This window comes from Schistocerca piceifrons, chromosome 8, assembly GCF_021461385.2.
Source record: "Schistocerca piceifrons isolate TAMUIC-IGC-003096 chromosome 8, iqSchPice1.1, whole genome shotgun sequence".
NCBI classification, from domain to species: domain Eukaryota; kingdom Metazoa; phylum Arthropoda; class Insecta; order Orthoptera; family Acrididae; genus Schistocerca; species Schistocerca piceifrons.
In genome coordinates this window covers 16,135,811-16,248,797 of record NC_060145.1, presented here as the reverse complement: position 1 = coordinate 16,248,797, position 112,987 = coordinate 16,135,811, and the positions used below count along the sequence as shown (strand labels likewise).

At 42.7% G+C, this 112,987-nt stretch overlaps 1 protein-coding gene across 1 annotated transcript; it reads left to right on the top strand.

Annotated features, from left to right (window-relative positions):
• Positions 1-4,307: 4,307 nt before the first annotated feature.
• LOC124711987 (UDP-glycosyltransferase UGT5-like) lies at positions 4,308-102,626 on the top strand. The gene is made up of 6 exons (XM_047242272.1): positions 4,308-4,372; positions 58,249-58,483; positions 70,445-71,025; positions 78,372-78,594; positions 85,811-86,030; positions 97,905-102,626. The coding sequence occupies exons 2-6, from the start codon at positions 58,249-58,251 to the stop codon at positions 98,203-98,205; spliced, it is 1,560 nt and encodes a 519-aa protein (XP_047098228.1). The 5' UTR covers positions 4,308-4,372; the 3' UTR covers positions 98,206-102,626.
• Positions 102,627-112,987: the final 10,361 nt, after the last annotated feature.

Below are 112,987 nucleotides of genomic sequence, written 5' to 3'. Positions count from 1 at the left end.
TTTTGTAAGGCCCGTATTACTACAATAGTTATCTGTCTTATTATGCTCTTTAATGATGTATTTTGTACCTTTGTAATTTTATTCTTATGTTGTGAATTTATAATTGTATAGACACCAGTTCTTCAAATTAAGTTTTATTTCACTGCACACGTTTCTGTTTGGCCATAGTATATGCACAATATGTGATTAGTTAGAAAAAGTTTCTAAGGACATTCCAAAAAGTTTGTGAGTGCACAAGTAGTGGTTTATGCACTTGCTATGTTATCCGCAAGACTCTTCGATGGTGATTGTGCAGCTGCTGGCCATCTCTACAAGGACAACAGTGGGTCTGCACCTTTGGTGGCCCACCGATACCATAACCTCTACCAGGACTACAGTGGGTCTGCTCTGACGACCTGCCTACCATTATTCTTCAAAACTTCGACTGACTATGCTGTGGGTTTGCTCTGTTGTGGCCGATTACCTGCCTGCATGTCAAGAGTCAGCACTGTCTTCCCATTGGAAGGACAACACTACTTCTTCAAGACTGCATGGAAATCCACTACTTCCCTATGTATTTTCTTTTACTGCTCAGACTTTGAAAAAAAAACTGCAATTACTACTGTGATGAATGATCAGGACTATTTTTATGGACTGTGAGGACAATTTTTGCTTTTGACCAACATTGTATCAGTAAGTGTGTGCATTTGATATCTTTGTTACTGTAATTACAAAAAAAATTTTCAAAACAGAATTGGGCACTGCCCAAAACAATTTGAAAATTTTTTTGTGGAGAGCATGGGCTATGTAAGCAGGCTGTTTAGGTTTTTATGTTGGTAACGCCACGTAGCGCTCTGAATTAAAATCACTGACTGTGCTGTGTGCAGTCTGTGGCTGGTTTGCATTGTTGGAATATTCACTATTGTAGTGTTGGGTAGTTGGATGTGAACAGCGTGTAGCGTTGGGCAGTTGTAGGTGAGCTGCCAGCGGTGGTGGATGTGGAGAGAGAGATGCCAGAGTTTTCAGAGGTTGCTGTAAGCGGACGATCTGGACATGTGTCTGCCAGAAAAAGGAAATTTGTAAAGATGAATTCATGAATTTATATAAGAATATACAGCCTACAGTAGACTTTTGAACACTATTAAGGTAAATAAATTGTGTGTTCTCTATCAAAATCTTTCATCTACTAACTATGCCTACCCGTAGTTAGTGCCTTCAGTAGTTAGAATCATTTACTTGGCTGGCAGTATTGGCGCTCGCTGTATTGCAGTAGTTCGAGTAACAAAGATTTTTGTGAGGTAAGTGATCAGAAGATTCCAGGTTCGTATCCTGGTAGGGTCGACGTATGAAACTTCCCCTTAGAAAAATTATGAATAACTGTGCTAGTAAACAGGACATGGCAGCAGCGGTATAACATGTAAGGTAAAAAGACCAAACGAATGTATTATAGTTTTTCTGATCATAGTTACAGACCATCATATTAAGACCATCACTTCCGTATGTATTTACAGAACACTTGATAATACAATTATGCAGACATGGGCTCGTCGTCAGTGATTCATAAAATACAAACTATTTAAAGAGGAGTGTGACTGGATTATATTCCAATAAATGTTCGTAATAAATGTTGTTTCCGAGGTAAAACAAGAGACTGTTTCGGCTACAACATAAAACTGCTAAAAATTATCCGCGTATTTTCTATCAACTTATACTTACTTTATTACATATAATCGTGTGATTCAAGTTTTTGCGTTTGGTTTCCTGTTTATGAAATATCCCCAACGCTAGAAACGTTTATTGGAAGTCAGAACCACCACTCATTCGCAGTGTCATATTACTTAGGTTTTGTGTCGTGTACCTTTAACGCTCATACGGGCGCACTGCCCAGTCAGCTTTTTGACACTTCCTTTAAAAAGTATTCTGAAGCAATTGAGGTACCCACTCGAAGTACGGGCTCGAATTATCCCTACTCCCGTAATTTGCGTAATCGGGAAGACAATATATTAATTAATCAACATACCGATGAAAATGTAACAGCAGCTTCCGAAATAAATTACCTCGTCAAAATTCGACTGCAGTTTATAATCGACAAAGAGAACCCAATAATTTCCTGTGCAACCTCCTTGTGCTGGCCATTTTTTCAGGCGCTGTAAATAAATTACAGTAGTTCAAACGAAAAACGGCTTTTGCATGCTGCACATTAAGTTTTGAGTGCACAAGATAAATAAAAAAACTTAATTTGCAGCATGCAAAAGGCGTTCGTGTTTTGAACTACTGTAATTTCATATGGGTATCAACCACATTGTGTTCCATTTCTGTTGTGACATTTCTGTGGTGGTTTTTATATTTGCGTTATTTTAGCCTTTATGCTCCCATGTCAGCGGGTTCACTTGATGTGTTATAAATAGAATCTGTATGCGGATAGAAGCACAAATCTGTGGTAGCATCCGAATTCTATTTTGATGCACTGAATATAGCTTAAAAATGTCTAAACGAAAATTCTATTGAAAGGACACTGTAATTCGGAAGTAGGGCTTAGCTGTAGCCCCAAAGAGTAACGTAAAAATCAGCGATTATACACTAAAGAACCAAAGAAACTGTTACACCTGCCTAAAATCGTGTAGGGCCCCCGCGAGCACGCAGAAGAGCCACAACACGACGTGGAATGCACTCGATGAATGTCTGAAGTAGTCCTGGAGGGAACTGACACCATGAATCCTGCAGGGCTGTACATAAGTCCGTAAGAGTACGAAGGGGTGGAGATCCCTTCCCAGATATGCTCAATAACGGTCATGACCGGGGAGTTTGGTGGCCAGCGGAAGTGTTTAAACACAGAAGAGTGTTCCTGGAGCCACTTCGAAGCAATTCTGGACGTGTGGAGTGTCGCATTGTCCTGCTGGAATTGCCCAAATCCGTCGCAATGCACAATCGACATGAATGGATGCAGTTGATCAGACAGGATATTTACTTACGCGTCATCTGTCAGAGTCATATCTAGACGTATCAGGGATCCCATATCACTCTAACCGTACACGTCCCGCACAATTGCAGGGCCTCCATCAACTTGAATAGTCCCCTACTGACATGCAGGGTCCATGGATTCATGAGGTTGTCTCCATACCCGTCCACGTCCATCCGCTCTATACCATTTGAAACGAGACTCGTCCAACCAGGCAACATCTTTCCAGTCATCAACAGTCCAATGTCTGTGTTGATGGCCCCCAGCGAGGCGTAAATCTTTGTGTCGTGAAGTCATCATGTTTCGCTGAATCATTGGCACGCTAACACTTGATGGCCCACCATTGAAATCTACAGCAGTTTGCGGAAGGGTTGCAGTTCTGTCACAAGGAACGATTCTCTTCACTCGTCGTTAGTCCCGTTTTTGCAGGACCTATTTCGGGCCGCAGCCATGTCAGGCATTTGATGTTTTGCCGGATTCCTGACATTCACGGTACACTCGTGAAATGGTCGTACGGGAAAATCCCCACTTCATCGCTACTTCGGGTATGCTGCCCCATCGCTGGTGCGCCGACTATAACGTCACGCACATATTCACTTAAATCTTGATACTCTGCCATTGTAGCAGCAGTAAGCGATCTAAGAACTCCGCCAGACACACTCTGTCTTATACAGGCGTTTCCGATCGCAGCGCCGTATTCTGCCTGTTTACGTATCTCTGTATTTTAATACGTATGCCTATACCAGTTTCTTTGGCGCTTTAGTGTAAAACTAGCTGCTAGTGGCGGGTGGCCGATCTCCAGTGGGTTTTGGCAGTTCCAGCAGAGAGCAACAGGAGCGGGAGGTGATGGCTTGGTCTGACCGCTTCAGTTGACACGAGGTATATCTGTTTTTGACTGATTGGTCTACTACGTACGGTTGCAGCACCGATGGAGGCCATATTTAAGTGTACCATATGCAAGTTTTTATTTGGTGCTGGAGAATAACAACAATAAGCATTACGTCAAGTTGTTGTTATTCATCCATTGGAATCACCTCAAACGCCATATGAAGCTTTGGGCCTGCAACCCTGGACAAAGCTGCTACAAAAGAGTTTATCATGCCCACGGCAATATTGTATTTCCGAACTACTGAAGAGGAGGCTCAAATTGTGTAGCAGAAACGGAAGGTATGTGGGGCTCTGCGCTTACAACCCCTCTGATCGCGTAACTAGGTCGCCTGTTGGCTTGGGAGGTCAGCGACTGAGTCGTGTGTGTGTGTGTGTGTGTGTGTGTGTCATCACCTCCCCTTCCCTCCCCTCCCCCCCTCCCCCCGCGCTCCTGCTACGACTCTGCTTACTTGAGTGCGTCTGATCCCGTCTGCAAGGTCAGTAGCAGGTCCACAGCGAACGGCGCCAGTCGGCTGTAGTTCGAGGCAGGAAGCGGGCGGAACCGAGGTTGGTCTGTTCTCGCGAGAACGTTTCTTTTCTTTCCTGTTTGGCATTTCACTGAAATGTCGATCAAACGTCCTACGATAGCGTGCCGAGTAACATCTTCGCCTCTGAAGCAGCGTTACAGCACGTTTGCTATACCCGAAACTTTGACTAGCATATAACGATTAGGAAACCTGCCGAAACGCCGCTACTCGACCGTTAACTCGATGAGACATCGCCGAATCACCGCGTATTCTAATTTTCGTAATTTTAATCGCAGATCGCAAGGGAACTCTTAAGGGACTATCACAAGGATTCATTTGCTCTGCAAAATTTTTTAGCGTGACAGGATAATTTCTTTCTTGCTTTATTTATAAGAGGAAACAAAGAGCTACATTGTCTCGTTTCACGAGTCTTTGTAATGCGTCATATCTCGACTCTAGCAATTCGTGATTTTGGTGAGCAGTTCTGTACTTTTTAGACTCAAAGTGTGACCCTGTTTCTTGCAGAAAGACGTGGTAAACAAATTACATGTCGTATTCTGCTTCAAACCAACTGCAAGTTACCGTAGAAGCAGCTGGTACGGTAACAATTGGATCAGCGTGCATTTCCTCCCTCGGTTTTTGTTCACAGTGTCACAAAATGTAAATAACACTAACACTCGCACATATAACGCTGACTTCAACAGTTTTCGATTTATAGTGATTATCAGATGGTGAATCACCGACCATACCGTCGTAAAAACTGAAAACAAATAAAAACAGTTCTGGTCTGCAACAACTACCGTCGATGTAGTAAGAAGAAAGACTGTAATATTTGTGCGACTGTGTGAGTTTTAATCAGTTACAGTGATATAGATTCAGTATAATGTGAATAAAGATGAACACGACTCATGTAAGTTGTAAGTACATTTACCGATGAAGCGTTTTAATTTCATAAAGCGCATATTCCGCAACGTAGTGAGGTATTGCGAACAATTCATGGAACAGGAGGATAGCGAACTAACTGAACAACTAGTCACCCTTGGATGCATTGCTTTATTCCTTACGAGCTACGCGATGTACGAAGTGCGCATGATGACGCATGTAGTAAACTCTGAGGTCATGTTGTAGTTATTGTTGTAATTAATGTCGGCTGCAGTCCGAACACGGTGTTGGTGCACCTCTTTGCTATCCTGCCTACTGTACGTCTGCATCTACATACATACTGCGCGCGGTAGCGTGCAAGAAGGGGTGCACCTTGTAGTATGTATAGTCATTCCATTTCCTGTTCCACTCGTAAACCGAGCGAGCGAAAGTCGACTCCACACGAGCCCCAATTTCTCTATCGTCTTCGTGATCCTTAAGCGAAATGTACGTTGGCGACAATAGAATCGTTCTGCAGTCGGCCCCAAATGCTGGTTCTGTAAATTTCGTCCGTCGTGCCTAGCGAAAAGAACGTCGTCTTCCCTCCAGGTATTCCCATCTGAATTCACGAAGCATCTCTGCAATACTTGAGCGATAATCAAACCTTCCGCCAACAAGTGTAGCAGCACGTCTCTGCAATGTAGTCGGGCCCTGGTACAATAGGACCCACCCCCTGCCATGCACTTCACAGTAATTTGCAGAGTATGCATGTGGATGTAAATGTGTGTGCCACAAAGATTTTCTCGTCGACTCGATTCACTACCCCTTCATTAGTTATTCTATCTACCATCTTATCTTTAGCATTCATCTATGACATCATATTTTAAGTTTCTCTGCTCTTCTTGGCTGTACTGTTTACTGTCAGTGTTTCACTTCCATATAATACTACACAACAAACAGTTTTAGAAACTACTTACTAACAAGCAAATTTATATGCGGTATTAAAATACATGTCTCTTTCAGAGAAGTTTTCCTTTCTATTACTATTCAGAATTCAATAGGCCTATCCTCTTAAATTTTGCTGTCTCAGTTATTTTATGATTATGACTGGAAAAAAAAATCATTTGCTACAGTTTGTGTCGTTAACTAATTGAATTTCCTCAGCTACAGCTGATTTAATTCAGATACATTCCATCTCCCCTGTTTTAGTTTTCTTGATATTTATCGTACAACGCCTTTCCAAAACGCTGAGCATAATACTGAACTGGTCCTTCAGTCGTTTGTTATCGGTGTCAAAATTACAATGAATCGGGAAACCTTACAGATATTATTTCTTCTCTCTGAACTTTAATTTCATTTCTAAATCTCTCCTTAATTTGCTTTACTGTTTCCTCAAGGTCCAGGTTGCATTACGGCTGGTTTCTGTACAAGTTACAGATATACACAATACAAATTCAAAAAGCAGTTGTGTAATAATAGGCCACAAACAGTTACTTAGTGAGAAGTTTCCTTTGTTCTCTGTGTAAATACGACATGTGTTATGTGTCATGTTAGCCCTACTTTTTTTGTTACAGCGACTAATCCATTACTCGGTGTCGTCTGGTTACTTATTTATCACAAACTTACATTAGATTTTAAATGGTTGAACGGTATTGATAGCGTAAAAATGGACATAGTCTATTTATTTACTTAAAAAAATGTAAATAAATTACACAGGTCACAAAATTAGATACTTTACAAATTTAATGAAATATTAATTTAAAAACTTAATTGCGCACAATTTATTAATTCGTCTATAGATGCAAGAAAAACAAGTTGTTGGACGAACTTTCTTTTCGGGAAGCAACATAAGTTGGGAGAAACATGCCGATCTCAGATCCATCCCACAGTACTTAATAAAAGTATCCCTGTGGTTTAGACACCGTGATCGACAATGCAACTTTCACTGCAAACTGCCATCTCCTGAACTTAAGCGGGTGGTATCCGTGCAAACTGTGTTTCAGCGCCACTGTTCCCTGTCAAAATTGCCTCTACAGTTAAATATGCTATCGTCTTCTTTCCACACACTCGAGTGGCACTGGAAAGTTTTGGCATGTCTATTTGCCGTGTTTATACCACTTTAAGTAAAAGATTATATGATTGCAATGGAGCTGAGTCTAACGAGTTTTTAGGAACTTTTCTGAAAAGTATAAGACACCACCTAAGTCTACTGGGATATCGACAAACTTACATTCAATGACTACATATGTTACCATGTGATGGCTTACTTCGCTGTCGTCTTCATTTTAACTGGAAGAATGGCTCTCTTTCGAAACCATTTTAATTTTTCTTAGTTTTGGAAAATAACAGAATAGACTACATCTGTGGACTCTGTGATGGATGTCCCCAGCTTAAAGTTGCAGTTTTCCATAGTACGAATTTTTCTTCACTTACATGTTTTCCAAGTGTGACTGGAATTACTAAAGACGCTCCAAGGTCATGTTTACATGTCAGCCCCTCCACCCTCGACTTACAAAGAGGTGCGTTAAGGGTAATTTACTCCCAGCGTCATTTGTTTTGGTATAGGCTACTGTCGTCATCAGATCAAAATCAAAATCTAGGATTTTTGAACTAAAATTTAGTCTTAGTATGCAATTAAAAGTACACTGAAGAACTCAAGTTACGCAGCGGTTCGAAAAAGGGTTTAGTCGTACAACACTTTGACACTAAACCTTGTGCGTCCGTGTCTAATAATGACAGTGGACGGAACATGTCATGTAATTAAGCAATATTGACCGTTTTATTCGGAAAAAGGAGCGGTACTTAACCGAACTTCGACAGAAAAAAATGGCTCTGAGCACTATGGGACTTAACATATGAGGTCATCAGGCGCCTAGAACTTAGAACTACTTAAACCTAACTTACCTAAGGACATCACACACATCCACGCCCGAGGCAAGATTCAAACCTGCGACCGTGGCAGTCGCTCGGTTCCGGACTGAAGCGCCTAGAACCGCTCGGTCACAGCGGCCGGCCGAAGTTTGACAAAAAAGTTAAACACCCTCTCTCTTCCTTGCCTTCCATCAGCGAGTACCAAAAGCTAACGGAAACAGTTATTTGCGAGCACCACACACATTTCGTGTTACAAACATTTGCACGATCGCGCAGCACAGTACCTTCACAAAGATAACTTGAGTAACAAATCGAACAAGTCACTATGTATAGTAGCACTAGAGACAGACTATTCTCACTTCAAAACATTCACCACACTACTGTGTACAACTTCCTTATGTTTACCGGTAGACTTGTGATCTACGTTATATACCGAATGAACTACGTAAGACGTAATACAGTATTTCGCTCATTGTTGTGAAGGTGAAAAATACGAAGAAGCGAATCGTACACATTTATGTTTCACGTCTGGGCTTCGAAATATGGTGTGTCACGTCCACTCTACATTTTGTTTCAAAACTGTCGGGTCAACTTCAGTTTCAGGAAAGTACCCTAATAGGTAGTAGGGATCGACTTACGAAGGCTGCTTCAGGTATATGCACAACTTCCCTTTGAAGTGAGCAGTTAATGTGAAGAGCTGCGTCGCCCGCGTGTCTCGTAGCTTTCCACGGGATCTGTTACGTGGCAGGCACCAGTCTCCATCTCTGCTCAAAACATATTATGCTTCGTCCTTCAGGCAAATGCGCCCGCGCACTACAGAAAAAACAACGCCCATTCCACGTTTATGTAAAGACTGCCTGCTGCCAGCTTCTTGCAGGATCCACGGAGGTTCTTGTGATAGCTCACCCCCCCCCCCCCCCCCGCCCTCTCCCCCTCTCACGCTTAACTCGTTCCTTAGGGGAGCTCTTGCACTCCCCAGCCACTCTAAAAAGTTTCGAGACTCCATAGATAAAAAAACGGAGAAAATTTGAAATGGTGGTTTTAATGCTTCAGTCTTCCCCCCCCCCCCCCCCCCCCCCCAATTACATACAGCGCACAGAGTTCGTAAAACCACGTGAAACTGCCAGAAAGATACTTCTTTGTGATGTCGCTCAACTCGCGCGTCACGTTGGCTCGCAAGCCGGTTATATTGTTGACTTTTCATGTGAATTTGTGCACTGTATCGTTTTGCCACACGTTTTCCTCAGTCGCCACTGTACTAGCTACCGTAAAGCCAGCCCGTGTTCGGCCACGTAACGGCCACGGGAGACCAAACGCAATAATGAAGTTACCTTCCATTAGGAATGTGGAATGTACTCAACGACTGTGATATGACCTTCAAACTGATGGAGCACAGCAATCAGTCATCCTTTCTTTTCAGGCTTTATTAAAGCAAATCTAGATTTCGGCTAGTAACTAACCATTATCAATGAAGTATTTCAGAATGATAATGGCTAGTTACTAGCCGAAATCTAGATTTGCTTTAATGAAGCTTGAAAGGAAAAGACTGATTGCTGTGCTTTATCATTTCGGGAGTGCAATAATATCGTGATGGGGTAATGACGTTTTTAAGGGCTCTGGCAAATTCTTCTTGCAGTATCGCGTCCCACGTCTCATCTTCATCCATTTCTTCCTCCCTTTCCTTAATACTTTCCCTTTATTTAACCCTTCTGTATGTTCTTCATCTTCCCTTATTTGTATAATACTAGCTTACTCTCTGACCTCTTGAATCTTACACATTTTTCTTCAAAATGTTTCTTTGGATTTTCCTATTGGTCCCATAGTCACGCATACTTGTTGCACTTCGCCTCTAGCCATTCCTTATTTGCTATTTTGCACTTTATAAATCTCATTTCTTGGCGTCTGTATTCATTCCATATCGCCGACTTCATTTACAGCGTTTTCATATTTTCTCCTTTTAATGAATTAAATTTAACATCTCGTATGTTATCAAAAGAATTGAGCTAGATCTAGTCTTTTGGACTAGTAGTTCCTCTGATAGCCTCCCTGTTGGACTTCTCAAGGCAAGCAGTTTATTGTGTGTCGTCGTACTTTTGCGTATTTCAATCAGTTGTTGCCTAATGCTACCATCGAAACTTTCAACAACCTCTGGTTGTTTTAACGTATCGAGATCCGAAATACGTAATTCCTACCTTTCTGCAATTTTTTAGCTTTAATCTTCATTTGGCAACTAATAAATTATGATCAAAGTCCGCATCTGTCCCTGGAAAAAATTTACAGTTTACGACCTGGTTTAAAAATCTCTTTCTTATCAGTACCTAACCTATCTGAAACATTCCGGTGTCCCGAGCTCCCTTCCACGCGTACAGTCTTCCTTCATGATCCCTAAAACTAAGTGTTGGCAATCATTAAACAGTGCTCAATGGAAAAACTCTACGAGGCGCCTTCTCCTTTCATTCCTTTACCTCGACGCGTATTCTCTTACCATTTTTCTTTCTCTTTCTTTTCCTGCTGTCGAATTTCAGTCCTCCAGCACAATGAAATTTATGTCTCCCTAAGCGGACCGAATAATTTCTTTTATCTTACCATACAATCTCTTCATCTTCTGTGGTCGTAGTTGGTGTACATACCTGTATACAGTACTGTGGTAGGTTCTGGCTTTGTCTCTATAGCGGCTGCGGTAATGAGATCGTAGTCGTTTAACTGTTTCCCTATATTGTTACTCATTATTAACGCAAGTCATTCCTTATGCCTGTTCGGTTTTGTCCTGTTAACCTTGTACCCCTTGGTCAGAAATCCCATTCTTCCTATCTTTGCACTTTATTAACTCCCGCTATACCTTACGTTCAACCTGACTGTTTCTCTTTCCAAGTTGTCTAACCAACCCCCACGACGAGCTGTACTGTTGGTTGGTTGGTTTAAAAGAGGGGGGGGGGGGGGGGGGGACCGTACTGCTAGGTCATCGGTCCCTAACTGTACTGTGGTGGCGTGTTAACCCGAGTACACACTACTTTTGGATAACAAAGACAGAGTGAGTCACTGTGCTAACGTCACAATGCCTTGTACTGGACTTTCTGCTGCGCTATGTTCAGAATGCACTTGCCGTCCAGCACACCAGAAGTGATTAAACGTACAGTGATTACATTGGAGTAAACGTTATTTACTTGTTACGTAAAACTAGCCTCACAAAGCCCCAGGTATGTTTGGAGCGTAATTATTATTCAAAGTCGAATGAGTGGAACAAGGTACGATAAAAATCTACTCAACAGGAAATAGTTTCTATTTAACTACAGTGACAGTAAGGCTAAGTGCCGCTTCTGTGCAGTACATAACAAGAAATACACTTCCGGAAACTCAAAATATTACATCACCAAGCGAGACATATTACAGCTTAATGCCTCATCTAGGAAACTCACATAAAAATCCTCTTCGCAATGAATATGAATCCTGACAAATCGAATTAACTAGAAATCTTAACCTGGCATTAGCTTAGACGAAAATTAACTGTAAAACGAAGCCTTTAAGAATTCTACTGATATACTGTAATTTGTAAAAATTGATAAATTTTTTCTTGTCAGTTAGCAGTATCTTTGAATGCTGCAGCTAAGATATTACTCATCTGTGCTTAAGTATAACAATAGATATGAATTATCAATAAACGTCTCTGTCTTTCTTTTTTTCTTTCTGAAAAGTAATTAAAAGTTACAGATATGAATGAATATCTTTTGCTCTCTAATTCCTTTCCAGTTTAAACACTACGCCGTAATCACAGCTTTACGTAGGTACTCAGTTGGTTGTAATCACGGTCGCAATATATAGCAAAAATAACACGATCCTTGAATGTCAACGATAATGCGTAACTGCTACTAAACTTCATTACTATTATTTACGTAAAAGAAATACGCAAACTACCAATGTGGTTTACTTTGTTACCTTTTTCTGTATCTTTTACGTTAATTATCAAACAGATTCCCAATCACGTATCTAGTTTCATTAAAACCCGAATTTACGACCAACGAACTTGCTATTTTGCGTTCAATGTGAAGCGTTTAACCTTGCTTTCCTTAGCAAATTCAGTTACTGATTCTTCTTACTTTACCCGATGTAGGTAAATCCTACGAGTATTAACTGTCGGCAGCTCGTGGTCTCGCGGTAGCGTTCTCACTTTCCGAGCACAGGGTCCCGGGTTCGATTCCCGGCGGGGTCAGGGATTTTCTCTGCCTCGTGATGACTGGGTGTTGTGTGATGTCCTTAGGTTAGTTAGGTTTAAGTAGTTCTAAGTTCTAGGGGACTGATGACCATAGATGTTAAGTCCCATAGTGCTCAGAGCCATTTGAACCAGTATTAACTCTTGTTGAAGCTGACTTTATCTGCGTCATCTTTGCACATGTTACTATGATACTGAATTCGGAAGTGCCACTATAAGAACACAATCTTTGTTTTATATTTCAATCATGTAGTATCATTCTATTTGCACCTTACCCCACAAATCGGCGACAACACAATTAACAAAAATTAAACAGAAGTCCTAAATGCCACAGCGCTTTGAGTCTGACAGTGAACACTCAAAGCAAAGCTCCGCGTCTTCCGGCATTAGCATGACGCGAACCGCTACAATTCCCTATTTGAAAACAAGCCACTCGCCACTTTTCACTCTGCACGTCTCATTTCAGCTACGAGCGGTTCGTTAATGATTCCACTTTACTGGGTTGTGCACTAAACACTGGCTAAGAGTACGATTTTTTCAACTGTTTGTGGGCCAATTGAAACTAACGAGCCAAATGGCGTCCGCCGTATATGTTAGGGAACAAAATTCCACCGAAACGCACTCGAGTCGTTACCTCGTCCGACGCACTTCAGAACTCAAAAATACCTCTGGCGAGCTGTAAGCCACTAAGAGTACGTCACCGATCAAAAATTCGGATATCTGCGATATCACCACGAAATCAACACTTTGCTTCAGCTGTGGCTTCCGCAACCTAAATTTACCACAATTCGCTATACTCGCCCACCGCACTAAAAATCTGGGAACGATCACTCGCAGCCAGTTTTTCGCCAACTCAGTGGCTTAACTGCTACTATGGGAACGCGTGGGGGGGGGGGGGGGGGGGGTGGGCGATGCTACACCAACTCTTGCACCTACACACGACAATTAACAGTGGTCACTTCTCAACAATCTGACTTACCAAACCCGCACACCCAAGCCTTGTTAAAGCCGATCGCCTTGCGACGATCCAACACGCACGATGTCCGTATGTAGACAGACTAAAACCTACATCTGGACTGTCTTGAGACCAATACGTCACATTATGTGGGAACCATTTAAAACGGACAACCACGTAACGCCAGCTCGGCTTTTGACAGTTAGTGTATTATCGGCAGCGGCCTTCGGTAACTCGAGCGGCTGCCATCTGTTTCGTAGCGCTGCTGTAGCATCGCAGATATATGCGATGGCCGGTGTCGCTTCGCAGCTAGTACGTGCGTCAATCTTGTCATTCTGGCGCGTACCGTGCGTCTAGAACATTGTTTTCACGCAACGTCTACCATACACACCAAATTATACATTTCCACTTGGCTTTAATACAACTATGTGTTCGGATGCCGACCAATAGTAAAGACCAATATATACTATGCGTTAACACAGAAAAGCGCCTACCCGTAGAAAGTCACATCTGTTCCTTCAGATGACAACCTCCTTTTGAGTAGTTAACGGCCTGAGCTCTGAATATGGGACTACTTTGCCTCTGGAATGTTTTCTCCAAGATAATGCCATAACCATTAGACAATACAATGCAGCTGAATGTCACCGTGGATATACAGCTGCAGTTTCCCCTTGCCTTCAGCAGTTCGTATAGCCAACATCGAAAAGTCATGTTGACTAATGGTACAACGCCAGATTAGTCAGTCACCCAGACTGTTGCTCCTGCAACTACTGTTGATCGTTGCTCGGAAGTGGTGCCAGTATCGTTTCATCGTACTCTGAGTTATTCGAGTGTGCCAGAATCTGTGAATGAGATGGTGTGTATATCGGAAACGCGCGTTAATATTGGTTCGTTTAAAAACACTCGCGAAGTCATTCATGCCGTTCGTTGTGAGCGAGCGGTTCTAGGCACTTCGGTCCAGAACCGCGCTGCTGCTACAGTCGCAGGTTCGAATCCTGCCTCGGGCATGGTTATGTGTGATGTCCTTAGGTTAGTTAAGTTTGAGTAGTTCTCAGTATAGGGCACTGACGGCCTCAGATGTTAGGTTAGGTTAGTTTTGTTTTAACGTCCCGTCGACAACGAGGTCATTAGAGACGGAGCGCAAGCTCGGGTTAGGGAAGGATGGGGAAGGAAATCGGCCGTGCCCTTTCAAAGGAACCATCCCGGCATTTGCCGGAAACGATTTAGGGAAATCACGGAAAACCTAAATCAGGATGGCTGGAGACGGGATTGAACCGTCGTCCTCCCGAATGCGAGTCCAGTGTGCTAACCACTGCGCCACCTCGCTCGGTAGATGTTAAGTCCCATAGTGCTTGGAGCCATTTGAATCTCAAGTATTTCCTGAACAATTCCTAAACTCCAGTATTGGAGCAAAAGTAGTATTCGGAACTCACAACAAAATAGCAGTTCATTGCGAATGTTCCTCATTCTAATCGCAACAGCATTTGTAGATTTAGAGAAAGCGTTTAACAATGTTGACTGGACTACATTTTTTGAAGTTTTGAAGGTATCAGGGATAAAATATAGGGAGCTAAAGGCTATTTTCAAGTTGTACACAAACTCGACCGCAGTTATAAGAGTCGAAGGTCACGGAAGGGAAGCAATAATTGAGAAGGGAGTGAGACAGGGTTGTAGCGTATCCCCGATGATATACAATTTGTATATTGAGCAAGCAGTAAAGGAAACCACAGAATAATTTGAAAACGGGATTAAAGTTCAGGGAGAACAGAGTAAAACACTGACGTTAGCCGATGACATTGTAATTCTAGCGGAGACGGCAAAGGAAATAGAAGAACAGTTGAACAGAATAGATAGCGTTTTGAAAAGAGGTTATAAGATGAACGTCAACAAAAGTAAAAGAATGGTAATGGATAGTAATATCACAAATTGAGTCCGCCTTGATGCAAACACTGTGTTATTTGTTTATTTCTTTATTATCCCAAACTAGTTTCGGCGACAAATATCACCATCATCAGTGGGTTTTTTTAAATCTAAAACATTCAGAAAACGGTATGGTTGTACAAACACAGTAAAACATAATTACATTTTTACAAATCGTCTTTTGAAATATAGTTTTACATTGATACTTTTATACTACCTTGCCCGCAGCTCGTGGTCGTGCGGTAGCGTTCTCGCTTCCCACGCCCGGGTTCCCGGGTTCGATTCCCGGCGGGGTCAGGGATTTTCTCTGCCTCGTGATGGCTGGGTGTTGTGTGATGTCCTTATGTTAGTTAGGTTTAAGTAGTTCTAAGTTCTAGGGGACTGCTGACCATAGATGTTAAGTCCCATAGTGCTCAGAGCCATTTGAACCATATACTATGAAAGGTGGCTACACTGAGCCACTGCGTCAGAGATTGCGCCAAAGAGTATTATTAAGCCGCCTCCACAGTGCTTGGAGAGAACTCGTAGAAGTCAGTGCTTGTCGAGAGCTCGTAGTAGTCGGTGCCTGTCGAGGACTCGGGGTAGTCTATGCTGAGACGTTGTAGCAGAGAGTGTTTGTTGAGATGTGCTATTAGGCAGTGCTTGCTGAGATGTGATATTGGAGAGTTCTGGTTGAGATGTGATAGTAGAGAGTCGGTGTGAGATATAATGTAAGGATTTGATTTTCATCAATATAAATGAGGTAATAAACTCCGTTTCTTTTTATTTCAGTTTCCTAAATAATGCGTCATTACAGGTTCAGTCAACAAAGCATCTGGCGTGTGTTCTTGTATTAGAGTTTAATTCTGCTTTCCTTACGCAGTTATAGTATTTGTAATTTTCTTTTATCACGTCTGTAAAATTGGTATTTAAAAATTCTTGTCTTGTTGAAGAAGAACCGTGCCAGATGTGCGTTGAGTCATACTTCCACACACAGAATAATTACAGTATATACTTGGGGTTGTGGTAATGTTTGTGGAAACCAGTTTTTTTGTTTGTATTTAGCTGTTGCTTAGCTATTCGTGTATTAACGTTCGTTCGATGGTGTGTGGCTGCTTCTTACACCGAAAAACAAAACTTTTGCACTTTGTTTCTGATTCATAATCTTACGCCATCTTGCTGTTCGCGTGTGTCGCGAGAGGCTTATCGCAAGTGGCGAGAAAGGTTATGAAAAACTGTAGCGCGAATTACAACTTCTGTTCATTATTTGTGTCTGTGGGTGATGGGGAGGTGGTTCTTTTGGGTGTGTGTGCTTTCTGTTCTGTGTCCTTGGTCAGTTCTCTCAGAGCGGTAAAGAGTGTGTTGTTGCAGAGTGTTGTGTTTTCATTTATTACAATTTTCCCTTCGACTATAGCCTGTTTTATGTGGTAATTTTCTTCTATCGTTAGTTGTCGGTATAGACTGTTGCTGTTTCTCAGAATGCGTAGATCGTTTTCGATATTAGTGGGGTTATGGTTTTTGTTCATTAGATGTTCTGCGAAAGTTGAATGTGTGCTGTCATTCTTAGAGCTCTCTTGTGCTCTGTGTACCTCGTTCGGAAATTTCTGCTTGTTTGTCCTATGTAGTGGGCCTGACAAGAGTTGCAAGTGAGTTGATATATTCCAGCGTTGCTGAATTTGTCTGAGGTTTTTCTGACTAGTCTTAGTCTTTTCTGAACTGTATTGTTTGTTCTCAATGTTATTGGGATCCCTTACTTTTTTAAGATGTTTCCTATTCTATGTGATATTTTGTTATTTGATGTTAGTGTGTATCATCTCTCTCTTTCTTCTGAAGTGGTGTGGTCTGCTGTGTTGTCTGTGTGTGCTGCATGTTTCCGTTTTACCTTGTTGTTGAGTTTGTTTATGATATCTGTTTTGCAGTCGTTTTCAACAGCAATTTGTTTGATTGTGTTTAGTACCTGGTTGTATTTTCCTGGTTTAAGAGGTGTTCTGAAAGAAATAAACAAATAACACGGTGTTTGCATCAAGGCGGACTCAATTTGTGATATTACTATTTTTCTACGCAAACACGGACCAAATGGAAGAGTTCCAAGATAATATTAATGGTAATGGAATTTAGTCGAATGAAGTCAGGCGATAATGAGAGAATTAGATTGGGAAATGAGACATTAAATGTAGAACATGAGAATTGCTATTCTGGCAGCAAAATAACTGATTTTGATTATATGGAGAGGACATAAAATGTAGACTGGCAACTGGAGTGTTTTGAAAATCAGCCTTATGCAAACCTTTAAAACACAATTTTCAAAACAACCCACTTTTCAAATCGCAAACACGGAAGAACGTAAAGAGGAGCTTCAAACCTTAGTAAAACGAATGTAGACTGGCAATGGCAAGAAAAGTGTTTCTGAAAAAGGGAAACTTGTTAACAACTAATATCATTTTAAATGTAAGGAAGTCATCTGTGGAGGCATTTATCTGGAGTGTAGCATTTAATGGAAGTGAAATGTGGACAGTAAGCAATTCAGACCAGAAGAGAATAGAAACTTTCTAAATTTGGAGCTGTAGAAGAATGCTCAAGATTAGAAGGACAGATTGAATAACGAATAAGGAAGTAGTGAAGTGAGCTGCGGGTAAACGTGAGAAAAGAAGGGATCAGTTGATAGGGCACATTGTGAGGCATAAAGGAATTGTGAAATTGGTGATGGAAGGAAGCGTGGGTTAAAAACTGCAGAGGGAGATCAAGGCTTGAATACAGTAATCAGGTTTAAATAGATGTAGGTGCGATAATTATGCAGACGAAGAGGCTTGCAAAGGACAGGGTAGCGTGGGCAGCTGCATCAGAGCAGTTGCCGGACTGCAGACCACATTAACGACGACCGTAAACATTCGAGTCAAGCTCTGTAGGTGATTGGAAACATGTTGTGGAAAACCGGTGCTTCCCGGAAAAAATGTATAAAAGATTATGGGTGGCGAGTTCGACCCGATGCTGTGTTTTAGGAGTGATGAAGCTTGGTTCCCCTTTCTGGTCACATGAATAGTCTGAATAAACATTACTGCTCCTCTGAAAACCTTCACACAATGCATCACATGCCTCTTCACGATGAAAGAGTTGGAGACGGTGCACGGTTCCCAATAGTCGAATTATCGGACCGTCGTCTTTTGAAACTACTGTCAATATAGACGTTTATTTCCAAATTTTCCTGAACCTATGCTCTCAGTTAAAAGGACACGAAAGGCAGCAATAATAAGCTCCATTCCCTTTATCTGTGGGGGTATTTGACAGGAAAAAGAGTACGAACCTAGGTGTAAAACGGTAGACCGACCGAAGGAAAACGTATGTCGGCGATGTCACAGCCCAGCGTAAAGTGAATTTGAACCAGAGGAGAAATGTTCCAACCGGAGCCCAAAAAAAGGCGAGTCTGCTCATGTTTAAAAGACTGACTGAAAAGTGGAGTAGCAGTTGCTTCATTCTACCTTCCTCAGCACCTTTAAAAACTTTCCCAAAAATTTTGCCATGCGAAGATATTCGCGCTTTTTTTAACATGCAACTCACCTCTCACACCTACAACCTGCGCTAACTGTAACTCGTTCACAGCCACCTGTCCATCGCTGTAAGCCGCTCATACCCATCCACTCCCACTTGTCCATTCTCATTTACTCTTTCAGTCCAACTCGTCATTCTCTCAGTGTGTCCATCTAACTGTCACTGCCTCCTGTCGCACGGCCACGTTCCGTCCTCCTACTCTTGTCTTCTCTCACTGTCCTGTCTCCTTCTCTCTCTCTCTCTCTCTCTCTCTCTCTCTTACTGCTACTGCCCCATTCATTCCTTCCCATTGCTTCTGTCTCATCTCACTGTCGCTATCTCTGTCTTCCTCGTTGTCATTGTCATAGAGTCTCTCACTATCACTGGCTCTCACCCAGTCCAACTTTCTCCTTCTCTTTATTCCTCTCCCACTGTCACTGTGTCCTTCACTATTTTCTAACACTGTTCTGTCACTGTCAACTATGTTCCACTGCCCCTTTCTCCTTCCTTTTCTCTCACACTCACATTGTCTCCTCGCTGTTTCTCCATCTGTTTACCACTCCCACTATCTCCTTCTGTCAGAATAAACAAGTGCGAATATGTTTGCATGGCCAAAATTTTTGGAAATTTTTTAAAGGTGCAGAGAAAGATAAAATGGTGCAGCTGGAACCCCCTTTTTTCAGCCAGAGTCTTTTAAACAGGAACATATTCGCTTTTTTTGTGCTCCGATGGGAGTATTTTTCTGCTGGTTGCCTTCTTTTCCCCGCCACCGCGGGGCACGTCACTCACCTGAAACTGAGATAGCGCACAACTAGTTTTACACTTCAGACCGAATTTCAAGTGCACAAAAATTTTGCATGTGCTTCAGTACTACAATATGGGGTTCCAAGGACCATTCTAATGATAACAGAGACACTTTACAGCAAATTTCTTCGTGTTACGCCACTTTATAAACTACGCTTTCGCCTCACACTGGATTTTATGTGCGTATTTTACGTGAACAAGTAGCGTAACTTTGGACCTCGGTACGGTACTTCGGAAACGAATAAAGCTATCAAGAAAATATTCAAGGTTGTTCTATACCCGGATCTTAGAAACATATCTCAAAAATTGTAGCCATTTGCTGTGCACATCCGTCTTGGAATTCACCGCTCATGTTTGACACGAAAAAAATGGGAAGAAACGCTTTTTTGTAGTTCTGTTAGAAACCGACCATGAGCAAGTAACTTTGAACCTCTGTATCTCAGGACGGATGAAGATACCAATAAAATTTTCAAGATTATTCGAGATCGGGGTTTTAGGAATATATTGTAAATAATTTCACCAATTTGCTGTGCGTGCCCGTCTTGGAGTCCGCGGGTCGGTTTTGGTACAAAAAATTGTCAAAAACCCTTTTTGCGGGGTTTCTAAGAGACCGCCAGACGCCTCACAAGCCCCTTAATGTCCACCGTGGACCACATCAGTTGCAAAAAGAACCAGTCGATTTGCTCTATTTGCCTATGCAGGAGGAAGTGTGTAATATAGTTTGACCCTGTACCCTAGGATAGTGACACTAAGACGGTCCTTCCGTTGAGTACGCGGATGGTCCCTAGCGTAAGGGCTACGCAAAACATTTGATACTGCGTTTCTGTCGCTAACAGATCCCAAGGTATGGGCCACGGAAGAATGCCGTTTTTATGGCGTCGCATGCATTTCGATGTGACTTCACGGGCAAAGTAAATGGCTCTGAGCACTATGGGACTTAACAGCTGAGGTCATCAGTCGCCTAGAACTTAGAACTACTTAAACCTAACTAACCTACGGACATCACACACATCCACGCCCGAGGCAGGATTCGAACCTGCGACCGTAGCGGTCGAGCGGTTCCAGACTGAAGCGCCTAGAACCGCTCGGTCACAACGGCCGGCACTTCACTTGCACTTGCGCAGAGATATTGGTCTTCCATTTTCAACGTCGGTCGTAATTTGTTAATTGTTAAAGTTTTCAAAAGTATATTACGAATTCAAATAAAATGAAGCTGTATATTCCTAAATGTGCGTATTATTGATGTGAGTTCATTTGGGCATACTTTGGTTCCGAAGTTGCCTTTCTCGGTGCCTGCAGAAAGACTTGAGTTTTATATAACTAGCCTGGCCGCCAAATGTTTTCTAACGACGGAAGTATACATAATCTAGTACCAGCCGCTCAAGGATATCAAGTCGTGGTGGCGTCCGTGGCAAACAGGTACAACCTGATTTTGTTTAGGCTCCTGTCGCAGTAGATGCGTTCCCCGAGCGAGATTAAGTACTTTGGCCGGTGTGACGCTGTCTGGATTGATGCCTTATTCCTCAATCCAGAATAACCGAATCTTGCCATTTCCTCGCCTTGGTTGCCTGCAACTGCCCTTGCACGGTGTGCCTCACTAACAGTTATAAGACATTTAATAGGTCAAAAAAAAAAATGGCTCTGAGCACTATGGGACTTAACATCTGAGGTCATCAGTCCCCTAGAACTTAGAACTACTTAAACCTAACTAACCTAAGGACATCACACACATCCATGACCGAGGCAGGATTCGAACCTGCGACCGTAGTCGCCGTGCGGTTCCAGACTGAAGAGCCTAGAACCGCTCGGCCACACCGGCCGGCTTAATAGGTCACTTGCACGCTATATGCTCTCTAGGGCAAAACGTTTATTCTAGACACGTGTAGGAGACGAGTATTCGTAACTGACTTACTATTGTCCGATTAAAATTATTTGATAGTTGACACTCCACGCACTGAGCTGGTTTCCTCCAATCACAGCGCTCAACGCCACGCCGGAACTGGTCGCCATTGCCAAACTGCCACAACAATTGGTCAGTGCACCTTGCCCGGCTTTCTTTCTTGATATGTTTGGATCCCATAACCTGGATCTGACCCTGTTATTTCGTATTTCGTCACAGATGATAACCACAGAAAACAAAACACACACACACACACACACACACACACACACACACACACACACACACACAACCAACGGTGGCAATGATATACACGCGTTTTATAAACAACACTAACCAAACATTGTTGACAGTGGGATACTTCCGCACAGGGCGCAGATCACCGTTACAGATACAGTTATTACAATCACAGAGATCGGTTTGCATTAGGTAAGCTTCTCTCCACATTACTTGAAGCTGAATTTTTTAAGACTGCACTTGGTCGTTTTTTACTGGGGCTCCATAGTCACAAGTGTATACAGTTTGCACAGCGCAGTGGCTCAGCTATAAACGTGCCGTCCAGCAGGTCGTAGATCAGAATCTTGTCAAATAAAGCGAAAGTTCTTTTATTTATAAATTTAATCAGAAGACTTTCATTAATAATTTTATGTAATTAAATGGATTACATGTATTTTTTTATTTCTAATACTTTGCCATAAAATTTTCATACTCGTCGCTCTTATTTTTCTTCCTATCGTATTTTCTTCCTTTGGAATCTGCCTGTATCGCCTATAATATGTAGCCAAGTAGTGACGGGTCTGATGATCGGTTGGTAACGTGAATGATAGCGAGAAATTACAATTTGCTGTTTAGCGCTGATACTCAAATTTTTCTGTCTTGAGTTTGCTCTCAGATATTACGAGGGCCGTTCAGAAAGTAACCTCTGGTTGATTTAAAAAAATACACCAAGTTAAATAAAAATATTTTAATATATACATCTTACAACTACATCTTTGCACTATTTTTCTACATAGTCTCCATAGCGATTGAGGCACTTATCGTATCTCTTCACAAGCTTTGAAATTCCTTCTGCATAAAAATCACCCGCTTGTGCCTGGAGCCAGCCTGTGACCGCATCTTTGAGCTCTTCGTCGTCATCAAACCGCTGTGACCCGAGCCATTTCTTCAAATACATGAAGAGGTGATAATCACTTGGCGCCAGGTCTGGGCTGTAAGGTGGATGGTTGATAACGTCCCACTTGAAGGACTCAAGAAGGGCCGTTGTTCTGCGAGCAGAGTGAGGACGGGCGTTATCGTGCAAAAAAACGATACCGGAAGTCAGCATACCACGGCGTTTGTTCTGTATAGCCCGTCGTAACTTTTTTATTGTTTCACAGTATACGTCTTGATTAATGGTCGTACCATGTTCCATGAATTCAACCAACAACACCCCTTTGGCATCCCAAAACACCGTTGCCATCAGTTTTCTGGCAGAAAAATCTTGCGAGGCTTTTCTTGGTTTGGTAGGCGAATTTGAATGTGACCACATCTTTGATTGTTCTTTTGTCTCAGGGTTCACGTACTTAATCCAGGTTTCGTCACCGGTCACGATTCTGTTTAACAATGGTTCTCCTTCGTCCTCATAACGTGACAGAAAGTCTAATGCATAGGCCATTCTTTGAGTTTTGTGGTGGTCGGTAAGAATTTTGGGCACCCATCGTGCACAGAACTTACGGTAACCCAATCTTGCTGTCACTATCTCGTACAAGAGAGTCTTAGAAATCTGTGGAAAACCAGTAGACAACTCCGACATTGAGAAACGTCGATTTTCACGAACTTTTGCATCAACTGTCTGAACGAGTTCGTCAGTCACCAATGATGGTCTACCACTCCTCTCTTCATCATGAACGTTTTCTCGTCCACTTTTAAATAAACGTACCCATTCACGGACAACTCCTTCACTCATAACTCTTGGTCCGTACACGGCACAAAGCTCACGATGAATAGCTGCTGCAGAATATCCTTTGGCTGTAAAAAACCTTATGGCAGCACGCACTTCACATTTGGCGGGGTTTTCTATTGCAGCACACATTTCAAACTGCCACAAAAACTAAACTAGCGCAGGTACGACGTTCACTCGACCACGGCTTGATGCCGACTGACCTGTTGAGTGCGTGAACGCACAGATGGCGTCGCTACTCCCCCCACAACCCGCACTGTGACCAATCGGAGGTTACTTTCTGAACCGCCCTCGTAGCTTTAATCGCTATGAACAAAGCGATCGTGATTTTACACTGAAGAGCCAAAGAAACGGACACACCTGCATAATATCGTGTAGGGCCCCCGCGAGCATGCAGAAGTGCCCCAACACGACGTGGCATGGACTCGACTAACGTCTGAAGTAGTGCTGGAGAGAACTGATACCATGAATCCTGCAGGGTTGCCCATAAATCCGTAAGAGTATCAGGGGGTGGAGATCTCTTCTGAACAGCACATTGAAAGCATATGCTTAACAATGTTCATGTTTGGGGAGTTTGGTGGGCAGAGGAAGTGTTTAAACTCAGAAGAGTGTTCCTGGAGCCACTGTGTAGCAATTCTCGACGTGTAGGGTCTTCCATTGTCCTGCTGGAATTTTTGAAGTCCGTCGGAATGCACAATGGACACGAATGGATGCAGGTGATCAGACAGGATGCTTACGTACGTGTCACCTGTCAGAGCGTATCTAGTCGTATCTGGGGTCCCATATCGCCCCAACTGTACACACCCCACACCATTACAGAGTCTCCACCGACTTTAACAGTTTCCTACTGACATGCAGGGTCCATGGATTCATGAGGCTGTCTCCACAACCGTCCACGTCCATCAGCTCTATACCATTTGAAACGAGATTCGTCCGACCAGGCAACATGTTTCCAGTCATCAACAGTCCAATGTCTTTTTTTTTTTTTTTTGTGGTTTTAGGGCGCACAACTTCAATGGTCATTAGCGCCCTGACTACTCTAAGAATGCACCGCGAGGCACAAGTTGACCACAACAACTAAAAGGGAAAACACGATAAAAGACAGACTGACAGGCATAGGATTAAAAAACAGCATCATCAAATGTCCTTAGCGAGGTTTGTCAAATTGATAAAACGAAGAACACGAGCAGCTGCTCGTGGGTCATCCGCTAAAATGGCATCGAAAGTATTTGGCAGGTTAAGATCGAGGCGCAGTGTGTTAAGATCCGGACAGGACATTAAAATGTGTCTAACCGTCAGCAAGTGCCCACATGGGCAGAACGGCGCCGGCGCAGCCGTCAGCAGATGGCGATGGCTGAACCGGCAGTGTCCAATTCTTAACCGGGCTAAAACGACCTCCTCCCGCCGAGAAGGGCGGGAGGAGGACGTCCAAGCCACGGGAAGAGGTTTTAAGGCCCGAAGCTTGTTGTCGGTAAGTGCAGCCCAATCGGCATGCCACAGAGATAAGATGCGCCGACAAATCACCCTGCTAAAATCGGACGAAGGGACGCAACAAGAAGCTGTCCGAGGCTGGAGGACCGCAGCCTTGGCCGCGGCATCTGCAGCTTCGTTCCCAGGGATACCGACATGGCCAGGAACCCACATAAAGCTAACTGGAGAACCGACGTCCACCAGCTGCTGAAGAGAGCGTTGGATCCGGTGTACGAAAGGGTGAACCGGGTACGGATCACTGAGGCTCTGGATGGCGCTCAGGGAATCTGAGCAGATGACATAAGCAGAATGTCGGTGGCGGCAGATGTAAAGAACAGCCTGGTAGAGGGCAAAGAGCTCAGCTGTGAAGACCGAACAATGGTCATGGAGCCGGTATTTGAAACTTTGTGCCTCGACAATAAAGGAACACCCGACCCCGTCATTGGTCTTAGAGCCATCTGTATAAATGAAAGTCATGTCGATGAACTTCGAACGAAGTTCCAAAAAACGGGAGTGGTAGACCGAACCGGGGGTGACCTCTTTTGGGAGCGAGCTGAGGTCAAGGTGAACGCGGACCTGAGCCTGGAGCCAAGGTGGCGTGCGGCTCTCGCCCACTCGAAAGGTTGCAGGGAGTGAAAAAGTAAGGTGTTGAAGGAGGCGACGAAAGCGAACTCCAGGGGGTAGCAGGGCAGAGACATACAACCCGTATTGACGGTCAAGAGAGTCGTCAAAAAAGGAACGATAAGACGGATGGTCGGGCATTGACAGTAGCCGACAGGCATACCGACAAAGCAGTATATCGCGCCGGTAGGTGAGTGGCAATTCGCCAGCGTCAGCATGAAGACTCTCTACGGGACTGGTATAAAATGCTCCGATCGCAAGTCGTAAACCCCGATGTTGTATGGAGTTGAGGCGGCGTAAGATGGATGGCCGTGCAGAGGAGTATACGAAGCTCCCATAATCCAGCTTGGAGCGGACGATCGACCGATATAGACGAAGTAGGACGGTTCGATCCGCTCCCCACGACAGACCACTGAGAACACGGATGACATTTAAAGAACGGGTACAACGGGCGGCCAAATATGACACATGTGGAGACCAGCTAAGTTTCCTGTCAAATGTAAGGCCTAAAAATTTGGTTGTCTCCACGATTGGGAGAGCAACGGGACCGAGTCGTAAGGACGGTGGGAGAAACTCTTTGTAGCGCCAGAAGTTAATACAGACCGTCTTCTCGGCAGAAAAACGGAAGCCATTGGCGACACTCCAGGAGTAAAGACGGTCAAGAGAACGCTGAAGACAGCGCTCCAGGACACGTGTACACTGCGCGCTGCAATAGATGGTAAAATCGTCCACGAAAAGGGAGCCTGATACATCAGCTGGGAGGCAATCCATTATTGGATTGATCGCGATGGCGAAGAGAGCGACGCTCAAAACTGAGCCCTGTGGCACCCCATTCTCCTGGCGAAAGGTGTCGGACAGGACAGAACCCACACGTACCCTGAACTGTCGATCCATTAAAAAGGAACGAATAAAAAGGGGGAGGCGTCCGCGAAGGCCCCATGTATGCATGGTGCGGAGAATGCCCGCCTTCCAACAGGTGTCGTAAGCCTTCTCCAAATCAAAGAACACAGCCGCGGTCGGGCGCTTCCGCAAGAAGTTATTCATAATGAAGGTCGACAAGGTAACCAGATGGTCAACAGCAGAGCGGCGCCTACGAAATCCACATTGTACATTGGTAAGTAGGCGTCGAGACTCGAGCAGCCAAACCAATCGAGAGTTAACCATTCGCTCCATCACTTTACAGACACAGCTGGTAAGCGAGATAGGTCGATAACTGGAAGGCAAGTGCTTGTCCTTCCCCGGCTTAGGAATCGGGACAACAATAGACTCGCGCCAGCATGCGGGAACATGTCCCTCAATCCAGATGCGATTGTATGTACGAAGAAGAAAACGTTTACCCGCAGGAGAAAGGTTCTTCAGCATCTGAATATGAATAGAATCTGGCCCTGGAGCAGAGGACCGTGATCGGCCAAGTGCGTTTTCGAGTTCCCGCATGGTGAATGGGGCATTATAACTTTCACAATTCGAGGAGCGGAAGTTAGGTGGCCTAGCCTCCTCTGCCTGTTTGCGGGGGAGGAAGGCAGGGTGGTAATGAGCGGAGCTCGAAACCTCTGCGAAAAAGCGGCCGAAGGCATTGGAGACAGCCTCAGGGGCCACAAGGACGTCATTCGCGACCTTCAAGCCAGAAACTGGTGAGTGGACCTTAGTGCCAGATAGCCGGCGCAGGCTACCCCAGACAACAGAAGAAGGAGTAAAACTGTTGAAGGTGCTTGTGAAAGCAGCCCAGCTGGCTTTCTTGCTTTCTTTGATAATACGACGACACTGAGCACGTAATCGTTTATAATTGATACAATTCGCCACTGTAGGGTGGCGTTTAAATGTGCGTAAAGCACGTCGACGAGCACGTAAAGCGTCTCTACATGCTGCGGTCCACCAGGGGACCGGTACGCGACGTGGAGAAGAAGGAGGGTGAGGGATGGAATATTCAGCAGCAGCGAGAATGACTTCCGTGAGGTGTGCGACCTGACGATCGCAGCTTGTAAAGGTTTGATCCTGAAAGGTCGCCCTGGAAGAGAAGAGCCCCCAGTCTGCCTTGGAGATGGTCCAATGAGAGAAGCACGGAGAGGGGGTATGCTGCAGGAGATGGATAACACACGGGAAGTGGTCGCTCGAATATGTATCAGAAAGTGCATACCACTCAAACCGGCGTGCAAGTTGGGGAGTACATATAGAGAGGTCTAAATGGGAATAGGTGTGAGATGTGTCCGAAAGAAAAGTAGGGGCGCCAGTATTGAGGCAGACAAGATCGAGCTGGTTGAAAAGGTCTGCTAACAAGGAGCCCCTCGGGCAGGATGCTGGAGAGCCCCAAAGGGGATGGTGGGCATTGAAGTCGCCAGTTAACAAAAATGGTGCAGGTTGCTGAGCAATAAGTTGCATCACGTCTGCCCTGGTAACGGCAGATGACGATGGAGTGTAAACGGTACAAAAGGAAAACGTAAAAGTGGGGAGAGTAATGCGGATGGCAACTGCCTGCAGGCCGGTGTGCAACGTGATGGGATCGTAGTAAATATCATCCCGGACCAGCAACATAACCCCTCCATGAGCTGGGATACCTACCACAGGGGGTAGGTCAAAACGCACAGAGGTGTAGTGTGCCAAGGCAATTTGATCGCATGGGCGTAGCTTCGTTTCCTGGAGGGCTACGACAAGCGGACGGTGCAAGCGGAGCAGCAACTTCAAGTCCTCTCGGTTGGAGCGAATGCTGCGAATATTCCAGTGAATAAGTGCCATCGTAAGAAAAGGAAGATGAGAGAAGTGGTCACCTCGAAGGCCGCTTAGAGCCTGGCTTCGAGCGAGCACTGCCGCCGCTATCAGTAGGCGGACAGTCATCGTCCATTGGGTCTATAGGGTCATCGGCCATCTCGGGAGGATGGCCGGGAGGGGGAGCTTCCTCCGCCAGTGAACGGCCAGATGTACGGCGACCAGCGGTGCGGCCAGGCGAAACGGATGACGGCCTGGGGCGGCAACCGCTGGGTGGCGCAGGAGAAGAAATGCGCCGTGGCGGGGAAGGAGAACTGTGCTTCCTATGCGCCTTTTTGGAAGGACGTGTAGTGGAAGTACCGGTCGAAGGCTGGGAGGTCGAGGTACGGAGGAAGTCTGCACGGGATGGTTCCTTCTTGAAGGCCCGTGCATCTGACTTCAATGTCTTCGTCTTAGCAGAAGCTGAGGAAGGTGCTCGTGTCTGTGGGGTGATGGGAGGAAGAGGAGACGTCGACCGCGCGATCTTAGCACTGGCCGAACGGACGACCGTGGTGCTGAAGGTCAGATCGCATGTCTGGGTTGCTACCTCCCGGGTAGTCCGAGGAGAGGCGAGGACAGTACTGTATTTCCCCGCTGGGAGCAGCGTGGGCTTCCTACTAGCCAATAGCTTGCGAGCAGCCGAGGTGGACACTTTCTCTTTGACCCGAATTTCCTGGATACAGCGTTCTTCCTTATAGACAGGACAGTCGCGGGAGGATGCGGTATGGTCACCCTGACAGTTCACACAACGAGGAGACGGAGGTGGACAGTCACCCTCATGGGCATCCCTGCCACAAGTGACACATTTAGCCGCATTGGAACAAGACTGTCGAGTGTGATTGAAACGCTGACACTGGTAGCAGCGCGTAGGTGTCGGGACATAGGGGCGAACAGAAATAACCTCGTAGCCCGCCTTGATGCGCGATGGCAGCTTAACACTATCGAAGGTCAAGAAAATTGTCCGGGTCGGTACAAGGTCATTGTCGACCTTTTTCATGACCCTATGGACAGCCGTCACGCCCTGCTCAGCGAGGAATGATTGAAGCTCCTCGTCAGTCAATCCGTCGAGGGAGCTAGTATAGACTACACCACGAGACGAATTCAAAGTTCGGTGGGCCTCCACCCGGACAGGGAACGTGTACAGGAGGGTGGCCCGAAGCAGTTTTTGTGCCTGAAAGGCACTCTCAGTTTCTAGTAATAAGGTGCCGTTACGCAACCTGGTACAAGATTTGACAGATCCGGCTATGGCATCTACGCCCTTCTGAATAACAAAAGGGTTGACAGAGGAAAAATCCTTTCCGTCCTCAGATCGACAAACTACGAGGAACTGTGGGGCAGGCGGTAGTACTTTTGTCACTGTTGGCTGATCACGTTTCCGTTTTTGGGTCGAAGTCGAAAGAGATGGAGTAGAATCCATTGCGGAGGAATCCTCCATGATTGCCAGCGTCTCCGATGGCGCGCTCCTTCCTTGTGGGGACCCTCTCAGAGGGCACTCCCGCCTTAGGTGAATGTTTACACCTCAGGTCACACCTCCCGAGAAACAGACGGAGGGACCAATTGGCATGGTCAGAAGGTATCAGCTCAGGCAATCACCCCTCCCCGGGCCTGGCCTTTACCAGGGGGTACGCGCGTGCCTTACATGTCTACCCAGGGCGGGGACTTACGCGTTACCCCGTCACCGGCTACGCGTGCGAACGCGTGGGTCGGCCTTCAGGCACGCACAGGGAGGAAGGAAGAAGAGGAAAAGGAGAGAGAGAGGGAGAAAGAGGACAGACTGTCTCAAACGCCGAGGCGGAGACCAGAGAAGGCAAGGAGAAGAAGGCAATGAGAAAGCAAGGAGAAAAAGGCAATGAGAAGGCAAGGAGAAAAAGGCAATGAGAAGGCAAGGAGAAAAAGGCAATGAGAAGGCAAGGAGAAAAAGGCAATGAGAAGGCAAGGAGAAAAAGGCAATGAGAAGGCAAGGAGAAAAAGGCAATGAGAAGGCAAGGAGAAGGCAAGGGAAAGGCAAGGGAAAGAGTAAGGAAGACAGTGAGGCGGAGAAGAGCAAAGAAAGGAACCAACAAAAGGAAGGAAGAAACGAGAAGTGAAAAACCAAAAGGACCACGATGATAGGTCGTGGAACCGTCCGTCTCCGGACGCAGGCGCTAACTACCCCCGTGAGGGGGATGGATTCCTTTTAGTCGCCTCTTACGACAGGCAGGAATACCGCGGGCCTATTCTAATCCCCGGACCCGCAGGGGGGAATGTCTGTGTTGACGGGCCTAGGCGAGGCGTAAAGCTTTGTGTCGTGCAGTCATCAAGGTACACGAGTGGGCCTTCGTCTCAGAAAGCTCATATCGATTATGTTTCGTTGAATCATTCGCACGCTGACACTTGTTGATGGCCCACCACTGAAATCTGCAGCAGTTTGCGGAAGGGTTGCAGTTCTGCCACATTGAACGATTCTCTTCACTCGTCGTTAGTCCCGTTTTTGCAGGGCCTATTTCCGGCCGCAGCCATGTCAGACATTTGATGTTTTGCCGGATTCCTGATATTCACGGCACACTCGTGAAATGGTCGTACGGGAAAATCCCCACTTCATCGCTACCTACCGCTCGTGCGCCGATTATAACTCCACGTTCAAACTCATTTAAATCTTGATAACCTGCCATTGTAGCAGCAGTAACCGATCTAACAACTGCGCCAGACACTTGTTGTCTTATACAGCCGTTGCCTACCGCAGATCCGTATTCTGCCTCTTTGCATATCTCTGTATTTGAATCCGGATGCCTGTACCAGTTTCTTCCGCGCTTGAGTGTAGTTCTGCTGCTGATTGTTGGCCGCCGTTTGCTCTATCACGAGGTTGTCGTAAGGTTAGGACATGAGTTTCAATTCAGGCCTAAAAACGCGTCGTCTACTGCAGTTCAGTCATTCGTCGATTAAAATCAGCTGTCGACAGAGCATCTCGCGTCACACATTGACAGCATTTGTGGAGTGGCCCGCCGCGTTTGTGCGTTGCCTATAATAGAGCTTTAGCAAGCAGCCGATGTGGGAACACTGTAGCGGCAACTCACAGTCATCAACTATCAAGCAATTTTAATCGGACTGAAGCTGTATGCAGGAAATCTTGAGAGCAATGTAATGAAGATTACACGATTTTTTGTTATTCTCTGAATGTAGTAACTGATGTCCAATCTGCTAGTAGAACGAACCACTGTTTCAGACGCTGCATATAATCAATACGCTGCAGCAACAATTACTAAGTCACACACAGACCCGAATGTGGAGAGTCACATAATCGTATAAGTAGTGAATACATTAAGTGACATTTCATATTTCATCAACGAGAGTACGGAAGAAGTTACGGAGAAGAGCCTGTTGGGTACGTAGCTTGTTTCGTGTCTCGTGCCTCCTTTCGTTTGTAGTGGAACGCAGTTCGTTTCCTTAGGACATCTCATAATCAGTTCAAATTATCCATACGATGTTTTGTGCAAATGATACTTCTGTATGAGTAATGTCTGTAAATGCTTTGGCTATCGAGATACGTGGGAAATTACCTTCTTATTAGCTGAACAAGAAATTAACACGTGAAAGTGAATTGCACTGATACAGGATACGTCAACGTTTATATTGAAACTCGCTTACAAAAGGTCGGAAAATGTTCTAGTGGCGTCACTGGAACACTACAGTTCCGGCGCAGACGAGCAGAGAAGTAAAAATGACTCCGCGCTGAACTACTACGCCTGTGCTAGTTATCAGGCGATGCTCCACAGACAATTTGACAAGATCAAGAAACTGGTCGAGTGGGCGTCTCGTGAGATCACTCAAAAACACATGACACGTCACGTGAAGGCGTGAGTCTGTCTCTGCTCGCTAGATAAGCAAGGCGATACCTGATGTCGCTCGATAACATCGCACTTTCCACGAAATTTCAACGCTAGTAGTGCCTCAAGGACGTGACGAAACGCAACTGACTGACTGGCTGGACAGCGAGTGAAGTGCTGCAGCCACTGGAGGCGATTACTGGAGGACCGACGGTGAAATCCTGGACCGGCAGCCTAGATTTATGGCATCTGTAGTTTCGTCAGATGCCGGGGTTTTTATTGTGAAGGCCACACTGCCTATAAGCTCGGATCCTGGCGTAGATTTTGTGAGGGTGATAGTTTGTTAATAAAGTCTGTGAGCGTGGAGTTGATCTGCTATTCTGTTATTCTGTGCAACGGATTAATCTGGGATGTACCCTTTACCCTGCGGCTCCTGCAAGATGCAGTTTCCACCCTCACACTACTACAAAAGTCAGACAGACGCTCCTAACGCTCTAAAGAGAAATGCCTGAAAAACTTTCAGCAATAAATATCTTCTGGAGTCGTCCGCTGTAAGGAAATAACACAAAAATTCACAAAAATTTTTACGTAAGTAGTGGGATACTTGGGTTCTGGAGTAGTGCCAGTTAGTGTAAGAAAAACATGAGACTAACGAAAATTACTATTTATTTTGCAAAATTTCTGAGAAAAAATATAATGGCACTTTCAGTTATGAACTGAACAAGTTATTTCGAGGTTCTTTTCGGAATGTGAAGTTACCTCTCAAGGATAGGATTCGCTAATGAAATTTCTATACAAAGTTTAAGATTGTTATTGACTTGGCAGAATGGCTGAGAGCCACGTGTACTCAACTTGAATATTTATCCTTCAGAATGTTGCTAGGTACGGTCGAGGCTGTCGCATGTGAAATGCAGTGAAGTGTACTGTTGTGGAGGAAGTATGGGGCTCGCAATAGCTGTAGCGCACAATACCGTAAGCTGTGATGACTGCTGTCTGCGCCGCTCGCTGCTGACAAATAAGATAACTCTCGTTCTATCTGGATTGACGTTCGCCAATCAAACTCTCCCTACGCCTTGATGAAGTCGAGGACTCCTATTCGCCCCTAGTCTAACTATTGGTGTGGAACACCGGTCAGATAACCAGTCCACAGCGATGCCACTCAAAAATTCGCTCGTAGGCGTTTAACTATAACTCTGTCCGTTCACACCGCACCACGCCAGACGTGAAGGGGTATATCTTTCGGTCTCTACCATTACTCCTTCAGCTCAAGGCGTCAGAAATATCGTCTGCCAATCAGCATTGCTCTTCTAAAACGGGAGAATGACGTTTCGTTTAAGGCGACTAATCCGGAAATCTGTAGTATCGGCGTTTGCGTTTGCTGTCTCTCTGTGAAAATCTCTGAAACTGCGTGCTATGTGTAAAGAATGCGTAGGTTGGATGCTCCCACACAATGTAACGGAATTTGCTTTTAAGCCAAACACGGGGTCGTTCTCTCTTTCACTTGGGCACACGCTGTCATCTCCACGGGCGAACGAGGTTGACTCGTCCTCTGAAGGGACCGGCCTCCCGGTGTGTGGTCTGCCTCTCTCGAACTAAAAGCTCCTCTGACCGTCATGTCTGGAATGTATGTGTGTACGCCAGCCTCGAGTATTTCAACCCCGGTGCGCACTTGTTATTTGCATATCGTTTACTTGAATTCATACAACATTGACTTTATCTTATCTAGTTCAGGTTCGACCGAAGCGTCTTGATGTGCGGAATATGATTGTGAGGGCGGAATATGTAAGCAATGAAGGTCAGGAGACCATGACATCTTACAAGTCTCCTCAGAGCTCCAATATAAACTATTTGATCAAGGGTTCTCGGACGCCCCTGTTTAGTGCGGAATCATCCACTAGAGCTCACGAGGGGGGACACCCACCATTATAAATGGAGGTGGGGATTCACTGTGTTGTCAGCAGAGAAAGGTACCAGCAGAGTGGGCTGGTCAGCAGAACCCAATGATTCCGAATGTGGCCTAGTCCCTGGATCCCACATGAGTCGTTGCAACCCATCTAAAGCTGCCTGGGAAGTGGAAATGTGAAGCGAGCACCACGCTCGTATACTGACGCAGAGGGACTGCCGAGAACTGCGGGGGTCATCCTCACAAATCACATGAAATCAGCGTAAAGAATCATTCGTGAGTTCCGAAATGCCACCAGCAGCGCAGGTAGCACAATGACTGTGAGTAAGAAGTTAAAAAGAACCCAGCAGTTCCTCATAAGCGACAAACGTCAGTAGTCTGTGCTAAGATACGCTGGAGGTGCCACTGGACAGTGGATCAGCGGGAACGAAGAAACGAACTATTTGGTGCGATAACTCACCATATCGTCTGTGGAACTACTATGGAACGGTTTGGGGTTGGCGAATGTCTGGGGAACAATCTCTGCCATCATGTGTAGTGCCAACAGTGAAATACGTTATGTGGATATTTTTCATGGTTAGGGTGTGGTACCCTTACTGTGAATAAGAAAATGGTAAATCCGGAAGGAAAAGGAACACGCTATAGCATTATGTACGGTTTTAGGTACAGGAACAGTCCGCAGACGATGACTGTTTTGTGAGGTGGTTTTTGAGGCGTTTAGCGTACTCCTAAGATCCTACAGATCCTGTCTCCAGTGATCTATACAGATGGAAAAAATTCCCTTAACATCACGCGAATTTAAAAGAAACAAGGTTGTGGAACGGATAACGGCTTATCAGTAACAATTACTTGGGGTGGTTTGATTAAGCGTGAAAGTACCGCACCTCACAAAGACCTGTTGGTAATAGGATCCACCTAACTATCAAAGGAAAAAATGGCCACTATGAAAATTTTGTTTATTACCAAGAGACATCAAAAATGATTTACCCACTGAATCAAGAACACAATAAAAATACCAAATGGACCAGGGTTTGACAATCCGTATTTCTGGATTTCCGGAAAGCTTTTGACACCGTTCCTCACAAGCGACTTCTAATCAAGCTGCGGGCCTATGGGGTATCGTCTCAGTTGTGCGACTGGATTCGCTATTTCCTGTCAGGAAGGTCACAGTTCGTAGTAATAGACGGCAAATCATCGAGTAAAACTGAAGCGATATCGGGTGTTCCCCAGGGAAACGTCCTGGGACCTCTGCTGTTCCTGATCTACATAAATGAACTGGGTGACAATCTGAGCAGTTCTCTTAGGTTGTTCGCAGATGATGCTGTAATTTACCGTCTAGTAAGGTCATCCGAAGACCAGTATCAGTTGCAAAGCGATTTAGAAAAGATTGCTGTATTGTGTGGCAGATGGCAGTTGACGCTAAATAACGAAAAGTGTGAGGTGATTCACACGAGTTCCAAAAGAAATCCGTTGGAATTCGATTACTCGATAAATAGTACAATTCTCAAGGCTGTCAATTCCACTAAGTACCTGGGTGTTAAAATTACGAACAAGTTCAGTTGGAAAGACCAAATAGATAATATTGTGGGGAAGGCGAGCGAAAGGTTGCGTTTCATTGGCAGGACACTTAGAAGATGCAACAGGTCCACTAAAGAGACAGCTTACACTACACTCGTTCGTCCTCTGTTAGGATATTGCTGCGTGGTGTGGGATCCTTACCAGGTGGGATTGACGGAGGACATCGAAAGGGTGCAAAAAACGGCAGGTCGTTTAGTATTATCACGTAATAGGGGAGAGAGTGTGGCAGATATGATACGCGAGTTGGGATGGAAGTCATTAAAGCAAAGACGTTTTTCGTCGCGGCGAGATCTATTTACGAAATTTCAGTCACCAACTTTCTCTTCCGAATGCGAAAATATTTTGTTGAGCCCAACCTACATAGGTAGGAATGATCATTAAAATAAAATAAGAGAAATCAGAGCTCGAACAGAAAGGTTTAGGTGTTCGTTTTTCCCGCGCACTGTTCGGGAGGGCCTGGTAGAGAGATAGTATGATTGTGGTTCGATGAACCCTCTGCCAAGCACTTAAATGTGAATTGCTGAGTAGTCATGTAGATGTAGATGTAGATGTAGAAATCCGACCTACAGCCTTGGCACGTGTGAGTAGATACTTGAAACAACAATATAAAATGGTGTCACGAATGTGGTCAATGTTGCGGAAACGGTTAATGATATAAAGAGAAGTCCCAGAAAAGCATGAGCGGACACCAGTACTCTCGCCCTTAGCACAGCTACATCCTTGTGAAAGCTAGATCTGCGAAATGGAACCGTGACGCAAAGTAACGGACTTCGTGCTAGCCCCGTCCTGGTGGCTGCAGCGACGTCCCATACTTACCACTCTTAAGAGGTGTGAGGAGAGAAGATGGCTGAAACTTCTGAGTTCAGCTTGGCCTTTGTATTCTGCTCTGTGTTAGAGACATCTCGCTCTGCTGGTCTAGCACCCCGCGTACTGCCTCGAATTCTGGAACAAGTGTCTTCCACAACACCCCCAAAGCAAGTTCGTTCTCTTCAGTCTCCCTAAAATGTTTGTTCTAACTTTTCTCTACGAAAATTAATTGGTTCTTCCAGCATCAGAATTTTCCTGGCGCCGGCCGCTGTGGCCGAGCGGTTCTTGGCGCTTCAGTGGGGAACCGCGCTGCTGCTACGATCGCAGGTTCGAATCCTGCCTCGGGCATGGATGTGTGTGATGTCCTTAGGTTAGTTAGGTTTAAGTAGTTCTGAGTTCTAGGGGACTGATGACCGCAGCTGTTAAGTCCCATAGTGCTCAGAGCCATTTGAACCATTTTTTTGCTTTTCATATCATGTATTTATTTAGACTGCAGTCCTTGTAAGTTACGCTGAATCATGTACCAAGCATAGGTGTAAACAAATTACATGAAATGTTTTAATACAACAACGATAATAATATAATAGTGTGATTATCTCTGGGTGTTTGTCGCTTGCTAAAAGCGGTGGTGACGGCAAGCTGTCTTAGGAGCGTGGGGAAAGGGGAAGGTAGAACGGCTGTATCAAATTGGTACCCCCATCCCAGAACCGAGCACTGGACCTGCGACCGAGAACTAACCAGGAATATCAGGACGTCTTGCCTATGCCGGTGACTTAGCAATAATCAACAGGAGTCGTAGACAATCACCAGGTGCGTCCTAGATAAACTTCTCGAGGCCGCTGTCGAAACTGGCCCCCTACTATGCCTCCAAATACTCAGAGCTGGGATCGCTCACAACGAAATACGGCAGCATCACTCAGTCACAACTCTTCAAGTACTTAAGTGGAAATCATTGTCTGAACACTTGGAATAAAAAAGTGAGCAATAAATATTTGTTTGGAGAAACCGCGCGAAGCCAGAGCCAAAGCCAAAATACGCTTCTGTCAAACAGCAGTTCTCTACGCAGTCGAGAGCTTCATCGTTAATCATGAATATCAATGTCTTGAGAAAATGGACCGGTAGGTATTGCCGAAAATATTCGTTCCTAAGACGCAAGACATCCGAATGTGGTAGCACTCAGTTCACAAAAATTCGTGTACACGCGAGGTCATTTTGAAGTCACACGTAGTATCGAAGACACGTTCCATGTGGGATGCATTGGAGCCACCACATTGGACTTCGTGTCATAACTTGCGTGTTATGGAACTATGCCGATTCAAGGTAACAGCACATAGAAGATTTATTTAAAAAAAACCGTCGTTCTTGGTACGATTGGTACAATTGGTTGGTTGGTTGTTTTGGGGAAGGAGACCAGACATCGAGGTCATCGGTCTCATCGGATTAGGGAAGGATGGGGAAGGAAGTCGGCCGTGCCCTTTGAAAGGAACCATCCCGGCATTTGCCTGAAGCGATTTAGGGAAATCACGGAAAACCTAAATCAGGATGGCCGGACGCGGGATTGAACCGTCGTCCTCCCGAATGCGAGTCCAGTGTCGAACCACTGCGCCACCTCGCTCGGTCTGATTGGTACAATTAAACGTCACATAATGGCGTATCGGTAATAGCTTTGATGATACCAAAGTTTGAGCATAAAATGTGCCATTCCGTCAGGTGAGTGTGGTGTAATGGTTATAAGCATGGAGCTAAGCAAGTGAAGCAGTGATTCGCGTTCAGCCGTTTCAATTTTCTTCGCTTTTCTTCGGTATTCTGGGACTTCCTTATTAATTTAATAGATATACGTTTTTAACATTCGGTGTTACGTACATACAAGAATGCTCTTTGAGGAATGAGTTGTTCTGTCAATAATTTACAAATTAAGCATGAAAAAAGGCAAATGCAAGTAAATATCAAAACACGTCATATGATAAAAGAAACTACCACTCAGAATAAAAGATAGAAGAGACTGACACATTTGCAGAACAAAAGTTAGTCTAGTCTATAAAGTATAAAAGGAAATTCAAGAATTAGTTCTTTTGGGACACTTCTTCGTCAAACAAGAATGTCTTCAATTGAAGTATATCTTTAACCACCGATATGACGTCACAACAAATTGTACCAATACCGAAGCTTTTTCGAGAGATTCTCAGTGTGCTGGTGATTTAAAGTACCATTTACTCATAGAACAAAAGTTGAACGATCTGCCGCTGTAATTCGCCCGCTAGAGTGTCCGTCCACCGCTTTTAATTACACACTAAATCCTCAAACTGGTTCTCAGACAAGCTAAAAATAAATTTACGTTGTTGAGATATCTTAACGAAAAATGCTGGATATAGGGAGTGAGTCTTATTAACGTTTAAACCCCCCTCCCGAAGCGACGTAAATGACGCTGAGACAAGTAATTTAATGTAAGACACATGGAGTCCGCAAATGTCGGGAAATACCCCCAAAATGGACGAGAGATGTTGAACATGTGACGTCACCAGATGACGTACCTCGCCGCACGTGATGCGGTTGGGCTTGGGCGTCAAGGAATGATTGAGCGATACAATACCTGTATTCGAGCAAACGGTGCAAATTTCGAACATCTTTCGTAAATGTAGTCTGTTGTTAACCTAGAAGTTACGAAATTGTTGTTCTCACTATATCCAAGTAAAAGCAGTCCTTATTTTGTGTTTCTTTCCTTTCGTCCTTTTTTTTGTTTACGGACATTACTTAATAAAGAAAACGCAGATCATTTAGTGGTAGTGATGCAGTTCTGAAGGTTATACTCATTAACTTGTCACACAGTGCGCTACGTTTTTATTGTACTGTACTTCGCAGTAAAGCTGTGGAGACAGCAAGACCAGTAGGTAAAACGCGAAATCTTACCTCAATGTAAACACATAACTGTCTATCGCAGTGCCTACACGACTCAAGCCTTGAATCCTGAGACCCACGTGCTGAAGTCGCGCACGTAGGCCCAGAGTCACAGCGACGGGAATACAAGACTCGGATTCGAATGATCAGGTGCGACAGACCGGTGGACTCAACGGCTGCACGTGCGACGAGACAGGTCACCTGGTGACGTCACACGTTCAACATTTGCCATCCACTTTTGGGGCGTTTGGTTGGCTGGTTGATTTGGGGGTGCCGACTAAACAGCGAAGTCACCGGTCCCATCGGATTAGGGAAGGACGGGGAAGGAAGTCGGCCGTGCCCTTTCAAGGGAACCATCCCGGCATCAGCATGGAACGATTTAGGGAAATCACGGAGAACCTAAATCAGGATATCTGGACGCCGGATTGAACCGTCGTCCTCCCGAATGCGAGTCCAGTGTGTTGACCACTGCACCACCTCGCTCGGTTTTTGGAGTATTTCTCGACGTTTCCTGCGCCGTGTGTCTTATATTAAATCACTTGTCACAGCGTCATCAACGTCGCTGCGGGGTTCTTTAACGTAAGGATCTTGTTCAAAGACTTAATACTGCCATTTTCACTATTTGAACGGTATCGAAAGTGAGTGATACTTCGACACGTAAATTAGTCTACTTTGCTTATTTTCATTCACTTATGTCGTATGGTATTATTTTTTGGGGTAACTCTTCCCATTCTAGACGGATATTTTTGGCTCAGAAACTGGCGGTTCGGGCAGTAAGTGGTGTGAGTTCACAAACCTCTTGTCGACCTCTGTTCACGAGTCTGGGTATTTTGACATTGGCCTCTCAATATGTATATTGCTTATAGTCATTTCTTGTTACCAATATTAGTTCATTTCCAACAATAAGCAGCTTTCACTCGGTTAATACTCGGCAGAAATCAAGCCTCCATTTGGATCGGACTTCCTTAACTCTTGTGCAAAAAGGTGTGCAGTATACTGCTGCATCCATTTCAATAATCTGCCACTCGAATTCAAAAATCTTAGCAGTAATCCACGCGCTTTCAAATCGAAATTGAAGAGTTTCCTCATGGGTCACCCCTTCTATTCTGTCGAGGAATTCATTGAAAAATTAAGCTGATTCTCATTATATTGCTGATAGCGTTTGCTTAAACTTATGGACTGATTTTCTTTCAGGTTCATGAACATTTATTTTTATCTGTTAGTACTTTTATGTTGTAAATTCATATACTGACACGGTCCATGACCTTGGAGATTTGCTCCTCAATTTGGTCCTACGGAACTTGACATGTAAATAAATAAATAAATAAATAAAAAAGAACCACGCTCTATTGCTTACTTTCGGTGTATTCAGTGCTGGCAGACTTTGGCTTGGTTTTTGCTTGTAAATCGTCAAGTCGTCTCACTTTCGGAGTTGCTGAAGGAGTATGAGGAAAAATAATGCAACTTTTCCAGTAAGTTTCGGAAGTAGTTCTTGGAAACACTTTAATCTCTCACTTATCCACAGCCGTGTCCATGTGAATGTAGGACTGTAGACGTTCATAGACGACGTAACTCCGAGGTTAACGTGCCCTGCAATGAAGTTCTCTCTGACTGAGGAGAATGTTATTCATTTGAACGTCTTATTCGCCTCACGTGTTGCGAACCGTACGAGCACAAAAGTCGATAGATAGCTCTTTCCGTCTTCGATACAGTGTGACATGAAAATGGCGATGCCGGCCGGAGTGGCCGTGCGGTTCTAGGCGCTACAGTCTAGAGCCGAGCGACCGCTACGGTCGCAGGTTCGAATCCTGCCTCGGGCATGGATGTGTGTGATGTGCTTAGGTTAGTTAGGTTTAATTAGTTCTAAGTTCTAGGCGATTGATGACCTCAGAAGTTAAGTCGCATAGTGCTCAGAGCCATTTGAATTTTCAAAATGGCGCGTCGTATGCGTGATGTCTTGTGAAATGAGTGTTACCCATTAGGAAATACCGAAGTTCGTAAGAGTTGTATTCTCTGCCGGAACGATTTAGTTTCATTGCACGTAAAAGACGTCTGACAATTTATCGATGTATAATATGAATGGACGAATCACGTAATCAAGGAAGTCTCCCACATCATAGAAGCACCCCGAAAAATCAAAGTACGATGACATACCCGTCACCCAAAAGAATCTCAAAGATGGCACTTGTAACGGGACACCATCCTCTAGCATTACTTTTCCTCAACAGTAGCTGTCGATACCAGTATTATTTTTAGAATTTTGGAGAGGTCAGTATTAATTTCAGTTGCTTTCCTGAAAACTTTCGTGTAATTTTATAAACAGTATGTTGCATTTCAAGCTAAAATTTATGAAAACGAATTACTTTATAAAATATTTTAGTTTCGGCGTTGTAATCGATAAGTACCGGGTGAACAAAAAGTCAGTATAAATTTGAAAACTTAATAAACCACGGAATAATGTAGATAGAGAGGTAAAAATTGACACACATGCTTGGAATGACATGGGGTTTTATTAGAACAGAAAAAAAAACAAAGTATTGCTAGATGCGCGAAAGATCTCTTGCGTGCGTCGTTTGGTGGTGATCGTGTGCTCAGCCGCCACTTTCGTCATGCTTGGCCTCCCAGGTCCCCAGACCTCAGTCCGTGCGATTATTGGCTTTGGGGTTACCTGAAGTCGCAAGTGTGTCGTGATCGACCGACATCTCTACGGATGCTGAAAGACAACATCCGACGCCAATGCCTCACCATAACTCCGGACATGCTTTACAGTGCTGTTCAAAACATTATTCCTCGACTACAGCTATTGTTGAGGAATGATGGTGAACATATTGAGCATTTCCTGTAAAGAACATCATCTTTGCTTTGTCTAACTTTGTTATGCTAATTGTTGCTATTCTGCTCAGATGAAGCGCCATCTGTCGGACATTTTTTGAACGTTTGTATATTTTTGGTTCTAATAAAACCCCATGTCATTCCAAGCATGTGTGTCAATTTGTACCTCTCTATCTACATTATACCGCGATTTATTCAGTTTTCAAATTTATACTGACATTTTGATCACCCGGTACTAGTTCTGAATGTACAGGTTTTTTAGAAACATTTGAAATTACGAATTATTTGTACATGTAAAATTGCTGTTACTAATACGCAATTCTGGACTGTTTACTATGTTTATTTCTGGATTCTTTCATGAAATAATAATCGAAATTGGTAATGTAACGAAAACTAGTAGGAATTCATTTGTTGAGAAAAATTGTAAACCCTTTGTAATATTGTTATTTCCGCAGAGTGTGAGTCGTAACCTTGCCTCTGACGTGATTGGACGTATTTTTGTGTAATTGGTGCGAACAATGTAATTGAGGCTTGGTTAATGTGAAAAATCAAAATGCAGTATGATATACCAAAACGTGAGAAAATCAGTGGGAAATACATCTACGTAAAAAATTCTGCAACAACAATCTTCTAGTTTATATAGTTCAAACCAACCGTGGCGACCTGATGTTAGATTTTTGGCTTCAAGAATCTGACCCTAGACAAGAAGAACTGGAGCCATCTCGGCATGACAAGCTAAGTAAACTTCAAAGTTTATTGTAATATTCGCTTCTGTCAAATCTTCGTAAAAGACTTTGCTTGTTAATTACTTGGACTGGACATCGTTTAATGTGGACAATACGTGGAAGAAGGAGGGAGGGGGGAGATTAGACACTGTCGACCCACGGAAGACGCACAGAAACAGAAGATCGAGTCTCGTAAGTTCACTTATATACGGACGCATGGAAAGACGCATGTACCTGAAAAAGGAATGGATACTCATATTGCACGGATGAAGAAGTTTTGAAAAGTTAAGAGTAGTAGGAGGACTGAAGCTAACTAGCGGTAATACGCCCTCTCTAAAAACCAAACGAAATAACAGTAATTTTTTTTGCATCAATGTATCATCGTATTAGCAAAAGTTCCAAGAAATTGCAATTCACGGTACTAAAGCACTAAAAAATGATTCGTCCTAAATGGGAGAACTACATTTGTCATGGAACTGATGTAAGATCTGTAGCAGCAATGAACTTTTACTACTTTGACAACGTCAAAATCTGCAGGATGAAAGTGCGCACTTGCTACTGTTATCAGTATTTCACTTGGCTCTTTGATCTGCTGACTGTGGCTGTGTGAACGCGTGAACCAGTGGAAAGCTGCCAGTTGAGTCTAGGACAGAACCAACACAACCTTGCCTCACTGCCTACACCGATTCCGTCAGATCACCGAAGTGAAGCAACAGCAGTTGGATGGATAACCGCCTGCGTACACTACGCGCTGTTGGCCGCTTTCTCTTTGGCTTTCCGACAAAGTGGAGGAGTGGTGGTGACGTAAGTTTCCTGACCACCAGGCTGTGCGCCAGCACCTTGGTGTAAACACTAAACCTCTCCGCAGTGTTTCGTGAAGTGATGTCACGTGACACTTGACGGTGGTCCGTCCGTCGCTGCCCTCTCTGCTTTTCGAGAGGAACAGGCTGTTTATCGGCACCGGGTTTCACCCTCTCCCTTCTCTCATCATCGTCATCATACAACAAAAACACGACACCACACTACGCACTCACCTATCGTAGTCACCTACACTTATCAGACAAGCTTAACATACGACTCTCACACTCTGCTAAGGACAGCTGCAGTTTGCCCAACAGGAACGACCTTTTTTATTTATTTATTTATTGTTCCGTGGGACAAAATTAATGAGAAGTCTCCATGGTAGTGGAACGAGTCAATACATGACATTATAACATGATAGTAGAAACAGATAAAATGAAATATAAGTTGTAACCTCCCCACAAAATTCTTTCCCATTTTATAACCTCCCTACAAAAATTCATTCACATTTAGTGTAACCTCAAAACAGAAAAATTCCTAAGCCTCTCAACAGTAACAATTATAATTATGTCGTTCACATTCAGTGTAACGTCCCAACGAAAAATAAATTCAGTAACCTCGTGATAATACAATGTAACTAACCTCTCAATTAAATTGTCGCTCACTTATGATTTTTCAATAATTGACTGTGAATTTAACCTGGTAAATTTTGGACGTCAGCAGTGCTGCGTCATGGCCCTGAAAGATCATTCCGAATAAAAAAGAGAAAAATTCGTACCTCAATGAAGTCGCCGGATAACGCATATATATCCGCTCTTACAATAAATTTTTCTGGCACAGCCCTGTGCAATGCTGGTCGATAGATCTGTCATTTATGAAAGGAAGCAACTGATTCTTTTTTCTTTTGCAACAATCGGGATGATCATGGATGGGAGAAATTAGTAAATTGTTTACATTGAAATGAATGGTTGTTAAAAGTTACTTTTTATGAGGAAGATCATTATTACGAGATTTTTAAAACCTTTACATGGGACTTGAGATAACATTACTACATATGCGCGAGGCTGCTTTTTACCTTATACAATAATACTCAGGCTCCGACATCGCTGCACCGCGACCGGGCCAGCCAACATGATACACCAGACCAGACCAGAGCAGACTCCAGACTAGCAACAACTTACTTCTACAGCTACACAGTTCCTACTGCAGTCAACACTACTCTCTGGTCAGAGACCTTGCATATCGCAGGCAGTGCATGAGCAATACATCGAAATTACATCTGCTCGGACCTCTTACAAAGTAACATATTCAGGCGACAATTCGTAAGTTTAAACAAAGAAAATCAACAATATAACACTGGAATTTGCTTAATTTTTCAGCTCTTCCAGGAGCTCCTCGACAGAATAGAAGGAGTGAGCAATGAGGAAACTCTTCAGTTTAGACTTAAAAGTGTTTGGGCTACTGCTAAGATTTTTTTAGTTCTTGTGGTAGCTTATTGAAAATTGATGCAGCAGGATACTGCACTCCTTTCTGCACGAGAGTCAAGGAACTGCATTCCACATGCAGATTTGATTTCTGCCTAGTATTAACTGAGTGAAAGCTGCTAACTCTTGGGAATAAGCTAATATTGTTAACAACAAACGACATTAAAGAAAATATGTACTGTGAGGGCAATGTCAAAATTCCCAGACTATTGAATAGGGGTCGACAAGAGGTTCTCGAACTTACACCACACATAGGTCGAACAGCCCGTTTTTGAGCCAAAAATACCCTTTTTGAATAAGAAGAATTACCCCAAAAAATTATACCATATGACATAAGCGTATGAAAATATTCGATGTAGACTACTTTTCGTGTTGAACTGTCACTTACTTCGGATACTGTTCTAATGGTAAATAAAGCAGCATTTAGTTTCTGAACAAGATCCTGAACATGGGCTTTCCATAACAGCTTACTATCTATCCGAACTCCTAGGAACTTGAACTGTTCCGTCTCGCTTATAATATGCCCATTCTGTCTGATCAAAATAACGGTTCTTGTTGAATTGTGAGTTAGAAACTGTAAAAGAGTCTTACTGTGATTTACCATGAAATTATTTTCCACAAGCCACGAACTTATTTCATGAACTACATTATTTGATACTGTTTCAATATTACACACAAGATCCTTCACTGCCAAGCTGGTGTCATCAGCAAACAGAAATATTTTTGAATCACCTGTAATACTAGAAGGCATATCATTTATATAAATAAGAAACAGCAGTGGCCCCAGCACCGACCCTTGAGGAACGCCCCACTTAACAGTGCCCCATTGGGACTGAACATTACTACCACTCTCAATATTGCGGAGAATTACCTTCTGCTTTCTGTTCTTAAAGTAAGAGGCGAACCAGTTATAAGCTACTCCCCTTACTCCATAATGGTCCAACTTCTGCAGCAATATTTTGTGGTCAACACAGTCAAAAGACTTCGTTAAATCAAAGAAAACACCTAGCGCTCGAAACCTTTTATTTCATCCGTCCAAAACCTCACAGAGAAAAGAGAATATAGAATTTTCAGTTGTTAAACCGTTTCAGTTAGCTGTCTGAACCTGCTCTTCGATGTCTCCCAGCCAGTCATGATATACGACTTTACCCGTACCTTACCATGGGGACGTTAGTCTTTTCCTAGTGGGGGGTCTCTCTGTTTCTGCCCTGCCTTTCCCTCAACTTCCTGTGGTTTGCGGGTCCTGCCACTGGACTCAAAGCCGCGTCGCTGTTTTTGTGAGCGCTCAGGATGTGGTCAGTCTCTGAATGGGCGCCTTCTCTCATGTGACTGCAGTGTTCTCTACAGGCAGTCAGGGCAAGCAACAGAAAAGTGTCAAACACAGCTCGTAAATTTTTTTTTAGATTTGTGGACAGGGAATCAAAACAGTATGCGCAATTCCACGATATACAGAAAAAAGACGGCTCCCAGAAACATAATCCCTGCCATATCATGTCACCCAGGAGTACACAAGAAAGCTGCGCGTAATAGATGGTAGACAGAGCAAACAAAATCTCAATGAATGAAGGAGAGAAGGGGGAAAGAATTAGACACCATGAAGCAAATTTCAGTGGCTAATGACTTCCCCAGCTAAGTGACAGACAAAATGCAAAAATAAATAACAAGAAGGAAAGAAATCCCTGGCTCTTTAGAAAAACCCAATAACACAGTCAAGTGTATGGCCGGAATACCTTAGGTAGATAATAGTTTTGAAAAAATAGCAATCCTACTTAGGTCACATAAAGTGAAGATAGCATTGTACACAAACAACCACCTACAACAGAAATTAGTCCACACCTTAAACAATAAAAAATATCCCCAGCTAAGTGACAGACGAAATGCAAAAACAGATAACAAAAACGAAAGAAATACGTGGCTCTTTAGAAAGACCCAATAATACAGTCAAGACTACCTTACATAGGTAACATTTTTGAAAAAAATATCAAACCTACTTATGTCATATAAAGTGACGATAGCATTGTCCACAAACAACCAACTACACCAGAAATTAGTCCACGCCTTAAACAATAAAAAATATAAATCCTCATATTCAGGGATGTACAAAAGAACATGTAAAACTTGCCCAAGCTACTACATAGAGCAGACTGGTGGGAACTTTTAAATTAGATACACTGATTATATGAACTGTTACGCATGTAACCAATTCACAAAATCAGCAGTAGCAATACACATAAAAGAAACACTGGACACCCATTCGAAAACAAAGAAGAAGATCTTAAGATACTCCACTACCTCCCCAATTCACATATAATGGATTTAACGGAAGAGTCTGAAATTTTTGCACACCACAAAAAGCAAGCGGAAAAGTGTCAGCGAGTCGTCTGTTTTTTTTTTTTTTCAAATGTTTCTCCAGCATATAACTGTGTAACTATCGTACTTATATAAGTTTCCTCATAGGAAGAGAGAGAGAGAGAGAGAGAGAGAATGTAATCTATAATTCAGTTGTCAACTATGGTAAAATGAATTTTATAATTCAGAACTTTGTATATGTCAAAAAATGGTTCAAATGGCTGTGAGCACTATGGGACTCAACTGCTGAGGTCATTAGTCCCCTAGAACTTAGAACTAGTTAAACCTAACTAACCTAAGGACATCACAAACATCCATGCCCGAGGCAGGATTCGAACCTGCGACCGTAGCGGTCTCGCGGTTCCAGACTGCAGCGCCTTTAACCGCACGGCCACTTCGGCCGGCCTTTGTATATGTCATATAATCTACACGAAATGTAGCACCTCGGACAGTGTGCAAACTCTCTGCGAAACCAGACTGTGGGAACATCTCTGTAGTGTGTTTTGATTACAAAAACAAACAGTGTAAGCGATAATTTGCCTGTGTGTGATATTCCGTGTAATGGAGGATGCAGAACACTACTTCTTACGTCTGTAAACAAAAATACCATCTCCAACTTTAGCATATAGAAAGACGCAAAGATTAATTATGTCCAATTTTCCGATTGCAATATAATCTCAAAAGGACAACTACAAAGCAAGATAGACAGGAAACCACACATACAAATGTCACAAAGCATATTTATGATAACAAATGCACTTGAAAATGAGAACAAATTCTCCAAACGCGTTGTGCTGAGTACGAAAAAATAATTAACTGGTGCAGTTTTTAGTTATTTAAGTCTCTAGAATATCCTTTTATTACTCTTAGTTTTCATGCTACTTTACTCTCCGAAAGTTAGCTGAGAAAATTGGAAATCGGTATGTGTAAAACTATAAACGCATTTACTAAAATGATTCGATATATGGGGTGTCATGACCCCCAAACTCCCCCTCCCCCCACCCTCTGGATACGTCTAACGGCATTTAGGGTTCCATATTGCTATCCAATCCTAGCAAGAGCTGCTTCCCTAACGGCCTCATCGTAGGTGGGATGTCAAACTCTTTATCATCCATCCTCGATTCTGCGGGTGTAGGCACGAAGCACTTAATAACTCTAAAACCCCAGTGAATTGTTAAATCCTGAATATAGATGTGAACCCATACACTCTTCACGGGTCACCAAATCATCCTATTTCTCAATGAATGTGTTGTTGGCAGTACAAGATGATCGTCTCATTGTGCCACAACATGATCTTCCAAGAAGTCTTGAGGGACGTGGGTATCACAGGTTTCTGTGGTGGAATCTCTCAAGATTGGTTGAGGATGTTCTCCTTACATAACGTTGTGGTTTGTGGAGTAAAAGAGCACAACTAGATTTTGCTGGCCATCTGTGACGACGTCTAATGCGCCGCTACGGTCGACCAAGGGCTGTTCCTTGGTCTCCAACATCACCTTACCTCAGTCCTCACCAGTGTCCAGTCTAGGGTTTTCTCAGGAGTGAAGGATACAACACTGTGCTTGATACCGTTGAAGAACTGGACCAGTCAGATGGACGAGATGATGCGATGTGTTTGTGCGGGAATGGTAATGCTGCACGTTCTGCACTGCTAGTACCAGCTTGCGCCACCAGAGACCTCTCCTGAGCATGCGTCAGGCTGCCAATGAGTGTCACCCGGCAACGACGAGAGGCTTTCTGCGGCAGCCCTTCTTGTGTGTCTGTGGTGCACTCGTGACAGCACGAAATGACTGTCTCTCACGAACAACGTGCGTCTGTGAAGTTTTGTTTCTTACTCGTCAAGAACGCAGCAATAACTGAGGATACGATGCAAACAGCGGGTCCGGTGGAGCCCGTGCAAGGCACCGTGACAACCAAGGAGCATCGTGCTGTGGTTGCAAACCACGTACACCCCTTGATGATGATATCGTTTCCCGACGGCACTGGCATTTTTCAACGAGATAATGCTTCATGTCACAAGCCAGGAGTGTGACGGAGTGGTTCGAAGAAGAGCGTGATGTGCTGGCCCCCAACTCGCGAGATCTCAACCCGATCGAACACATCTGGGATGCAGTTGAATGTCGCGTCAGAGCTCATTGCCTCCATCCTCGGAATTTACAGAAATTAGGTCACTTGTGTGAGCAGATGTGGTGCCAGCTCTCTCCAGCGACCTACCAAGGTCTCACTGCTTTCGCTGTTACGTGTGCCAAAGGCGGACGTACCGGCTCTTAGGTAGCTGGTCATAATGTTCTGGCTGATCAGTGTGTGTTGCGAATAGAGTCAGTAGCAAAGAAGTAATAAATTTAAACGTCATACTTTTCTAAAGCTCAAGCGTGCGAATGGTTTCCTCGGTTTAAAGAGAAGAAAAGAGCCACTGGAGATCAGCGCCGTTCCGGTGGTCCTTCAACTACGCCAACCGAACATCACTTCAGCAGAACACCCTAATCTCGTCACTGAAGATCGAAGGACAACTATTGACGAACAGCAAAACTTACTCGCGTGTTCTTGGAGTACAGTTCGGCGCATTTTGTACGCTGATTTAGAATGCAAAAAGTGGCAGCAAAAAATGGCTCTGAGCACTATGCGACTTAACTTCTGAGGTCATCAGTCGCCTAGAACTTAGAACTAATTAAACCTAACTAACCTAAGGACATCACACACATCCATGCCTGAAGCAGGATTCGAACCTGCGACCGTAGCGGTCTCTCGATTCCAGACTGCAGCGCCTAGAACCGCACGGCCACCCCGGCCGGCAGTGGCAGCAAAGTTTTTACCCATGTTTCAACAGCGAATCGAAGGGATCATGATGTTCTACTCTGTAGTGAAATGAAGGGCGCCTCCACAGACGACCCTAATTCTTGCAACAAAATCATCACAGGTGATGAGTGAGGGTGCTCTGGGTACGATCCAGACAGTAAATAACAGCCGAGTCAATGGAAGTCACTTGGCTCGCCTCTTCCAAAGAAGCTCGGCAGCTTGAACTAAATACAAAGACGATGCTGATTTGATTTTTTTTGCAATTGTTCATAATTCGTCAATCAGAAGCAGACAGTAAACCAACAATTCTATTTGTATATTACGGAAAGGCTGCACAGAAGTTTGCCGCGAAAACGTCCAGCCTTATCTACTCCCAATGAGTGGTTTCTTCATCGTCGTAACGCTACGCCTCTCCGACTTCGCACGTTTTTGGCCTTGTCGCAAAACAGTATATTGCTCCTGTGTCCTATTCTCCAGAAATAGCTCACTCAGATTTCTTCCTTTGCCATATAATGAAAAGGGATCTCAAACGAAAGCTTTTTGCTGACGTCGATAGCGTCAAACACAATGTGTCAAAGAGAATGAATTTAAAGACCCCTTGCAACACTGTAACGGACAAAGAGGAGATTGGTGTTTAACGTCCCGTCGACAACGAGGTCATTAGAGACGGAGCGCAAGCTCGGGCGAGGAAAGGATGGGGAAGGAAATCGGCCGTGCCCTTTCAAAGGAACCATCCCGGCATTTGCCTGAAGCGATTTAGGGAAATCACGGAAAACCTAAATCAGGATAGCCGGAGACGGGATTGAACCGTCTTCCTCCCGAATGCGAGTCCAGTGTGCTAACCACGGCACCACCTCGCTCGGTGTGTAACGGACAAAGAGGTGTATTAGTGCTAATCAACAGTATTTGAAAAAAAGAAAAGGTTCATGCTTAAAGAAACTACCTGGCAAATCCGGGATTTCCCGGGTATTCATTTTGCCACTTTCTACTTGGAGGAAAAATAAACAATTAACTGTGTTCGTAGAGTCATATTGAAAAAATTTCATTTGCAAGTATTCGTGAAAACACCTTTGAAATTATGAAACTCTGGTTCAATGAAATATGCATAATGTTCAAATGTACAGGCAGAGCTGCTTCGTTAGCCTGCAACGAGATTTTGTAAACGTCCCACAGCAACGCCTTTTCATAGCTGTACGGACGGCTATTGTTCCCGCCTACAGTTATTTACACTTCGCAGTTGAAAGCTGTCAAAAGTGCCGCCGGATGTCAGGGATTTCCTTAAGATGTCTCGACTGTACGAGTCTCTTAGCAGTAAAGAATAAATCTATTAAAACTTCACGCATAATGCGACATTTTTTCACGCATATCTGTGGTTGACATCATATCTCTTTAACCGTCGTGCAGTGATGTGTATGTGTAGGTACATTCAGCGCCATGTGTGGATGGTGTCTGCGAAATACACCGCTCACCCAGAACATTATGATCACCCGACCTACTATCGATATAAACCGGTCGAGGCGAGAGCAGCGTCACCTGGCGAGGAATGGTTGCAACTCAGACACACTTACGGGGCACGTAGTATCAGTGAATGTGCTGTTCGGACGTGGAGTAGGGAAGAAGCGCGATCTATTTGAGTTTGACCGAAGGCGGAGTGTGTTGGCCCGGGGGCTCGGCACGAGCGTTTCGGAAGCCGCACGACTTGTCGGGATCTCGAGGAGTGCTGTGGAGAGTGTCTTCAACAGGCGGCGAAACCAGGGTGGAACCACGTCCAGATGTCGTGGGGTTAGGCGGCCCCCACTCACTGCAGATGTCGGGCGTCATAGGCTTCGCAGACTGGTAAGACAGGACAGGCGGTGAACTGAGGCGGAACGAATATCAGACTTTAATGCTGGGCAGAGTATAAGTGTCTCTGAACACACAGCGCACCGAACACTCCTAACGATGGGGTCCCACAGCTGACGACCCATGCCTGTGCCAATGTTAACACCACGACCTCGCCAACGAAGACTGAAATGGGCCCGTGACCATCGGCACTGGACGTTGGGGCAGTGGCAGAGCGTTGCGTGGTCTGATGAATCCCGATACCTTCTTCATTATGCTGATGAGAGGGTGCGAATCCGTCGTCTCCCATGGAAACAGCTTCTTGACACCTGTACTGCAGGATGGAGACAAGCTGGCAGTGGCTCCATTTCACCCTGGGGGACATTCAGGTGGGCATCATTGGGTCCAGTGCAGCAAGACACCATGACGGCCAAGGAATATCGTACACGGCCTGCAGACCACATACACCGCTTCATGAATAACATGTTTCGTGACGGCAGTGTCATTTTTCAGCAAGAGAATGCTCCAGGAGTGTGATGGAGTGGTTCGAGGAAGACTGTGATGAGAGGCAATTGATGTGCCAACTCGCCAGACCTGAACACAATCAAACAAATCTGGGATGTGACTGAACATGGCGTCAAATCTCATAGCCCCCATCCCTGGAATCTACGGGAATCAAGGGACTTCTGTGTGCAGATGTTGTGCCAGCTCCCTCCACCAACCTACCAAGGATTCGTTGCTTCCACACCACGACGCGTCACCGCTGTTATCCGTGCCAAAGGTGGACATACCAGCTGTTGGGTAGGTGGTAATATTACTTCTGGCTGATCACTGTATGTTGCGAATAGAGTTAATAGCAAAGAAGTAATAAATTTAAATGTCATGCATGGTGCAGCAGTTTCTCACACATCTCAGTGTCTATGACGTCAATATCTCCTGAACGATGACGCATTGGTGGTTTTTACCCTGACAGGGAATATTGTCTTACAGTACGCGATATGCGCATCAAGTTTGGTTGAAGTCGGTCCAGTGGTTTACAAGGAGATGTGGAAAATACAAACACACATAAATGCATACTTTGATTTTTGTAATATATGTGGGTTGTAGTATTCTGGGGCTCCCTCATGTGAAACTAAATGGATGGGAACTTAATCGAAATTGATTTCGATGTCACTTGTGCTAAGTAGGAAAATATTTAATGTTATAGTCAATGGCGACTGGAAACCATACATCTCCAGTTATCTCGCACATGACAGATTTTGAAAGGTGTCTTATAGTGAGTACGGCCGACTTCCTTCCCCGTCCTTCTCTAATCCGACGAGACCGATGACCTCGCTGTCTGGCCTCCTTCCCCAAACAACCCCCCCATCCCAACTCTTATAGTGAGTCTCCATTTGGCTGACTGGTCGAATCGTGCAGTACTCAGATTTGCGGGACATTTGGGTGGGACAACTGTCCGGTACTGGACAGCACGGGAACATGATGGCAAGCATAATTGACGTCAACGTTCTGGCCGGCCACGTCCTGCCGGACAAGGATGGGTCGGCGTACTCTGCAGCAAGCACGTCGAAGAGCCTTCACATGCGTGCCTGCCATCCGAGAACAAATCATTGCCTCCCTGCAACATTCTCTGTCATCCTGCACCACTGGTCCGACGCATTAGCAGCCGGACTAAGGAAATACCATCCAATGTGTAGGTCACCATTAACACCACAACACAAACAGCTGTGTGTAGGGTGGTGTCTTGACTGGGAAGCATGGGCTGATGATGAATGGTGTCGCATAACGTTCAGTGATGAACTGCAGCTCTACTCTATCCGGGATGACCATAAAATGGTTCAAATGGCTCTCAGCACTATGAGACTTAATTTCTGAGCTCATCAGTCCCCTAGAAGTTAGAACTACTTAAACCTAACTAACCTAAGAACATCACACACGTCCATGCCCGAGGCAGGATTCGAACCTGCGACCGTAGCGGTCGCACGGTTCCAGACTGTAGCGCCTAGAACCGCTCGGCCACCCCGGCCTGCGGATGACCATCATTGGTGGGTATGGTGGCGGCCTGCGAAGAAGTCCTGTTCTGTCAATGTTTTGGAGATGCACAGCGCTACTACTTCCTGGCGTCCTGCGGAGAGCCATCGACCTTGATCTGAGATCACAGATGGCAGTGATTAACGGAACTCTTGAAGCCACAACAGCACGTTAGCTAGTTAGGTACACGTTCCAACGATCACCTGAACGATTCTTTCATCTAAATGTGCAATCAGCCAGTTTACAGGATATGTATATGAGATTAGTGTCCTGCTCTTCCAACGACACTTAATCGTTATTTTTTACTGGCTACCAGTATTTAACTACAAATTCGTCAATGGGATAGGAGGCGTTCTCAATGAGAAATGATTTTAAATTACATTGAAAACTTCCTTCCCAGCCAGTCAGACATGTTACTTCTACATCCACATTTATACTCCGCAAGCCACCCAAAGATCTGTGGCGGAGGGCACTTTACGTGCCACTGTCATTACCTCCCTCTCCTGTTCCAGTCGCGTATGGTTCGCGGGAAGAACGACTGCCGGAAAGCCTCCGTGCGCGCTCGAATCTCTCTAATTTTACATTCGTGATCTCCACGGGAGGTATAAGTAGGGGGAAGCAATATATTCGATACTTCATCCAGAAACGCACCCTCTCGAAACCTGGACAGCAAGCTACACCGCCATGCAGAGCGCCTCTCCTGCAGAGTCTGCCACTTGAGTTTGCTAAACATCTCCGTAACGCTATCAAACTTACCAAATAACCCTGTGACGAAACGCGCCGCTCTTCTTTGGATCTTCCCTATCTCCTCTGTCAACCCGACCTGGTACGGATCCCACACTGATGAGCAATACTCAAGTATAGGTCGAACGAATATTTTGTAAGCCACCTCCCAATGAATGTCAACCAGGCACCCGCCTTACCAACAATTACTTTTATATGATCATTCCACTCCAAATCGTTCAGCAGGCATACTCCCAGATATTTTACAGAAGTAACTGCTACCAGTGTTTGTTCCGCTATCATACAATCATACAATAAAGGATCCTTCTTTGTATGTATTCGCAATACATTACATATGTCTATGTTAAGGGTCAGTTGCCACTCCCTGCACCAAGTGCCTATCCGCTGCAGATCTTCCTACATTTCGCTGCAATTTTCTAATGCAGCAACTTCTCTGTATACTACAGCATCATCCGCGAAAAGCCGCATGGAACTTCCGACACTATCTACTAGGTCATTTATACATATATTGTGAAAAGCTATGGACCCATAACACTCCCCTGTGGGACGCCAGAGGTTACTTTAACGTCTGTAGACATCTCTCCATTGAGAACAATATGCTGTGTTCTGTTTGCTAAAAACTCTTCAATCCAGCCACACAGGTGGTCTGATATTCCGTAGGCTCTTACTTTGTTTATCACGCGACGGTGCGGAACTGTATCGAACGCCTTCTGGAAGTCGAGGAAAATGGCATCTACCTGGGAGCCTGTCTCTAATATTTTCTGGGTCTCATGAACAAATAAAGCGAGTTGGATCTCACACGATCGCTGTTTCCGGAATTCATGTTGATTCCTACAGAGTAGATTCTGGGTTTCCATTTTATGTTATTGAGCTACGGACAGCATTAACAATGGGTAACAAAGGTTATTTTTCCGTCTAGTGTTGTGGGTACGGACATAATTGTTCTTCTCAAATTGTGACAGATTATTTATGACAAATTTCAGTCTCGGACATCCTGTGTTGTCAGGTGTTAACTCTCATCCAAGAGCATTTTTCAATAGTGTAGTGCACATCAACACATGGCCCACGTCTTTACGAACAATCTGCGTTATGTTCTGCTACTCCTTGGCCAGCAAGAGCCCCAGATCCGTCCGCGATGGAGAACGTGGTGTATGATCACGTATGTTAATGCCGTCCCTGCCTCAGTATTAGGATATCTAGAACCAGTTACTTCAGTTGCTGGCCAGCTTTCCGAAGGAGTGCAAGCATCTAAGCCAGAGGGAGTGCAACCTTATAATGATAAGTGGACTTAAGCTGCCAGATACTTTGAAAATTTGACTCGATTTTCTGATCATTGAAGTAACGTTACGTACCCTCTCAAAGCGTCAAGTCACATTTAATTTCCTCCTCACCTTATGGTGCTTAATTTTTTCAGTGAGGTGTGTCTGGTGTTAGGGGTACAGGTGCAGATATTGTGATTATCGGTACCTTAGTATGAACCCACTTCAATGTATTAGTTGTTGTTCTGTATGTCTAACAGTCTTCCCGCAAACATCTCAGATAATGCACTACTTGATATTTTCTGCATGGTCGCAACTGCACTCTGAAGTGGACATCGTCTGTCAGAATAGACTGTCTGTTTCGCATGCATGTCTCTACACTGCAGTATCTCACCTGCTGCCCAGGGGGAAGTAAGCATTAATCCTTTGCTTGTGACTCGTGTACTTGGAGGTACTAACCAACCTAAAAACATACTGTGTTGCTTGAGGCTTTCCCGGCGGACATGTTGTATATATGGTTCTCGGGCGAGACGTCGGATGTCACAGTGAAAACTCCACAATATTTCATCAGTGCAACTGGCCGACATCAAGAAATGGCTCTGAGTACTATGGGACTCAACTGCTGTGGTCATAAGTCCCCTAGAACTTAGAACTACTTAAACCTAACTAACCTAAGGACAGCACACAACACCCAGCCATCACGAGGCAGAGAAAATCCCTGACCCCGCCGGGAATCGAACCCGGGAACCCGGGCGTGGGAAGCGAGAACACTACCGCACGACCACGAGATGCGGGCTGGCCGACATCTTCAGGTGCGACGAACACACTGCTAAGGCAGGTCCAGAGCCTCCTATTTATGCCAGTCTTAGGCGGGATGTGCGCATGCGTGGAGGCGCCAAATTTCTGGATGTGTTGGTACGGAGAAAAGAAGATGGCAAATTAGGTCACTCAGTGTACCGTAAACCAACACACACGGACTTATGCTTACACGCCACCAGCTGTCACCATCCTTCGCAACGAAGTGGTGTACTTAGGACGTTGGTTCACAGAGCACGAGCCATATCAGACTCAGACAGCTTATCCAGTGAGCTTCTCCATCTGCGTACCACTTCCCAACAAAATGGATATTCCGAACGGGAGATTCGCCGTGCCTTACACTCGAAGCGGGTTACCCAACGTGAGGAACTGGAAGAAGGCGAAGAACAAAGGGGAATGGTCATCTTGCCATACATCGGCGGTGTCTCTTCAAAAATAGGAAGATTATTGAAGAGGCATAAAGTTAAATGTGTCTGTCGTCCGCCGGCAAAACTCAGAGCTCTCTTGGGCTCACCTAAGGACAGCCTTGGCCTAAGAAGACCCGGTGTTTACGAGATTCCTTGTAGCTGCGGCATGTCGTACATCGGACACACACTGTAGAAGAGAGATGCACTGAACACCGACGCTACACTCGTCTGGAACAACCAGAGAAGTCTGCAGTGGCCGAGCATTGTTTCAGTACGGGCCATTCTATGAATTATCAACATACCAAAATTCTCGGATCGACGAGTTCGTACTGGGACAGTGTTATTAAGGAAGCAGTGGAAATACGTAGCTCGACGAATCTTGTAAACATAGACACGGGATTTCAGCTCAGTACAGCTTGGGATCCAGCAGTGGCCATATTGAAGTCGTATCGAGCAGAGAGGAGTACTATTGGTCATACGACGCATGACGATTCGCCAGCAACATAAATATTCTGTTGACTACGGGAGTATCGTCACGCGCCTACGCGGACGCGCATTTTTGCTTGCGGCTTCCAACAGAGGTCGCTGGGGCGGCCGATGGCAGCGCAGAGCAGTGGCGGCAGCCTCCGCGCGTGCGCCGAAGTCTTTGGTTCTTCATCCTGTAGGTGGCGTTGCTGTCCTTCCAGCTATCGGTTGATATCGTCGCTATTGGCCATCGAATTTGGCGCCTCCACGCATGCGCACTTCCTGCCTAAGGCTGGCATAAATAGGGGGCTCAGGTCCTGCCTTAGCAGTGTGTTCGTCGCACCTGAAGATGTCGACCAGTTGCGCTGATGAAATATTGTGGAGTTTTCACTACGACATCCTACGTCTCGCCCGAGAACCATGTATATAAGAAGATACTACTTGTAATAGGCATAATTTTGAACAGCAAATGAACTAAATACTGATTTTATGTTGTTCTGTACACTGTCATAAAGCACCAACAGAAATATCTGTATTTATACCCCGCACATCGTGTACAGACCAGCTCTTGTAGAACTGTGTTCCAGCGTGCAGCGACGTTTTCTTTTCCAGATGCGCATCCTTGAGCCCCTGGTGCTGGCGTGCGCCCTCGCCAGCGCCCACGCAGCTAGCCTGCTGGCCATCTTTCCTGTGCCCGGGCGCAGCCACTGGATGCTGGAGCGGCGCTACCTGGAACAGCTGGCAGCCAGGGGCCACCGGGTCACCGTCATCACGCCTTACAAGAGCGACAGCGCGCCGAGCAACTGGCGGGAGGTCATTGTCCCAGAAGTGAAGCACCTCCTGGGAGGTAAGCTTCCACTCGGTTCAGATTGTCCTAGGAACGAACTTTACCATGCGGTCCAGTTATAAATACCTCCGCAAGTAGCGAGAGCTTCACAAATAAACTGATTGGCTGATAGTTATCGGAAGATTGCTCCCATTTGAAGATGTAGGGCACAGGTCATCCCCATTTTCAAGAAGGGACGTCGAACAGACGTGCAGAACTATAGACCTATATCTCTAACGTCGATCAGTTGTAGAATTTTGGAACACTTTTCTGGAGACTAGAAATCTACTCTGTAGGAATCAGCATGGGTTTCGAAAAAGACGATCGTGTGAAAGCCAGCTCGCGCTATTCGTCCACGAGACTCAGAGGGCCATAGACACGGGTTCACAGGTAGATGCCGTGTTTCTTGACTTCCGCAAGGCGTTCCATACAGTTCCCCACAGTCGTTTAATGAACAAAGTAAGAGCATATGGACTATCAGACCAATTGTGTGATTGGATTGAGGAGTTCCTAGATAACAGAACGCAGCATGTCATTCTCAATGGAGAGAAGTCTTCCGAAGTAAGAGTGATTTCAGGTGTGCCGCAGGGGAGTGTCGTAGGACCGTTGCTATTCACAATATGCATAAATGACCTTGTGGATGACATCGGAAGTTCACTGAGGCTTTTTGCGGATGATGCTGTGGTATATCGAGAGGTTGTAACAATAGAAAATTGTAATGAAATGCAGGAGGATCTGCAGCGAATTGACGCATGGTGCAGGGAATGGCAATTGAATCTCAATGTAGACAAGTGTAATGTGCTGCGAATACATAGAAAGAAAGATCCCTTATCATTTAGCTACAATGTAGCAGGTCAGCAACTGGAAGCAGTTAATTCCATAAATTATCTGGCAGTACGCATTGTCCGCAGTTCGTGGTCGTGCGGTAGCGTTCTCGCTTCCCACGCCCGGGTTCCCGGGTTCGATTCCCAGCGGGGTCAGGGATTTACTCTGCCTCGTGATGACTGGGTGTTGTGTGATGTCCTTATGTTAGTTAGGTTTAAGTAGTTCTAAGTTCTAGGGGATTGATGATCTTAGATGTTAAGTCCCATAGTGCTCAGAGCCCTTTGAAGCAGTACGCATTAGGAGTGATTTAAAATGGAATGATCATATAAAGTTGATCGTTGGTAAATCAGATGCCAGACTGAGATTCATTGGAAGAATCCTAAGGAAATGCAATCCGAAAACAAAGGAAGTAGGTTACAGTACGCTTGTTCGCCCACTGCTTGAATACTGCTCAGCAGTGTGGGATCCGTACCAGATAGGGTTGATGGAAGAGATAGAGAAGATCCAATGGAGAGCAGCGCGCTTCGTTACAGGATCATTTAGTAATCGCGAAAGCGTTACGGAGATGATAGATAAACTCCAGTGGAAGACTCTGCAGGAGAGACGCTCAGTAGCTCGGTACAGGCTTTTGTTGAAGTTTCGAGAACATACTTTCACCGAGGAGTCAAGCTTTATATTGGTCCCTCCTACGTATATCTCGCGAAGAGACCATGAGGATAAAATCAGAGAGATTAGAGCCCACACAGAGGCATACCGACAATCCTTCTTTCCACGAACAATGCGAGACTGGAATAGAAGGGAGAACCGATAGACATACTCAAGGTACCCTCCGCCACACACCGTCAGGTGGGTTGCGGAGTATGGATGTAGATGTAGATAGATGTAGAATGATGCCTCAAATTGGCAGCTAGATATGGTCTATGGTACGGATGTACCCACACTATGTGAGTGGTCTGATGCAGACATACGTGGGGGCGCCGGCCAGAGTGGCCGAGCGGTTCTAGGCGCTTCAGTCTGGAACCGCGTGACCGCTACGGTCGCAGGTTGGAATCCTGCCTCGGGCATGGATGTGTGTGATGTCCTTAGGTTAGTTAGGTTTAAGTAGTTCTAAGTTCTAGGGGACTTATGACCACAGCAGTTGAGTCCCATAGTGCTCAGAGCCAAGCCATACGTGGGGGCACGTCGCCAGTTAACCGACTTTGGTTGTGGGATGATGACTGGTGCAAGACGCATTGATCGTAGCACATGGGAGATTCCACAGCAATTCGGGTTTCTGAGGTCGACTATGTCTGGGGTGGTGGATCTGCAGTATCTTAGAAACAACGTTTCCACAAGCATAGAACGTTGCACATCACAACCACAAGTGTTGGATGAACGGACGTCAGTCTCCTCCACAGACCCACGGTGGGTGATCGCTGATCTACTGAGAGTGAGTGCGAGGAGCCCATGTCTACCAGCAATGTACGCAGACAGATGCACTGTATGCGGCTCAGCAGCCAACGACCGACCCTTGGCCCTTTGCTGATGACTCGACATACGGATCAGCGACTGGCCTGAGTCCCCAAACACTGTCAGTATACAGTGTGTAACACAGTGCGGTGAATCCCAGTTTCAGTTGCACCAGGCTGATGGGAGTGTGAGTGTGTGACATTCTCTTTTCTTCCTCCTGAGTGTGCTGTCGATGAAGGTGACTGGTAATAAATGTTTAGTACTGCGGCTTTGATAGCACGTAGGTGTTAATCAAAATCCATTTTAGACTGAGGAAATAATAGCAGACGATGTACTATAAAATGGAATACAGCATATTTTTACGACAAATTGGCAGCTCTGAGACTACTGGAATGGAGGAGTGGCAGCTTCCCATTTCGATACGTTTGCCAATGTGCTGGAACTTAATAGTGATTTCATGTATGTCCGTACTACATTATATGTATTCAAGCTGCTTGTTCAATTTTTCTAGGAACGTATAGATTTTACTCGACAGTTCTTATCCACAAAAAAAGCCATCGTGCGTATTTTTTCGAAGATTCAGATGTAAGAAATTCATGATCAGATTTGTCCTCATAGATAGCTGACAACTGTAGGAATCCGTCGCCAGTCAATCTGCTTGACGGTATGACTGATATTCTGTTTTCGTAGACATAGGACCACCACATAAATACAACCACTCCGTGGGATAACAGAGTAAAGACTGCAGATATCACTTAGTATTAGTAGGAATGTTACGCTGCTCCATTTTTTTTAGTTACCTAGCATACTACATGGATGGATATAGAAAGTGTTACACCATGAAGCGACTCGCTAGTATTTATCAAATTTTGTGCAGATGTTCATGACATAAAAGAAATTAACTGATTAAACTCTGATTCCATTTGGAACTGATCTCCATCATCAGCATCACTCTACACTCCAGTATCCGTTATGACGAGTGAGTAAGCTGCCTCCAAAAGTCACTCTGAAGAATTGTTCAGACCGACTGAAACAAATGTTGTGTCAGTTCATTTATTGCACCCTAGAGGCTGGTGTGGAAGTATACATGTTTCTTTCGCATCCCACGCATGCCCTATGAGTGAGAAGCCAGGGGACCAGATGTAGTAGTCAAGAATTCATACACTCGTCAGGGCGTTTATGGCGTGAATTGCAGTATGGGGTCTTGCATTATCCTGATTCCAAGAGTTGGTGACGTGTTAGGGGCCTCGAGAGTCACTGCCTCCTGTGACCTTCTACCAGGTCGTTATCGATCTGACTGCCAGAAACAGAAACGAGAGCATCAGAGGATGACCCTCAATGTCTCAGTTCACTTTGCGTTCACACTATGTAAGTCTCTGTTTTCTGTGGTATGATGTCAATGGTAAACGATACGAGGCAACTCGAGGTCTAAACTCAGCTTTCAGCAAAATGTTTGGGATGGTTTGTGGTGACACTCTCCCTGCAACATCTGCCTAGATTTCAGCCTTGTTTGTCCAGCTGTTCGTCAGACGCAGTCCAACAACCTACTATCTCTTTGTGGTACAGTCCTTCTGGCCTTCTGGAAGGACTTGTGCCTACCCTTGTGCCAACATTGGTATCCTGAGTTCATCTCTTCACCCACTTGCTATGCAGTCATTGCATTACATCAGCTATCTGTGCAATCTGATGGCGTGATACTTCCATGTCTCTCATGCCAATGACTCGACCTTTCTCAAAGTCCGAAAGACGCCAATATGCTGCATGTGCAAGATCTCTTGGCATGCCATTTGTTGCGATTTTGTGACATGACGTCTTGCACCTGAACATTGGTGATTAGTTTTGGTCAAACGCTGCAACTGGATTGCGCGTTTCGCTTTGTGAGAACCGGCTGAGTCCACCTCTGACGGATGTCTGGTGGACGCAACAGCATGCAGAGGTGGTGTGGTTGAGCAGAGCGACGAGACTAGGGGCCCACACATTCACTCGTCAGATTTGAACACTCCAGGCATTAGTTTCTCCCGAAGTGATATGAATAGGTTAGATTTATGTTGTTCACCTTTACGGACATGCATTGCAAACTATTATAGATGCAGACAAGCGTAATACGTCATGTTAAAGAGGAACTGAAGTCGAGCCTGTTGATACACAGATATACTATGGAGATAATGTACGTAGGAAGATATAGAGCCAAGCATATTTGTTCAACTGAAATTCACTAAATAATTAATAAGTTTTATGCTTTTTATTACACAAAAGAGATCGAGCTGTCAGTTTGTAACACTCACCGAACTGCATTGATTGAGCTATTCAGATGTTCATAATACACTCCTGGAAATGGAAAAAAGAACACATTGACACCGGTGTGTCAGACCCACCATACTTGCTCCGGACACTGCGAGAGGGCTGTACAAGAAATGATCACACGCACGGCACAGCGGACACACCAGGAACCGCGGTGTTGGCTGTCGAATGGCGCTAGCTGCGCAGCATTTGTGCACCGCCGCCGTCAGTGTCAGCCAGTTTGCCGTGGCATACGGAGCTCCATCGCAGTCTTTAACACTGGTAGCATGCCGCGACAGCGTGGACGTGAACCGTATGTGCAGTTGACGGACTTTGAGCGAGGGCGTATAGTGGGCATGCGGGAGGCCGGGTGGACGTACCGCCGAATTGCTCAACACGTGGGGCGTGAGGTCTCCACAGTACATCGATGTTGTCGCCAGTGGTCGGCGGAAGGTGCACGTGCCCGTCGACCTGGGACCGGACCGCAGCGACGCACGGATGCACGCCAAGACCGTCGGATCCTACGCAGAGCCGTAGGGGACCGCACCGCCACTTCCCAGCAAATTAGGGACACTGTTGCTCCTGGGGTATCGGCGAGGACCATTCGCAACCGTCTCCATGAAGCTGGGCTACGGTCCCGCACACCGTTAGGCCGTTTTCCGCTCACGCCCCAACATCGTGCAGCCCGCCTCCAGTGGTGTCGCGACAGGCGTGAATGGAGGGACGAATGGAGACGTGTCGTCTTCAGCGATGAGAGTCGCTTCTGCCTTGGTGCCAATGATGGTCGTATGCGTGTTTGGCGCCGTGCAGGTGAGCGCCACAATCAGGACTGCATACGACTGAGGCACACAGGGCCAACATCCGGCATCATGGTGTGGGGAGCGATCTCCTACACTGGCCGTACACCACTGGTGATCGTCGAGGGGACACTGAATAGTGCACGGTACATCTAAACCGTCATCGAACCCATCGTTCTACCATTCCTAGACCGGCAAGGGAACTTGCTGTACCAACAGGACAATGCACGTCCGCATGTATCCCGTGCCACCCAACGTGCTCTAGAAGGTGTAAGTCAACTACCCTGGCCAGCAAGATCTCCGGATCTGTCCCCCATTGAGCATGTTTGGGACTGGATGAAGCGTCGTCTCACGCGGTCTGCACGTCCAGCACGAACGCTGGTCCAACTGAGGCGCCAGGTGGAAATGGCATGGCAATCCGTTCCACAGGACTACATCCAGCATCTCAACGATCGTCTCCATGGGAGAATAGCAGCCTGCATTGCTGCGAAAGGTGGATATACACTGTACTAGTGCCGACATTGTGCATGCTCTGTTGCCTGTGTCTATGTGCCTGTGGTTCTGTCAGTGTGATCATGTGATGTATCTGACCCCAGGAATGTGTCAATAAAGTTTCCAATTCCTGGGACAATGAATCCACGGTGTTCTTATTTCAATTTCCAGGAGTGTATTACGCAAAATTTCGTAGGCTAGCGATAAGCTACGTGATTTAATGAACTGAAGTTTAACTAAAGCCCTCGATACACTGGTTAGCAAACTAGGTGCATAAATAAAATAGCTTGGTAGTACTGATACCGAAAATTAATCAAAGTCAGACTCCACACTAACACAAATAAATGGTAGTCTAATCAACACACAATTTAATAACCTTAAGTGCCAATCAGTTACGAAAACAATCGAAGTCCACACCGGCAAACTGAGGTAAAAATCAGACTCATCTTACAGCTGTTTATGACTTGTTTTAGAGAACGTTTGTCCTTTCAGTTGAAAGCGCCACTGTACATGTTGTAAGACGTCGTGGTCTCCTGACCTTCATTGCTTACATATTCCGCCCTCACAATCGTATTCCGCACATCAAGACGCTTCATTCGAACCCAAACTCGATAAGATAAAGTCAATGTTGTATGAATTCATGTAAACGATATGCAAATAACTAATATATCGCAAGTGCGCACCGTGGTTGAAATACTCGAGGCTGGCGTGCACACATACATTACAGACACGACGGTCACAGGAGCTTTCAGTTCGAGAGAGCCAACCGCACGCCACGAGGCCGGTCCCAACCTATCTACGTTGGCCGGTGGACGCCCGTGGAGCAGACAGCGTTTGCCCGAGGGAAAGGAGGAACCACCCCGTGTTCGGTTCCGCTACATTGTGTGGGAGCGGCCAGCCTACGCATTCTTTACACATAACACGCAGTTTCAGAGATTTTCACAGGGAGACAGCAAACGCCAAACGCCGATACTACAGATTTCCGGATTGGTCGCCGTAAACGAAACGTCATTCTCTCGTTTTAGAAGAGCAATGCTGATTGGCAGACGATATTTCTGATGCCTTGAGCTGAAGGAGTAATGGTAGAGACCAAAAGATATACCCCTTCACATCTGGCGTGGAGAGGCGCCGTTCCGTTGTCGCTCTTGGAGCGAGGAACAAGTGTCTCCTCAGTACTTCACTGGGAGAGCACCTCTGTCGAGAGTAAATCGAAGTGCAACTCTCTATATTGAGTCCTTGCGATTAAGCGTTGTTCACTGTGTTGGCCGACACACTTATTGTGCGGTGTGAACGGACAGAGTTATAGTTAAACGCCTGCGAGCGAATTTTTGAATGGCATTGCGGTGGACTGGTTATCTGACCAGTGTACCACGCCAATAGTTAGACTAGGGGCGAATAGGAGTCCTTGACTTCATCAAGGCGTAGGGAGAGTTTGATTGGCGAAGGTCAATCCAGATAGAACGAGAGTTATCTTATTTGTCAGCAGCGAGCAGCGCAGACAGCAGTCATCGCAGCTTACAGTATTGTGCGCTACAGCTATTGCGAGCCCCATATTTCCTCCACAACAGTAAACTTCACTGCATTTCACATGCGACAGCCTCAACCGTACCTAGCAACATTCTAAAGGATGATTATTCAAGTTGAGTAGGTGCGCCTCTCAGCCATTCTGCCAAGTCAACAACAATCTTAAACTTTGTATAGAAATTTCATTAGCGAATCCTAGCCTTGAGAGGTAACTTCACACTCTGAAAAGAGCCACAATATAACTTGTTCCATTCATAACTAAAAGTGCCATTGTGATTTCTCAGAATTTTCGTTAGTCTCATGCTTTTCTTACACTAACTAGCACTACATCAGTACCCAAGTATCCCACTAGTTGCGTAAGAAATTTTGTGAATTTTTGTGTCATTTCCTTACAGTGAACGACTCCAGAAGATATTTATTACTGAAAGTTTTTCAGACATTTCTCTTTAGAACGTTAGGAGCGTCTGTTTGACTTCTGTAGTAGTGTGGGGGTGGAAACTGCATCTTGCAGGAGCCACAGGGTAAAGGGTACATCTCATATTAATCTGTTGCGCAGAATAACAGAATAGGAGATCAACCCCACGCTCACATAGTTTTCTAAACCTTTTGAAGACACCGCCAATCTTACCTCTGTCTATGATCTGTCTTCAAGAATGTTTGCCGTATCAGTTGAAAGTGCCACTGTAAATGTACAGGTGCAACTGAATGACCTGCAGTGTAGTTCCCATTTGAAAGACTTTTTTTTCTTTTTACGTTGAAACTAACCAGGAGGTCTAAAATGTTTTCATCGGGAAGAGTTTCTTTGTTTCCATAACGAGGTTGCAAACATAATAAAATATTTTGCTGAACATATACATGTGAAAGGCTTTCTTCAATTATGAAACTAATCAGTTACAATTATATGGCAACTTGAATGTGAAAATCTGTCAAGCTGCCTGCTCCTGTCCATATGTTCAGAGTTTGTATCAGATAAAAATTATATCATGTGCTCAGTGTACCAAAAATAATTCAATATACTGAAAATTTGTTTAGCCTGTGATGTGTGTTGTTGAGAAATATGAAATCAAGTCATACACAGTGTGCCGTATCGCCGTCTAAACACAGCGCTCCTGCAGTTTCCCCCTCCTGCCCCTCCTTGTGCTCAGAGAGCGTGGAGTAGTGGTGGGGGAAGTGTACCCCCAACTGACAGAACTATGGAATGCGAGCCAGAACAACAATTGTGTGCTGAATTCTTGGCCATTCCCGCAGCAGGTGCTGTAGAGTCACATCTGCGAACATATACTGCCTTGCTATTAGTGTAGCTGTCTCGGATAAAATGATATACTGTCTTTAACCAAGAGCTCAATCAAATGTCTCTTACCGGTTAATTCATTATACACTCCTGGAAATTGAAATAAGAACACCGTGAATTCATTGTCCCAGGAAGGGGAAACTTTATTGACACATTCCTGGGGTGAGATACATCACATGATCACACTGACAGAACCACAGGCACATAGACACAAGCAACAGAGCATGCACAATGTCGGCACTAGTACAGTGTATATCCACCTTTCGCAGCAATGCAGGCTGCTATTCTCCCATGGAGACGATCGTAGAGATGCTGGATGTAGTCCTGTGGAACGGCTTGCCATGCCATTTCCACCTGGCGCCTCAGTTGGACCAGCGTTCGTGCTGGACGTGCAGACCGCGTGAGACGACGCTTCATCCAGTCCCAAACATGCTCAATGGGGGACAGATCCGGAGATCTTGCTGGCCAGGGTAGTTGACTTACACCTTCTAGAGCACGTTGGGTGGCACGGGATACATGCGGACGTGCATTGTCCTGTTGGAACAGCAAGTTCCCTTGCCGGTCTAGGAATGGTAGAACGATGGGTTCGATGACGGTTTGGATGTACCGTGCACTATTCAGTGTCCCCTCGACGATCACCAGTGGTGTACGGCCAGTGTAGGAGATCGCTCCCCACACCATGATGCCGGGTGTTGGCCCTGTGTGCCTCGGTCGTATGCAGTCCTGATTGTGGCGCTCACCTGCACGGCGCCAAACACGCATACGACCATCATTGGCACCAAGGCAGAAGCGACTCTCATCGCTGAAGACGACACGTCTCCATTCGTCCCTCCATTCACGCCTGTCGCGACACCACTGGAGGCGGGCTGCACGATGTTGGGGCGTGAGCGGAAGACGGCCTAACGGTGTGCGGGACCGTAGCCCAGCTTCATGGAGACGGTTGCGAATGGTCCTCGCCGATACCCCAGGAGCAACAGTGTCCCTAATTTGCTGGGAAGTGGTGGTGCGGTCCCCTACGGCACTGCGTAGGATCCTACGGTCTTGGCGTGCATCCGTGCGTCGCTGCGGTCCGGTCCCAGGTCGACGGGCACGTGCACCTTCCGCCGACCACTGGCGACAACATCGATGTACTGTGGAGACCTCACGCCCCACGTGTTGAGCAATTCGGCGGTACGTCCACCCGGCCTCCCGCATGCCCACTATACGCCCTCGCTCAAAGTCCGTCAACTGCACATACGGTTCACGTCCACGCTGTCGCGGCATGCTACCAGTGTTAAAGACTGCGATGGAGCACCGTATGCCACGGCAAACTGGCTGACACTGACGGCGGCGGTGCACAAATGCTGCGCAGCTAGCGCCATTCGACGGCCAACACCGCGGTTCCTGGTGTGTCCGCTGTGCCGTGCGTGTGATCATTGCTTGTACAGCCCTCTCGCAGTGTCTGGAGCAAGTACGGTGGGTCTGACACACCGGTTTCAATGTGTTCTTTTTTCCATTTCCAGGAGTGTATTAACAACAATAAACTTCATTTATTAAACTTAGCCACCTATAGTTGGGGTATGTTATTTATATGTCCTGCACCTACGATCAGCCAAATGTTATTTTAAACATGATCAGTACATCAGAGACCATTTTATTATTTGTATTTTTTTAAAGCGAAAGTAACAGGAGTCAAATAATCATCCCCTAAAATGAAAAAAAGTATTACGAGCTGAGTTCTCCAATTGTGGCAATCTCCACCTGAAAAGTTACAGTAACAATATACACGACAATGGTCATGTTTTAGAAAACGATTCATCACCTGTTGGAATGGTATTTTTTTTTTACTAACAATAAACTCACATAAAGATGAAAGTTTAATCAGTACGTCCAACATCCACTGAAATACTGGAGTATCAGCTACATAGAGCACGTGCAAAATACGGTGGCTGGTAGATGCTCAGTTGGCAGAGCGTACATGGGGAGAGCAGAAGTGGTGGGGGTTATGGCCAGGCACTGTGGGAGAAATGCAGAGTGCTGGAGGGGAAGTGCCCTTGTAAACTGGAGGTCACATTTTTTGTAAATATTAAGTGGAGCCCCTCCACACCCACTCTTGCATGGTGATCATTCGAAAATATCTGTCACCTGTGCTCTGGTTAGAATCCAAAAAGAATTCCGCTGAAAATGCAGCAATTTATTTTAGCTTGGCTTGTTAACCGTGTGTAACTTTCAGAGAAGTGTCACAAATGGCGAATTTTGAGTAAAACCTACACATTTCTCTTGTTACTATGTTAAAATTTGCTTCTTTCATAGCGGAGTTCACAAAATGTCATGTCACTAACATGGAACAGTGGTTCATTAAGTTTATTATATGACGAACTGAGAAAAAGTAAGGTCAGTTGCCTATGAAAATGCGCATCTTCATCAGTACAAAATAAAATAATGTCTTCAGTAACGTTGTTCTCAGACCCATAGCATTTCTCGTTTCACCAGCTATCAATGGCCCTTAAAAATTACATTCTTTAATTAAAAAAGTCTGTAGTTAGTGGAATAACATGGTAGATAATGAAGTTTTTCGTAATAAACGTATGAAAAATGACTCTCCTCTTTGCGTGCTATCATTTGGCAAAATCTCTTTTCGATATTTCACAACGTTTATGAAATATGAGGAATGTTGTGAATATTTCACTTTGGTTTTATCGCTGGCACAGCGGGATCACAAAATTAATCAGTGTGTTACATCACATCAATTTTCTCGAGATTATTGACAGATTGAAACCTCCACACAAGTCTAAAGAAAAATTCGATATGTTAGCTAAATTTCATACACAGAAATATATTATGTAATAAGCACCAAACGCAGAATCACAGCGAACCCTATTTTTCGTTGCAAACTTTTTCGAACTTCTTGCAGTGTCTTACTTCAATGTAAATATCACAATAACTATGACCATCAATGAAATGATGATCACATCATCAACAACCTGACATGTAAAGCTATAAGTAACGCAAGAATAAATTTTTTTTTTTTTTTTTTGTACTGAATAGTTTCCGTAAAATCGTTTGAGAGAGACTGCAGGACATGCGCCTCGATTCTGTCGTCACTGACCGGTGGAAAGTGGCAAACATTTACCAGGCTGCCCTTCCGAACAAGCGAATGAACTCGCCCAGTACTTTCAACGAAAACTGGTCACTGCGCATCGGCCACCGTATCTTGCGTGGACTCTAGTGTGTGGTCAAGGTGCTCGTGATGTTAACACTTTCAGTCAGAGTAATTTATTTAATTTACAGTGCATATTGCCTAATGCCAAAACCGTTTACTAATTCACACCTCGATGTTTTTAGGTTCCGTCAACTTGTTCGACTTTTCCTTGAGGAGTCCCGTGATTGGACTGTTTTTCCTATTCCAATATGGAATAAACGCCTGTGACATTCTGCTCAAAGAAGAAAGTGTACAGCAGCTTTACAAGTCCGAAGAGAAATTTGACGCAGTCATCGTCGAGAGCTTCTTCCAAGAGTGCTTCCTGGCGTTTGCGCACAAGTTCAAAGGGCACCTGATCCACGTGGCCCCGTACGAGGGGACCCACTGGATCGGTGACACGGTGGGAAACCCTAACCCATTTGCCTACGTCCCCGATCCGTTCCTCAGGTACACCGACCACATGGACTTTTGTGAGAGACTCTACAATTCTTTGTTCGGGACTTACCAGAGGATAATACGGCAGGTTTACTTCCTGCCACGGCTGGACGCCACAGTTCAGAAACACTTCAACGACGCGACGATTCCGAGCGTGGCCACAATCGAGAGGGAAGCGGCACTGCTCTTGGTCCACACGCACGTCACCGTAGGTCATCCGAGGCCCGCTGTGCCAAACTGGATAGCCGTCGGTGGAATGCACATATTCCCGCCGAAAAAACTTCCACAGGTAAGTAGTCCACCTGTCTGATTTTACAAGAGGGTGTTTAGATTCGTCTATACAGACGCGATAACAAGTATAAGCGTAAATTCTTAATTTGTGTGGCCATATTGTCCGAAGCTGCTTTACGATTCCTGAGGGTATTTTCGTTCTGTTGTTGCAACTACAAGACACGTTTCGCTTTATTGTGGTAAAGCATCATCAATGGTTGTGATTTCCACTTAGTTTCTCGCCTACATCGAGAAATGTCGTCTGGTAGGACAGCTTTGCAGTTTTTCTTCGTTAGACACTGTTACTTGTGGACCAATTTTTAGTTCCCTTCAGAACTTCCCATTACTCACGTTTTACACAGCACAGCACACAAAAAACAATGGTGTGCGAAAAAGTGTGCTGTGTAAAACGTGAGAAATACATAGTTCTGCAGAGAAAATAAAAATTAGACTATAAGTATGTGTGTCCAACGAAGAAAAACTGCAAGTACGTACTAACAGACGGCATTCGCCGATGTAGGCGAGAAACCAAGCGGAAATCACCCCCAGCGTTGCGCGTCTGGGAGAAAAAAAAAAAAAAAACCGGCAGAACGAAAGTAATCGTAAATTATCTGAGCCACACTGCAGTACGAATAAAGTGCTTGGCGGATAGAATGAAGGATGGGTAAAAAAAAAGCTTGCCTGGAAAGTTATAATAACTCCGACAACTAAAAAGTTGCCCTAGCTAACTAGCAGAATTTTTCGGGAAATGCTTTTACGTCGATGCAGCGCTCTTTGCCGCTTACCTTTTGCTGTTACAAAATCGCGAAAATTCTTCTCGGGCCAGTTTTGTTTTGGTCACCCTGTGTAAGTTACACTAGACGCCATATGTGCGACAGAATAAAAACTGGACTTGTAAAAGTAAGTTACAAATCATTATTGCAGGCCAAATAAGTAATATTGAATGCTGCACTAACTTTCAAGTGAACGCAGTCACAAAATCTCTGCAAACAACGGTCCAAGTGTTGTACTACTCGTTCAGTTACTCTGTGATAGAAATCGCTCCTTGGTCACGGACTTCCCACAGCATGACAAAATGGGCGATTGCCGCAAATCTCTTCCTGGATTACGTGGACAATGTCGTCTGTGCTCGATGTCCACGGCCTTCCTTTGCGATGAGCCGCCTGTGCTGCCTTGATGAAATAGTTGAAACCATTTCACTACAGCTCGACGCTACACTGCATTTGGTCCGTATGTCGCCAGAAATTGAAACCTAACAGCTCATTCGTTCTATGATTCCAAGAACTAATTTAACTTACCTTCTACACGGCACTACAGCCAATTCAGATTGCTTAATAAACTGTTACATCATTAGGTAGGGCCAATGTAGGTAAGTTCACCTTTTGGACACCATAATATAATTTTCAATATCGTCATGTCAAAGTATTCACCAATGTTACATCCATCCATTTTTAGAAACACGTGTAATCAATTCGTCTAATTACAATTAGAACCGTTCAGTTACGAATAATCGGGCAATGAAAGAGACACGAAAATACTTTTTTATAATGTTTAAAACCTGTAACAGCTCTGTTTAACGTACTGTCAGCTTACCGTGCAATTGCTAATCATAATAACTCTTAATTACATAGTAATTACTGAAACTCATAAAATGAAAATTGGCGATGTAAACAAAGAGATTATTTGGATTATTATAATATTTATTGGAAATCTATTCACACCAAAAAATAATGTACGTATATTTCAAATCAGAAACATATTAAGAAGAAGTGCGATAGAATAATTTCTGTGTGATTAACAAACATGTATTTAGTGTTGTTTATTCAAAGCATTTCGACGATTTTTATTTAAAAACAGAAGAATTGTGGTAAAGCCATCACAATTTATGCACTTCGTTTGTAAATATGAGATGAAGTTCTTTTTTATAATTTCCGATAACTTTTATAATTGTAATTGCCGAGTTTTCTCAATGTATGGATTGTTGTAAAAGATATACAGAGAGTGCAAGAGCGGGGAGTAGGGACGGCCAGTACGATGCAAAATTTTGACGAGGACTCTGTGACGTAATAAACAGTACATCTGAAACAACGACTGTCTGTATTCGATTAATGACAACCATGCAGTTCTTCGGCCCGTTTTCACTTAACAAACTTTCAGGATACAGCATCTGCAGCAAAATCTCAAGAGCAAGATAAGCTGACGACATTAATTATTATTCTAGAGTTACTGAGCTACACACACTAAATTACACGAACTTTATTAGCAGTTACCATTGACGGTGCGAAAAGAGGATTAACTTTCAGATTTTTTCTTTTTTTGTGGAGGGGGGAGCGACAGCATACTTTTATTTCCAGTGTAGCAGTTACTCCGTAAATTTCACGCTCAATCTCCGCTCACACTTGAACTTAGCGATTTATCTCCACTTCCCCATTTCACTCGCACACAACAGCGGAACTGCGTGTGCTGAGAACTCGGACAATGTGCACTCACTTGTGACAATGCGCCACTCTTGTTGAACAACGGCCTTAGCATGGGAAGACGATGTGTAACTTAGTTTCTGATGTCTCCTGAGAATATCGCTTGAACATAGACAAGCACAATAGGACCATATATGTTCCAAGGGTAAATAAACTGTTGGTTATGGTGAGTCAAGGACATTCTCAGATTGTCGCTGGACGAGAGTAAGGCAGTGCTTAGCATTGGCAGTAGTACAAAATTGTTAAGGCTTTCGTGGCCACTTGTTGACAAACTGCCTCTTGGCTTCTGTCTCGGGTTCTTCGGCCGACGTTCATCTAATGATTTTTCCGATGTTTCGCCAGCACGAGTGGCTGGCATTTTCAAAGCTTCACCCTCCATTGCCGGTGGTGAACTGGAGCCGAGCTCGCGGCCGCAGACTATATGTACCTGGCGCGCCAACGTCCGAGGGCTTCTCCGCGGTCATTTCCGGTGCAGTTCTCCTCTTGCTACCTGCGACGGTCGTTCGCTGCAGTACGGGATGCCAGGATCCGTTTACCTTAAGGCTTTCCTCTTTCTTGTTCAAACTGTTCGTGTGTTTTTGTACATCTACAGCTTCTCTGAACAAGCGCGTGTGATAGTGCTTCTCTACAGCCAGACCTTCCGTGTCGGCGAATTTTATTACATGGTCGGTCTCACTCAGTGCGTGCTCTGCCACGGCCGATTTCTTCACCTGCCCCAACCTGCAATGTCGCTTATGTTCTTTGATCCTGGTGTTAACTGACCGTCCAGTCATTGCGACATAAACTTTTCCGGATGTGCATGGTATACGGTATATTCCCGACATTGCAAGTGGGTCTCTTTTCTCCTTCGCCGATCTAAGACACACTTTGATCTTCCTTGTGCTGGTCACAAGGGACGGCGAAAACCTGGGACACAGCGTGTATCGAAAACCGACACACACGATACCTGCACAAACTGTCAAACAACCACCCGAGCCAGAGAAGAGGCATGATTAGTACGCTCGTAACGAGAGCAGGACGAATATGTGAGCCGCAACACCTGGAAACTGTCCTGAGGAGCAATGGGTACTCCACAAATTATATTAGAAGGGTAACAGAGCCAAACACTCGGCGAAGTAAGGAATCAGAAAAAGAAATGTCGGGTACGGCCTTTCTGCAATACATTCCCAGAGTGACGGACAGAATCGGCCGTATATTACGCAAACATGGCGTAAAGACGATTTTCAAACCGACAAGGTAGATCAAAGAGTGTCTTAGATCGGCAAAGGAGAAAACGGACCCACTTGCAATGTCGGGAATATACCGTATACCATGCACATTCGGAAAAGTTTATGTCGGAATGACTGGACGATCAATCAACACCAGGATCAAAGAACATAAGCGACATTGCAGGTTGGGGCAGGTGGAGAAATCGGCCGTGGCAGAGCACGCACTGAATGAGGCCGACCATGTAATAAAATTCGCCGACACGGAAGTTATGGCTGTAGAGAAGCACTATCAGACGCGCTTGTTCAGAGAAGCTGTAGAAATGCAAAAACACGCGAACAGTTTCAACAAGAAAGAGGAAAGCCTTAAGGTAAACGGATCCTGGCTTCCCGTACTGCAGCGAACGACCGTCGCAGGTAGCAAGAGGAGAACCGCACCGGGAATGACCGAGGAGAAGCCCTCGGACGTTGGCGCGCCAGGTACATATAGTCTGCGGCCGCGAGCTCGGCTCCAGTTCACCACCGGCAATGGAGGGTGAAGCTTTGACAATGCCAGCCACTCGTGCCGGCGAAACGTCAGAAAAATCATTAGATGAACGTCGGCCGAAGAACCCGAGACAGAAGCCGATAGGCAGTTTGTCATTGGCAGTAGTGTTCGGAGTGGCAGTCCTCCTGAAGTGTGGAAGAATTCGACGTTAACTGTCAGATCGAAGAGAGAAATTCTTGCTGGACCGGATTATAGCATTAAGGGTAACTTCGCGTCTGTCAAATTGTTTAAATACCTTGCTGCACAGTGATTTGAAATGGAAATAACGTTGACTGAGGTTAGAAAAGTCATAGGGTAGTATCTCTTAATACCGTGTAGGACGTCCTTTTGGCGCGCTTAGTGTAGCAACTTGACGCCGTATGGACTCAACAAGTCGTTGGAATTCCCCTGACCCTGCACAAATATTGAGCCGGACTATGTCTAAAGCTGTCCATAATTTCGAAAGTGTTGCCAGTGCAGGATTTTATGCACAAACTTACCTCTCGATAATGTCCCATGAATGTTAGATGGGATTCACGTCGGGCTATCTGCATGGTCACATCATTCGCTCGAACTGGCCAGAATGTTCTTAAAACCAATCACGAACAACTGAGGTGCTGTGACATGGCTCATTATCATCCATACTTTCCATCTTTGTTCGGGAATATGACGTCCACGTATTGCTGAAAATGGTCTCCATGTAACCGAACATAAACATTTCCAGTCAATTATCGGTTCAATTGGACCAGAAGACCCTGCCCATTCCATATCAACACAGCCCACGCCATTATGGAGCCGCCACTAGCTTGCACAATATCTTGTTGACAACTTGTGTCCATGGCCTTGTCTGGTCTGTGCCACACTCGAAACCTACTGTCAGCTCTTACCAACTGAAATCGTGACTCACCTTACCAGGACACAGTTTTCCAGTAGTCTAGGGTCCAGCTGCTACAGTCACAAGCCCAGTTGATATGGACATATACAGATGGCGGCACACAAGATACAATTACGTGCAGTAAAGGCTGAGGTGAGAACAGTGGTGTATTGCTGTAAAGATTCTGCATCAGAAGAAATACAGCCTTGGCATCTGAGGCAACCCATACAGCCCTGGCATCTGAGTCAAACATATTTGTTCGGATGCAGACTCTTTACACCACTACATCATCATTCTCTCCTCAGCCTTCACTGCACGTAATTACCCCACCAGCCTACTTCAAAAGCAGATCCACATCCAATCCTGGTACTGCTGACCCTTCCACAAAACAGCTTCGGAGCACACCATTGGTGACTCAGTAATATGTAATGTATTGCGAATACATAGAAAGAAGGATTCTTTATTGTATGATTATATGATAGCGGAACAAACACTGGTAGCAGTTACTTCTGTAAAATATCTGGGTGTATGCGTACAGAACGATTTGAAGTGGAATGATCATATAAAATTAATTGTTGGTAAGGCGGGTGCCAGGTTGAAATTCATTGGGAAAGTCCTTAGAAAATGAGGTGGCTTACAAAACACTCTTTCGACCTATACTTGAGTATTGCTCATCAGTGTCGGATCCGTACCAGATCGGGTTGACGGAGGAGATAGAGAAGATCCAAAGAAGAGCGGTGCGTTTCGTCACAGGTTTATTTGGTAAGCGTGATAGCGTTACGGAGATATTTAACAAACTCAAGTGGCAGACTCTGCAAGAGAGGCGCTCTGCATCGCGGTGTAGCTTGCTGTCTAGGTTTCGAGAGGGTGAGTTTCTGGATGAGGTATCGAATATATTGCTTCCCTTACTTATACCTCCCGAGGAGACCACGAGTGTAAAATTAGACAGATTCGAGCGCGCACGGAGGCTTCCCGGCAGTCGTTCTTCCCGCGAACCATACACGACTGGAACAGGAAAGGGAGGTGATGACAGTGGCACTTAAAGTGACCTCCGCCACACACCGTTGGGCGGCTTGCGGAGTATAAATGTAGATGTAGAATATCCTGGTCTGGAGTGCGTTAATCAGCTACTTCGACAGGACCATGATTCATTCCCTGAAATGAGATCCATTCTGTCTGAAATTTTGCACACCACACCTAGAATACCTTTCCATCACCCTTCCAATCTTCGTAATGTTCTTGTCAGACCCTATGCTCCTTCTGCACCCATCTCGCTACCCTATGGCTCCTACCCCTGTGACCGTCCCCGCCTCAAGACTTGCCTTATGCACGCTCCTACCACCACCTATAATAGCCCTGGCAAAACATATACTATCAAAGGGGGAGCCACCTGCGAAACAACACGTCGTATACTATCTATTATGTAAACACTGTTCAGTCCTCTACATCAGCATGACTACCACCAAATTATCAATTAGGATGAATGGGCATACACAGAGGGTATATACTGACAACTCGCAATATCCTGTTGCAGAGCATGCTCTACAACATGACATTCGTGACCTTGGCACCTGTTTCACCACACACGTCATCTGGATTCTTCCCCCAGACACCAGTTTCTCAGAATTCCGCAGGTGGGAACTAGCACTACAACATGTCCTTGGTTCTCGTCACCCACCTGGCCTTAATTTACGTTAATTTCTTCCATCTCAGCTTTACTTCACTGTAACTAATCTTTGCTTCACTCCATTTTAGTTTTCTACATCTTTCATTGTATTTCCCGTCTATTTTTCACTGCCCCCGTCCCACGTCTGTTACGTATAATGCACTTAGTTTCTCACCCTCTGTCTTGCATATTACCCTGTCTTCCACATTTAAGCTCTCAGGTTTTCAAATCTCGTCCAATGTAGTCCCCAACGATCAGTCTTTCCTTCTCATCCCGTACAGTAAGTCTCCCCTATTTGCGATTCTGGGTGACTTTCCTGAAATGTACCCCTTTTCCTAGACCTCTCCAGTCAATTTCCTTTACCCTTCTTCCTTCCCTTCAACCCTTCTGCCTGAAGAAGGAGCCACTGGCTCCGAAAGCTTGCCAATCACGACAGTCTTTAATTTGTGTGTTCAGCTGCTGCTTGGTCAGTAGATACTTTATCTATCCAGATAAATAATTTTAGCATATTTGTTTTGTAATTCTTAGTTGTCTCCTTGTTTTATAAATTATTGTAGAAGAAAGCTAAGCACTGTACCACCAACATATATTCAAAATGTAATTAAATTGTTTTTAAGGATTTGCAGAAATATTTAGATGAAGCAAAAGAAGGAGTAATATACTTCAGCTTAGGTTCCAATCTCAACAGCACTGATATGCCAAGTGAGAAAAGAGCAGCCTTTATAACAGTGTTTTCAAGACTGAAGCAACGTGTGCTTTGGAAGTGGGAAGCTGACAGTCTTCCTAACCAGCCACCAAATGTGATGGTTAGAAAGTGGTTACCACAATCAGACATTCTTGGTAAGTTCACATCATTTAGAAACGGCCTGTTGTTAATTTAACTAACACTTCTTGTTCCATATTTATTTTAAGAAAGGTAGACAGATATGAATTTCTTGCTATATCTTTTCTGCTGTTGGATCAAAAGCCTTCCTGTATATCTGATTTATGAACAAGAAGGATGGTATTATGGTTGACAGATATGGAAAATGATATCTCCTAGGCAAGCAAGATTGTTATCAATTGTTGTAAGGACAAGGCTTGGGGGCTACATTTATGAATTGTGGAAGAAGAGAGGGATGTACACTGGATATGTCACTTACATGCTTCACTCATTCTCAAAAAAATTGATAAAAGTTCACTTATGGTGTCACATGTTCTTCTTTTGTGTACTGCTGGTGATAACAGTGCACATGATGAATGACAAAAAATGAACGCAACAAATCATGACTCAGATGTGGATAGCCAATCAAATTGTTAGTTGGTAATTTCTTAAGCTGCTTCTGCTTCTACGGCCTCAATGGATGACTTCTGCCATTGTTTTCTCATCATCTTCTTCAATAGGTTTTCTTTCCAAATTGCCCAGCATCTTTTCATTCATTCTGATCTCTTTCGTCATTTATCGTCTTTAAATATCCTTTTGATTGTTTGTCATTTGTCAGTTTTTGGTTTAAATCTTGATTTTGTTTTTCAATTTATTTAATTTTCTGTTTTGGCTTTTCGCATTGCACAACATCAATATTAGCTCTTTCCCACTTGTTGCTTCATGTTCATGTTTTCTTGATTATCTGAGTACTTGTGGCCTCATAATGTAATCAGAAAATGAGATCCCTTCTTTCTGCATAGTATCTGTAATGGGCTCGAGTTTGCTGCACACTCCATTTGGCACTATCCACCATTGTCCATCTTCTTGATATTTCTTATTTATGCATGTTCTAGCTATTCTTATCTCTACTCGTAGGATTTTGTTGATTCTGTTTTTCTGGGTCACTTCTAAGAGAGTTTCACTTCCGTATGTCACCTGCTTGAACCACAGCCTTGTAATGCTATAATTTAGCTTTGACGGACAGACATGTTTTGTTGTATATAGACCATGTTAATTTTTGAGCTTTTATCATTTGGTTAGTTCTTAATTCCCATGCATGTTTCTCATCTAAGTTGTATGTTAAAATTTCTCTTACATATTTAAATTGTTTCACTATTTTTACTTTCCTGTTAGTTACTTTTATATAGTCCATCTGCTATCATTATCTGAGTATTTTTGGTCTATTACCTGCAGTCCTATTTTTGGGATATGTTTTGTAGGCTTGTTATTTGATTTCTGGCTTCTTGAATGTTATTGGCTAGTAATACTAAGTCATCTGTGAATCCTAAGCAACTTAAGTTTATTTGATCTTTCTTGGTTCCAATTATTATATTTTAAAGATTTACCTAGTACCATTCCCTCATCACTTACTCAAGTACACATTTGAAAGGTAATGGCAATAAATCATCTACCTGTCTAAGCATTGATTTAATCATAAATAGCTCAGATATTTCTCTGGTGTTTGTTAGAATTGCGTTTATCATTTTTTATTAATTTGGGATGGAGACCACAATTCCTTAGTACCCTCATCACTGAAGATCTGTGATACAATCATAAACTTTTTTGAAGTCTATAAAAGCTACGACTTGTTTTTGTCTTCTTTTGTAATAATCCGTTACCAGTTTCAAAGTGGTAACTGTCCTAGACAGCTTCTCTGTGGTCTAAATTCTGCTTGGTATTATCCTAGTTCCATTAAAGATGGTCTTTACAATGATCATATAGAATTATTAACATGACTTTATAGAGATATCCAAAAGACAAAATAACCCATAGTTGTCTGAATTTGATTTGTCTCATTTTTTGTGTAATGGATGGATTAAAGCTGTAGTCGAAAGTTCTGGTAGTTGTTCTCTGGCCCAGATTTCCACGATGCATTGGTGAAATGATATCTTGACTGAATCTGCTGCATATTTCCAGGGCTCCACAAATGTTTTATTTTCTCCACTTGCTTTGTACTTTTTCAGCTCTTTCAAGGCTTTGTAGACTTCATGGATTGTGGGTGGGTTTATACTTTCTGCTGGTGTTTTAATATGGGTTTCTGTGTTTGTCTGTAGTAGTTGTGGAGGATGTCCACAATAGAGTGATTTTTTAAAATGATTCTGCTACAATTTCTGTATTTTTCTATTGATATTGGCCATCTTATTATTTTTATCCTTTAAAATTAATATTGGAGGGTGATATCTTTGGAGCTGTCTGCTAAATATTTTGTAATAGTCCCCTGAGTTTGTTTTCTCATTATTTGTTTCTATCATTAGAAATATAACTGTTTGATATCGGTATTTAACCCTTCTTATTATTTTTTGGGTTATCTTTCTTTATTCTGTGAGTTCCAAGTGTGATTCTCTGTTTTACAACTCTGACACCTTAACCAAAGCTGGTGTTTACCTACCTCTGTTTTATCACACTCATCATTCAACCATTGGTGTTTTCTCCTTGTGTTTACTGGGGCTACCTGTTCAGCTGTTTCAGCTAGGGAACTTTTTCCTCCATATCATCTGTTTTTTTATACTCCTTGTTTGTTTTTCACGTTCCTTGTTACTGATCAATTTATGTGGGCTGTGGGTTCTTTTCTTTTTGATGTAGAATTTTTTTTCTTTATTACCAGTGTGAATCATGAATTTAATTTTTTTATCATGTAGTGATGTAACTCTGTTTTCTAGTCTGGGTGTTTCCAAGTTCTGAGCTTATTTTGTCTTCTGTTGAAGTATGTTGACTATGAGAATGCACTGATTCTGTTGGGTAGGTTGTTGTGAGGCCATTGTATTCTCTCCTGATGCAAGCTGGCCCACAACCATTGTTAACTTCTCGGTATCCTGGAAAGCAGCACTGGGATGGAAGTGACCACCACACTGGTCTACACATGTTCCAACAGTATAAATATGAGCATCTTGCTGGCCACAGGACTACCTCAGCATCACACAAACAATTCACAGAGACACGTGCAATGTTTGGATGAGCATTGGCTTTTCAAAAATGGCACCACAGTACTGTTGCACGAGAGGTAAAACATGAAGATGCAGGATGTCCGAGATATGCTGCTGCGCCATCAAACTTCCACTCGGTAGCAGAAATCATACCCAATGGCTCTCCAACCCAATGCTGCTGTGCCTCTCTAAAACGTTGGAAGAATGGGACTTCTCACTGGATCACCACCACACGTGCTGACAAATGCTCATCCAGGGTAGGGCAGAACTGCAATGCACTGCTGAACGCAATGTCACGTTATGACCGTGCAGTTGAGCGCCCCACAAGCCAAACATCAAAATCATCAGTCACAATTCCCGGTCACAGCACCACTGAAAATGCATTAATTGTGTGAGACGGTAATTCTCTAGTCTGTCTGCTGCTCGTGTCTGAGTAGTGGTGCGTGATGACCCAGAAGGTTGCAGGCAGTCCACTACTCATTCTCAGATGACAGGTGCAGATGTTGAAGGTATTACAATGCGCTTGCTCCACAGTGCAGTGATATTCACTTGTGGTGGTCAGATGTGACTAGAACCTTGAGATCTAATTCTCTTTCCTCACACTCCCATACAGTCCAACATCAGGCCAGTGTCACATCCAAATGCTGCAAAAATCTGGATATTGCAAGATTTGATCTTCTGGCCAAATGTAGACTCACAATGAGTGCCCTTTCAAACTCGGTTAGACACTGATAATGCTGGCTCACATGAGCACATGCCATCTCCATATCCTTTACAGCAATCAACAGATACTTGCCACTGCCCATGCTACTTATGTAACCTATCAGGTCTAACAAATCATTAAACAAGAACAATACTAAATATGAACAAGATTAATGTACTCTGGCGGTTGTACTACTTGTCGCAGAGAACTACAACTCTAATCATACACATCCCCAGCAATGGTCTGTACATGTTTGAAGTTACATTGACATCTGACCATTTCTTCTGTGTCTGAGTGCTTCAATTCTTTTATCAGGCAGTGTATTTTGCAGCTAGAAAGATATCTTTTTTCTGCTTCAATAATCTGTTTATATGCACATTTGTGGCTCACAGAAAACCAAAAGTGTACCTCGACACTCACCACTTTTACAAATTATCTGATTATCTAGACTCAGACATTGAAGATTCTTGTCAACTGCATGGTATGTCAGAACAGTAGCTCTAAAGAGGCCTCTGTTCCAATGGCATATCAGTAACTGTTATTCTTCACTGGATATTATAGTGGTAATACTCAAGTTACTATTAGGAGTTAAACAACTGATATTTAATGTACCTGAAAGAGTGGAACCTTTTTTATTCTAATAGACTTCAGGCTGGTTTTATAATATTAAAACTGACCTTTGGATGTAGATAGTTTACATCAGTTTAATACCAGTAGCTATTATTCATTAGTGCAGTTATTAACACCTAAAACACACACACACTCACACACACACACACACACACACACACACACACACACACACACATGCAAGAGAGAGAAGGAGAGAGAGAGAGAGAGAGAGAGAGAGCTAATTTGCGAAGTAGAAGTGTAATAGAAGTATGAACCAAATTTGTTCGTAAGTGGTTAACTAAATTATTCATTTTCAATTTTTTAATGAAATAATAAAACCAACAACTGTCATATAACATGAAGCTTACAAAATTAAACCAAAGATTGTGATAATTGTAACACATAGAAGAATAGAAAAGACAGTATCAACTTCATACAACAAATTAGATGTGTGGCAATACACAAATGATCACGATTGCACAACTGTACATGATGTTCTACTTTGGAAATTCAGTAAGGTGAGAAACACCATTCTTCTACTGTCAAAGCCACTAAACACAATGACTTGGAATGGAAGAGTACCTGACTGCGTTGCTGAGTATTCACCCCTAGATGTATTTTGTGAGTGAGCACATCTCAGTCGAACAATGTTTGCTAAAGGACCATGAGTGAAGTTGATCTACTGATATATGATGCATGGAGCTGCCTAGAGGAGGGGGGGGGGGGGGGAGGGGGGGGGGCTCCCAGACTCTGAAACTTCCCCTTGTAGCATGTGTGGTACATCTAAAAGTTGAGATTGCTTAACATCACAATCACATTTCCGTGAAACCAGTCTTTCTGCTCCATTTGAAATCACTCACATGCTGCTTTAACAATGAGGAGGCATACTGGTACTTACTTCCACATGTGCACTTCTTTTGATGGCTCATCAGTGATTGCATCTTGTGCAATACTGACAATGTCCTTGGCACAAGTGAGCAGTGGCGGCTGTGGTGTAAGAGCACATCAACACCCTAACTTTTGGCACTTTGTGGATTTATTGTTTTTTTTTTTTCCCTTTGAATGCTGTGAAACATAACAGAGATGCTGCAGTCTGAAAGAGACAGCACTTCAGTCTCCCATACTACTGCTCCTCTAGGCTCCATGAAACTTGGCATCACGGTTGTGAGCACAACTTTAGTTGTGCACGTTTTAAGGAGCTTTTGCACATGTGAAACTCGTTTGACATAATTGCCTTACGGGCCAAATACATATGGATTTGATAAACAACATGCATGTTCACAATGTGCACAGCTAGCCCTTGCCACTCAACTAGAAATTTACATGAGTGCCACCAGGTCTGCGGCAGACTTTTATTCCCATTCACTCAGCATAAGTCCTGCTAAATGATGGCAGATGCCTCAGATAGTTAATTCACTCACTATATAGTAAAATTAGATGAGACATCAGTATATGTTACAGTTGTTCTGAGAGTAAACCTATTTAGTGGGTTTCTGAATGAGTTATAGAATATTAAGTTATGAATTTTATCATACAGTAATCCAGCTGAGGTGGTGAGAATAAAAAAAGGCCTAAACCACATTACCATCAACTGTGAGATTGTAATATTTATTTATGCTTCTGAAATCTGTTGACCTTACGGTGAGTCAGAGTTATCTGTGCCGTTGGCCTACACTATGTATATGAAAATTCACGAAAAGCTGTAACACTGGTTCCTCTGGTTTTCACTTAAATGTGGAATCGACAACAATGTGCTTTAGGTTCTTATTGACCCCAGCACCTCATTTGTACTCTAGTCAAGTGACCATGTTGGTAGGCATCACTACTTGCGTTTAATCATTTCCACAAATGGCAGTTTGTGCTTGGGGTTGGTTGTTTACCATGTGGGAATCGACTTCTGTATGCAGTGTGAACATGAACTCTGTCGAATCTATTTTAAGTAGAAAAGTAAAGCTATGAGGACAGGTCATGAGTTGTGCTTGGGTAGCTCAGTTGGTAGATCACATGGCTGCGAAAGGCAACAGTCCCAAGTTCGAGTCTCAGTCTGGCACACAGCTTTAATCAGCCAGGAAGTTTCATATCAGTGCACACTCTGCTGCAGAGTGAAAATCTCGTTCTGGGAACATAAAAGTAAATTATCAGGAAAAGTTAGCTGCAAAAGAACTAGGGCCTCTGAGAACAGATCCTTTGCTTTGGAGAATGACAAAATCAAATAAGCATGACTACAAGGGTATGTTTAACAAGGGAAACGTACAGTTAGCACAAATTGTAGTGTGGGTGCAGGATAAGGATATCTGATTTTTAGCCTGGAAATAAATTTGTGAACTAATACATCTGTTACAGATCTTGTACATTTGTCCAAAAAGTAGAAAAGCACAAAAACTCCCACTTAGAGAAAAATGCAAAACGGAGAGTTGTGAAATCTTACACATTATTTTGTTAGTGCCCTAAACTGTACTTAATTATGTACAAAACAACAAAATCAGAAAAGTTTGGCAGTGGCTGTAGTTGTATAAGCTTGATGATACGCATAACTGTTCTAAAACAGATGCTATTAATTTCACTCTCTCAAATTTATCTGAATCCAAAAATTTGTGAACACCCAGAATGTACACTCATGATCTGCCACTGTAAGTGAGGATGATGCATTGGGGCCATTGTCTCTTAATGTTAAAATTTTTAAACTATTTGTGTATAATGTGATTCAATCTGTAAACTTTGCAAAAATATAAATGTTTACATCAAAAGCTGTGCCAGATGTATGTTACATTATTCTGGAAAATTTGTGTCTCACTTATAATGAAGATTTCATTGTATTTATCATGTAAAACTACTCCTTTAAAACTTCTGTTTGAAATAAGTGAATGTGATCATAAAATTTTGCTTTGTGTCTCCTATATTCTTTTGTTGCAGCTCACAGAAATATAAAACTGTTCATTACACATGGTGGACTTCTTAGTACCCTAGAAGCAGTCGATCGCGGTGTTCCTTTACTTGCAATTCCAGTTTATGGTGACCAGATGCTTAATGCAATTCGTGCAGAAAAAGCTGGATATGCTAAGAAAATTGAATTTCCATATCTGTCCACAGAATCATTATGGGCTGCTGTTTCAGAAATGCTAACAAATTCAAGGTAATTGGGTCATCAGTCTTCTGGCTGTTTTGATGTACACACATGAGAATTTCTTTCCTGCACCAAACTCTTCACCTCAGAGTAGCACTTGTACCCAGCATCCTCAAGTATTTGTTTGTAACATTCAGATTTCTGTCTTCCCCAACAATTTTACCCTTTGTGCTCCCTCAAGTACCATGGATGTTTGAAACATATCAAGCCTGTATATGAAAAAATCTTATAATACTCCTTATTTAATATAATAACAGTAGCATATTTAAACGTTCCTCCATTTGTGCTTGTAATGAGCTGAAAATTTCAAATTTTTCAAATTAAATATATCTCAAAGTCAGTGTAACAGTTTTGTTACTTTCTGAATTCAGCAGCGTAGTTGGTTTGATAAAAAGGATTAATAACAATTATACTTAAAATCTGTAGCACAGTCAGGATTGAAGTCTAATAGAGAGCCAAGTAAAAAAAATTAAGGAAATATTTTGGTTATTTACACTTACTGCTCATTTGCTGTACTGATTCCTGAGGTAGATCAGAGCAGTGGCCTCTGTTTAATTGAAGAACACTGGTGTAGGATGATAAACTAAATATTTCTTTAATGCACAACAAGCTTTTTAATGTTTTGTTTTTATAAATATCGTGAGAACTACTAACCAGCACAATCCAATCTTTATAAGATAGATTATCAGCATCTGCAACTGATGCGCCAGATTTGATGAAACTCACAGCAACATTTACACTCATTGTCCTTTTTATATGTCCAACCACAGTGACAACTGATAATATAAGGGATGCAGTTACAACACTTAAAATGTATTACAGCACACAGTATTATTAATTACAGATAAAATAATGCAGAACATGTTACGAGGGTTGACCGAAAAGTAATGCCTCCACCTGGAATCATCGGTATGCGGCAGGTACTGGCTTGTTCCGTAGCCTCTTCGCTACAGCTTCAGTTGGCAGGAAGCCTTAGCAATGAATGGTTGTGTTGTTACAGTGTTAAGTGTGGAACCCTGCACAGCCAGTCAGTCAATGTGATTTAAGCAATGTGCAGTCATTGAATTCTTGACAGCAGGAGGTGTCACCCCAAAGGAGATTCATCAGAGAATGAAAGCAATTTATGGTGATTGTGTTGATGTGATTACTGTGTGTCATTGGGCGAGTAAGTTGAAAGATGTTGAGGTGGGAACATGTGACCTGCGTGACAAACAAATAGTTGGATGTGCTGTGACAGCAGTCACCAAGTTTTACAAGCAAAATGTTAACAGATTAATTCAGGATGATCATCATATCACTCAGAGAGAAACTGCAAGCACAATTGGCATTTCACAAGAACGTGTGGGTCACAATATTGCTTTGGCTTTGGTTGGCTATCGGAAGATCTGTGCACAATGGGTACCCCGGATGCTGACTCCTGAAATGAAAGCGCACAGACATGAAATTGGCCGGGAACTACTCTCATGTTACAAGAATGAAGATGCAGAGTGCTCACATCAACACAATCACCGTAACCTGCTTTCATTTTCTGATGGATCTCCTTTGGGGTGACACCTTCTACTGTCAAGAATTCAATGACTGCACGTTGCTTAAATTGCATTGACCAACTGTCTGCACAGGGTTCCATGCTTTACACTGTAACAATACAACCATTCAATGCTAAGGCTTCTCGCCAACTGACGTAGAGAAGAGGCTACGGAACAAGCCATTACCTGCCACATACCAATGCTGCCAACTGTTGAAGAGTTACGAGGGTAGAGGCATTACTTTTCAGTCAGCCCTCGTATTATGTGCGAGCTTTCAATAAAAACTCTCTTTCATACATTTTAGATATCCTCGTAAGTGTAGGGCAGAAAATATTTGGCGTGAGGCTGAAGTACTCTTTTTGTATGTAGGTTGTAATATAATCATCCAGGACTCACTCTCCTTACATGGAAACAAAAATTGGCAAAAAATATTTTACTTCCATACCATGAACCATGTTCTATAGCTGTTTGCTGTACATTGATCAGGCAAACACACAGGAATAGATCATTGCATTGATACATAAATCAGACCACTGTTGCACTGAATTACATGTGCACTGCTGCATCACTGGTATGAATACAATGGTTTATCCTGTAACAGTTATCAGACAGTCATGTGATCAACATAACTTGTCAGTTACTTACTTGTATGTTCTGTTGATCATCATTGCGACCTCTTTCTTTCATATGAAAAGAGTCAGTTTTATGCTTATAAAAAATGTTGGATGTACTTCTCTTTAGTTACACTAGGGTCAACACAGACTACACAAACAATTGTCTCCTGCAGTTGTGATGTTCTTGTGTTTCTAGACCTTCTCCAGTTGTAGACTGCAGGTCTAGGTGCCCTGCCCTGTGCTCTCAAAGATGACAGTAAATTATTTCAGATACCCTCTAGTGGAGCATTTCCATAATCTCTCAATACATGCATTGTGTGGCACAGTCATTCCATATTCTAATCTCTACATCAAATGGGTATATGTCAAATCTTGCACCCAGTTGCATTGCACAGGCAGTTAAGCTCATAATGAATGCTCATCAAGTCTACTGACCACTTAAATAATTGATGCTACATAGTATCGTTATATTGGTGCAGGGGAGTAGTAAGTACCAAATGGTCATACGATATATCAATTGCCAGAAAGAAAGAATTAATTGTTCACACACATCAATTATATCAAAATACTATTTATTGTACTGGAACTTGCTCCTTTTCACAATATAATTACACACATATGTGCTCCTTCCTAATTCACACACTATACCAGTTCTTTTGTTAGACTTCAGACAACAATAGCAAATTATTTGAAAGCTGGGTGCCAACTAACTCTGAACACAATGTGAGCAACATGTAATACGCTTTCTGTTATTCTGCTTAATATTATATCTACTTGGCACTCAGCCAACCTGTATCGTTCTCATAAATGTATCACTTCACTTGGCATGCAGCATTAAGAACCACTTGACACCCCTGCCACCAGTCAAATCTCCTACTCAAAATTACTATAGATCAAAGATATCACAGTAAGGCAAAGATACCTACATTTCTCTGCCAATTTAATTTTTTCAAATTTGAGAAAAAAAGAAAATAGGAAAACTAAAGAAACAAAAATAAGCAAGTACTTACAGATAATAAAATTGGAATCACGTAGACAATACCATTCACAAGCATTTCATGTTATTGCAGTCACAGACAAGTCATTAACTATGTAACACAAATACAAACCACTGTTCAGAGATATGTATATACATCTGTTCAGTTATATGTGCGTTAGACAAACTCATTAGATTCATATGATTCCCTGTCTTTTGATTTCTAAATATAGCAGATACACAAAACACAAAATAAGATTAACCCCCCAGACCACACATCTAGACATGAAACAGGAGTTATTTAATGATTCAGTTTGCACAACACCATATTATCAGTCACCTTACATCTTTAGTTCAGATCCATCAACTGAAAGAAAATAGTAGAAGAGCTGACAAAAAAAAAAAAAAAAAAAAAAAACCACACACACAGCACAAAATACACCTTTTGTTGTGCTTCCACTGTAGACATAAACACTGCCATTTGTGGGTTTGATGATGTGCCGCTCTAGGTCTGCCATAGCAAGTGCATCCCATGTGCCAGTGCAGTAGCCCACATGGTCTTGTTTGTAAACATTAGATGCTGGCCTGATGTGTGCAGCCTGCTCTGGTGCTTACAGCTGATGGTAAGCCAAGCGCACGCACGGAGTCATGCCTGGTGACAGTACGCCAGATGAATGACGTCCCCTTGCACCACTATGGTGTTGACATCTGGACATGGCTCAGGCTGGTGTTTAGTGGAAGAGGGCAGACCTATTACACACCTATACAGTGATCACACCTGGGCACACAGTTGCCCTTAACACTCCGTGTGTTGCAAATGTGAAAAAAAGTGCCTCAGCATCAATTCACAGATAACATTTTGGACACAACAACACTACAGCACAGTGATGCTTGCAGTTTGTCTGCCTTTTTCTTTCTACAACTCTTTCTCACGCTGCAAAATAAATTTCATTGCTTCTTCTACTTTTGAAAAACCTTCGAATTGTCTGTCTCATGTGGCTTTCCTATCTCATCCTCATTTCCTTCTTTTTTTTGTTTTTGCCCTGCCTTTTTTCTGTTCACTTTCCTTTTAGGGGATTTTGATCTATTTTCTTCAATTTTGGCACCGTTCTCTGCAGCCTGCTGGGTAATTTCCTCTTCTAGATGCTGTTTCAAAATGCTCTATTTTACCTGATCCATTTGTGCCAGCTTTCCATAATGTTTTTCTATCATACAGTATATCCTCATCAATGCCTTGGTAACACAAGTGGACTTCTTCTCTTTGAATGTTACCAACTGCTCTCCTCTGAATTTTCACAGCATTTACTCGAAAATGGATCTCTACTTCATGTTTTGTCAACCAATCTGCGCCCATAAATCTGGTACTGTTGAAGTCTCCATAATGTACATTTATTTGTCTGTTTTGGTTACACTACAATCCACTGCTTCTATATCTCTTTTTTTCTTTCGCACAGTCTCAGTGACCTAAATTTGTTCTTACTTGGATTTCCTAATCTGTATTGCAGCTGCTTTATTTTGGTTTGGTTCTTATAGTTCAATGTCCAGTTTGGAAATTTCTACTTGATTTTCAATGTCTAAATCTTCACATATGACTGCAACTTTTTATGGTTTCTGTAATATTTGATCACACTTTTTAAAATTCTTTCCACCCTTGTGTTTCTTCTTCCTTCCGCTCCTCCTCCTGTTTTGCCATTAAAACCTCTTTATTTTTCTTCTGTTTTTTCCATTAATGTCTGTAATATCATTATTAAACTCAATGTTACACTTGAACTGATCCTGAACAAGGTGTGCTGCTGCATGTAATACTATCCCCCATTTTAATTTCGGTACTGTCTAAAAATCCTGAGTCTTTAGTACCCTCTTGTTCCACATTACTTTCCTTCTGTTCCTTATTTACATCTCCTAATAGTTAATTTGTGTCCACATGTTGTTGGGTCATGATGGTACTAGCTAAACAATCTCTCCCTTACTCGATTACACATGTGAAACATAATTTTAATACAGTTCACTCCCAGTTCTCATATGTTATTTCACTCAAAAGTACAACTGCTTCAATCAGCTGTTTTAATGCAGCCATTCTTGGCAAAACAACATCTTTTTTACTTTTCAAAGCCTGGAACTGTTGCTGTTGTATGTTGTTGCATCCTCTTCAATATCAAGGGCTGCTCCACGAACCTCCCCTAGTTTCTTCTGACACCTAAACTGTGTAAAGCATTCCATTTATTTGATTCACTGTTCAAAACCTCAGCCCGTACAGTCTGCTACGCTGTCTCTCTGCTCGACACTGCGTATTGTCCCACCTAGCTTTCTCAGTGTGGGGGATTAGTAATTATCAAGATGTTTGAGTATAAAGTCATACAACATGTCAGTCATCATACAACATGTCAATCATCATAATGAGAGAAATAATTCTTCAAATGCAGCAGTTGTATCAGAAACACTACTTATTATGGAATTTTGCTCTTTTTCACAATGTAAGTACCAGGTATACACTCTTTCCTAATACGTGCACCGCACCAGTTTTTGTGTTAAACATCAGACAACAGAAGCAAATGACATGGCTGCTAGCCCTACAAGCTGTGTGCCAGCTAACTCTGAGCACAGTGTCAGCAACACACACATATGCTTTCTGTTATTCTACTTGCTCAGCCTACTTTTTATTGTTTACATAAATGTATCACTGTACAAGGCACACAACTGTGACAACCACCTGGCACTCTGGCTGCCACTTGACTGTACTACCCAACGATGACCATAGTCCAAAGACATCACAGTAAGACAAGTGTACCTTACAATATGTAAGTAAGGCAACAAAAGTGAATGATGTACCAGTATGAACAATAATGTGATCTGTATATCAACAGTACCATGAGTGAGTTGGTACCTATGTTCTGCTGCCACACGTTTCCTGAAATTAATGTTCTGTGAATTGTTGCTGGAAATGATCTCTAAAATGCAAATAAACCACTTTGGAGCCAGGCTCACATCACATTTACTTCTACTTCCGCTATGTACAAGAAACATGTCCTACATATTTAGCTGCAGATTTCTGTTACACCCTGTATTTTTTTATCTTGTTGGGTATGTGATATCATATGCATACAAAGATCCAAGTTATTTAATTCCAGTTAATATTCTCTATTTTGCTTTAATTATATGACTGTCAATTTGCGGAGTTATTGTTGAGTTAAGGCCTAATCACTGTGTGTAATCACAGCTCACGTACAATAATTCTAATACAGTACACTAAATAATGTGCCCCATAAACTTATGACAAGCATTACAAATTCAGAGAATATTATTTTTGAATCTCTGTTATCACCAGACATTTAAAAAAAATCCAAATTTTAGCAAGACCTTACATTTGTAAGGTACATGTATGGCTTAATTCAGAATATAATGAGAATGGTAATTGAGATACCTGTTGCAGTCATGAACCAGCTTTTTAATACCAAATTCTATTTTAGGATAAATCCAGACAACAGGTTCCCCTGCCTAAAGAGCAGCTTAAAAAATACTGAAGCAAACACTCACAAGACAGATTTTAACACTTCAAATATCACATGTACCAGATGTCACAAAGAAAAACAAATCATTGGAAGGAGTAACATGGGGCATTTCACAGACTTAACAATCCTCCATCAAAACATGCAATCAATAAAAAATAAAACAAATCTATTAAAAATTGAGCTCCAATCTTCGAACTGCACAGTAGTTTATGTTACTGAGCACTGGTGTAGAGACACAGAAATCCAACATGTAGCATTATTATTGTATGAAATGAGCAGACTCTTACTTCAGAACTACTTCGAGGGGTGGAGGATCATGCATTTATATAAGAAAAGGAACACAGTTCAAATCAAGACCTGACCTCCGTAAAGTAAGTGAAGACAAACACTTTGAAATATCGGCTATTGAATTAACAGGGATTAATATCACCAAGAAATTAACCATTTTGTGTGTGTATAGATCTTCAAGTGATAGTGTGGACACTTTTTTCAATAAATTAACAGAAGTTCTAGATAAAGTCTGAAATACAGAGGTCAGCATAATTCTGTGTGGTGACATGAACATCAACACTAATATCATAAATGAATCCAGCAGCACCCTCATAAATATCCCTCAGAGTTTTGGCATGTCCCTATTGGTCAATAGTGCAACAAGGGTTACTACAATGACTTCATCAGTAATTAACTATGTGGCCACAAATATCGACAGGGAAAAACGTGATGTAGCTGTAAAAGATCTCGGATTATCAGACCCTCTCTGTCAAATAACAACAGTAAAATCAGGTATTGAATCATTCCGTAAACTTCAAGCCTACAAATGACATCTATCAGAAATCAAAATAAAAGATTTTTCAAAAGAACTAGCAAAACAAAGCTGGGATGAAGTGTATAAGGAAACCAATGTGAATAAGAAAGTCTCTAAATTCTCTACATTATTTAAACTGAACTTTTAAAAGGCATTTCCAAAAGTATGCTTGTCTGTATCAACATCACACAAAAACAGATGGATAACAGCAGGTATTAAGAAATCCTTCCAAACACTTAAATACCTCAGTTTCATGAAAAAGGGTCGCAATTATCCAGAATTCTTAAATTTCTATCATAGATACAAAAAGATTTATAGTAAGGTGCTGATAGCTGCAAAAAAAGTCATTTAATGACAAAATAATATATAATGCAGAGAATAAAAGCAAAGTGGTCTGGGATGCTACAAAAAAGGAAACGGAGAGAGGCAAAGAAATGCAGAATAACATACTACTGTGGGAGAGGGATAAGGTAGTAAATGATCCACAGCATTTAGCAAACTATGTAAATGAGCATTTTTCAATTATTGCAGAGAAGTTACAGCAAACATTCCCCCAAACAAATATAACACCTGTAAATAATGTTGCACTAAATACAATGATGTTACTTCCAACCACAGAGAATGAAGTCAATAAAACTGTTCCAAAACTAAAAAATAAAAAGTCAGTAGTCTAAGATGAAGCACCAATGGGTGTACTAAAACAATGCATAGAGATTATACAAGGCCCTTAACAAATATAATAAATGAATCCTTCACATCAGGGACATTTCCAGAGCAGTTAAAATATGCAAGAGTTGTACGTTTGCTTAAGAAAGAAAATGTAGAAGACATAGAAAATTACCAGCCCATTTCCCTGCTGTCACCATTCTCAAAAATAATAGAAGCAGTTATGAAAGATAGATTAATGAATTACCTGAATAAATACAATGTTTTAAGTGACTCACAGTTATGTTTCCGAAGTGGCAAAAATACAGAGTCAGCCATAGTAGAATACCCTCTTGACGCTCTTGATAAAGATGAGTGTGTCACAGGCATATTTCTGGATCTTTATAAGGCATTTGATACAGTTGACCACAAGATTCTATTAAATAAATAAGAATCATTATGAATAACAGGGGTAGATAATGGCTGGTTTCGATCATACCTAGCAGATAGAATACAAAGAGTAGAGATAACACATACTTCAAATAGATCTAAACATTTAGTAAAACACTTATCTGAACCAAAATACATTAATATAGGGGTTCTGCAAGGTAGCATATTAGGGCCAATACTGTTCCTGATATACATCAATGACTTTCCCAGTACTGTTACTCATGGTAAAAAAATTCTCTTCACTGATGACAGCAATATTATTGCCACTGAAAAAACAAGAATGCTCCTCGCAGAGAAGGCAAATGAAACTCTCAAGGAAGTTTACCATTGGTCATTAAACAATAAAGTAACAATGAACATAATGAAAACTAATGCCATGAATTTCAGTTTAAAGAGGGAAAATGACAATGTTAAATTAAATAAAGATGGCACCTCTATAGATTGTGTCACAAATGCAAAATTTCTAGGAATGAATATTGATTCTCAGTTGAAGTGGCATGAACACACAAAGGTACTTGCAAACAGAATGTCATCAGCAATTTATGCCCTTAGAATCCTATCATCGGTGTGTAACATGTAGTGTTTTTTAGTTACATATTATCCATATGTACACTCAATTCTTAGCTATGGCATTCTGTTTTGGGTAACAAATGCACAAAATATGAACACAATTTTCAAACTTTAGAAAAGAGCCATAAGAATAATAACCAAAAATAGTAGTCGACCTCATTGTAAAGATCTGTTCAAAACACTGGGGATTTTAACTGCACCATGTGAATACATTTACCAGTCAGTTGTACATATCAAAAATAACATTGGTAATTACTGCACAAGCAGATCTGTCCATGGCCATGGAACAAGAGCTAGACTCAACTTACATTTACCAAGAAAAAATACACATAAAATTCAAAACATCATTTTCTACCAAGGAATAAAACTGTACAATAAATTACCAAAGAGATGAAAGAAATTGCAAAAATACACTTATTTAAAAAGGCAGCTAAAAAGTACCTGTTATGAATACATTTTATACATTGAAGTATTATTTAGCTAAAACAAAGTAGGGGTTTGGTAAAAAATGTAATACAGATAAATAATAATAATTATTATAAAACATCCAGCATTCCACACAACACCTTCACACTATTTTTTTCCTTCTTTTTTCCTTTTCTATAAATATTTACGCCCAAGCTATGCAGAGCACAACACTAACACCTCTTCCTCTTTCTCAGCTCAACATCTCACTTATTATAGAGGGATGCTGACTCAGTTTTTCAGGAGAGCAAATGGGAAGTTGTGGTACAGAAAATGGCCCAGATATCACCGGTATTATGTGTGTGTGTGTGTGTGTGTGTGTGTGTGTGTGTGTGTGTGTGTGTGTAGTGAGTGAAGTGTTATGAAACAATGTGTGTATAGTGTGTGCAGTGACTGATAGTGAGGACAAATTAGCTTATTTTAAATTGGTCTAAACATGTATATACTTTGACATGTCCTATATCCTTGTAAAAAGAGATCAATGGGTGAATAAAGATACTATTACTACTAAATGCAAAAAAAATTGTTACCTTTGTCATACGCCATGCTGTGATGAATAGCGAGACCTGGGTTTCTTTAAAAACTTTTGAAATCAGAGCCACAAGGACAGATGCACACTCTCTGCCTCGGCAAGGCAAGAAAGGTCTAACAGTCATAAGCTGAAAGTAATAATCAAAATAAGTAATATTGTGAAAAATGTGATACATTGTTAAAAGCAAATGGTCAGGTTAGGTTTATTCAGAAGATGTTCTGCTTTACTCACCCTATGGTCTGTAGCTGACCCTGAATGAGCCTCATGCTTTCCTAGAGAAGAAGTAGTAAGGATGTTGGTGCTTTATATCAAATAAGGTATCATATAAATGACGTGTGGAGACTCACAAGGGTCTAAGTACACTGTTTGTTGATTTTAAGACTGCAGCATGTTTATCTAGTGGTGAACCAATTTTATGAGTGCTGTATCACTATATATATGAACATTAGTGAAAAGCCGTGTCACCAATTTCTCTGGTATTTTTCCATAAGGGCCCAAAACACAAGTTTTATTTGTTCCAGGAATGCTCTCTGGCTATAATGTTGCCCAATTCTTCAAAAAAGCTGAAAGCTCATGAAGAAATATCCCACCAGAATGTCACATTCCAAGATTTCTGCATTCCAGTCTTTAAAATGGATGCCAAGGATTTCAGAACATTTAAAAGTGTTACCAACCTCACTAGGAAACCAAAACTTGTTTGTGGTAACAATGTACATTTCACAAATTTTACAAAGGTGAAGTTTCCAACAGCTTGCTATGAACTCTTGTTTAAAGTAACATGTTCTGTATTGGAGTTGTAGAAGTCCACAATTTCCTTCAAGTAACAATGAGAGAGACCAGAATTTGTCTTTTCCCACAGTTTGTAGATGTATTGCAAAATCTAGTCCCCAAATACTTAGGTGGAAGGCAAATCTCAACCTCAAAACATAAAGACTCAAAAAAAAAAAAAAAAATGACTAGATCAAACTTGAAACACACAGAGTTAAAAAAAAACTGCTAGATTTCATGCCCAAAGTGAACAGACAGTTTCATCTAAACCTCAAGTCGGAGATTGTGCTCCTTGAAAATGGTGATATTGAAGACCATTAAGTATTGGCATGTGTTGTAATCATGTGTGTGGTGCATTTAGTACCTGTTCTTTATGTTCTGTTCCTAGTTTCATGTTAATTACAAACCACACAGCAGTCAAAAGACACCATTGCCACTTGCTTATATATGAAACTTTCCAGATCAAGATTAATAATAATCCTAAATATTAACAAAAATTTCATATGTGAAATGGGTACATGATCTTTTTTTAGAAAATATAAGATGTTGAGACCTGTTTAATAAACAAGTTGAATCTATGATAGTGGCTGTTTGCCAAAAATCTGATTTTCTCAAATGTCTATTTTTCTCAAAACTTTGTTTCTGCATTTTGGGTCCTTACGTTTCTCAGTTCCTCAAATCTATCACTGTGTGAGTTAGCACAAAGGAAAAACAACCTTCTTTGTAGATTTCTTGGAATGTTGGTACGTGGCTAAGGCATGAGCCTCAGCTGTCGAGGTGATTATGTTGATGTGTTTCTGACGGATATACTGTTGGTAAAATCTTGCTGAGAGTCACATCTCTCTTTAGCTTAGACCGTTCAGAATTTTAAGAAAATATTCTCACAGCCCCGCCCAAGTACCAAACTATTCTAACTGACAATGTGTCATTTATGTAAAATTATTTGTAATTGTTTCACCTTTCTGAGCTATGCAGTAGAAATTAATGTAATGCCTGCATTCAGTAGCTGCTTTATCTCTGCAGTTACAGAGACAGGGCACAGAAGCTGTCACGCCTCTTTCATGACCGGCCGAGGCCAGCTCTGGAGGAAGCCATCTACTGGACCGAGTATGTCATCAGGCACAATGGTGCACGCCACTTGAGATCTGCAGCCATGGATCTCACCTGGTATCAGTATTTACTTTTAGATGTCATAGCCATGCTACTGGCTGTGGGATTTGTAGCCCTTCTTACAGCTGTCTTCATTATTAGGGCAGTTGTAAGGCTATTTGCTGGGAGAAAGAGTAATGGTGGACAGAAGAAGAAACGGGGTAAGAAAGATTGAAACACCACACAGCTGCTTTGACAGGCAGCATGTTGGAATCTGTCATCACATTACTGTACAACTGTATTTAATTTGCATACACACAGCCATGTATCCTGAAATATCATGTGGACATTATTACTGATGAAAACATAAATGTGATATTGGCAAAGTGATATTCAGCAACTAGTGCAGTTCTGTTTATGTTTGAAACCTCAGTCAGCTTCTGTGATATGTATAAGGTTAACTTAACGAGGCATGCATATATACGTCTTAAGTAATGCAGTGAGTTACAGTGGACAATGTCAGGACATTATTCTCATGCCTTAAGTCTAAGTGGTTTAAATATTATGTACTACAGTGATGAATTTGAACCTGTCAGATATAACCTTATCATTTTTTTTAATTCACTGCAGTACCTGCACTGCAAACAGTAAATTTATTATAGAAATTCTAACTGCAACTTATATGATATCATAAGACAGATTGATGTGTGTCTGAATTTCATTCAGTCAGGTACCAATCTAAGAAAATTTACTCTGTTACTTACTGAAATAAAATAAAATTATTAATATAAAATACTCCTTAAGTACCAACCAGTATCCAAATGTCTCACAATTGCCAATGCCTTAAAAATAGTAGTCAGTTAACTAGGTTCAAATTCTTGCAACATTCTGATCTTATCACAGTTACAAAATGCCATTTTTGTGAAGAAGACATAACAAAGAGCTAGAGTATGATTTTACAGACCCCAATGCAAGATTAATCCAATGTAATCATGTAAAGGAATTAGATCAATTGACTGTGTCTGTCCTCTTCTGTTTGTTTAATTACATACTCTGCACATTAGGCACATGATTTACTGTCAAAGACATAGTATTAATGTTTGAAATACTGGTAGTGTGTTCTTTGTAATGATTGGCAGTAAGTAATAGACTACCTGTAAAGCCAAAATGCTGGATGGGTAACAGGTGCCTGGAGCCTAGTAAAAACTGTTAGGTTTTCAAATGTCCTTTTCTTCATTAGACAGTTTTCCGATATAATCCATTTTTTCCAAAACTGACTGGTGATATGACCTCTTAAAAACTCATTAACTATCATCCCAGACTTTACTTCACTTTAACAATCTGGGTTCACTTTTGTGCATGTCTGTTGGAGATGTTATCAACAAGTAGTATTTTGTTCCTTTATTTTTTTATCTGTCAAATCTTGTACATTTCACATGAGTATTCATAAATCTTATGCATATATAGTTCATTCACTCATGTACATCTTTGTCTACATCTACACCTACACTCTGCAAACCACCGTGAGGTGCATGGCAGACGGCATGTCCTATTTTACCAGTTGTTAGGGTTCCTTCCTTCCATTCACGTAAGGTGTGTGGGAAGAATGACTGTTTGAATGCCTCTGTGGGTGCAGTAATTATTCTAATCCTATTCTCATAATCCCCGCATGAGCGATATGTCAGGGACTGTAGTATATTCCAAATCATCATTTAAAGCTGGTTTTCAGAATTTTGTAAATAGGCTTCCCTGGGATAGTTTATGTCTGTCTTCAAGAGTCTTCCAATTTAGTTCCTTCAATATCTCAGTGACACTCACCCATGGATTAAACAAACCTGTCGCCATTCATGCTTTCCTTCTCTGTATACATTCTATGTCACCTGTAGTCCTATTCGGTACAGCTCCCCCATACTTGAGCAATATTCTAGAACCACTTGCATGTGTGATTTTCAAGCAAACTCTTCTGTAGTATGACTGCACTTCCCCAGTATTCTACCAATAAACCGAAGTCTACCACCTGTGTTACCTACGACTGAACCCGTGTGATCATTCCTTTTCATATCCCTACAAAGTGCTACACCCACATATTTGTATGAGTTGGCTGATTCCAACAATGACTCATTGATATTATAGTCATAGGATAATGCACAGTTTCAGTTAGTGAAGTGCACAATTTCATATCTCTGAAAGTTTAAAGCAAGTTCCAATCTTTGCACTACTTTGAAATATCAAAATCTGACTGAATATTTATGCAGCTTCTTTTGGATAGTACTTCATTACAAATAACTACATCATCTGCAAAAAGCCAGACTTTACTATTAATACTGCCTGCAAGGTCAATAATACATAACATGAACAGCAAGGGTCCCAACACACTACCCAGGGCACAACCAAAGTTACTTGTCTATCTGATGATGACTCTCCATCCAAGATAACATACTGTGTCCTCCCTACCAAAAAGTAATCGATCCAGTCACAAATTTTGCTTAATACCCCATATGACCATACTTTACACAATAAGTGTGGGTGTGCTTTTCAGAAATCAAGACTTACTGAATCTACCTGACTCCCCTGATCCAAAGCTTTCAGTGTGTCATGTGAGAAAAGTAAGTTGGGTTTCATATGATCAATGTTTTCAGAATACATTCTGGTTGACATTCAGGAGGTCATTCTGTTCAGGATAACTCATTATGTTTAAGCTTAGAATATGTTCTCAGATATGACAAACAGAGCAAGGGAAAGACGACTATCTGTATACCTCTGTATGAGCCCTAGTTTCTCTCATCCTGTCTTTATGGTCCTAATGCAAGCTGTACATTGGCGGCAGTAGAATCGGTCAACATTTGGCCTCAAATGTTCATTCTCTGAATTTCCTCATTAATTCCTTGCAAAAATAGCTTTGTCTTTCCTTCCGGGATTCCCATTTGAGTTCATGAAGCATCTCCTTGATATTTTTGTGCTGATCAAATCTACTGACAAATCTAGCAGCGTGCCTCTGAATTGCATCAACTTCTTCCTTTAATCCTAACCAGGTGGCAATCCCAAACACTACAGCAGTACTCAAGAATGGGCTGCACAAACATTCTATACGTCATCCCCTTTATAGATAATCTACACTTTACTAAAACCTTCCCAATAAAATGAAGACAAGCATTCACCTTTCGTATTACCAACCTGCTGTGCTCATTCCACTTTATATCACTTTCCAATGCTATGCATAGATATTTCATCGATGTGACTGTGTCAAGTAACACACTATTAATGCTGTATTCGAATGTTGCAGTATTGTTTTTCCCACTCACTGACATTAACTTACATTTTTCTACACTCAGAGAAAGTGTCTATTCACCACACCAACTAGAAATTTTGTCTAAATAACCTTGTATCCTTCCACAGTTTGTCATTATTGACACCTGCCCATACACCACAGCATCATTGGAGGTGAAGAAAAGTAAATTGGTGTTTCAAACAACACATGCCACATGCTGCCCATCTTCAGCTAAAGCTGCTTCTTCTTAATCCTTTAATGCTGTAATCCATCACTTCATGTGCCACTGAAAGCAACAAAGGCAGTCACATGAGACACCAACGAAAACATGCCCTCACTGTGAGGCAAAACAAAATTTTTACACTACATGGTGTTATCAGTGTAAAGTCATAAAATATAATCTTTCCAATCAATGTTTCAGTTCCTTACATCTTTTATTAATTTATTTTCTGGTGTTTTTTAGTTGAGTAACATATATATACAGATCTTCACTGAAGCGGCTAATTCTGGCTGTATTTCTCTTAATTCTTCTGCTGTTTCTAGACTGCGTTTGATAATGAATAACATTAAAGGTACAGTGGATAGCAAATATAAAACTGAATTACAGTAGTGCCACAGAAAAAATAATTACTCAACTGCCCACCACACAATATGGAACAGCATTTACAGCATTTATTACTGTTGAAGATAGCTGGATGCCCCTTTTTAGCATGGGGATGTAGTAACATCTATTCAATTTCATTAATACTTTGTTTTTGTGAAAAATACTATTATGCAATAATTTCAAAGTTAAAGCATAACAGTCAACTTAAACACATTCTTCAACTCAGCCAGTGCTAGTCCTAACTCCAAATACAAATATGAATATGCACTTTATTTTGTGTCTGACTGATTGTCTGTCTGATGACATTACTGTGTACATTGGTATTTGCCTGTATGGATGATTCCATATTGTGTGAGACTACACCTTGTGGCTGTATCCAATAGTGAAGGGTAACCAATAGATGTGAGGGCCTAGTGCATCAAGCAAGCAATGTGGTGCTGTGACAGCATGACTCTAAGTTACTTATTAGTCAATCCATTGTTAAATTAGGATGTGCACCAATTTATCAATGACTTGGTGCATCATAACAAAATATGGGGGTCCCTCACATGCTGCCAGTTCTATATGTGTGCAAATCCTGTTGATAAGATATTGATTGAACCTGTTTAACATGTAAAAATAAGAATGAAGTCATAAAAAACATACTATGGATATACCTAAAGAAGTACTGAAAATGAAATGTTATAGAAATGGTTGTCAAACTGTAGAATTAGAGATAGGGAATATGAATCTACAATCAGATTTGGTCTAGGCAGTGTTATAATAAAGTAAACCATGTTTAGTACTGATGTTTCTGTTATTTACATTAATTATCATGATCTTATTAACTTATGAACTGACTCGGGCTATTTGAGACTCTACTTTGACAGACAGTTTGACTGTTTCAGCAAGCTCATTCTAAAATGCATTTAAAACGTTCTGGTATTTCGGTTCTCTCATAAATATAGCTATTTATGCAAATAGTAAGGGCTTTATTGGTACAAGGGTGTAATAAATGCCAAACAGTCAAGTACAAAGTCATACAGCATGTCAAATCAGAGACAGAAGTAATCCTTCACACACAGCAATTTTACCAACACACTGTTTGAAATCTGCTCTTTTCCGCCACATAAGTGTGCTGCTATACACTCTTACAAGTATGTATCAACTCTGGCATCAAGCAATAACAGTGAATTATATGACTGCTAGTCCTAAGAGCCATGCACTAACTCCTCTGAACACAATATTTCCAACATATATGTATACTTTCTGTTATTCTACTTAATATTTTCATACTTGGAACTCAGCCTACTTTTTACTGTTCTAAGAAATGCATCAGTTTACTAGCAACCAGTTAACATTCCAGCCACCACTTGACTTAGCTACTCAAAGATTACTATAGTCCAAAGTCATCACAGTAAGTCAAGGATACCCTACAAAATACTACAACTCCACTCTTCAAAGATAATGACAAAAAAAAAGAAAAGCCAACTTTGAAGTAAACATTGCTATCAAAACATTTTTTGAAGTACATTTGCATAACAATACTGCTAAGCCCCTTTGTTTAAAGTTCAGACTAAAGAACCAAGACAATGAGGATATCAACATCTGCATAAATAAGTGCATACCAGAAAACTTTAAATACATAAAACTATTTGGGATAATAATCAATGACAATGTAAATTGTGATAACCTCACAAAATATACAGGGTGTATCAAAACGAATCATCTGATTTGGGATGTCTATATTTCTGAAACCAATAAACATATACAATGAACTTTTTTTTTGATGAATGAGAAACTCAAAAAAAAATTTTTTTTTTCATATCTTTTCATAGGTGTTCAATATGTCCTCCTTGAGATGTACAGCGTATGTCAATGTGGTATTCAAATTGTCTGCACACTACAGCAAACATGTCTTCAGTTACAGTTTCCACAGCTACTGTTATGCAATGTCTCAGTTCATTCATTGTTGATGGTAGAAGAAGCACATAGAGTCTTTTATAAACCCCCACAAGAAATAACCTCATACAGTCAGGTCCTGTGACCTTGGAGGTCAGTAATGTAAGGCTGAATCATTAGGTCCAGTGCGACTGATCCATTGTTCAGTAATCCTTTGATTTAAAAATTCCTGCACTTCCAGATGTCAGTGTGGCGGTGCCCCATCCTGTTGGTAAATGAAGCCATTCTTAAGGGGGGATGTAACGGAAAATGTAAACATTTACTTAAAAAATCATGGCAGCCATATTTATTAATGTACAAATCTAAAACTTTGCAAGTGTAAAGCAAAAGAGCTTTGTTTTAAAGGAAAAATATAATAAAATGTGAAGGATTAATATTTTGCCAGAAATTTGATTTCTTAATTTTTTTACTGTATTTTTTTATAAAAAACAATAACTCAAATTCTGAACATGCAATTAATCTGAAAATTTTATTGTAATGTCCTGACAAGGTTATAAGAGCACTGAATGACAGTTATTAATTAATGGTAGTGACTGTATCATTAACAGGGTTTTTAATTTTACACATCCAAAATTAACTTTTTTTCTACATACAAGCATCTAAAAATCAGAATGTAATTGCAGGATTTTGTATTTTTTTAGTTCCAGGGAGACAGCAACACGTTGCAAACAGTTCCTGAAAATTTCGTAGGATTAGCGCTTATACTTTTTGAGAAAAGGCTTCCAATAACGTAAAAAATGTAAAACAGAGAAAATGAGGTTCAAAGATTTTCTTCTCATACTTCTACATGTAATAAGCGTACCTCAATTTTAAAATCCTCCTTACTGATACTCCTCAATCTCCAGGTTTCTCTTATTTCTCTTCGAATGTGCATATAATCTAAATTAAATTATTGGGGCTTTTATTTGCATTTTGTGTCTTTCCATAAGCACACACCCTCAATAAATCAGGGTTTGCAAGAAACTTGAATGTGAGCTTAATTGCATTCATAACAGACACTGGTAATGAGTATTTATTTGAATGTCTCTTTTCTGTTGTTGAACTTACACCAATCGTCTTTCGGAATCACAGAAGCATCAGATTCCATCCGTCTGCTTTGACCCACGGCGTCACCAATATGGCGGAAACAACTATTCTCAACGTCTCCAATATGGCGCCTATGACGTCATTACATAAACACAACAAACAGAAAATATATATGAAACCAACAAACACATCTCCCTCCAGAAATATAATCAAACTAATGGGACCAGCGCGGGAAATTGGGTGTTTTTGGATGGTGAGAAATTAAATATCAACACATACAGACATTCACCACTATCCCAAACCACACAAAACGACATAAGAACACCACAAAATTCCCAAACTCCGCTACACTTACAGTATTGACAGGAATCAGTCACTTCCCTTTACCTACACAGCTCAACTGCAACTGTCGATACCACAAAATAAAAACCAACTAGAATGAAATTTTCACTCTGCAGCAGAGTGTGCGCTGATATGAAACTTCCTGGCAGATTAAACTGTGTGCCGGGCCCAAAAATTATAATCGCATCACAACTATGGATACCACAAAACCAACACCTAAAACAACAAAAACTGGAATCGGACACTTCCCTTGACCTATATAGGTCAACAACAGCTCATGATATCGAAACACAAATAGCTACGATGACAAATTGGAGCTACGCGGTATTAGCCGAGCGGTCCAAGGCGCTCCAGTCATGGACTGTGCGGCTGGTCCCGGCGGAAGTTCGAGTCCTCCCTCGGGTGTGGGTGTGTGTGTTTGTCCTTAGGATAATTTAGGTTAAGTAGAGTGTAAGCTTAGGGAATGATGACCTTAGCAGTTAATTCCCATAAGATTTCACACCCATTTTGAACAAATTGGAATCTGACACTTCCCATGACCTATATAGCTCAAATACAACTGATAATACCAAAAAATTGGAGCCGAGTACTTCCCCTAAGATACATAAAACAACCACAAGTGCTGATACCAAAACATCAACCACCAACACATGCAGTAAATAACACTGACCTGTTGTTGTTGTTGTGGTCTTCAGTCCTGAGACTGGTTTGATGCAGCTCTCCATGCTACTCTATCCTGTGCAAGCTTCTTCATCTCCCAGTACCTATTGCAACCTACATCCTTCTGAATCTGCTTAGTGTATTCATCTCTTGGTCTCCCTCTACGATTTTTACCCTCCACGCTGCCCTCCAATACTAAATTGGTGATCCCTTGATGCCTCAGAACATGTCCTACCAACCGATCCCTTCTTCTGGCCAAGTTGTGCCACAAACTTCTCTTCTCCCCAATCCTATTCAATACTTCCTCATTAGTTATGTGATCTACCCATCTAATCTTCAGCATTCTTTTGTAGCACCACATTTCAAAAGCTTCTATTCTTCTCTTGTCCAAACTCTTTATCGTCCATGTTTCACTTCCATACATGGCTACACTCCATACAAATACTTTCAGAAATGACTTCCTGACACTTAAATCTATACTCAATGTAAACAAATTTCTCTTCTTCAGAAACGCTTTCCTTGCCATTGCCAGTCTACATTTTATATCCTCTCTACTTTGACCATCATCAGTTATTTTGCTCCCCAAATAGCAAAACTCCTTTACTACTTTAAGTGTCTCATTTCCTAATCTAATTCCCTCAGCATCACCCGACTTAATTTGACTACATTCCATTATCCTCGTTTTGCTTTTGTTGATGTTCATCTTATATCCTCCTTTCAAGACACTGTCCATTCCATTCAACTGCTCTTCCAAGTCCTTTGCTGTCTCTGACAGAATTTCAATGTCATCGGCGAACCTCAAAGTTTTTTTTTTCTTCTCCATGGATTTTAATACCTGCTCTGAATTTTTCTTTTGTTTCCTTTACTGCTTGCTCAATATACAGATTGAATAACATCGGGAAGAGACTACAACCCTGTCTTACTCCCTTCCCAACCACTGCTTCCCTTTCCTGTCCCTCGACTCTTATAACTGCCATCTGGTTTTTGTACAAATTGTAAATAGCCTTTCGCGCCCTGTATTTTACCCCTGCCACCTTCAGAATTTGAAAGAGAGTATTCCAGTCAACATTATCAAAAGCTTTCTCTAAATCTACAAATGCTAGAAACGTAGGTTTGCCTTTCCTTAATCTTTCTTCTAGGATAAGTCGTAAGGTCAGTATTGCCACACGTGTTCCAGTATTTCAATGGAATCCAAACTGATCTTCCCCGAGGTCAGCTTCTACTAGTTTTTCCATTCGTCTGTAAAGAATTTGTTTTAGTATTTTGCAGCTGTGGCTTATTAAACAGATTGTTCGGTAATTTTCACATCTGTCAACACCTGCTTTCTTTGGGATTGGAATTATTATATTCTTCTTGAAGTCTGAGAGTATTTCGCCGGTTTCATACATCTTGCTCACCAGATGGTAGAGTTTTGTCAGGACTGGCTCTCCCACGGCCGTCAGTAGTTCTAATGGAATGTTGCCTACTCCCGGGGCCTTGTTTCGACTCAGGTGTTTCAGTGCTCTGTCAAACTCTTCACGCAGTATCGTATCTCCCATTTCATCTTCATCTACATCCTCTTCCATTTCCATAATATTGTCCTCAAGTACATCGCCCTTGTATAGACCTTCTATATACCCCTTCCACCTTTCTGCTTTCCCTTCTTCACTTAGAACTGGGTTTCCATCTGAGCTCTTGATGTTCATGCAAGTGGTTCTCCTATCTCCAAAGGTCTCTTTAATTTTCCTGTAGGCAGTATCTATCTTACCCCTAGTGAGATATGCCTCTACATCCTTACATTTATCCTCTAGCCATCCCTGCTTAGCCATTTTGCACTTCCTGTTGATCTCATTTTTGAGACGTTTGTATTCCTTTTTGCCTGCTTCATTTACTGCATTTTTATATTTTCTCCTTTCATCAATTAAATTCAATATTTCTTCTGTTACCAAAGGATTTCTACTAGCCCTCGTCTTTTTACCTACTTGATCCTCTGTTGACTTCACTACTTCATATCTCAAAGCTACCCATTCTTCTTCTACTGTATTTCTTTCCCCCATTCCTGTCAATTGTTCCCTTATGCTCTCCCTGAAACTCTGTACAATCTCTGGTTCTTTCAGTTTATCCAGGTCCCATCTCCTTAAATTCCCACCTTTTTGCAGTTTTTTCAGTTTTAATCTACAGGTCATAACCAATAGATTGTGGTCAGAGTCCACATCTGCCCCTGGAAATGTCTTACAATTTAAAACCTGGTTCCTAAATCTCTGTCTTACCATTATATAATCTATGTGAAATCTGTCAGTATCTCCAGGCCTCTTCCATGTATACAACCTTCTTTTCTGATTCTTGAACCAAGTGTTAGCTATGATTAAGTTGTGCTCTGTGCAAAATTCTACCAGCCAGCTTCCTCTTTCATTTCTGTCCCCCAATCCATATTCACCTACTATGTTTCCTTCTCTCCCTTTTCCTACACTCGAATTCCAGTCACCCATGACTATTAAATTTTCGTCTCCCTTCACAATCTGAATAATTTCTTTTATTTCATCATACATTTCTTCAATTTCTTCGTCATCTACGGTGCTGGTTGGCATATAAACTTGTACTACTGTAGTAGGTGTGGGCTTGGTGTCTATCTTGGCCACAATAATGCGTTCACTATGCTGTTTGTAGTAGCTTACCCGCATTCCTATTTTTTTATTCATTATTAAACCTACTCCTGCATTACCCCTATTTGACTTTGTATTTATAACCCTGTATTCGCCTGACCAAAAGTCTTGTTCCTCCTGCCACCGAACTTCAGTTATTTCCACTATATTTAACTTTAACCTATCCATTTCCCTTTTTAAATTTTCTAACCTACCTGCCCAATTAAGGGATCTGACATTCCACGCTCCGATCCGTAGAACGCCAGTTTTCTTTCTCCTGATAACGACATCCTCTTGAGTAGTCCCCGCCTGGAGATCCAAATGAGGGACTATTTTACCTCCGGAATATTTTACCCAAGAGGACGCCATCATCATTTAATCATACAGTAAAGCTGCATGCCCTCGGGAAAAATTACGGCTGTAGTTTCCCTTGCTTTCAGCCGTTCGCAGTACCAGCACAGCAAGGCTGTTTTGGTTATTGTTACAAGGCCAGATCAGTCAATCATGCAGACTGTTGCCCTTGCAACTACTGAAAAGGCTGCTGCCCCTCTTCAGGAACCACATGTTTGTCTGGCCTCTCAACAGATACCCCTCCGTTGTGGGTGCACCTATGATATGGCTGTCCGTATCCCTGAGGCACGCAAGCCTCCCCACCAACGGCAAGGTCCATGGTTCATGGGGGGGAACACTGACGTAACAACACATAAAAACCCCACCGTACATTATAACACGCGAACAATAGACCCAAAGAAACGACTAATTACCACAAAAAAGTTCCAGCGCTACATACTAAGTCAGTTACCCTAATCACACACAGCCACTGGCTCAAACACACACACGCGCACACACACACACACACACACACACACACACACACACACACACACACACACAAAACACAACCAAAACAAACTCCCTACCACCACCTCCCCCACTCACCCAACCTTCACCCTCCCCACAACAACAAAAATCCACCAACAGTCCCTGGTCTGAGACCCTGGAACTCTGGTCAACTGCATATTCTACTTGCATACACTGCATTTCAATATCTCTGCCACTAGTCTAAAAAGTTGCAGAACCTTAATGACAGACAACATATCATCCCCCATTTCAGCCCGCAGACGCGCACTATTCAACTTAGAAGTCATATGCATACCTAACAAAAGAAGCCACGAATTAAATTGAAACAGCTTACCATACAACAAACAGCAAACCAATAACATCAAACAACACCGCAGTAACATAAACACAACAGAAACTTAATTCTTAATTCACCGAAACCAATTTATGTTCTTCTATAACAGTCACGACCAATAAATGCACACTTCTAGCACCGACACCCAAATGAACCCAATACAACACATTACACGCGGATAAACAGACCACCAGAGGACACCACCAACCACAACAAGATGACATCTGCAAACACAACACACTCATAAACTAAACTCCACACCGTCATGACGTCACACACCACAACACCCTTATGCCACGGGTCGAAGCCGATGGGTGGGATTGGACATCTTCGTTGACACAGATTGTTCATTGGTGTTTGGTCAGTGGATAGTTCGTGGAAAAAAATTGCCCACACAGCACGCCTCATTGTCTCTAAATCATGTGTGTTTCTCCTGATAACTCTCCCAAAAAATAACTGAAGAGAATGTTTCTTTCAGAGTAAGCTTGTGTTTTCCACCTCGTGGCTTTCCATCCTCAAGTACTTCACCTTTCTTCTCTTTCAGCAAGCGATGAAGCCTACCACCAAGCATCTTTTGGATATGGCCAGCATATTCCAACTTTTCTATTGTTGTATTGTATGGTTTTTTATATATTATAGCTTTGAATGAAGAGGAGTCCCCATCACAAAGGTATTTAGTAAATCTAACACCATACTTGTCCTCAGATCTGGAGAACATCATTACAACTGCAGCAGCCTCCATGTCCCCAGTTGAGCCACTATAATTTTTATAGCATGCTACTTCATGCTTTTCTTGCCACAGTTTCTCACTGTATTCATTGTTGGACATTTTCCTTGTTGCACACTGGTGCAGTATTTAGACATAATTTCTACGTCTAAAACTTTACCCCAGTCAATACCAATAACAGATGCAACTCCATACAGAGATGTGTGACCCTTTTTCATCTAGATCCCATCTATAGACACACAGAGGTCAGAAACATTTGTAGGAGATTCACTGCCATGAGTATTTACCCCAGGACATATTTGTTTTTGGTTTATTTCCACCAATTCCTCTACTGCTTTCTTCATAGAAACGTTGAGAGTATCACATACAGCATGAGAAATTTCTTTATTTATTTTTTCAAACCTTGCACAAGGTGGAGGCATCTTCAGAAAACCACACAATTAACTACCTCCTTCCCTGCCCTGTCCAAGGCACCTCAGATCATATGATAATAGGAACCAGTATCAGTTTTTTTGGAGGAGGAAAATGAAAATTCATAGCCACAGGAATATGAATTAATTTAAAATCACAAGCTATTCCCATTTTTTTTCTTCAACAACAATCACACAGTCCGTATTTCTACAGCTAATACATGAACATTAAAACTTTATAGCTTGACAGAGAAGCTCTACATCACTAAGTCTGAATCCAGTGGAATCCATATCAACATCATTCACGAACCTGTACAATTCTCCTGTCCCACGTTTTGATGCTGAAGCTGAGAGCTTATGTTCTTGATTTTGAGGTGCTTCCTCTTTTTTGTTGGTAAACCGATTTTCATGAAACCTCTGTTTCCTAAACACAATTTTTCCACCACCTATTATGCATAAATATTGACTTCAATGTAAAGGTTTGCGAATTCAACCTTCTGTCTACTGATATGTGTTAGTATTGTCAAAACATAAATAAACCACATGCAAGGAAGCTTCCATGCAAAGATATAGATGTTGTTGTTGTGGTCTTCAGTCCTGAGACTGGTTTGATGCAGCTCTCCATGCTACTCTATCCTGTGCAAGCTTCTTCATCTCCCAGTACCTACTGCAACCTACATCCTTCTGAATCTGCTTAGTGTATTCATCTCTTGGTCTCCCCCTACGATTTTTACCCTCCACGCTGCCCTCCAATACTAAATTGGTGATCCCTTGATGCCACAGAACATGTCCTACCAACCGATCCCTTCTTCTGGTCAAGTTGTGCCACAAACTTCTCTTCTCCCCAATTCTATTCAATACTTCCTCATTAGTTATGTGATCTACCCATCTAATCTTCAGCATTCTTTTGTAGCACCACATTTCGAAAGCTTCTATTCTCTTCTTGTCCAAACTATTTATTGTCCATGTTTCACTTCCATACATGGCTACACTCCATACGAATACTTTCAGAAATGACTTCCTGACACTTAATCAATACTGGATGTTAACAAATTTCTCTTCTTCAGAAACGCTTTCCTTGCCATTGCCAGCCTACATTTTATATCCTCTCTACTTCGACCATCATCAGTTATTTTGCTCCCCAAATAGCAAAACTCCTTTACTACTTTAAGTGCCTCATTTCCTAATCTAATTCCCTCAGCATCACCCGACTTAATTTGACTACATTCCATTATCCTTGTTTTGCTTTTGTTGATGTTCATCTTATATCCTCCTTTCAAGACACTGTCCATTCCATTCAACTGCTCTTCCAAGTCCTTTGCTGTCTCTGACAGAATTACAATGTCATCGGCGAACCTCAAAGTTTTTATTTCTTCTCCATGAATTTTAATACCTACTCCGAATTTTTCTTTTGTTTCCTTTACTGCTTGCTCAATATACAGATTGAACAACATCGGGGAGAGGCTACAACCCTGTCTTACTCCCTTCCCAACCACTGCTTCCCTTTCATGTCCCTCGACTCTTATAACTGCCATCTGGCTTCTGTACAAATTGTAAATAGCCTTTCGCTCCCTGTATTTTACCCCTGCCACCTTTAGAATTTGAAAGAGAGTATTCCAGTCAACATTGTCAAAAGCTTTCTCTAAGTCTACAAATGCTAGAAACGTAGGTTTGCCTTTCCTTAATCTTTCTTCTAAGATAAGTCGTAAGGTCAGTATTGCCTCACGTGTTCCAGTGTTTCTATGGAATCCAAACTGATCTTCCCCGAGGTTGGCTTCTACTAGTTTTTCCATTCGTCTGTAAAGAATTCGTGTTAGTATTTTGCAGCTGTGACTTATTAAGCTGATAGTTCGGTAATTTTCACATCTGTCAACACCTGCTTTCTTTGGGATTGGAATTATTATATTCTTCTTGAAGTCTGAGGGTATTTCGCCTGTTTCATACATCTTGCTCACCAGATGGTAGAGTTTTGTCAGGACTGGCTCTCCCACGGCCGTCAGTAGTTCCAATGGAATATTGTCTACTCCGGGGGCCTTGTTTCGACTCAGGTCTTTCAGTGCTCTGTCAAACTCTTCACGCAGTATCATATCGCCCATTTCATCTTCATCTACATCCTCTTCCATTTCCATAATATTGTCCTCAAGTACATCGCCCTTGTATAGACCCTCTATATACTCCTTCCACCTTTCTGCTTTCCCTTCTTTGCTTAGAACTGGGTTTCCA

Bases quoted from the DNA above. Each gene is read 5' to 3' on its own strand.
- LOC124711987 (XM_047242272.1), top strand. From the start codon at position 58,249: ATGCGCATCCTTGAGCCCCTGGTGCTGGCGTGCGCCCTCGCCAGCGCC. The intron at 58,484-70,444 runs GTAAGCTTCCAC...CGATGTTTTTAG, and splicing joins AGTGAAGCACCTCCTGGGAG to GTTCCGTCAACTTGTTCGAC. The intron at 86,031-97,904 runs GTAATTGGGTCA...TTATCTCTGCAG, and splicing joins GAAATGCTAACAAATTCAAG to TTACAGAGACAGGGCACAGA.